Below are 131,996 nucleotides of genomic sequence, written 5' to 3'. Positions count from 1 at the left end.
ACAGCTTAAGCCAATACATTATACAGTTAAAATGTTGAAAATTTACAACAAAGAAAAAAAAGAAATACAATATTTTTAATTACTTAAAACTAATTCATCAGCCATCCATCTTCTCACAAAACCTTAAACATTCGCGACATACATCCTTCCATCTCGCTGCGAACAAATCACACTCTGGTGCGGACGTCAAGAGAGCATTGATCATTGTCAATGCACGAACGAGTGGAGAATTTGCATGCGCGACTGTTCGGGCTGCCGGCACAGCCAGCAATGGGTGCTTGCGCGGCCTAAGCTGATGTTTTAGCACTGCCGGCACAAACAACCGCACCACCTGCGCCACCAGCTCGGGACAGTCAGATTGCCCGCGCAGTGTGCTACAGGCTGAAATAATGAGAGAGTAATTCCGTCTCACTTCCAAAGAATTAAAATTTAACATTCCTAATAAAAACTTCGTGGGATATAGAAAAGGATAGTACCCAAATAGCTTTTTGTACAGAAACCTAAGGAATGCTTTCTGCACCTTCTCCAGTAGCAAAGCATAAGTTCCCTCATGAGGATTCCATACTATGGATGCTGTTTCTAGTTTGCTACGTACTAGGGCCATGTACACTAGTTTAATGCCCTTGGGGTTATCAAATTCCCGCATATTACGGATGACGAAGCCTAACCTGCGATAGGAATCTGTTGTAAGTAACCTCATATGTTCGTGAAAATTTAGTCGAGGATCGAATATTACACCCAAGTCCTTTACGGTATAGACGCGGTTTATGAGCTCTGATCCCAACAAGTACTCAACATGCAAAGGATTATGCGCCCGACTAAAGGTCATCACATTGCACTTGGTTGTATTAAAATGGAGTTTGTTTACTTTGCTCCACTGGTACAAAGCATCAATATCACTCTGTAAGGTATGAGTATCTGTTAAATTTTTTACACCATAAATGAGTTTAAGATCGTCAGCATACAATAGACACCTCGCGTGCTTAAGACACGATTCTAGGTCGTTTACCATCAATCCAAACAGTAGAGGACCCAAAACTGAGCCCTGACTAACACCGGAGCGGGTGTGATAAGGCGGAGACACAAAACAACCGTGCCGCACGTATTGCTGACGATCACGCAGGTAATTTGAAAAGAATTTAAGTAATTTCGGTGAGAAACCTATGTTATTGAGTTTACCCAGTAGTATATCATTATCTACACGGTCAAAGGCTTTTTTAAAATCAAAATAAATAATATCTACTTGAACATTTTTGTCCAAGTGTTGTGAAATGATATCTACTACAGTAAGGAGATTAGTGCTAACAGAACGGTTAAATCTAAATCCGTGTTGTGAATCACATAAATGCGGTTGTATTTGTCGACTAATGTATTTGTGTAAAATGGATTCAAATAACTTCGGAAGCGATGAGAGAATGGCTATTGGCCTGTAATTGTCTACCTGAGAATGGTCATTACTTTTGGGTATAGGTTGAACTCGCGAGACTTTCCACCGTTTAGGGTAAATACCAGTTTTTAATGACATATTAAAAATATGGAGTATGGGAGACTTCATAGATTCTTTACAACCCTTTATGATATACGCGGGAATGTTATCAGGACCTATGGCAGAGTTAGGTTTTAATTTGTTTATTCCTGTCTCGACATCACTCATTGTTATTTCATCAATATGTACCATATTAGCTGTTTTGTTCTGAGGGCTGTTTTGGTTTTCATGATCAAGTACAGGAACATCCGGTAAAAACACACTAGAGAAAAAACTAGAAAAAGCCTGAGCAGCCTCACTACCAACGCACTCTTTCCCACCATAAGCGACTCTAGTTTCAAAACCCCCTCTAATTTTAAAACTATTCACATGCTGCCAGAAAGCCTTAGGTTCACGATTAATTTTCCATTGTATGCGGTTAATATATTCATCGTACGCTGTTGACATCTTTTGCTTAATCATCGTTCTAAGTTCTGAAAAAAGATTGTAAACTATTTGATTTCGAGAAGATTTCCATTGACGATGTAGTTCCGACTTATACTTAATGTCATTTATTAAGTCGAGAGTAAACCAAACCGGGTAACGTCTACTTGGTTTCCTAGACCTTTTCTTTTTTGGGACACATTCATCGAAGATGGAATAGAGAACATCATAAAAACAGTCCACGGCCGTGTCAACGTCGCACGCTTCGAAGACCCCCTGCCAAGGTGCCTCTGCAATAAGTTGGTACATGTGTTCATAGTTCCCTTTAGAAAAGTTCCAGTCTCTACTTACATCTATATTACTCGGGTCGGCTTTCTCGACGTTATAGCAATTCAACTCGTTAATCAAGCTGAAAACTACTTCTAATGGAGGGTGGTAGGCGTCACGCTTCGGAACAAGTCCTCCTCCATCCAATTCTATCACTTCTACTTGATCAATGCCCTCTGACACCAACACTACATCCAGTTGTCCTCCATAAGCATTCTTCACCTCATTCCTCTCACTCAGTCCACTTACAGTAAGGAAATAACAATAGTAACTTAAAATACTACTAGATGTATAAACAGGATTCAAATTTAAATCACCGACAATAATCACTCGCCCTTTAAGAGAGTCCATAAACGATTCCACTTTTAGAAACCAGTTCATATACACTTCGTCCGATGCCCTAGGGTGAATATACACGACACAGATATAGAAGGAAGTACAGTCCGTAACACAACGCGCCCAGAGGTCTTCACCATTTGTGGTTTCGAATTCACAACACCGTGTCACTTTGATACCAGGCCGTGTGACCAGCATCACACCACCGCCAGCACCTGAGCCACGGTCACGACGAAGAACACTCCAGCCATTGCTCGTCAGTTCAGAGTCTAGCACTGACTTCGTAAGAAATGTTTCAGTGACAGCCAATGCATCGCAATCATTAAGCATTAACAGATTTTGTCTGAAAAAGTTTAACTTTGTATTCAGGCCTCTCACATTTTGATATATGAAGTTGAATGAATGTTTACGTGATACCCGAGACGCTGGGTTAATATTCTTTATGCGGGCTTTTAGTTGGTTGTCTACGAAAAAACCATTCCTTTACACGGGCATTGGTGGGCCAGATATTCGGCGACACACATTTGAGGTACAACTCTGGTGGAACGCCAATCTTAAATGACTTATAGTCACCTTTAGGTTTAAGTTCTTCTATAGTACAACCGGCCTCAGGAAACAGCTTCTGCAAATATGTTTGGACTTCATCGGTTCCAGAAACCATATTCCACAGATGAATGTACTTGCGGTATTCAACGGCTTTAAGTGTAGTTGTTTCTGGTCCCGCTGTACCGCGAAGGGAGCTGACACGTCTAGGTTTTTTGCTCCGTACCTCTGTCCACTCCTCAGCAGAGTTATGGTTGTTAATCGTTGAGGGTAAAATAGGAGATTGAAGTTCGTGTGGTTGACTCGTTAGGACATAGTCTTCGGGTGGCGCTGACATGTTGGGGGGCGGGAAAGTTTTTTCTTGTCCTTTCTGGATGTCAGTCACGTGGTTATTGGCAAGTTGTTTAGGTTTAGGTTTGGCCTTAGGCTTAGGCTTTGACTTAAGCTTAGGTTTTGAGACCGGTACTTGGATATTATTAACAGAATCACTTTCAACAACAGCCTGCACGGGGGTACACGAATCGGACAGGTGGCAATTATGACAGTCTGACACATTTTCGAATTTACTTAACTTTTCATTACATTCCTGAATTTGTTTTGAACATAGTGCCAGCGCTGTATGATACTTATCGATGGTTGATACAGCATCCGTAAGCCGTTCCGATAGTATGTTTATTTGCTCGCGAAGGAGCTGTATCTCCATTTCCGGAAAATGAGAAGAGTCCGCTGGAGATCGATACGCAGGAACATTACTTTTATTTCGTGCAGATATATATTTTTGGGATATTGGTGTTTGTAACGGGATAGGAAGATTGTCATTGCAGCCACCTTTTTTAGCAGCGCAGCTACACTCTGGGCATATCCATGCAGACCTTTCTGTTAGTGTAAGCTCGCGATTATTGCATAGGTAATGATATACTTTCCCACACGTCTCAAGCGTACATTCAAGAAAAGCATCCCCAGACAGTAACTCCTTATTACATGCAGCACAAATCATGATCACAGATTTGTAAGATAAATAAATCCAGCAACTTCAATAACAGCAACAAATTCTTATATTCGAATTCTTAAATTCGAGTAAAGCGAGGGTAATAATAAAATTAGCGACAGCGACAGCCAGCGAGCGGGCGACCGATGCACATACCTGCGTTGCGGGCCGTGCGTATGTGTGCGTAGAAGCGGCGGCCCCGCGGGTTGTCGTAGGTCAGGGATAATTATCGTTAATTGTAAATTTTAAACAATAATTTTCTTATTTCTCTGGAACCAGGCGGTGTTTTGTGATGGAGTAAACTGTGTTTTAAAGTCCAGATTCTAAGCTTTACACTGATACAAGTCACTTGCACTGTTTTTAACTTTAAACCACTTTTTCGAATAAAAAAACTACAGAGCAAAACGAAAACGCTGTTGCGCTGGCAAATGTACGACGACGACCGGTAATGTTATTAGCCGGTAAATAGGAAGATGCATCACTTAAGCAAGAAGCAATCGCCGCCGCCCATGGACACCCGAAACACTAGAGGCGTTACAAGTGCGTTGCAGCCTTTTGGAAGTTACAAATTTAAGTGTAGTCGTAGCCTCAATCACCCAATGAAAGCAAGCGTTGTTTCACATCGGTTTTTGTGAGGCCGTGGTATCACTCTGGTCGAGTCGGCCTTCTCCCAGACTTCTAATAGATATTGTTTTGCTTAATCTAGTATGTACTGAAAATTACCGATCTATTTCATCCTGAAAGCAAATCTCAGTCATCGTTTCACTTAGGGAAGGCCGTACTTACACATATGTAAGACAAACATGCTTATTAAGTGCTTAGCGCCGATGTCAGCTACTTGGGAAGAGGCCAGGAGAGATTAATTAATATGCAATACGTTTGTTATTTCACAAGGGTTGGTTTGCACCCTGTCGTCAAGTGAAAATACAGATTCATATGTATGTATAGCACCTATACTGAATTTTGTGACTTCATCTCAGTAGAATATAGTATGTAATGTAACTCGTATAGGTATTTATCAATTTAGGTTTATTTCTCAATTGAGCGATCTATGTATGTACATTAATATGCAAGTTAAAAAGTGGTTATTTCAATACTAAAAACAAATAACCCAATTTTACCTATTAGCCTGGATAAAATATTTTATTTCTGTCATCTTAAGTTAAGTTAGATAAAAGATATGATGGATTACCAAAAATCGCGGCTTACTCACGTAAATTAATGGAGAAAAGCTCTACTAGTTTCGAGTCACAGTCGAGGGAATTTTCATCTTTAGGTGAATAAACCGTGATTTTTAGTTAATTTAGTATGTGTCACAATAGTTATTATAAAAAGATATGTCCATTTCAGAGCTTCAAACTATTTTAATTCAGGTTTCATCTGTATTGGTTCATTCGTTTACAGACAGGAGAGTTACTTACCTACTCATTTATTATGTGAGTATGGATGTGTACCTCCTTAAATAAAGATGTGTGCGTAAGATATTATTCCCCTTTCCCCTAATGAAGATTATGTGGAGTCGAGACTTAGAGGGCGTTGCAGCTTTCATGCGAAATGTTTTAATATTCATGGAATTTTAAATATACATTTAATCCGTCGACATACGCCTATGTATCAAGACTTATCTCCAGATTTCGATCGCTTATGTTTCATATTTTATAGCCCTTTGTTAAAAGTAAAGCAAAAAGATTAGCGTTAAGTACATATTTAAAATGTGTCCAAACATTTTGTTTATATTTTGATCTATGTGTTCATGTCTATAACCAATCATATAAGTAGGGTGATGATGTCCGTCAGTTAGGTAATGAAAAAAATATAAGACACGTTTTTTTTTTATTTTGTCATACTCATAACAATACTTTGATCAAGCCATTCAAAGTTTAGGAGGGAGAGCAAATATGTCATTTCTACGTAGAAAATGTACCTATACGTATCTTATGTTTTAAAACAAGACGGACATTCAAATAAAAATTAATCATCTACAATATTCTTTAATTTACTTTTAATTAAAACCAATACCAGTTAGGACTTGGGAGCTACCTACCTTTTTACTGGCTGTAGCCGTAACATTATCTGCCGACAAAAAAACATTACCTTAACCAAACGATGGCCGATAAAAGGCAATTCCGAAGCCTCTTTACTGTCAGCCATAGCAATTCCCTATTGCTTATCGATGTCAGTTAATTTTTCCATGACATTACCATGCCGAGTTTAGTTTAACGAGGATCCACGGTACTGACATTACCTTTTCCCTAAGGGAATGGAAGGGTCGTTCTCTTTACCGTAGGACATAATATGGTTATGGACGAAATACGAGTAGAACATTGTACACGTACTTTACGTGTATATTCGTGTTTATAGCTTTATTTTATGACTTTAAATTAAGGCAATTATTTGTATGTTTATGTACTTACGTGGATAGCCCGCAGCGTCGTCGGTTTTGCTCGAAATCTTTTAGAATAATACTTACCTACACTAGTAGTTTTTTTAAGGTAAAAGCCGGTAAGTCATTAGACGGATCACCTGATGGTAAGTAATTGCCGCCGCTGCTTGCTCTGAGTACGGCGGTTAATGATTTAAAATATATTATATATTAATATATTTAACTTGAAATTAGAGTATCATTATTGTAAATTCTGATTAAATATTTTATTAATATTACACGAGGATACTGCTATGTGGTTTTAGTTTCCGGGAATAGTTTGCAAAATTTCCCAATTAGCGCTACCAATTAATGGAGCATTAAAACAATGTTTGGTTGTTATAATGTCAGGTAATATATTTAATCATGCTTGGTTTAGTTATAAAATTTTAGTAGCTTATTCAAATTTAAATGCAGTAGATATCATTTACGTATTTCATGTTTCGTTATTTATTTTTCATCAATAATTTTCGAGTATCTTTTCAAGGTTAAAACGTGGTTATTGTTAGAAATAAACATTTAGGAATAAAAATGTCTTAATTGGAGGTTTCAACAAAAACATCGTCATCGTCACGCCTTTACATTGTACATGGTGTGTACAGCCACTTTTCATCATTTGTGTTATAAGTCCCACGTAATAGCGGGTGAGCCGAAAAAAACCAGTAATTCTTTGTCCGACTTTTTGGAGGCTGAGTCACCCTCGTCCGTAGGAGAGCACCCAAAAAAACCGAAACCCTACACGTGGCCTCTGGGTGGTGCTAATCAGGTGACACTCTGGTGGTAGGCTTCGGCCGACGGCATTATAACCACCCACCGAGCAAAACCGTGTCGCCAAGCGGCCTAGCCGTGTTCCGCCACGATGCTCGGTGAAGCCGTATGAGAGGATGGGTCGAGATGTTTGCTCCACTATGAGTAGACCGATCTGGCGCGCGCTGGTGTAGCTTCATCGGGTGGCCAGTCGCGGAGGGTAGCGGGATCCGAGGCACGGTGCACCGCTGGCCGACCGCAGATAGTTGGGGGCCCAATTAGCGTGCTAGCCACACGTGAAAGGCTGCCCCGCCATCTAGCGAAAAATCCCATGGATACGCCATCGTGCCGGTTGGCGACCGGACGAGAGGGCCCGATGGATATCCATGGGGGGGCTCGGGCGTCCCCGCAGTCTCCAGGCTGGCCTCCCAATGATGTGGCTAACTGCGGCGCGCGTCTGGGGTCGCCTGTGTGGAGGAACATTTCACTGCCATCCTCTCAGCAACCTCATACTCATAAAATGAAAACAAGAGCAAAGAAAAGGGTTCAACAGCGGCTGCACTCCTCTCCCTCAAAGTGCACCTCTCAAATATTCGAGGCTTGCACTCAAATATCAATGCGGTCCATCACCACCTAGAGACCGAGAACCCCACGCTCTTGTTTCTCTCGGAGACCCAGATCAGATGTCCGTCGGACGTATCATACCTGAACTACCCAGGCTTTTCCCTGGAGCACAATTTCGTTCCCCGCGCAGGCGTATGCCTATACGTCCAAGACGGCATCTGTTACCGGCGTCTCCGAAACTTTGAAGACCCCAGTTTTTCAACCTTGTGGATACTGGTGGACACAGGGATGGAGAAAATTCTCTATGCCTGTGTCTACCGGTCGCACAGCGGAGATTTGGAGACGACCAGATTAGCTCAACACCTTGTGGAGACGGCGGATGCGGCTCGGCAGAGGTACCCTTCGGCCCAGTTGGTGTTACTGGGGGACTTTAACGCCCATCACCAGGAGTGGCTGTTCCCATACCAGTGCACTGACCATGCTGGGAGGGAAATGCGTAAGCTTGCGCTAACGCTTGGCCTGACCCAGCTGGTCCAGGAGGCCACAAGGGTGCCCGATGTCGACTCGCACACTGCCAACTGCTTAGACCTTCTGCTGACAACTGATCCAGACAGCTACTCGGTGTCAGTTTCTTCACCCTTGGGTAGCTCTGACCACTGTCTGGTGAAATCCGTATCCACGTACTCCCCACCGGATCCTTGTCCCAGAGGATCTCGGCGGATGTGGCGGTACAAGTCAGCAGATTGGGATGGGATGCGATCTTTTTGCATCCTATCCTTGGCGGCCTGTCTGCTTCTCTACTGAGGACCCGTCAGCTTGTGCGGATGCCATAACGGGGGTGTTGCGTCAGGGCATGGAATACTACATTCCATTCTCGGATGCGACATCTTTCGGTGGGACTCGTCCATGGTTCGATGCCGACTGCAGACGTGCTGAAGCGCGAAAGCATGCGGCATACTTGGCATGGGCGGATGCCAGGCGTCGTAGGGCTGACGATATTCTTCAGAGGAAGAGAGCCTATAACCGGGCTGCCAAGTCATGCAAAAAGGCATTACGGATGGCTCGGTTCAACCACATTGGCCGAATAGGGAACAAACTGGCTTCTTACCCAGCGGGTAGTAAAGCGTTTTGGTCCCTGGCCAAGGCGGTTGAATCGAACTTCTGCCGCCCTTCACTCCCACCTCTCCTGGGGCCTAACGGGACGCTGGCACACACCGCGGTAGAGAAAGCGAACCTGTTTGCTTCTCTATTTGCGGAATCTTCACGTCTTGATACTGGTGGCGCTTTGCCTCCTTCTCTCCATAGAGTTTGCGAGACGAATATGTCAAAAATTCGCATACGACAGAAGGAGGTATATAAGACGTTGCGTAATCTTGACGTGAACAAGGCCAGTGGCCCCGACGGAATCCCAGCCGTGGTTTTAAAAATCTGTGCGCCTGAGTTGTCTCCAATCCTGACACGCCTGTTTCGACTTTCTTTGGAGACTGGTCAAGTGCCGGTTGCATGGAAGCTAGCCAACGTGCAGCCTGTGCCCAAAAAAGGTAGTCGTGCCGACCCTAATAATTACCGGCCCATCTCGGTCACGTCCATACTCTGCAAGAGTATGGAACGTGTACTTAACAACAGGCTCCTGGCATACCTTGAAGGTAACGACCTCCTCAGTGATCAGCAGTATGGGTTTCGCCGCAACCGATCCACTGGGGACCTTCTTGCGTATGCCACCCACATTTGGAGCGAGGCCATCGAGAAGCACGGGGAGGCAATAGCGGTCTCACTCGATATATCGAAGGCCTTTGACAGGGTTTGGCACGACAGCCTTATCGGCAAGCTTCCTGCATATGGACTTCCCGCTGATCTGTGCAGATGGATTGCAGACTTCCTGAGGGATCGGTCAATTCGAGTAGTCATTGATGGCTGCTCGTCTGACCAATTTGGCATCAACGCCGGAGTCCCTCAGGGGTCAGTACTTTCAGCAACGCTCTTTTTGCTGCACATCAACGACCTGCTTAAGCCCGGTATCTTTGGGTATGCAGATGACAGCACAGTTGTTGAAAGGTATGTGTCCGATGCGCGGAGTAGCGGAACACAGATCCGGTCTCAAAGAGAATCCATGGTCGAACGGTTGAACTCGTCCTTGAAGGCGGTTTCCGATTGGGGTGACGCCAACTTGGTCAAGTTCAACGCTACCAAAACCCAGGCGTGTCTATTCTCTGCCAAACGGAGTCAATTCCCGCTGGCTCCGACTTTCCGAAATGTGTCCGTTCCGGTAGCGGATCGTCTTGAGCTTCTGGGCGTAACTCTATCGCCAACGCTTAACTTCGGCTCTTATATAGAGTCGAAGGCGCATCTGGCTGGTAGGAAGTTGGGTATTCTCTCGAAGGTGAGACGGTACTTCACACCGAAACAACTGCTGAGCCTGTACCAAGCGCAGGTTCGGTCATGTATGGAGTACTGTTCTCACCTTTGGGACGGCTCGGCCAAATACCAGCTGGATGCGCTCGAACACATTGAAAGGCGTGCCAAGAGGCTCATCAATGACGATGCGCTTGTGGAGGCCCGGCTTCAAAGCCTTGAACACAGGCGCAAGGTCGCAAGCCTTTCCGTTTTTTACCGGATACATTTCGGAGAGTGTGCGGGGGAATTGCACAACTTGATTCCCCCTAGTCCTTTTCATCATCGAACCACAAGACAATCGGCGAGGCGTAACCGCTTCATGGTAGATATCCCACCCACTCGCACGAAGCGCTTCGCTTCAAGCTTCCTTGTGCGAACTGCTAGGGAGTGGAACTCCTTGCCGGAGTCTGTGTTTCCTGATGGGTATAACTTGGGTGTCTTCAAGGCCCGAGTGAATAGGTTGCTTATGGGCAGACGTGCTCCACCGTAGGCCGTATCATCACTTACCATCAGGTGAGATAGCGGCCAAACGTCGACCCATTAAATGTAAAAAAAAAAAAAAAAAAAAAGACCCGGGTATCGAACCCAAGTTTTCTTGCCCGGCATTCGCTCTTGCGACCACTCAACTAACGAAACAGTTCAACAAAAACAATTTGTAGATATTATCAATATGTTCTTAAGTTACCATAAATAGATAAGCTCTTAGTCAAAATTTAGCTGAAAATGTAAATAAATAAAACAACAGTTACATTATATATTTATCTATATTCAGGATCTTAATACGTTTACTTTGTCACTAACTAGTCAATAATTAAATTAAAATCTACATGTACAAAAATTGTTTATATACACGAATTCATGCAATTACTATACTTAGTCTAATTGGTAGGTACATAATGACCGTGACGCTCGTTACTCGACGAATTTACAAATACGATTAGGTAATAATTAATATATCTGACGAAATTCATCATTTTGACACATTCAAGTAAACCCAAGTTTTTAAAACTTCCACACTAATTAGGGTCGTTATTTATTTTAAAGTAGCTAATCGCTAATTATATTTAAATTACAATTTAACGTCTTTGTGAACCTGTTTGACGATTTTTGCAATAAGTAATTAAAAATTGACGATCATCAATTACAATTCTTAACATTATGAATTTCATACATGAAGATCGTTATCCTAATGCATTTCGAATGACACTGAGTATGAGTTAAATTATCGAATAAATATGATTTATTCTTAAAATGGGAACACACCGCATTCCGCGTAAATAGTTCGCAGCCAAGCTCTCGCGAGTCGCAGGCCGCGGTAATGGCGGGCGCGGTGCTCTGGGGTCCGACATCTATAGCCGCTATACGTTAATGTCTCTATACGAAAGGAATATTATGGTTATATTTACACGCACACACAGACGCACAAACATTTGGCACAAAGAGGCGTTTCACGCTCACACACGGGCCACGGCACGATCCACTACAGGTTCTGAGCAAATATAGGTATGCGGAGAGATATCTACACAAGTACTTCGTAGCCTCACCTATTAGTCTCCTCTTATAATATTGGTGAGTTCTTATTCTACTTATTTACATCTCACAATCAGTCGTAAATAGTTAATATTTTGGCAGATAATTTCCATTTAATAACTATTTTAAATTACAGAAATATTGTTGTTTACAAAATAAATATCAAACGCGACATAACCATCTGGGTTGGCACTGTTAAGTCCTAAATAGGCCGGACTAAAAGCTGCTAAAAATATAATGCAAAATGTAAAGTCGTATCGTATAAATTCAGAAATACGAATCTAATGTCGATCTAATAATGCTCGGTTTATGATGATAAAATTATTTCACAACCTGTTACAGTATGTATTTGGAAGTTAATGACTATTCTACACAGAATGAATGAAACGTTCTATTCGAGTATTATAAATTAGAGTTCGAGATTAAAAGGAGATATTGTCAAGATTGTGTCAAGTCTCAGTAGGCGAATATATTTCTAGAAGGGTCTAGAAGTTGCTGTCGTAGTCAGAGCGGCGCCGCGAGTAGTGCGAGCGCGGGTACTCGCCCGTGTAACCGTACACTTGGGACCCGCCGCCCGTTTGCCCGTACAGCTGCGAGCCACCGCCGTATCTGTCGACAGAACACACATCTATTAACATACATAATATGTTCCTGTATTTAAAACTTGTCCGACCGACCGACCCTGGCCTGCCTGCTAAACTTTTGCCATGAAACAAGCAGCAGCGGTTTTCCATGAAACATGTAAGGCAGGGTTCCGCTGCGGTAAAAGTTTGTGGGAAAAGTAAGCTTTGGTCGTCTCTGGTGTATTTTGTGGAAAGTTGAACGATACAGGCATTCTGCTGAATTGGACAATGCCCCGTAGACTAACCCGCATGTGTTAGTTTAAGATAATCGTTTATGTAATAAATTGTTTTTCGAACGGGTAATTCTCAAGGAAGTTATTATTCGTACCCATAAGCATTTCCGACAGGGCCATAGATCTGCGATCCTCGCCCAGAGTCCGGTGTGTAATGCTGCATGTACTTCTGGAGCTGCGGCGTCCATTCTGATCGCCACGAGTCACCCGGGTTAGGGTAAGCCAGCTGCTCGATGAAGGCAGTTGACATACGCTGGACAAAGAAGAAAAGGGGTCAGTTTTATTTACTATATTAATATTAACAAAACATCTTTTTTTTTTTTTTTTTTTTTTAAACTTTGCCCCACACTAGGATTTTCTCCTGTGTCGTGGGTGCGTTTACAAACATACAAGTTCACATACACATGACACCCAGACCCGAAACAACAATTTGTGGATCACACAAAGAGTTGCTCCGTGCGGGAATCGAACCCGCTACCCGCGCGGCAGCCAGTTGCCCAGCCACCGCACCAACCGTGCAGTCAAATTAAGTTACCTTGCCCGATGGAAGATACGGCAATTCACGTTCCTTGAGTTGATGTACGTCATCAAAACCTCCCATATGACTCTTATCCAAATCCCGAAGCATTTCTTCGCTGAGTGGAATTGGCTGCTTGGCCTTAGCACTCTTCTGTCGGTTAACCAACTGAGAAATTGAAAAAAAATATTAAGTATCATGTCTTAATGTTATTTGAAATACTTTTTTCAAATAATATGTAAGTTAACTTACTACTGTAACTCCAAATATTACGACAAACAGAAGAGATGCTAGCGCAATGACAATCACAGCGATGCCCCACTGAGGCAACAATGATTCTTCTTCGGGAATAATAGCGGTTGGCTCTTCACGTTTAGGCAACACTGTAACACAAGAAAATAATATAAATTTTATTTTATATTCAAGTTTAATTAGTAGTAGTATGATTTTCAGAAAAATACTGACCTATAAACTCGGTGTATGCAGGATCCATCACAAACTTTCCGATTTCCAACTTGCCAGCAGACTTGTCGATCGTCTTGGTCATTTTCTCATTGCTCTTCTTCATTCTGTCTTCATCAGGTTGGTCTCCTAACATGACATCAGGATCGAACTCATCTTTCGGTTCTTCTGTAATGGTTTCGACCACGGAACCAGGTTTTGCTTCATGTAGAGATTTGTGGAACATTTTCTTCAGATCCAATGTGTCCACTCTTTCTTCTACTTCTTTGAGTTCAATGAAGTAGTCAACAAGAACGGAGCCTTCACTGAACCCATCGATTCTTATATCCTTGTACCATTTGCGTAGATAGTCCGATTTTGAGTAGACAGAGTTCAACTGTAAAATTTCAAGAAAATTAAACTCTGTTGTTTAAACAATAAAGTACAAAAGAGTTTTTCTTTTATTTATAATTTACCTCTTCCTTCACATCCTTTGCAAGCCGTTGCCATTCTTCTGTGTTGTGATCTAATAATTCAGGTATCCATTTTACTCCTGAAATCAATACACGTGGTTAGCTAATACTCTTTTTATTTGTTTGTAAAGACAATAATAAAAATAAATATAAAACAAAAATAAAAATACCTGATACTATTTTGATGGTAGCAGCAATGTCACACTCTCTCTTGCACAGTCCGGGAGTGGTCGGAGGAGGAGGTACGGGTGTCGTTGTAGTCGTGGTCGTGGTGCGTCGTGTCGTTGCTTCGGTACTAAATTCAGGCAGAGGACTAGTAGCAGTAGCATTCCTTTGAGCTTCTAAAAGCTTCTCGATAGAAAATGGCGTAGTAGACGGTGATGGCCAACCAGTGAATTCAGTTGAAGCTCTGAAAATGATCACATCGTTAGACTAAGTATTCAAGTGACTAATTATTACAGTTTATAGAAAGATAAATAGAGAAGATGGTAAGTACCTTGTAGGCCAACCCTTTTGTATTTTAGGTGTGACTGGAGCGGGGCCCAATGGTTTAGGAGTAGTTGTTTTCCTGTTTACTTTACCACCTGGTCTTGAGGGGAACACCAGTTTTATACCTCCAGGTGCTTTAGTTGTACTACTGGGTGGAGATGCCTCTTCTTCCGTCTCATTCAATTTAAATCCAGGCGGCAATAAGTTGGAAATGTCAGCAACTTTGATATTGACTAGAGGAGTTTCTCCTTCTTTGTCGGTGTCATTCAGTTTGAAACCAGGTGGCAGTAAAGCTGAAACGTCTACTGGAATGGCCTTTATTGGTAGTTTGGGCTTTTCAGTAGCTGTAGCATTTAGTTTGAAACCTTTGGGTAAGAACGCTGAAATATCAACTTCTTCAACTTTATCAAGGATAGATTTAGTAATTGATTTAACATCAGGCGTTTCTGTACTTGACGGCTTATAGTTAGCTGGTAGTAATTTACTTAGGTCATTTTTCTGTAGTTTTTTAACAAGATCTTCTTGGGGTTTGTTTTCTTTAGGCTTATATTCTTTAGGAAGTAAAGATTTATAATCTAATACAATGACCTTGTTCTTTGAGCTGATACCAGATGACCGACCCTGTGTGCCGTTAATTATAGGGATCTCACTGGATACTTCTGGTGCACTAGTAGTTGTAGTTGTGGTAGTTGTCGTGGTCGTACTGGTTCGTTTATCTTTGTAAGATAACCTAGATTTGTAACCAGCTGGTAGAAGCCCAGCTATGTCATCCATTACAGTAACTAAGGAAGGCTTTTTCCTAGGCTTAGGTGTTGTAGATGTCGTTACACGATGAGCAAATTTCTTGATTTGTACAGGTAAAGGCTCTGGAGACGATCTTTCTGTTACAGAAGCAACTGTAGTACTCTTCAATGTAAATACTTTAATAGGTGGCGGGGTCGTTGTAGTCGTTGTGGTCGTTGTTGTTGTAGTGGTCGTACTTTCAGTAGTTGATTCAGTTATCAATTCAATATTTTTGTTTTCATTATTCAAAGAACCCGATAAAACTGCACTTGATAGTTCAGACTGAATACTATCTAACTTGTCGTTAATATTTTCAGTTGACGATGAATGGTTTATAAGTCCACTGGTTTCTTCTCTTGGGTCTTTGGTCACGGATTCCTCTTCGTCTTCTTCTTCATTGTCATCGGCCAAAACTTGTTTCTTTTCTTCCTGTTCTACAGTAGGGAATGGTAAGAATCGAGCGCCTGAGACACTTCTACTAGTTTGCACTGAAGCGACTACAATCCAATTCTCAGTTGTCACTGGTACTGATGCATCATTCATTTGGTTACTAGTTGGTGAAGTGTCTTCTGAAGCTGAACTAAGTTTAGTAGTACTCGGAGCATACGTGACGTCTGGAATTGATATAGTACCATTCACTACACTCTTGGTTGTCACGACTGACACAACTTCTTGTCCTAATATTGATGGTGTTTCTATTGACGTTGTATCTTCTTCAGCAGTTGGTGCAGCATTGATAGGAGCTCCCTTTTCTTCAGAAGGTTTGTGCTCTGTTTGATCTATTACAGTAGTGTCTACAAAATGTTTGAAATTATCATCCTTAACCATCGTCTTTTCAGGTTTCATTACTAAAACATCGAACGACTCCGTTGCATTTGGTTTTGCTACTTCTGTAGACTTTTCAGTTTCTTCAGTCGTATCGTATTCTTCGTCATAATTATCTGTAGCCTGTTCTGTTGACGAGGATAGGTGAGGTGCTTGTGTCGTCGTATGTTTTACTTCTGAACTTTCATCGTCATCATAATACTCCACATACTCTCCCTCATCTTCTCCATCTTCGCTATCATGATCTTCTTCAGAATTTCCACTACTTGCAGTAGTTGTCGTAGAAGTAGTAGTAGTGGTAGAAGTGGTGGTAGTGGTTGGTTTAACTGGTTCTTGCTTTGGATAATTGTCAGCATTCATAGAGCTAGCATCAGGTTTACTATCATCTGTGGATTCAGTTCCAGTTTGATTAGATTTTATGACTTCTACGTCAAAAGAACCTTGAGTATTCTTCATGAGCTCTCTAAACGAACTTAAATCGCTTATATCATCTTCGAGTAAAGGTTCTATGTCTAAGAGACCCTTGTATTCAGTGGAAGAACTGTGATATACATTGGCATTTGATTTTGGCACATTAAATTGATTTTTCTTATTAAAAGTATTGCTTGGTGTATTTTGAACATTCGTATTCTCATTGACAGATGGTAAATCTAATTGAGTGAACCGTGGAGTATTAGGCTTATTATTCAGTCTTTGTTTCATTGCGAGTTTATGAGGATTATAAGTGGTCACCCTGTGATGTTCAAATAAGTCTTGATTATCATTTTCAATGTCTTCATCATGTGCAATGTGACCGCTTTGTCCGTTACTTTTCAAGCTGTTACCGTCAAATGGCAGTGTTTTAAATCTATTATTTTGTAAGTAGTCAATATCAGGATTATTTAAAGTGATTTGACCCAAAAAGGTTTCTGGTTTAGACGGGTCATTTTGATAGGCCACGGAGTGTATTTGTGACACATCGGGCCTTTTGGTTGAAGCTGGGTGTTGAGCAACCATTTGGAAGTTGTATGGTAAAGCTGGCCTGAACCTTTGTCGTTGTGCAGTAAATTCGGGTTGGTTTACATAATACTGGGTTCCGGCTTGACTCCTGCCCGTCGGTAGTTGAAAAGGTGACGGGTTTTGGTTGTAGTTAGGGCTGGGGAATCTTGACTGGCCCTCGTTGTAGAGAGGCTGCTGCACGGTCGGCGCAACCCTGTAGTTGTCCCCATGATCGAAGAATGCTGATGATGGGCGACCATTTGGAAATAAAGGCGGCTGAACTTGAGCAAAACTTTTTTCTACCGGTGAAAAGAAATAGTGGTTTTCATCTGAAACAAAAGAAACAATAGTAAATTAATATTGTGTAGCTTCATAAGAACGGTGTATCCTTAAATTTAAAATAATGTAATAAAATGATAAAGCGTACAATGTACAAAGAATTACCATTTAATGTACGCAAAACAATGTAAGGAATTTATTGGGTATCACCAGAGAACGCAGGTATGTAAAAAGGGTGACCGAGACAATGCAAGTTATTCAGTATGATATAATTATGGACATTGGAAATTTTGAACTCCGACGAATAATTTATATATTACGTAATTTTATTTGACAAGCTAACATAATTTATTGTTAGCTTTAATTCTGCATTAATATACCTGTACAAAAGGTTTTTGAATTTATTAATAACGGTCCAGTCTAGTCGAAATATTTTTACTATCGCCGAGATTATAAAAATCATCAAGCTACATGTGCTATAAATAATAAAATATCGTATCTAATATCTTTACTTTATTTAATTCAAAAAAACGATGTTAAGTTTTGTACTACATACATATTGAAGCAAATGCTTTAATTCAAGATTTAGTTGTACCGTAACGTAAAATATACGACAATAATTCACACGTTGCGCGAACCTGAGCATTACATGTGTAAGTACATAATGTATCAAACTGTACATGACTTTGATGTAGTGCTCAATTTTATGGAAATTACGAACGACGCCGAATGAAACTCACTCTACACTTTTTGTATGCGCCGTATTAGTATGCGCCGAATTGTCTTAGAATCGGCCATGGAAGAATTTCAATTATCCTTTTAGTTTATGCGTTCCTTATAAAGTTTGAATATTTATTATGGGAACTTTTGTGCGTGACACCCGAAAAAAAGAGTAAAGAGTCATCAAGTCGTTATTGATTGGTACACTAAATTACGAGAGATACACCAAATAACGTTATTATTAGATAGTGTGAGTGAGAATTAAGCCTATTATTCGTACACAAACCAAGTAAGTGTGCAAAACAACTCCCCACTTATGGGGCAGTAGGGTAAAACAATATCGTAATGGCTCCGGCTGTTTGTTTTCAGTGAATTTTTGTTATAGTCAGCTTTAATACAATTTTGTGAGTGAATGGTATTCTCGTATCAAACTAATGCAAATGGCGACGCTGCTTTTGAATTTGGAACGTATTTCGTAACGTTTTGTAACCAGCCAGCACTTGAATTATCACGTATCCATCAGTTCACCTATACTTATTTTTTAATGAGTTTAAAATGTTTGTAAAAAGAATAATTTAATCGTTGTTGTAATTAATTATATGAAAAAATGTGCATGTAAGAAACTAAACTACCTTGTGTGTACTAAACTAAAATGTACATGTAAGAAACTAAACTACCTTGTGAGTACTAAAATAAACTACATGTGGAAAACATCACATTGGTACTTGTCATTGGTAGGTTTCGAACCTGCGCACCCTCATGCATGAACAGCGGGAGTCTTAAACCTCTGGGCCACCACAACATTAAAGTAAACCTTACCTATTCAATACTTAATAGGTACTTAGAGAGATGTAACACAAGTAAACATTACCTAATTAATAAGATTCAAAATAGGCTGAATAGACAGGACTGATGTTTCAACGTCGGCATGAATACAATCCCAAAACTATTATAATGGAGTATAGATATATTATATAAGTTTATATTAAAGCTTAATAAGGACATAGGTACAATAACCAGTGGGATTTATAGCCGCTACGTGTGAGACTAGCCAACGATTAATACCGTGATAAATGGACATTCTCCATCGTAGAATAAATTTACCTTCCTTTTGTTACGCGAATATGACGCGAATATTTCAAGACTTAAATGCTATTTTCTTTTGACCTTGTTACAAATAGAACGGGTTGACTAGGTACGTAGTAGGTAGGAATGTTGCATAATTTTTTCTCATGAAATTGTTTTAAATTGACTGACCTACATAATTTTTAAGATGATTTTTGAAATAGCTTTCATGGTGTTTCGTATGTATAAATATGTTTTATTGCCACTGCTAGATAAATGGCGCTTGCAACAGTTAAGGAGCAATATTCATTGTCAAGTAAATATTTAATAAAATGATCACGAGTGTATCTCGTACCTATCTACCTATAGTATTTTATTGACAAAGGCCCAATTCCCCCTTCCCAACCTTCCCAATCCCCGATTTCCGAAAATAACCCTTAAATTCGTAACCCCCAAAAAGCCGGCAACGCACTTGCTAAAGAATTGCTTACCATCAGGGGATACGTCTGCTCGTTTAAAGGCGGTGTTTCATAAAAAAAGAGAACACTATCGGGAGGTATAGGTACCGTACCTCGTATTGTCCTAATAGATATCAAAGCTCAGACTCAAGTGAACAAACGCATCACTCGCAAAGAATACGTCAATGAAAATTAATTAATTGAAAACCTTTCACAATGTAGTTCGCATAACAATACATGTAGGTACAAATTAGTTTTTCATACTCCTAATACAATCAGAACATTGATTACTTAGAACTAGAAAGGGTTTATATACGATTGCGATTCACTTCAATACGCGAGCGCCACAAAAATCATATCCCAGTGGAGAGCGGTCTAATCATATTACACGGCTCTTCTAGTTTGTTATTACATTCGTGGTTTCATATTGTATATCGTTCAGAAAGATTATCTCGACGAAATTACTTTCTTGTGGATTATATCCCTAATTAAGAATGGCGTCAGTTGTTCGTCAGGTCCCAAGTGAGTATCGAAGCCTAATAGTAAATCGATCAGCTTAACTTGTAAACTATAAGGACTCCTCAGCCATGGAAACTTTGAGGCCTGTTTACGTAATGGATCCACTTACTGAGTATGAGTATTACCCACCCACAAGCACCTATTTCCAGTACCTACACTTTGTGAACAATTACTTATTATGAAAGGTTTGGTGCTTATTTTTACTCTCAAAGAAGTATTTTTGGAGGTTGAATAAAATATTTATGACACAGTCTAAAAGAAGTTTCCCCATTTAAAGCCGGTGGAAGTTCAAGGATTCAGTATTTTTTTACGTAAAAGTTAAGTAAGCGTTCTACTTAGGTCTATTGTAAGAAAATGCATAACTTAGATAAATTAAGTGCCATCTAAAAATCAGCATAATGTCCACCGCAATTTGTCTGAAAAATTTAAAGATCCATCGTTTATAACAAGCTGGAGGAAAATTCAAAGCAAATTAAAGAGATTTATGTTTCGATTACACTTTGGGGTACGCCTCTAAGCTCAGCGTTTTTAAATTTAATATTATGGGAGTCCAGAGTGCCATTTGAAGTCAGGTGAATATGGAGCAAAAAGCATTTCCACGTTCGATGAAAATTGGTGTGCAGAATCACATTGAAAATTGTAAAAAACTCATAACTTTACCTTTATTATTTTTCGGAGGGTTGCAATATATACAGGTTATTGGTATACTTTTAATGCATTTTTCCGAACACATTAAAAGTTATCTAACGTTTAATGAATATTGATACCATGGTTCCATTGCTAGAAATAAATAACTTCAAGTCTCTATTTGGATCTTCAACCAAAGTGTGCTGTATCTTCCCAAAATGTTTAACTCCATTCGCAAACCTCGGGCTTCAATATGACATCCGTGATATAAGACTCTGTTTTATCTCATTGTTGGATAATCTACAATTACATAAAGAAAAGCACCTTCATTTGCCAACGTTTTATAAAGATCACGGATTCATTATTCCACAAAAAAAGAATTCCTATTGTGAGATGAAATGTATTATACTTTGAAGTCAACGGAGTGTTATTACTGCATTCCTTTTATACGAAGATTTGGCAATGGGGCGGATTATAATAACTGATTGCTGTCTGACCTCGCGGATCTCGGGAATTTTTCCGTATTTTTTTATCAGAACAAATTACCCACCCTTAATATACTCCGAGCGATCTGATGGATTAGAATAAATTTTGATGTATTGTTCGTTCCTTTCTTTTATATGGCTGTCAGAAGTTTGAGGAGACGCGGCGAGTGGCGGCCCGCAGTGATGTGGGATGGTTTGATTCAAGTAAATTAAATATTGTATTCCATTACTTCGTGTCAGTCTGTCTCGTGACAGACAGATGGAAATTTTACTTTCCTTTCATTTCGTACTTGTATCTAAGCATTATAATTTGAGGAAAAACATGTATAATATTAGTTCTTATCCTAAAAAAAAACATAGTAATTTCATTGAACATTATTGTTATTAAACTTATTAAGTTTTATTCTTATTCTGTCATGGAAATGTGAGAAGCTACACCAAAAAATATTACGCACATAAATCAAAAACTTATCAGAAGACCAATCTTTGAACCAATCTCAACTTATTTCATCCCTTTCAAACATCGGCTCTGCGTCAAAAGGAAAAAAAATTGTTAGGCAAGTTTTACCTGATGAAAGAAATACTGTTACATTGGTGGTACCTTCAATATATTTTCTGATTAAGTCTAAGGTCGCAAGAAGCTGGAATTTCCCTCGAGACTGGCCGAGTTTCGTGGCTTTATCGCTCATGTCAATGTTTATACGCCAGGGTTGATTATGAGAGCGGTATTGCAATACGGAGTATACGAACACAGTACGGTAGGCGTGTGTGGTCCCCTCAAAGTTTCCTTTATGAATACAGAATGAAACGATTCGCTTATTGGGGCTGTGCGCGAGGGGATGAACTTAGTAAATTACCTACTATTTGTTTTCGGAAAGTAATAGGGACTTCTTTCTCTAGATAACATTGTTTTCGTTCTTTTTTTTTCAAAATGAGTTCGTGTGCTAACCAAAAAAGTTTACTAAGACGTTGAATAGAGAAACATAAAATTCTTTTTAATAAAATTAAAAATCTGCAGCCCCTTTGGTATGGTTATTTAAACAATACACATTATTTTGAAATACTTCAAATATTAGGGAACTCATCTATCAATTTGCTGTAGGTTTGTAGATACTTTGAAGAATATTTTTGGGCTTATCAATCAATCATAGCTTGACAACATGACTTGGGCATTTTTCGGAAAAACAAACATTTAAAATGTATTTTTAAATACTCACACAGAACAATGATATAGGTACGTATATTCTAAATGCCCCACTGACGTTATGAAGTTGCTGTCTCATTGTGGACGGGCTTAGGGGAAAGGGCTTTCCATAAAACAAACACATGTCAAGTACACGCGTTGCCATGGCAACCTCTCCCCACTTACTGAAGAGGTAAGTAGACCTCTTTGATCGAGTGATTGATACACGAGTGTTGTGGGGATGCCTAAATTAGATTAAGAGGAGTTGTGAACCTTATTGGTGTTTGGTTTTCGAATGTTTTTTTTAGGTAAAAAAGATTGTAATTTACTTGTTGGTAGACAGTATTTCACATTTTTAAATCTAAAAGATAAATCGAAAGCAGTCAATTTATTTCTAATATTTTTTAACCAGGACTTTTAACCCTTCGTATCGAACGCAGATCTACGCGAGACACAATGTGTTTTCTATTGTTGTCTTATATACGAGAGGTTAATTCATGTTAAACTCATAACTGGTACCACATTACAGGTACAACATTAAGTAGATACCTAACATTAGTAAATAACACGATTCCTTAACATGTGTACTGTGTAGTCTCCTAAAGACGTATCACACCAAAGAAGTACATTAAGGTAATTATCAGATACGTCTTAAACAAAAGTAAAAAGTCAATCTAAAAGTTTATCTAGTGCCGTAATTATACCAAAAAATATTTGTGACATTGTCATTAACCTGCCTCACGAAGGTTTAAAGCAAAAATGTTTGCTGGAGACAAACATGAAAAATTAACTCGTCTGTATGAAAACGGTGAGATTTACGAGACCTTTGGGACCGACTGTGTTATGTTATACTTAGTCCCACTAATCTCACTTATCCTTTACCTCAAAATCTATGTTTGTTGAGGATCTTTTAGTTCCCTTTTCCCACAAAATTGGGTCATAATTTGTGAACATAGAGTATCTAAGTAGACGGAAAATTAGCTCAAATACGTAAATTCGGAATTTTGTGCGAATATTTCCTTCTGAAATCCAAACATCGGAATGTTTGGAAAGTCTAATAAAAAGTTAAGTAAAACAAGGGCTCAGAATGAAATTACACACGACCAAAAAATTTCGTCCAGACTTTTTGCGAACGTTTTGGAGTTTCATTACAGGTCCTCGGAGTCCGAAAAACAACATCCATTAGAACAATAAGTTGTAATTAATATTAGGGGCGGAGTACATGCCGTAAATCGCAGGTAATTAGGCAGGCACACGCGCCGGGTGAGGCCCGCCTGCACGTGACGTGTGCGGAAAGGGCTTAAAAGCTCTTTGTAACACCGCTGGTCCGATGTGTAGCTCGCTTAAAGGTAAACATTTCACTTTTTATTTTCAACGTAAAATGTTTGCATGGAATTTTTTACGAGCCAGAATAAACGCAGGCTGTATTATATATATGTATAGGTACCTATTTTGTTTCCTTTATATTTATGTTGTATAAAATCTTATCATTTAGTTTATGCCCGACCGTTATCTCCGTAAGTGGTCATGTATTAAAAAGCGTCATAAAAGGTACCTAATTTGTAAAGGTTCGTGTTTACTTAAACGAGTCTGGGGGTATAACAACTTAATATACAGTTTGTAATAATATTACCAGTACCCTCAACGTTGTGGACGATTATCCCTAACATTAGTTTCAAAAAGTGCGCTCCCAATGAAGTCGTAACGTGGGAACTGGATTAGTCTCTCCTCCGGGCTTGGGTGTGCCCGGGGGCTTAGGAACTGGATCATAGTCTGACGAACTGTAATCCCTGGAGCACAGTCCCCATACTACACGATCGCAACTTTATCACTAGCGCTGATGCTTAATAAAATTCAACATTACAGCGTTTCCGAGAAAATTTGCGGAGCAATCCGCAAAATTCTATTCTTAACCCGTTTATCCCTTTTAGAGTTTCATTACGAATTTATCCAATTTCCTTACTACACTGAGGCTTATTCCACGCTGTTAATTCTGAAAAGAAGTTTGGTTAATTACAGACCTAATCTAAATAATTACGGAATCTTTTTGAAATGAATAAAACAAAGTGTGGGTGTGATATGCGTTGGCTGGAGGTAGGACCATACCAAAGGTAGCTTGTGTATTAAATGGAAAAAGTATCCAAATATAGAGGAGTAGCGGGCACAAACAAAAAAAAAAAACAGTTAGACCTCTTGATTGGCTTGTGATTAATCCGTACTCCAAAAAGGAAAAAGGCTTTCGTATTGCCGTGTCACGTCAGACGGTTTGTCAACGTGGACGTGAGATTTGTAAACGCTTTTTCATCAACCAAAAGCCATCGACGAACAACACTATTTTGTTAGTACTAGTAGTCTCGTTTCATTAAAGAATCCTGCTTCATCATGGAAACAATTTCAACTTGAATATTGTTCCGCCTGGAGTCCTAGAGCAAGTTATGAATCTTTCACACTAACAGATATTCGCTATGCGGCTCCAGACGAGGCAATTAGTATGCAAACTGAGCAATCTGCGCAGAAACACTACGGACCGTTATTATTAGTACTCGTAAATAGACCGTATGCATCTCGCGTTTTTATATCAACCGTTCTCTCAATTCTAACAAAAAACTCACCCTTATTACTCACAGTATAAAGACGTCTATAACCAAGTCTTAGACGTCCTACTTTAACACCATAAAAATTCTGCAAGACATTTCAGTTTCTTGAACCGCGAAGTTTAATGGAAATCTTATAATTATTTTCTAGTATTCTCACAGAATATGAAACAGCTTGTGACTTTTGTACGTTATGAATGGCTACACTCAAAAATACGCTTTACTGCGAACTTTATACGGTCTAAGGTTCAAGTTCCTTTCTAACGAGATACGTAATATACCGGTGTAAGTTCTTGCTTCTTTAGGTAAAACATGGCAAAACATATTTTTATGATGAAACCTTGTTAAAACGTCTCCTGTCTTCATTCTATTACGGATAATGTAAGTAACAAACAAAAAGGAAGCGCATCAAGTTTTATAGGATAGAAAAGTTCACCGTAAGCGTAGTAGCGGTACGAAGTTAGTGTAATATTTAGAAGGCAAGGCACACCTGAGTTGGAGCCGTGTTTTATACAAGCTCTACCTGTTTTATGATATAACTAGCGACCCGACCCGGCTTCGCACGGCCTTAGTTACCAATTCACATAAAACCTTAATAAATTTTACTGAAACTGTCCTCGTGAATCATTCTGTCTGGTGAAAATCGTATGAAAATTCGTTCTCTGCTTTTTGAGTTGATCACAGAATGACAGATAGATTCTTTGAAAGGGACTTTTTGTGTTGAGTTCTTAATAGTCGAAATGTTAAATATTACATAAAACTAGGACAGTTTTAATTGGTACATTAAGATACTTTAAATTACTATAATGGTCATTGGCCTTAATACAAAGCGTTGCATTTAAAAATCACAATTAGTTTTGTTTAAATGTTTTAGAAGCGTTAATAAGCCGCGCGTGGGAAGCTGGGCCGGTCGAGTTACCGTCCAGTATAATGAGTCCCTAATGAAGGGGAAAACAGTATCTTATACGGAAAGGTTTAATTGTTCGGGAGCATTCGTTTGTGGAATCTTCAAAAAGGAGAAGTAACTATCATTAGCAGGAACTCCTGATGGGAGGGCGCAGTGCAATAATTAGTGACATTTAACGCCATTACCCCGTTTCTATCCGCACTTTCCTTCCTCGTTTCATGGAAAGGATGTTTTTAATTTGTTGGGGAAATTCTTTGATTGAAAGCAGGAAGGGACCATTTGGTAGAAGATTAGTAATTAGAAGGAATTAGGTTGATCGAAAAAACTATTATATAAGAGTGTTGTGTTTTGATAACGTTTTATTACCATACTAAACTGTCAGAAGAGATTGTTTCATACGAGAATAAAAATAGTTGATATTGGACTAGATATTACCGATTTCGATAATAACATATGGTTCTCAATGATTCTTTTTATATGAAAAGGTAAGTATATAAAGTAATATTGTACCTTACAAATATTCTTATTTCATTAGCAAATCGTTGATAGCGAATAAGTTCGATATTGATAAAAAGAACATTAGATATTGTCTAGACAGAACAATAAGTAGGATTTTATTCAATAAACTTCAACTTGAACTGTTCTGAATCAAAGTAGATGTAACTAGAGAAACTTTACGAGTCTGTTTGTTCGTTTCAATGTTAGTAAATATTGAACTTATTTGAATTTTCTTTCTCGCTCTCTGAGATCAGTAAAGCTTATTGGATTTTGATTTTTGAGATTTTCTATTATTGCCAAAAGTCGGGACTAGAGATCGATATGCTTACAGGTTATCTCTTTATGTATTTCTATATAAAAAACTTGACTTGAACTGGGAGAACTAATTGAAGATTCCATTGTCAACCTAAAACAAAACCATGTAAATACTATGTAAGTAAACATAAATACAATGAGTAATGACTTTATCATAACAAGATAAACCAACACATAGCAACTGAGAATAAATCAAAACACAATTTAGAATAAATTAACGTAAGAAACAACTTAATACAAACTTCCTCCAAATTACTGTTTCATATTTACGCTAGCGATCGCGCCTGACTCTGCCCGATAAGTATTTTCCGATCCCTTTTACTATATGACAGGTAACAGAGTGCAAAACACAAGTAATAAGCTTGTCAAAATTTTGATATAGGTTCAATCGAGCGAAATTAGTTCGGACAGGTACACAGGGCAGGTAAATATATATCGAAATATTACAAGTATGATCTCGGCAAATATGACGAATTTTATATAAGCTTTGATATTACATCTCGTTTTCATAACGAGTTACACACAGACAGACATCAATATTAGACGTATCATGCGAATGTAAATAGCGTCAAATTAATATTCTGTTCGCGTGGGAACTTTAGATATATGAGCAACATACGCAAAATATTTTGATCCACATACTTAGTTTCGTATATGAAGGGTTCCACATTGAGCCACTTGATCCCTAATTAAGTAGGACCCTCACGTAGGCACCTCTAAAAACCTTTGAATAAGAGATGCTCCAACCCCACACGATTATAGTTTTGTGCCGATGTCACATAGATTGCTTTACGAATGCCAATTACTTATAGATTGAAATAAATACAGGGAAACCAACTTAGCCATTACGGAATTAAATTTGGAAATGTCGAATTTAATTGGGGTCCAGCCTACGCACAGACAGATAAATGTCGATTTTAAAATAGATTTGTTATATCAAGGCATTCTGGTGCGAAACAATGCTTTTGTCTTTAGGCTTAAGTTATATTATGCTGCCGAATATAAATTGATATAATTGTAATACTACCAACAGGAATCTTCATTCTATGTAGTTATGTTATTGAAATTCTCAAGTTCTCATAATTCGATCTTCCTTGGATGTTGTTATGTAAAACTTCCCGTTGTGGTTTCCACAATATGAACATTGGTAGACGATACCATACTGTTTTCAAATAATTTCTTAAGCATACTTCATAAAAATATTGCTACTTTTACAATTTCCGTAGGCGAACGAGAATAAACGCGAAGCATAAACTTGTAAAGGTCAATATTTAAATACTTGAGCCGCTATAACTTTTGCCATTTTAACTTCTTTTTTTCAAAGATTTTTCCCAAATACCAAAAATAGAATTTAATTATGTCTGTCTGCTTCTTGGAAGTGGGTATTCAAACGAGCAACTACGAGCTTCACTTAAAATGACAGAATGATAGACATATTCATAAGTTTGACTTTCAAAAGTGCCCGAAAATTTGTCTGATTGAAATAGCTTTGACTTTAACTGACATTTAGTTCATTTCTTAGAATAACAATGTCTCGAAATCACCACTGGTTTTCCAGACTCTAGATTATTATCAGCACTTTTTATTATTAAAAGTAATCAGCGCTTTTCGCTGCCCTCAAGTTGAGCAAAATACTCTTGAGAATTGAGATATTTTTAGACGTTTGGATGTTTTAGTACTGAAAAACGTCTGGATTGGAGCGCGTAGAAATAATACATTAAATATAACTAATATATAAAAATAATGTAAGAGCACAGTTAGTATATAACGTTGCACAATATATTTCAACAAAGTAGACAGTTTTAAAAGCCTCGTTCATGTTTTATGGTACATTTAACAAAGGTAGCGTTTTTCTCTGAAGGCATTTAATTTACGTTAGAACAGTAACATGAAATGAACTAGGAAATTCGTTTCATTGTCTCTCTTACTTTTTATATTGTGGACTTCATCACGTTTTATTGTAAATTCTTATTAGCAGTAAGTAAAGTTATGTTTATGCGACTGTGTGTTTATTTGGGGCAGTTTGATTATTTTTATTCTCTTGTCATCAAGAGGTTAATGAACTTTGAATTAGTAATCAACTTGGTTATCGTTCTTTATAGCTAAGCCAAATAAAGAAATTGGGAAACTTAACCGTCGAAATCGACTAACAACCGTACCTAAACTGATTTGTTTAAATCTGGCTAGAAAAAGTACCAATTGTTTTTCTATTAAAATTTTTTATTTGGTAAAACAAACTGGTGATTTTATTTCATCACTGCTGAATGCTGCTAATTTATTATTGTTTGTAATTGTAACTAATCTATATTTATAAAAATCAATTGCTGTTCGTTAGTCTCGCTAAAACTCGAAAACGGCTGGACCGATTTGGCAAATTTTGGGAGTCCAAGGAAGGTTTAAAAGGTGAGAAAATAATGTTTGAGGCGGTACGAAGTTTGCCGGATCAGCTAGTTACAAATAATTATGTTAGTATCACATAGTTTCCAGATTGCAGGGTAAGATGCATATTTGTGTCGCACGCTTGAAGTAAGCCGATAACAGTGTTAGGTTTCATATGACTGATTCTGTTGCAATTTATCTCAATCTATTCCGTTACAGATAACTTCATTTACACTGCAATAGTTTTAAGTAAAGTAATATAAGTAATCTAAGCGCTTTGTTTCATAGTAAATTAGTAATCTAGTTACATAAATAGACTAGCTTCTGCCAGCGGCTTCGCCCGCGTTGACGTGTCATAAAAGTATCCTTTCAACCTAGTCAGCTCATACCCTGTTTGTATACCAAATATCATCGAAATCCATTCAGTATTTTCAGCCTGTTTGACGGACAAACATTCAAATAAACAAACAATGAATGACTATCGACACGATTTAACTCGATTTATAATTTAATTCTTGTAACTTCGAATAGCAAATTAAGGTAACATAAGGTTGTACGTAGGTACTGTCGAGTAACTAGTTAGCACATTACGAAGAACCTGTGCCCTTGTCTACCTTTCATTTCTATTAGCAATTCAGTATCACGTCAAACCACGTCACCATGTTGAAGTAGCAGCCAACTAATTAATATTCAATCAGTATTATTCACAAGGCTGTCTCCAACTTCTGTCACAAGTGTCCAACTTTGGTCGAAGCCTGTCCGGAGCGCGACTTATCTCCAAATCTCCGGCTTTAACAGCAATTTCAAGAGGTTTTAAGATATCTGTAGCACTTTACAAACCCTTACCTTTTATTCTTTAACACTAGTGGTCTTAAATTGAGTTTTTCCAGGAACATCACATCATAGTCTGTTGATAACAGACTATAATGTGCCACTGCTGATCAAAGGCCTCTTGTCACCAGGAGAAGGTTAGAACATTGATCACCACGCTTGGTCAATGCGAGTTGGCAATTTCATTTATAATTAATTAGAAATTACAAGCCCAGGTTTCACAATGTTTTCTTTCACTGTTTGTCAGTGGTGTCTAAATAATTTTATAAAGTGCATTACAGCGCAGAAAAGGTCACATCACAAGTACTTGCCGTTTATAAATTTCAAAACCGCACTCTGATGCATGAGAAGTGGACGTCTTAAGCCACCGGACCAACAAGACATTTTTTCAAGGTAAGTTTAACTACAATATGGAATTTCCATTCTAAAACATATTTCTTTGCACCGACTTAGATAAACTAACATATAGTATATATATATGTGTTCTCCTCTGCTGAAAATAGGTAACAAAAAGATTGACGACTCGGCTCGACTCCGCATTTGCTCAGTAACCTTAATTTAAACACATTACCTACATCTACAATTCGAGAAATCTCCTCAAAATTCGTACCAAGGTTCCGTAGACCTTACATAGACTTCAATGTAACGGAAACTACATAACAATTGACCTACATTATAACATTGAGCGAATTCCGATAAAATGGTGCAAAACGGATAAGTTAATTTCAGCCAAATAAATGGCAATACGGTATCCAATTTGCGGACACGCATAGTTTAATTCTATCAATTAAACATGAAAGCAATCAATTTCCGTATTGTTAATCTGTATAGATAAATTATCAATTGTTTAGTTTTCAATCGCTTTTATTGCAATCAAAATAACTATGGAATTACAGTAAATCAGAATGAATAGTTCGTTCCGATTCCTATATATTCTGGGAGCTCACCGCAGCTTTTAGACCGACAATAGTAATAAATTATTTGTCAAGACAAGAAATGGAAATCTGTTGAAAGAAAATTGTCGAAGTAACGAGGAATAAATTCTGCTTTTCTTAGCAATTTCCTTGACATTAAAGTTTTATTTATATTCTTTGCTAGAAATTCTTGAGACCTTTTTTTATTAGACGCTTACTTTTTCAAATGCCAGTCCTTTTTGTAATTTTAGAGACGGAAAACTATTAGGTAAAAAGCACTAAAGAAGTAAGTCAAGATATTTAAGAAAAGTCTATTCAAACTTCAAAAACTAGGCCTAACAAACTACTAAAGATGACAAGAAATCTATTTCAAAGTAAACTTAAAGCTGTCTAAAGGCAGTCGCTATTCGTAGATTCAGTATTGAATAATAAATAAATAGAGCGGCAGTTACGGAGCGCACGTGGGCGCACGCCTTGTATTGTCCGCCCACGGTACACTGCACAGCTTGCACGACCATTTTTATATCATTTTGCGCCACTTCTGTCTTTATTGTCTCCATGTTTATCTAGGTTATGTGCCAGTATTGACTCGACCACTCCGATGTGCCCTGTTTTTTAAATGACCTTTCCTAACACCAACCTACGCGATCCTTTCGTCTTTATTTAGGTACTTTTTATGGGGAGCAAATCATCCAATGACTTCTCCCGCTTTGGGCGAGGCGAGAGGGAATGTCAGACTCTTACTGACTAAAAACCACCCCGTTCCTACTTCTGCCTTTTAAACTGGAGCCCCGGTAAACCCGCTAGGTAGTTCGCAGCTCCAGATCAAGCATCAGCCCTACTAGGCCCCATCTGTAGTGGTCTGATGGCTCTTTGAGGCGCGCGCAGAACGCTACGCGCTTATTGAGGTACCTAAGGTACCTACGTCACTATTCAGTATTCAAAGGATACACATTATAGATTCATAACGACCTAAATACATCGTTTAAATTATATTGAAAATTAATTTGTTCTATAAATAAATGAATTGGAAATTTCCTTTGAGAATTTGCGTTCACTTATGAAGATCGCGTCTAGGGATTAGATTGTATCTGATACATGTTTTGTACGAGCTAATTGTTACAGGAAATGAGGTTATTGTAATCAGGCCAAGTATTAATTTACATGTCTAATTATGTAAGTATGTACTGATAATCTAAGACTGTATCTATGTACATATATCAATCTACACATTATGTAACACAAAGCCATGTTCGTTACTCTACGTGACTCAAGATGGTCTGGACAGATTGTCATAATCACTGATGACTGAACAAATTATTTAGACTTGTCTCATAATCAGCATTAGTGTTTTAACCAATATGAAGTGGTTTATTTTTCTAATAAGGTCATCCTTTTTTCATATATGGTAATTTTACACCTCTTCTAAAATTGTAAGAATTGCATTGAAATACATAGGTAGTTTTAAATTTTAATATATGTACATACATAACCGCACGCCTGTCACCCATGGGGGTAAGCAGAGACAATGGAAATTGCTACGACTCTTACATTTTAGTATAGGTTAGATCAAGTGCTCATTCTTTTTAGTGCTTACCTTGACACTTGGTGTCTTTTGTGACGAACAGCAAGAACGCCGTGATCGTAACTAGTCTCCAACGTCGCCTCCCCATTGTTGTGATTAATTTTCACCGTGTCATTGATATCACACACACCACTAGAATGTCCACACTATAGTACATTGGAAGTCTGAGTTTTCGTGAAAGCCATCTTTGGCACTCGAGAAATGAAGTCTTCGCTACGCCATACCGGTAGCACTGTCACATCTGCAACAAACAAAATTAAGTTTAATTCCTTGTTCACATAAAGTTAATTTCTCTCTGTCTCCGCTGTTGTAAATTTTCTATCAGGAAAAATTGTGTCAGTGATTTTATGGAAATCATGTTTATCTTTCTTGGCTATTATTATGACGCATCGTGCTCAAGTGGGTTAACCGATTCATTAAAAAACACGCATCTACACCTACGTGATTTTGAATATAATATTATAACTCGATTTTTATGGTTTAACTTTCAACTTATAAAAACGAGAGCTGCTAATACATATTGATATTTAACAACAAATAATTTTAATATGCAATTAGTCTTCCTAAGGTTAACAATCAATAAACTTGAAAATTGAGTCGTGAATAATGTACAGTAAGCGAACTTGAGACGAGGTGTCAGGTAGGGAGCAAACTTTATAGATAGACCCACATCGAACAGCGATACGGTTAAAGATTAGTAGAACATCGTCCAACAGCCAGTACTGTCATGGTATTACAAACTTTATATGACTGCCTTCGAAACTTGAACGGGCCCGAACGTGACGTCATCGTGACCGCAAAGATGGCGGCCGATATCAGCTGTCATCGCAGCACCTTTGATGTTTTGATTTGACACTTCAGCGTGTTGATTCATTAGGCGCCCGGTTCTAAGGTCTTGTTTGCTTTGAAGCCCTTCCCTACTAAGTCCGCTTTCGAATGTTTGAATTTGCCTCCGTTCGCATTAATTAATCAATAGGCTGCAGTGAAAATTACTTTCGAGTTATTGAAGAATTTGGAATGAATTAGTCATGGATTCGTTGATCAAGTAGGTTTACAATCTCCGGCCATTTATAATTGGTTGGTTGAACTGCTCTGTAACTGGTTGAATGTAAATGTAAAGGTGACAACACGAATAAGGAGCGACAGGACGGAAAACATTCCTGCCAAGCACTCGCTTTAACGACCAGATACAAACATTAAGAACCGGAAAATATATATTTCCGTCTCTCAGGAGTTGCAAGGTGACATTGTAAATATTGCGTTAAATAAATTATATTTATCTACTAGCTGTGCGAGTACTCTGGCTGCCTCTTTCTTAAATTACACTCGAGAGGAATATATTCTCTTGTTATTTTTACAGCTTTTTTCTGTCTCAACACCATTTTATATAGAGGTAATATTTTGTACTACATTTCCATTACGTTTGCATTTATAAATTCGAAGCTAAAAGCTAAAGAAAAATATGAATGAAGGTTTTCTTAGAAACTTTTATTATAGATACGTCAATCACGATTCTTAATTTCAGTCACATTGCAATAGAAAACGCGAAATTGTGTCATTACGGATTTACGGCAGAGTACCTATACTATCCGTGTAATGAGACTAACGAATCGCCAATCACCGAACACTTGTCTGATATGTAATCATTGGGTGATTAGTGTCGCTTCTAGTTGTTAAACATCTAGGTCCGTATTATCGGAGGTAGTGAAACGTGGAGTGACGTCACAGCGCGTCACGTAGACACGCCGGCCGCGGCTCCGGGCGCGTCGTGAAAGCGGCGCGTTCCGGCTCGTCAAACAGTTTCTCGCAAACACATAGCCACAGCCGCGCCAATACACGGTGATGCGTTAATGTCTCACTAATAATTCACGTAATCAAAAAATAACTCGACAAATAACAATAGAAAGTCGCCAGACTCCAACGGAATTTGAGAATTCGTGTCAAAATGTGTAATTAGAATAAAAAAGGTAATTTAAAAAACTAAAAAACCCGACTGCGTTTCTTTATAATATTAAAATGAAAAAACCCTAAAACAAGAAAGTCATCGTAAAATGTAAGCAGTCGGGACCCATTCTTAATATAAAGACTTTGTGAGGGCACATACGGCTGGCTTTCTAGAATGGGTCCCGACTGCTTAAATTTTACGATGACTTTCTTGTTTTAGGGTTTTTTCATTTTAATATTATAAAGAAACGCAGTCGGGTTTTTTAGTTTTTTAAATTACCTTTTTTATTTTATTTTTTTTAGTTTTATGTTTTTTTATTTTGATATATCCAGTGTCACTCTCACAGTAAATACGAATCCAACGACACCTCTCAAGTCAAAATCCATCAAGCCGTTTAGGCTAGAGAGTGAGAAATATTCGAATTTGGCGCCAAAAATCCGCCATTTTGTTTTTTTATTATTTTGATATATCCAGTGTCACTCTCACAGTAAATACGAATCTAACGACACCTCTCAAGTCAAAATCCATCAAGCCGTTTAGGCTGCAGAGCGTGCCAAACAATTATACATACATACATACATACATACATACACTCGAAAAACATAACCCTCCTTCTGGCGCAGTCGGGTAAAAAGTTTGTTCTTTTCAAAAAAATGTTAGTGAATAAAGCTCACTGTTATTCCATATTATAATGTTGAAATTTAATGAAATTCCACCTGACAGCTATGAAATTGTTTGCTCCCGGGGAGTATATTAAACCTTTATAAGATGTAAACTAATCTAAGAATTAAATGAGTAACTGTTAAATAAATTGTTAACTCTTTTGTTTTGATTTTATTTTTTAAGTTCAAATGTTTGATCTTCAAAGGATGATTTAGGTTTAACATGACATGAAACCTGGGTTTATAATTTCTAATTATAAGTTTAAAAACGCCAAGCCGTATTGAGGAAACGTGGTGATTAAAGCTCAAACCTCCGTGTAAGAAGAGGCCTTTAGCCAGCAGTGGCCACTTATAGGCTGATAATGTGATGTGTAATATTATGTCCTCTATGTTCCTATAACAAAGATTGCAAAACAAAGGGATCTGAGCCAATTAAATAACTTAAAAGAACTAACAACTCCTAACTGTCGGAGTAAAGTTTAATTATTGTAAAGTATTGGTAAACTGAATGGATTTACAAGCTAGAGTAGTCTAACCTGACTTGAAAAGCCAAATCGGATACAATGAAGTTCTAATTACGTTTTAGAAGACTCGTCATTCTCTACTCCAATATGACGGATTCTCTGTTGTAAAGGAGAAGTTAGAATTGGTTTTGAAATCGTATAATTATTAGTAGATACTATAGTATTTTGTCATGCTTTCTTTAGTATAGTCTGCTGAATGATTCAGGTACTTATTGTCGTTTTTGTTTTGTTTCATTGTTTTATTCATTATCAAGAGGTTGAAAGTAATTTAAACTCTATGTTTCTGCTCGAAGACTGTCTTCTAGCAAAACAGAATATGAAGTCAAAGATAAATCGATTTTTGAAAAAAAAAACATAAGTATTATTGGTATGAGACTAGAGTCTGGAAAAGTAGATGTCACACCTTTGACTAACCTTTCAGTGATTAAAGGACATAACGTTGTGATTTTGTGATAATTATATCTCATTATATCTTACAATCCATAATCAACTCTTAGGCAACATTATCCTCAACCAAAAAATAATACATATATTTTTACCCTAATTAGATTTTAAATGTTTAGTAATCAGATCAAAACGGATCAAGGAATACTATTCCAATTCCTTAAACCTTAAGATCTTGGCATACACACGTTAGGTACACAAGGTAGAGGTACAGAGTACTGAACTTGTATTATGACATCAAGATTCATATAAACGTCTAGATGTTTATTCCAAAATATTATGAGTGTCACATTTCTGTCATTACCATAGTTCCGAATGTCGAACGAACGACATTCTGCCACAAACTCATTGCCAAATGCCAATTACAATCTATGTCAGGGTTAAATTAATAAACTATTGCTTTTATTTAAATTGTCTTAGTTGTGTTTTATTAAGTATCTTAGATAGTGTTATAATAATATCATTCTATATCTTAGAAAATTGTATAGTAATATAATAAAACATTAAGTACGCCTTAATTTTCTGAATAGGTAAATGATTTGCCTTATTAGTAATAAGGCAAACCGAAACATATTAATGTAATATGTTTCGGTTTTTATTAAATTAATATGCGCTTCATTTTAATAAACCCCCTTGTATTACATAGTACGCAAAACATAACTTGTGAACATTTGATGTTATAAGTTATGTTGCACTAGTCATTGCCTCAATGGTCGTTGTTATAAGAATTTTCACACAAATATGAATTTTATTCGACATAGAAAACCAACATTTGGGCTAACTAACATAGCCAATATCACACAAGCCTCTTAATTAGAAGTTTTGACCATTTCATAAAACTGATCCCCTATATAATTTATTCGCAGACCGAATTATAAACAAATGAATATCAAATACATATTTGTTTATTTAATATTCATGAGATTTGTTCTCTGTTTCATGAAATACGTATTTATTTAATGGCCGATCTGTTATGTTAATGTGTTTAATAAGAAAATGATAACTAAGGCCGTGGGCTGCGAAATTCAAGCGTTGCTCTCTATCCTACAAACCCGCGATTTCCATTTTAATTGAGAAATTATTTGTATATTATTGTCTTATTTACATTTTATTATTTGTATCTACAATTCTAAGTGAAGTGTGGATTGGAATTTATGGTTCAATAATACACCCTGTATTATTATTGTGACTTCTTTCTACGTCATTGGATAATTTAATATGTATTTATAAGATTTTTTTTTGTTAAAATACATAAAGTTTTGATGTTTTGTTGTTCACAGGGTTGTAATTGCGACGTATACTGAAGTGCGTTTTGTGGAAATTGACTCTAAAATGTTTTAGTTCAGTACCAACACAACGTCTTTATAAAGGGAAGGTTTCCATTAAAGTATTCCTTGCATTGTGAACTTAAATTTATAACTATCACAATAATGATTACAAAATAATAAAAACTACTAGTCTAACTTTATTTTGTCAGCACTATTAGTAATTAGTAAAGAAATAAAGTCAAATTTAGAAGAAAATTTATAACTTGATATAGCGAATGCATCGTGTGTGGAGAAGATGACAAATAAGTTAATAATTTCTATCGATAGAATTCTCATGTGACGTTATTAAATCTATTACATTGCTTGACATCATCCAAAGACCAAATTCCGTGGGCGCTGAGTTCAGCAATTTGCAATTAATAAACCGGATCTGTCTTCTTCGATGAGCCATCTGACTATAAAATAGTCACTATATCAAGGCCACGAAGGAATTAAATTCTTTGTTTGCCTCGCCTCCATTTGCATTCGCGAATTAATCCCCTTTTTTAGCATCTTATCTTCCGCCTTCAAATTCTTAATTGCCACAAAATCTCATTTTGTCTAATAAACTCATAAATCCTTACATTTTCCCTCCTGCCAATTAATTATTTAAAATAAAAAGTACTTATCCAAGAACTTGTTAAAACTCGTTCGTTATAGCAATTTAAGCTACGTAATTACCTGCTTTAAAAGTAGAAGAAAATTTTAAATTGCACCGCGACCTTTGTCGTGCGATATTAAAAGGTATGGGAACTTATTTCGAAATTTCGTACGAGGGCGGTGAAATTTCGTTCACACTTTACTTTTATTGTCGATTAACTAAAATATTGGGAGGTTGTACGCAAGTTAATTGCATGTGCGTTGTTGTAAAGCGTTCTGGCATGCAAATGGGGAGTCCGAGCGTGTCTGAGGCGGACTTAAATTGCCTCTATTGTGGGTTACAACACTAGCTGTGTTCTCACGGCCGAACATGAGTTGACGCGACACGACAACGCATAGTTCGTACGTACGTTTTACTCATACGCTCAAACATTCAATTTCAAGTCGTTAGGGTTAACTAAGAACATTATTTTACTAAAGCTTTGCACAAAAACGTGCATTAACTCAGAGGTCAGTGTTAAATATGTGCCCGATGGGCATATGTACATAGTTAGCAAACCTACCATGTTTTGATTGCATTGCAAAACGCTACTTGACTATGATACTTGACACTGATTGGCGTTAGTACTCAGTATAATCGTTGCCAAATATTTGAACAGTTATTTTAATCGACTATGAGCGGTATCGATAATAAAATATCTTGTTAATTACGCTTTCGGACACAATAATGATTGATAATGCAACGACAAAAAGCTTACGCAACAGCATTGCATGAAAGTACATTCTCGTATGTAATGAGTAGTCTTGTTGTAATCTAAACCACAACGTAAAGAGCATAGAACTGAATTTCCTTTAAACGACATGCTGGTACAGAAATTTCGATCTTAAGGTCACGAAGTAAGAGCACCTTCATGGAAATATATTCAGCTATCCTAAGCGAGCGAAACCGCAATATTTCTCAATGAAATCGTTACATAATAGATGACAATGTCAAACTAAAGACACGGTCGTTGAGGACACGTACTTCAGGGCAACCCCCAACTGTTCCAAGGCACAATATCTTGCTAACAGCCCAATGAAGGTTTACTTGACACTTAATACACTTATAACTCGTAAATAAATCACGATTCTCATATAAAATAGATACAATAACACAATACACGCACAAAGTGATAAATATTTGAAGCAGTGACCTCTGTACTTTATTGGTGTTAATATTAATAATGGATTTCTTCAATGATATTACATTTAACAGCTTAACATTGAACTGTCACGCGTATTATTTGTTGTTGTATATTCATTCATTTATATTTAGTTTGGCATTCGTATATAAATGTTTAATTAAATAAAAAAAAACATAGGATAATGTTTTTGCGTAATTGTACTTATATACATATATCATCTATTACAACACTTGGCTAAGATCTAGTTTAATGGAAATTACCATTCAGTTAGACATATGAAAAAAGGGTAAAACTCTACTAAAGTATCCTAAAAGCTGCCAAATATAAGAAAAATCTAAAATCGGAAAAATAATACCAGACGCCAGATTCCAAAATCATTCACAATATTTTAAAATTCCGAGAAAAGTAGGTTACATTTTAATTTATCAGCGAGCTCAAATTATGCTAACCTGACCGTCCTTTTAGAATAATCTGATAAAAAATAAATCAATCAGCTCTATTGCCCTGAAGATAGTAAACATAAAATGCTTGAGCTATAAAGATTTAAAGGCTGTGTACACACTGTGTGTTTTTATCTTACTGATATTATAAATGAAAAAAAAAATTAAGGATGTATGGGTGAATGAATGTAGGTATGTTTGTTACGTTTATATGAAAAAAAAAACTACCAAACGAGAGACAAAATTTGTTACAAAGATAGATAATAGTCTGTAATAACACATACAGTATATTTTTAGCAATAATAATTAGTATTATTCCTCTCTCTTGAGTCCTGACCGCGGCGTAGCTTGGATTTCTCTCGTTATTGGTGGGTTACTGCTTTTTATATTTTAAATGTTTTTTTTTTCTAATTAATATTTAAAAATGTACTAGACAACTAAATAAATAAATAAATGAATGATTAGTATACTATAAAGAGTTTTAAAGGCTGTATACACACATAACGAAGTTCTTATTTTAAATGGTTTATGAGGATTCCTGTCCGGCTTTAGTTCAGAGATTTGTCCCACTTCCAAGGGTTACACCGAGTGGCCTATTTACTGAACTTTTGGAAATATCGCGTTCGGAACGTCAATAACCCATTTATAGAGATTGAAAACTCCATGACACTTTTGTAGGTCATCCCTACAAAATAAAGTAATCAATAAAGTTTTGTTTATTTTCTCAGTACTATTAACTTTTAACCTACTTCGTAAAAGGGACGGGGTTCTAAATTCGTGGAATATGATTTTATAGTACGTAAATAGAATGTTTTAATAATAATTATTATCAATATAGCACGAGGTTTTGAGCAAAATGAGTGCTTAGCCGCTACCTAATATTGAAGCGATTAAGAGACATTTCGAGAAAAAGCTATATTTTAGAAGAAAAGTAAAAGAAAACAAGTTTTCCAAGGTTCCTTAATAGGTCTATTAGTATATAGATAGTGTTAACATCTTTTTCGGAATTAATTTCTGGCTACTAGGCAAAATTATTTCACAGCGTTTAAGAAACAACTAAATTATATCTCTTGAAGTATTTCTTTGTCTTTACAAAGACTTTGTCAAGAAGCGTAATTTCGAAGCAATTATTGAATTAAAGCCTCTTCTAAGAGTTTCTATAAAACATTGTAATTAAACAGTAGACAAGTTAGCACAAAGGCCTTAAAGTTGATTGTGAGATTATTTTTCATAATAAAGAAATACGTTTTCAGTGTTTTTATTTTAATTTTAAATAATGGTCTACCAAAACTAGTACGCATCATTTTTATATTTAATTAAAAACATACGTTGCGTAAGCTCAATTGTATCCGAATGCAATTCACGATTCAATTTTTAAATCCATTCCATTGAATAAAAAATCTTGCGAACAGGTTTTTTTACCAGAATATTCAGTGGTTCAACTTCAGCTCAAAAAAACTTGTAAAATATGCTTAACGTCAAAAATTTTGTCGTGCATTAATAACATAGCTCGCTCTTTCATAATTAACTTTATCACGTGACACTCTCATTACGAAAACGATGTTAGTAATAAGTTCGAGTGGTCGAAAATGAATGCTATGACGAATATGAATAAAGTATAAATTAGATTAATCTCTCACCGAGTTCGTTACCTCTTACCTCCCCAGATAAATTAGTATTCTTTCGACGTGGAGCGGACCACTAATGCAAGTCCCTACGAGTGTTCAGAGAGCCAAGGATTTTTTTTTTATAAAAATATTACTATTTACTAAAGTAACTTTGCGACTGATCCTCGTAGTTTTATTAGCTCCGTATCTTAAAGTAAAGGATCACATTCAACCTTTGCCAGGTCATCGCAGCTTCGCGTAATGAAAAATGTGATTAATGGCTTGAAAAAATACACTTATCTCTGGACGGCAGGCCGGGGCTCGGGGCTCCGCTGATTCAAGATAAACTGCTGTTGATAGCATGGATTTATCAGGTTTTTGTTTACCTAATTAACACCTTTCACAGAATTTGAGTCGGTAGCTGTATCTCGAGTCTGGACTTTATCGATTCCATTTCTCCCCCAAGGTTATCTTTCTTACTGTTTTATCGTCCGTCAGTTTCGTTTTACATCCGACTGCGTTCGTATCACAGCATAATATTTCAATAATCTCCGTATCTCTGTTCCACGGAATGTTTCATACTTGACTGGCTTCGTCCGCCGAAGAATGAAATCTGGGCCCGATTATATTTATAATTTTTCTCAATATTAAATTATAGCGTTTCATCAGCATCACTGTGGCTAAAGTAACGCAACGTGTCACGTTTCAATACACACGGACACGTAACTGGAGCGTAATAAATTCTCGCTTTTGAAGTAACGCCAATCATATTATTTCACAGGCGAACTACAATAACTGGTGCGCGCCGGTAATGTGTTGTTACTCAACGGGATTATGTTGTATTATCGTCCTGATTGAGTGCGCCCACTTCGACCGCACCAATCACATTTTAAACTTTAACACTTTTATAATTAAGTCTAAAATGTATTGGCAAAGTGCAAAAATTGGCCAGTTCATTTGGCAAGCGTGTGCTTTCAAATTCGAGTATTGATGTGAGCGCCTGCCAAGTTTGGAGTGGTCAAGTATCTGACCGAGTTTTATTAACATTTACTATATTCGTTAGCCGCATTTTACTTACTCCACGCAAGCCTCCTCAAATGGCAAAACCTGGGTAGGAAACCCGAAGTAGCACTGTAGTGCTACTAGTTTTAATAAGGAACTGACAAATGGTACCAACCCGTGAGAAAGTTGTCTAAGTTGATATTAGGAAATAACCGTTGTTCTGAAATCAAATTCTGACTACCAAAATGGTCTTCAGTAAAACCTAAAAATGTTCACGTAACAGTAAGCTCTAAGATTTATGTAATTACATCTTTAACGCAATCATAATTGCTGATTATACGCGAAGACTCAGGTAAAATAACATGTAATTTGGATGCAAAACAATTAACCTTGTTCCACGTTATCTGAATAGGAAACCTGAGGTGTCTCAACCTCACAATGGCACCATACATCACCGAATCATTAAAGCAGCTAACGCAACGCTTATTACTTATTACTCAATGCGTTGTTTGGCATGTCTAGAGCCGGTGCAGCCGGTTCGCAACCTTGTGCCCCCCACCTCACTGCGTCGCCCCCTCCTAACGTCGCCCTCGATTCACTTTCACTAGCTCGGCTACTCAAGCCAATGCTTCGGCCTCCCTCGGCATTCATCGGCAATCTTCGGTATTTGTGTGTACGAAGAATTTGAATAACAAAAATGTTTCCTTGTGGCAGCTTGCTGGTTTCGCAACAATTTGTTTGTATGGATCCACGATTTCAATGAAACGTAATGCGAGCTCTTTTGTCGTGTCTGAGATGGATATGTTTTAGAAATTTTTGCTACAAGGCACTATTGTATTGTAATATGTTTCCGAAAGAAACTGCGTGATGTACGTGAAATCTTTCTGAGACATTTGATAATTATCGTTTGCTTTAGTTAATTAATGTTTGTTTTAATTGGATAATTAGGTATTCTGATATTTTCGCACAAGGTCTCATGTCACATAATAATTCTGAGATAAGATGACATTGACATGTTAACATTTCGAACGTCTCTTTCAAATCCTAACTTCTTGACATTGTTAATTAAAATTACTATGCATCATCACTATATTTTGCTAAAACTTCGGCCTCGTGTTCTTTATGATTTATTTTAATACAATTTTGTATCTTATCGAATCATTTGAATAATTTTAGTCATTCTATTTGATGTTGAATAATAAGGCGCGGCCTAAGTTGTTTACGTCACATCGAAACTGGCTAAAGGTTAATCTAATTATATTTAGTTGAGCCTAAAATTATACAACTAAAGGAAAACAATATCTAATAGAAGCAGAACTATAAAATGGTTTCATTAAAACAGTTGATGAACGCGTTGATGTCTTTTGAATGACTTTGTGTTGGGACATGTGCTTGCACACGATGTGAATTGTTTTAACGATCTACGAAACGCCTTTCACACCTAAAGAAAAAACTTAGTACATTTAAATTAGAATGTGCTACTTAGTCAAGCTACGAATCAGCCCAAAAAGTAAAAAAAGAAACATAAATAGTTAATAACTCATTACAATTATGCTTTGCATTGCGTTATTGCGTAAGAGTGCGTGTGTTACAAAATCATGCTACTGTATAATTTTAGCACAAAATGTAAAGCAAGCATGAGCGGACGTTCATAAGATACCTGTGCAACGTATAACCAAAAATGTCTGCAGGACCGGTTTATGCAAATATCAGGCGATGCGAAAAATACAGAGGTAGATACAATATTAAGACGCACGGAAGACAAGCTGAATGTCACTTGATCACCTTCTGGACCAAACCGACCAGATAGAACATCGTCATACAAACATATGTGTATGTGAACATGTCTATAATTATTTTAGTCACAAAAACTCGACTAAGTATGTGTCATTTTGTTTTTTGAATCGTCTGGTGATTGGTATGGCGGTTTGTTAATTTTATGGTTCGTTTTTTTTTTTTCTAATCAAGGTTATATAGGAACTAATTTCAATGAGGCCATAAATACTAAAGCTGCGATGCGTAATAATTTTTACAAAAAGTTTTCTTGTCAATAAACTTTAATAGCATAGCCGTTATTAGAAAGCGCACGGTGCGCTAAAAATTACGGTTTACTCACGTATATTAATGGAGAAAAGCTCTACTAGTTTCGAGTCACAAAGGGACTCTTCATCACGAGCAGCGTGGGCAGATGCGGATGATTTTTAGTTAATTTAGTATGTCTCACGATAGTTATTATAAAGCTATAATAATATTTCTTCGCCAAATATCAAGACAAAACTTAAACTGACACAAAGAAAAAGAATAAAAACAAAAAGAGCAAGCCCTAAAGACTGGAATCCGGAGGTGACGTCAGGTGCCGACCGGTTCTGCAACGTCCTTGCAAAACGGACCCTCGTAAAAAACCAAACAAAGAGTAAAAAACTTTATGTACAGTCGACATAATTGTTGGTGTACAGGTCCTTTAGGTCACGATTAAATGGACTCGTACTATCTTATATGTAAGTGTCATTGTGAAAAATGACAAATGAAAGTACAAGACAATTACAATATTGTGGTTCGGGAGATGTTCTACCCGCATCATGTACTGTCATGTACGTGTTAGTACGTTTTCGACACTGGTATTATAGTCGAAAACACTGTATTGGAGAGACAGTTTGCCATGCCAAGAAGAAAAAAAAAAATTAGTTCGTCAAATTTTGTCTTTAACAAATCAGTGCTAGATTACGAAAATTACATGGTATCTACATTTTTCTAATGAACATATAGTTATCAAAACAAATTGAACTTTGATGCAAATAATTTAATTCCATTACTGCGTATCTCACATTTACGTTGATTGTACTCGTATGAAGACATATGTTAATACGGCGTATGAGTGTATGAAGTAAGATCGTGCGAACTTTGACTTTTAGAACGTTTAAATGTTATCAAGTGCCTAACACCTACAGACTTAGAATTCCATTACATTAAAACAATGTTGTAGTCGGGGTAAATTATTAATTACAATTTTAGATTAAACATTTAACCAGCTCATCAATTTTAGACACGCCAAACTTTAAAGGCTTCCCGTAAACTAACCCGCTGTGCCTGCCACCGACAGCTACTCAATTAACACAACTAACCAAGTTTATTCGACCATCGGCTAAAGGACTAATATTTGCAAATTGTGTACAACGTCAAAAGGCAAATTTTATCACTATCCAATATAAATGAGGGAGCGTGACAACTTCTGTGCATCCTACTTTCGCCTCTATTTAGCGAGTAATAAATGCTATAATAGCAAACGTATTATGCTGTTATAGAGTTGGCAGCTGTGCGGTATTTCGGTGAACCTCGTTTGTTTGACGAAATCACGTCGCGATGGCAGCGAGTATCGGGCATCGAGCTGTTATTACCACAAATTATGTAAATGCGCGCAGAGTTATCAAATTAACGTTTCCCTCCTCCAATTAGTGGAGTAAGCCCTGCAATACAGAATGAATGGGTTCATTGAATTCACTCCGATATGAAAGGCCTATTCAATGTTGCCACGCTCTGTCTTCTAGCTTTTGATCGAGCTAACCCCCGTAACGATTTTCTCATTTTTTAACAACGAACCAATTAATTTTCGAATAGAAATACAAACAAACAAAAGGAACTGTGTGGGGCGAGCGGCCAAGTAGTAAATTGGATTTGAAATTACCAATTTATGAGTAACAATAAAATTGGCAGTATAAAACAGCTAAATTAAGTAAATAACATTAAAGTGTTGATTAAACTGGAGCAAATAAAATTCTCAGTATCAATTAATTGAAGATACTTAGAATCATTACGCGAATGCATTTAATATAAGATCCTATTACTATTCTTAATGAATTTCAATTGAATCCATTACGATTTCAGGGCTCCCATGATCCCCCCTAATGAAATCTGTAAAGAACATTATCTCGGCAATTTATTACGACTTGAATATTAGCTAAGTTTTAGAATTATAGCACCGCATAAGAAACTTTTATATCCGCCTCGGCAACTTGCTGTCGGCGACGAAAATCGTTATAAATCTTTAACCATTTCTCCTTCAGCGCTGAAAATATTTCAGGCCAAATTCGTCGGGCAGCTCTTACGAAAACCGTTTAACTTGTTAACTTTGATATAAAATAGGTAACCGACGGTTTACTAACAAACAAATTACATTACGCCGCTTTCAATTGTTACGAAGTACGCTTTGTAAATCAATTATCTTGAAAATATTTTATTACTTAATATTAACTGTAACGCCTGCCGTGTGTCTGATTTGAAAGTTTTCACGCCATTTCCTTATTATTCAATAGCACCGCTTCGCTTTGTTTTATCAAATAACAATAGCGATAACTAATTGTTCTCGTATATAAACTTATGTCCGAGCTTCCAATACTTTCACTGTGACATTACATAAACATGACGAAAGCATTATAATAAAAATATAACGCACTGGTACGATTTGAAATGCCTTTAAACGTTATAAAAGAAAAAGAAATACTGTTCCATGTTTGATTAAAAGTAAGAAATCGTATCGTTGTTGAAACTTTATGGTGAAAACTGTTTTGATTGCTCACGATTGACTACAAAATAAATGTTTGCAACTGATACTTCCAATTAACTCGCAAGGAAAAAAAAACATCTAAAAATTGGTTCCCATTTATCTTAGTAATTTTAATTTAATTAACTATTTTATCATGTTCTCATATTTATAATGACTACTATCAACTTTATTACAATTTGTTCGGTTCAACCAATTATAAAAATATGTGAGGTCATATCTATCTACATATAATATATCGCCAAGCATTTGGCCTTGCTCCGGCGTGACTTATTTATGCAGGAATTTCTTCAACAAAGAATAAATGTCTCACCTAAATAAATGTACGACGTTTTTCTAGATAGGTATGTGACAGCTATAAGACAAGACTTCACTAAAGCTACTAACTTTTCCATACGAGATCAACACAAGGAAGATTGATTAAAACCTGTTTTGTTTCACTTTTTCTAGCCACATCTAGATTAATCACATCTAAGACCAAATCAAGAACTAGTCCCACATTCTACCACAGAGTTGTATTGAAACATTTTCCGTATTATTGTGGCCTCTTTCCAAGTTTTCTACCTTAACTAAAGTTCACGTTTGGTGCAGATAAACGTGAGCTAATATTCGCTACGCCTCGAGCGGCTGCGCGTGGCGCGACAAAGCCTCCGTTTAGTAATTGATGTCGTTTGAACCCGCATTGTCGTGGTTAAATATTTCCAAAGTAAACTACTACTAAAATAGTATGTTTATATAGAGATACAATACAATATTACCAAAAGCGGAGTACTTTAAATGCGAAGTACTTTCGTCGTCTTATGTTGGGTCTACGAAGGGCCTAAAAGGGAGGGTTCTCATACCCTTCTGATCTCCATGAACCCATCAACAAAAACAAAACAACAAACAAATGCGGAGAGGCTTCGTAAAAGCCGTCACATAAATACTTCGGTTGTGTTTTACATTCCTTCGCTTCCCGGATGCAATCGATCTTGTACGCGAGTGAATGCCGTTTTATTCTTAGTAATTTTAATAGCTCGGGAAAATGTATAAGTCAATACACTTTATTGATACTATGTGGATACATTTCACCCTTAATACAATGAGTTAACTAAGTTTATTTCACGATTGACGGGATTGCCAAGTAATTCTTCTACTTTATTGTTTAACAATAGACATTATATTGAACAGTTTTCTTCAATTCTATTCTATTTTCAAACAAGCGACCTTCGTACAATTTAAAATCTTTTACCCGCAATAATTGTACGTCAAAGTTTGTCTAAAACTTTCGATTATTTTGTAAATATTTGAGTCACTTTGCAACCGGCTCGCCTCGAGGCTTTCGAGGCTCAAACCTTTTTAGTTATTCTGAATACAACACAAGCATTTGGACGGACTGCGTACCTGACAACCGCCGGCGGCCATGTAGCTTTAGACATTTATAATTCTGAAGAAAATCTGTACGTACATGTACCAAAAGTTCTGTATATTTTAGCTTTGTTTTAGCTCGAATCGTGAACAGTGTTTGTATTTAGTTTGTTATTTATAGTCGAACAAAGCTCACCTAAAAGTAGGAACCTACATGCAGCAAATACAAAAACGTAATTTGCATACAAAGTACAAACATATATTTTTCCACCCCACAAATAACATTTTATTAAAAGCTTTTCAAATTAATAGCTTTACTACAAAACTACCATTTCCATGTTTATCTAAGTACTTATTATAGTATCGATAGTGTCAATATACGTAATTATGAATCTCCGAGAAAAACGCTTTCCATTTAAACAGCAATTCTGATAAATACTCATAACTTTCTAGAAAATAGGTTGTTAACTTGTCACTGGAATTAGGTACTTATGTGGTGTTTACGTGAAACTAGTTTAGTTTGACATGGCTAATTGGTACAATAAACAATTTAAGAAAACGAATGAAAAGTTAAAGAGTGCTATTGTTAACAGACATGCTATTATCTTTCACTATTAATCTTTGTTTATGTACTTATGTGAACCCGTTATAACTATAAAATATGGAGTGTAGTAGGTAGCAACATGGTTGCAACCAATGAATAACATAACTACTCATAAAGGTCACTTGACTTTTAATAATATTAACAACATTTAACATTTTTCCTACACCAAAAATGTAAACTCCAAATCAAGCAGCATCCAATGGATACGGCTTCGTCCTACATAGGAAACTGATCTAGTTTGCCTTCTCCACGACATTAATCCGTGGTCTATGTTAGTCAGTACTTGTGGCTAGTAGTGGACGCACTTTCAGTTGCCAGCACTTGGCGACCTCGGCCCACCACGCCTTGTCGCCGTTCACATGCCATACCGGCGCGCTGCGCGTGATTCGTGATCTAAACTTGTTTATCAACACCACTCTGCGTTTGCACCGATTACGCTTTAGCAATATTAGAAACTTGTTTCGAAATATTTTGCATATTAATTTGTTTTAGACGAACTTCTTAACGCTGAATGCTAATGTCAGTATCGATTTTGTAGTCGATTATAGTTTTAAAATATTAATATTCGATTAAATAATTCGTGGGATGTAGAAAAATTTCTAGTGTTTTGGAAAGTTGCCGCCATACAAGTTAAAACATATGGTTTGCAAACGTGAACCAATATTCTTTTTATAAACATGATTTTCCGCCGCAGCCACCAGCCATGTCCCTTAATTACAATGTGCACCAGAGAGGAAGCAATAACTTCAGTTTACTGTTCGTGGAAAAGCGAAAACAAAATGTTTCATTTCTGGTAGATACATCACACGGATAAGCTTGTGAAGGGTCAATATGTCGTACCATCGCCTCCATTTATTTCAGCTGCGCAACTTGATTGTTCCTGGCAAAAATGGAAAAGGCCGTCCGGGAAAAAACATAACGAATTTGTTCATCATTTGGACAAATTGAATTTACAGCACGGTGTGTCCTATGGTCGCAAAAAATCCAATATCAATCCTTAATTTGGTTTAGCAAAAACTCAAAGACCAATGTCATTTTTTCGCATACAAAAATAATTTATTTTGCAACGGAACTGCTTGAGCGTTCCACTAAATTAAAGGCGCCGAAAAATCGTACAGTCACCCGGTCGATTTCCAATGTCATTAACAGAAGTGAAGAGCGCCTGTAGCCGGCTGAGGGCGCTCGGCCGGCGGACTCGGTTCTTTGTGAATTTCTCGATTCGTCATGGGGACGGTACACCAGCTTTAATGGGAAACGTTTGACAATGGACGAGGAAATTCCGGTGTGCACCAGCTGTGTCCTATCCAATTATTTTCGCGAATCACAACGCGGCAGTTGCTGCTGTTAATTTCAAGCGACCAAATAAAACCGTGAAGAATGTTCTTAGGTAATTTTTGTCACCTTATAGCGTGGTTTGTAGTAGGATATAGATTGACTGCAAATAAGTTTATTTTGTTAAGCATTGTTTGACCCTGAGATCATCGGTACTTGCTCGCAGAAGGTGCGGTGGTTACGTCATCTAAATCTAATTTTGTACTAGTATTTCCAATTCTATGCCTGAGAATGAGTCACTTGGGCCCATTGCTCGACAATTACCTCTCATGTAGAATAGACCTAAATAATTCAAGCTATATATGATTGGATAAATGTACGTTTTTATCTGATGTATCCTATAAAGGATTATCGAATTGAGGTATCATGTGTGTGTCGTGGGAAACTTTAATGTTCGCACGAATGAAGCGAGTGAAGTTTTATTGTTATTTCTGCTAATAAATCTTTATACTTTGCAGTGTATACTAAGTTATAAAATAGTGTAAAATTCAAACAGTATCGTTATATAATGTCGCCGGTATTAACCTCTGTGTGATGTTGTGGGTCAAAGTTGTTATTACAAAACCCAATTAGGTACACAATAGCAATCTAAGTCAGAGCTTAGGAAGTCAGTTAAGTTGAGCCGGTTGCTCCCAAACTTTAATTGGCTTTTCAACGAAATTACCTTGATTCTAAATCTTGAAAATAAGTCAGATATTATTATTTTTTTGTTCCAGATTAGAATTGCTACTGTTACGTATAAAAATTTAAACGAAATTTATAAAAAAATCTATGAAACTGGTCTTTGCTGTTTGTAAGAAAGTAGTGATTACTCGATGAATGAAACGATAATTTTGGTTCGATCTGTAATACTTTCATTTACGTTGATATTATCAGCCTCTCTGAGATTATGTCAGGTTTATTCAATGCCCGTTCAATGCCCTTTCTAAACTAAAACCAATGTACATTTTACTCGCGAGTTTCTACCAAAAGAGTTTAAAAGAGATAGCCGTATCTTACTATCATCGTTTCGTCGTTTATTATCATCATGATTTGGAGTAGAGAATGAATGAAAAACAATAATAGTTGGTCATTATCTAATGTTAGTTCATGTTTTTCTCTTTGTTTAGTTTTTACGTTTAGGTACATATTTATTGGAAAGATTGTACTCATAAAATTGTAATCAGTACCTACAAATTTGAACAACACAATTCACACTGCATTGATTTTAAACGTAATAACACAATCTTTAAGAACCTTAAGAAATTATAGTGTTAGATCAAAATTCACGCAATAAAGAACAGGAAAACGCCAATATTTATACATACGAGTAACACGATAGAATTAAAGTAATTTATTGCACTTACAAGTAATATAAGTAACAAATAGACGGGAAAAGCTGACGATTGGAATAGTTTCAAGGACCAGTTACTTAAATTGTACAAATAATGCTAAGTATAGCGACCTCGGACTACAATTCGAGCATAGCAATTGTTACTAACTAACAATGAAATTTGAATTAAACGTAATTATGTCATTTGTAAGTATAATCACATCACATCATCAGTATTTAAGTGGACACTGCTATAAGGCTTTGGTCTCTGGAAGAGTTTGGTATTTGGAAAAGGTAAAGGTCTCTTCTCACATGGAGAAGGTTTGAACATTAATCACCACACTTTCTCAATCTGAGAAATATAGTCTACACTGGCTCAATAACACATATACTTCTGAAAACAACAACGTTTTTTCCAAATGAACGATTTCCGCGGAATCGCTTCAAAAATTCCATATGGAAAAGTGTGTTGTCAGCCATTTAATAAAATTGCTTTGAGGAAAAATTATCCTACATAATATTTATAACATTTCAGGAATCGAAATTCGTTCGCGAAGTATTTCATTTTCATTATTTTTCATGTGCAAATAAACATTTTCAATTTTTATTACTTACAGGTACAAAATGTAGGTATGCGTGATTGAAATAATGTTTTTTTATGAAATAGGGAGCAAACGAGCAGACGGGTCACCTGATGGTAAGCGATCAACGCAGCCCATGGACACCCGCAACACCAGAGGAGTCACGATGGTGACGATACTTTGGAGACCGCAATTTTAAATGTTCAGGTTTATCAGAGACTGCCGCTGCCTGATTGGCTAGTAAGAGAGAAGAGAACCCGCGGGAAGAGAAGGGATGGTAATAAATATATCCTACTATACCACTCACACGACTCGTACGACTTTCCTCCTTACTTATGAAACATTACCCTATGAAAATTTAATTTTAAGGAATGCTGGCAACTTCAATACAGCAACGTTTAATAAGTCGGTGCAGCAGGCTACGACGAAAATTGCCTCACTCACCTACAAAGCATATTTCAGTGGAAGCCGTTTTTGTTGGAACTTCACTAACTTAAGCTATAAGTAGCTCTATTCACAACCTTCTATTAAGTCTTTAACATTGCTTCGTTTAAGTAGTTTTATAATATTTGGTAAGAATTTTGGTAATGAAGCTTGTTATGAAAGTAAGTTGATAATATCTTCTATTAATTTTCTTAAAAGTAAATACGTTTTGGGAAATTTGTCAAATAAAAAGTACTATGAAGTATTTTCAGAATGCTATATTGACTATATATAATGTTTAGCTCATGTTTAGCAGTGGACGTTATGTGGCTGATATGTTGATGACAATGAAATATAAAAATATGTATTGATAGAATAGTCCATTCTGTCCCTTTTAATAAGAAAGGAAAGCTCATGAATAACGAGTAGATAATTATGGATACTGGAGAAATAAACTTTATGACATTTGAAAACATACTATCCATTAATCATTTTCCTTTATTCAATTTAAAATTTCGGTTCTAGGGTCTACAGTCTCCGGAGATTCCGAGAAGTGGCCCAGATGGTCTGCTAAACAAATAACGTAAGTAATCAAAACTAAAAATATTATTTTGGAAACTTCAAAGCCATTTGTGGAAATCGCCCTTTAATTTCCCCTGAGTTTTCTTCCACTGAAAAGGTTTGGTAAATCTATCTTCAATAGTGGAAGAAAATGCATTTAAGTTACATGTTTACATTATATATAACCTTTGATGTAGAAATAAAATCAGCCTGTTTTGCTATAATAATATCCACCGCACTAAGGGCCATTTCATAATTACTTAAACTATTTCTTAGTAACGATTTTGTATCGAAAACAATTGGTAAGGACCAGGTTAAGTAATCATTAAGCATTTAAAAAAATCAATATTAATCGTCTTTTCACAAAAAGAAATCACATAATACTACAATTGCACCTCTTGTTCATATTCTAGTTTGTAGACACGTTTACCCACGCATATTTTAAGAAAAAAGAAGTAAATACTACCTAGTTTGGAAAATAAAATATGCGTAAAAACTGGTAGTCTTGAATGAAAGTGCTAGTCTTTCGACCACTCCTTTAGAATCATCCAGTTTTCTAGTCAAGTCTTTTATCTCCTAATCTTTATGTAAACACGAGGCTATGTATGATATCATCAATTCACGAACTGCAGCTCACTGGTAAACAGTTCATCAGATTAACTTTAAGAGAAAGTTTACGTTTATGTTACGTTTGGTAAAGTTTACCAAATTCCTTTTGTCATAATGTACTTACTATAAGCAAATATTTTCCTTGAGTATCATTGTTGAAATGAATTGGAGAAAGGAACAAATATAAGTATTCAGATGCATCATTGTGTATATTAATTAAGTCGGTATGTCGTAAGTAAATATTACTAAAGCAAATATTTTGTAAGTAAATAGTATTAATCATTTATTGGCATGCAGATTTAACGATTGTATATTGATAACAAAATTCTTCGTCAAATAAATATTGTTTAAACAAAAATAATTTATAAAAACAACCAAATACATAATAACATTGGTGAATAATGTTTTAAAAACTGAATGCCTATCTATGTGACTTTAACAACAAACTAGGTTCTGCCACTGGTTTTGCCCATAAAAAGTATCCTATCACTCAAATCAGCTCATACCCTGTATGTAAACAAAATTTCATCAAAATCTAACGGACAAACACACAAACTTTCACATTAATAATATAGTGTAAGTGATATATCACTGTACAAACAACTCCTTTTACTTACATAATTTGCAATACAATAAATTCTAGACTAAATAGTATATTGTATATGGGACTATATACTGCATCAGATTCAGTTTAAATTTACAATATGTATGGGAAGCTCTCGATGTCTATCGATAGAGCGGACGGGGAATTTCAATATTGTCTTGAGACGAGGCCTTCTCACTGGCGTCGGGATTGACGTAAAAAGTACCTACGAGTAAGATATTTCCATATACGAAGGCACCAACGCGAAGTAATATGTAGCTGAAAATGTTAGCTCCATTTTTCATCCAACTCCTTAAAAGTTATATTACTTTGGTTTTAAAAATTGTGCAATAAGGAAGATGATGGTGCGTTTTAAACTGTGCTGTGCTGGTTTAAACCCGTTTTACTTGATGAAATTTCCCATGTTCTGTTAAGAAACAAACATTTTGTTTATGTGTACCGACACCACATTGTACATAAATTATTATATCATTAGGTACACATATCTGCTTAACAAAATCGTTGTTGCGAACATGTTTATGACTTGAATGAATAATTACTGAAAATTCCTCATAACTTTTTTACAAAATATTATATCAGACAAAGCGCTTGTTCTTTGAATAATTAATTAGTTATTATACATTAAACAGTACAGTGTTGAGCTTTATCTTGTGATACGTAACTCAAACTAGATAGCGATCATATAAGCTGCAAGAAATAAGTAAATACCGAAGCGATTGCTAGATAAAGTTAATGAGCAGGGCACCTAGATTTAATTAAAGACACGGTGCACTGCAATCAGATATCTAGTATTATATTTATGAATACCAGCCACTTATCTAACCATGTTGAAGTCCAAACGGTTAAGAAATCAAGCGTGAACGAAGTGGAATCTAGCACAAACATACTACTTACTTACACGTACGTACAGTTTTTGTATAGCAACGTGTGGCGAGCATGACAAAAAGCAAACAGTCCGGCATGATATACTGCATATTACATACACACGACTAAAAAATACGTCTACGCTCTAGTTTACCATTTTGCGAAACCATTCATCTTAAACGGTTACATACATGTTTGTCCAAAAACGAATCAAAACTCTATACACGTAGGTGAACACAAAGAAGAAAAACAGTTTTATCCGTGGATGCGTGAATGATTCATGGGTTTTGCCATGTGCAGTGAGACGGTATTGCGTGGGTGTTGCAAAGTTCTGCCCACCCCGACCCGAGCTGTCGTGCCGTGAGCATAAGGCATTGCGGCGCGGTCACATTCCACGCGTGCCAATGTCACCTACCGCGAATAGGGCTGACAACCAAACAAAATTGTAATCTTGACAGTTCTTTTGTGATACGTTTCAGCTTTAGTGAGTACAGCATGATACAATCGAAGCTTAATGTGTTTGAGGACCTGTGCTACATCAAATTGCAGTGTTCTTTAGCCAGTTTAGATTCAATTACATTAGCGTCAGCACGATCAGCATGAGTAATACCAAAAGATGAGAACAAGGCATTTGTGTTCGAATCACGTGCATTCATAAAGATTTCCTTTAAATAGAACGGGTAATGCTAACAGCGGCTGTTGACTTTTTGTAAAAAAAACCATGCTACATGGTTTTAATTGCTTCATTCTGGTATTTACATAATTGTTATTACATGTGATGCCGACGCGGAATGCGCAATCAAAATGTGTTTACACGCTTATGAAAACCGTATTTTTACAAAATGAGTCTTTCACAACATTGCTTCAGTTATTTGCCAAAAGAATGACGGCATTTGTATAAATCAGACTGTAACTGAAACCTTGTGTAGCTTTGTTACTATGAAATGTAATAAAATAATCGATTAGCTTGATTATAAAATCACGTTTGTGTCATTATAACATATTCATTATATTTCGTGTACATAACAATGCATGCAGTGACCAGAATGTTGAAGCATTTCCGCGCGGATTGATTTATGTATGTATGACGGATTACTAATTATTATGAACGACTAACACACGCAAAATAATTTAGGGTCCGATTCCATAATTAGCGGTGAAAGTAAACAGACGAGTTAGAAAGTATTTGTTCGCCAACTATTGATATTTGCATTAGAAATCTGTGAAACACAAGTGTTACTTTCTCACGCGGAGATTCAACGCATCACTTCGCGTCGAGGACTTTTTGTATTGGAGACGTTTTTCCACAATTTTATAAATCGCTCGCTACACCCACACACTGCGGGGTAGCCAATTGTTGAAATTTCTCACGACATTCAATATATTAGGCCCCTCGATTTCCATTTTATTATTACGTACGAGTCACAGTTACACCTTTCAGTCTAAATAGGTGAAAGGTTCCGTATGAATTCAGACATCACCGAATTTTCATCAACATTATGAATGGCTATTAGGCAAACCGGCGGAGTCAGGGAGTGCGTATACAAAATACTAAAAATAGGGTACATTTGGGATGAAAAGTTTTATTATTGAGCACGTCGGTCCCTCCAACAAGCTCCTTAGTATTTATAACGTTATTTCTGAAGAAAATTTAGTTAATGTTTAGAGTGAGCCAACTTTTATCCCAAACACGACGGATTGATGTCCTCGGGGGGGTTGGCGATGTCGCAAACAAAACAAAAAGATTCAAGACGTTGTCAGGGGAGGAAGTGTTCTTACACACGACGCGACGCTACCCTCCACTTATTATAAATAATGGAAAGTCTTACCATGTAACAATCCCGCTTAACTTATAATGAAATACTTCCTTAAAAGAAAATGAAACAGTAAATTGGTCTTCTTGAGTTAATAAAAATACACCCAATTTAAACTGACAAAAGTTGTTGACAATGTGGGGAGGTTCAGCAAACGTAAGAAATTATACTTATTTATTGTGCAAATCTACCTGATATTATTTATAAAAAAATGTTTAGCTTTAAGCCAAGAAAAGATCATAAATATCAGTATATATACGGATACAAATAGGAAGGAAAACAAAGTATAATTTGTTACTGTCATAAGACGTAAGGTTACGAGTATCAAGGGCGGCGCTCCAATTTAAATAAGCCCTCTCTGGAACTAGTCTCAATTATCCCGAAATACGGCTTAAAAATAATTGAGGGGGCCAAAATCCTCTGCGGGGAAATTAAAAAGGAGTCCACTGCAGTGTCTTCCGCAAATAAATGAGCTTTGCTTTCAAGTGGCGTTTATTGCCTTATCTCAAGGAGAATGATAGCATTATACTCCAGACAAAAAATACTTGTACCATGTCTTTGAACCTTGGCGAGACATCTTGGACCCGAGCCAATGTCATTGCGTGAGCCCGGCCCGCTGTAAAAAGGCTAAAACATTAAATTAATGTGAACATTTTTCTGGAGTTTAGTTTAATTAACGGGTTACGAGTTACGTTAAAACACTGACACAAGACGCTATTTGGATTAAAATTTACTTAAGTTTCGTTTAAATTGTGTTTAGCAAACTGGAAATTATTTAGTGTTATGAGTAATTGTGTAATTTATTAATAGCGTAACATTCGGAGCTGTATTGCCTACACGTTCTATTCGTTATAATATAATGGTTACGAAATTATAATGTACAGTTTACATAGCACTGATTAATTTACCTACCGTACATATATGTCAGAATACTAGTGAATGTAATATAATACAAGTTTATAAAAAGATTGTTACTAGCTACAAGAGACTAAGTACGTAATATTTCTAGCTCAAGACACTCGTATTATTTCATAATGAAAATGCTATAATATCAAACCAAAGCACTCTGAAGTAGGGACTTTGATGTGTTTTCCCGCGAAAACCGCCTACAGACTATCTACAGACGGATTAGACAGATTGAATAAAGACGTGTCAAAGACGAGAGACGAGAATACATAAAACCTACTTTGTTCATTCATATTTTGGTTAGGTCGTTCTGTAAAGGGAACTAAGTATATCCCTTATCCCATTTTCTCAGAAACCACGTTATATCTTTTGAACAACTCGTGTTGCTTGTACCTCGTATTTTTTTATACATAATAGCTTTCTCAGTCTTTCCATCTGATAAGTGTTTTCCTTTTCAAATTAAGTACTTTTTATATGAAACGTTTTTTTCCAATAGTTGGATTATTTACCGTGATAGTTAAGGCAGAACAAAAAACGTTGTATACTAAAAGGGTCACAGTTTACATTTGGAATTCATGGAAATAGAAAAAAAAATATCTATTTCCGAATGGCATACACGTGAAATGGACGATTGGTTTCGACTGGTAAATAAAAAAGCGACCACATCCAACAAAATTCTTGTTTGCACTAAAAGGTCCCCATGCATAACTGCATGTAAGTAAACACGCTGTATTTGTGTGAAATATTTGTGAATGACTTTTATTACACTACACCTACATCTACGCCAAAAAAGGGGTATGCTTGAGCGTCGTAATCTAATGTAACTACAGCAATGGCATAATAATATAATGGCTTTTTATGGGGGGAAAATCATCCAATGTCTTCTGCCGCCTTAGCCGAAGCGAGAGGGAGTGTCAGACTCTTACTGACTAAAAACCACCCCTTTCCTACTCCTGCTTTTCGAGCCGGAGCTCCGGTAAACCCGCTAGGTAGTACTTAGCTCCGGATAATAATATAATGGCTAGCATAGAAGATTACTAACAATGACCTAATTATGTAATTAGGTCATAGAGTATAACACACTCTTCATCTACATACAACAAATAAAACCACAATTGGAGCATTAGAATCTATAACAGTAAAATTGTGCTATTATTCGTGAATAAGAATCAATACAATGGTTTATAGTTTTATCAGATTATACAAATCGATTGTTGTGTTTATAGAAACACATTCAACCATATCTTCAAATAAACGTTGGTATAATGATTTCGTGATTTTACGACTCCTACAAGTGCAAGTGTTGAACAAAGGGTCTCGGGTTTGATTCGGTCGGGGAAAGTATTACTGGGTTTCTTTTGGATTTTCAAAATTTTCTTACTATTAGCACGAAGTCTGGAGTTGTATCCAGTGTATGGCAATGGGCTCTCCCCTTTTATAAGGGAACACAAATGGTGAAAATTGGATGTACTTTGTGCATCTCTGCCTATGCCTTCGAGGATAAAAGACGTGACGTTACAACTCCTATAAGTAATGGTCGTGCTTTAATTCCACACAAATTATCGTAACTGCACCCAAGTATTACTAAAACATGTAAACACATTTTTACATTACATTACACTTTGTATAAATTACGCACTCTAATAATTATTTAGGTAACGATTCGAATAAATTTCAACTAAGTAAGTATATTTTTTAATAACGTTTGAATAATTTCCTACAGATACTTATTCACGTTCATTCATTACGAATTTGAATATTTTAAGATCTCTCTCTTAGACTAGGTGGAGTAAAAGGAATGCTTCTTTCGACACTTCAAACGAAATCTCTTACAAGGCCTACGCAAACGAAGTTAACTAAAAAGAACCTGAGTGAAATACGAATATTAAAAGAATACTTTATGTTGAAGTACGTCTTATCATCAGAATAATGGAATTGAATCAAAAATTCTTAAAGGAATAAAAAGTAAAGAAAACACCGACGCTACACTCCAGAGCAACAAAATGAAGCCACTACCAAGTTCGTGTTAACTTCTTAAGTGCATCGAACAATGGAGGTTACCGTGCCGGTACTAAAACAGATTAAGGTTAGTTCGCCGGTAATATAATCGATCGATTGAAACTTTTGACAGCAACATAGTTCGGACTAGAAGATCTTAAACGCTAGTGGCGCCAACTACTAAATGCAAAAAGCCCTCATTTGCAAGAACCATAAAAAAGTCAATTATTTATTTCAATTTACGACCAACATTACTGCTGTTCCACATAGAAACATTGAGAAACGCGCCTATTAAACTGTTCCAATCAAGTCATTCACAGTTAATATTTATGCGTAAGTTATTACTAATCATATTCAACACACATCCCGGTCCTTCGATTCTATGACTGAAAGTGGCTCACGTAACAAAGGAACGGTAACCTACTACGTGACGAGAAATATGATATATTAGTCGCGACATATTATTCTACTGTGGTGGACCTATTTACCGACTAATTGGTTCCGAATGTTCCAGAGTGACTCGGTACTTTCGCAGCGTGTCGCGTGCGTAGTGAAATCTTTGATTCGCTCAGTTAACGCCAGACACCAAGTTTCCATCGTCAAGCCAAGTAGATATCTTAAATTGAGCAGAGATTACAAAAATGGAAGAAAGACTGCCATTACGGACACAACGTTTAGTAAAAGCTTTGTTTGTTAAATACAAAAATAATTTTGTTGGTATTAAAAGGTGATTGTGTGAACGACTCCCTTTAAGCTAAACAGGCACTTGTTTCTTAAATAAATTAAAATAAGTAACGTACACGTACTATTGAACTTTTAATACCCTTCGTTCGAAATTCTTCCACGAAACAGAACCCAATCACGTAAAGAGTAACTGTTAAAATTACTGTTAACCATTTTAACGAATTTCCAATACGGGGAATATGTAAGTAAATCAGTATTTTATTTTGTGAACTACAAAGCAATACTGCACCCAACAGAAAATGAGAAAACCACTTTGAGGCTGCAGACAAGAATGCATTCTATTGTTTCGAGCATACGTGTTACATTAGCGTGGATGACTGAATTTGTTACTTTGGGAAGCTTAATACAGCCAAAACACTTCACATACATGACACGCCACTTTTGGCATTGGTCTTTAAAATCTCGATACCGCGATACAATATCAATGCATTCGATAATTTTTGTGTGAACAAACTCGAAACTGTATCGCAATCTATTCTATCAAATCGATTAAAAAAGTTGTCGTAGCATTTTATTGGCTCATTTTTAAAATAAGTAAAAAAGAATAAAATAAAATGGACCAATCACGTTTGACGAGCACGTGAATCATTCTGAACCTGTTTATGTGACATACGCCAGGAGGAATTTAAAATCTTATTGCTGAGACCAAGTTGTGTCACTGAACGCTCTTATGCAATCGCGTTGAAGGCACATTGCGTCAGATTGTGGTGTATCTTCTCCAAGGGAATATAGCGTCTATTACATACTAATTACATTAGACAAGGTTGCTAGTTTGTCTCGTCATTCTGAAGTGTTAAATCTGTCTGTTTAGTACGACAGCTTGTCAATTTGAGACAAAAGCTTTGTGGAGAAGGTTGTTCGATGATTTATCTAATTATAATGTTTTTGTAATGGTAATATAATAGACGTTTGTCTTTTTGTCTTATTGTAAGTGTTGCGGTGTGGGTGAAGTATAATTTGTTAGGTTTAACATTGAAAGAGATCGATGCAATCACAGTTTGATTGACATAATGACTAATTACATTTGAAAAAATGATGAAATTCTTAAGGAATTAAAATAGCTGTTCATAAAAACTTCAATTGTGGCATTTGTTAATTTTTTCCTAGACGAACGTGACAGACGTTTAACAATAGTTAACTAACAACTATACGTACAAGTTGTACTATAAAATAAGGAGTATATTTGATTGGCCAGTTCGCCATGCGGAAGCAAACATGTAGAAGTTTTGTGCGAACTACGTACACTGCACAACGAACTTTTAGCAAACAAATAAAACCTCCATGGTCATGTAACACTAACTTATCTTATGTAAGAAAGAATAATATTGTTATCTTTTGAACATTTAACAAATTGCCTTTTGTTATCCCTTGATTACGATCTCTTTACATTTTAACTTACTAAGGTGAATTAATATACATATTTATGTTCATCCTATAACAGTGATTAACTAAAGTTCACCGGTTTACTCACGTAAATTAATTGAAAAATTAGTAGGCTGCGCCGCGTCTGCGCACGCTACTCAGGATGAAGAGTCCTCTGTGACTCGAAACTAGTAGAGCTTTTCTCCATTAGTTTAATTTACTATGTCTCACAATAGTTATTATAAAAATAAAACAGTGATTGCGGCAGTGATAGTATTCATAAAGATTTAAGAAGAAATTTATTTTAGTAGAAGAAGATGATATCAAGAAAAGAAACAAAATGTAAAGCAATGTCAGCTCTATTACCTAAGCTATTCGTACAAAAATACTATAATAACAAATTAATATTCGTAATTAATAGACTCAAGGCTACAAGTCACAGGTGTCCCAACTAGTTTAAAATATCAACTTGAAAATAGCAAGTTAAAGCTATCTAAGTATTCTAAGTAAAGTTTCGCCTTGGGGAGCCATTCGCGTCAACTCGGAAATTAGCTCTAATTCTACTAAACAGAAGAGAATTGATGTTAGTTCCTCAACTAATTTGCAATTAAGAGCTAACAACCGTTATTTGGAATACCTTGTGAATTCTGATTATAAATTTCATATAATCGCCTGATTCTGATTACAAATGCGATGTACTGTGACGTCACAATATGGCCGATTTGGAATATGTATTTGAATCGAATTAGTTAAAGTAAGGTTTAATTGAAATTGTTTGTGGTGAAGTTTGCTAAACTGGTTGTTTTGGTTTAGCCGCAACAAAGGGATATTTAAAAATATGGTTTCCATTATTCCATTTTACATCTACTCTTCAGATTTCATCGTAGCTCATGTGTTTGCAATAGTTTGCCGTAAAATACTAAGGACTTCTTTCACAATATCTGGATAGCAGCTATGTATCAAATAACTTTGAATTAAGAACGTAATTTGTATGCACTATCTGTCACATAAGTTTATCGGGCACTTATATGAAGGTGGTGAAACAGTCGGTAGGAATCAATTTTAGTGTAGTCCTTATGAAAAGACATTATCATTCACTTATATTTAGAAAACACAGACGTAAAATACTTAGGTTCAAAGCGATTTGAACTCCATGCAACGGCCAAGGCAAATAAAAAAAAAATACTCAACATGCAAGCAAAAGGAAAAGTACTAACACATGCATTTTATGTTCCGACCTCTTTAGAGGTTATATAGAGAATAACTTTCCTAAAAAAAGAGTATATATTGTACCTTTAAATGCACAATGAAGTGATTTGTACAACCCCGCACGTATGACTAGTAACCACAATATATAATCTGTGCTTTTTTCGAGGGTTTTATTCGCCAACGATCGTGATCTCTTTACTTGAAGACTTCCGTGTTCGAACACACAAAAGTGCACTTTACTGTGAAGTGTTTAAAGTTAAAGTTAAGTTGGCGTTATTATTATGGTATTCGCTGACCAGTCTGTTTTTATTTTTGTAGAAGGAAGGGATAGTGATTAAAAGTTCAGTCTTTAAGTAGAAAATACAATTTCCTTGTGATTGGCAAAAGAATGTTAATAGAGTCATATTTTATGCAAAATATCTCTTTAAAAAATGTATTTAGGGCATGTGTATTGTTTTGTATTATATGTATATAAAAATCTTCAAATTGCATTCAAGGCGGATACAATTCGACCTCGGTAAGTTTCTAATAGTAAGCATGGTGACTCATTCGTCTACAGAATCCTATAAATCTGCCCACACCTATACTTCTTCAATGTCATGCGCACCCAACTATCTCATTAGCAGTCATATTATTTTTTGCTTTTTAGGAATTAAAGACGTTTGTTACGAGCAAAAATAAAACATAAAGAACTAAGAAAGGGACGCTATTAACCCCAACCTAATAAACGAAAGGCTTAAAAAAATGCATTATTTAGTCTGCTTATGAGTCCCAAGTATCGCTTGAAACTAATACAGTTACCTCGTCAAATAGTTACGTAAATAAATCCTAAAACATAATGCACTACATTAAAAAACTAGTATTAAAATATCTGTACGTGTGTCACGACTACAGATTTAGTATCTACTATTACGAAATAAAACCCCAACCTCAAGTAACATTAATCATTCTTATAACCACTTAATCTAACCATTAGCAGTAGTTGAAATCACCTAATTTAGATAATGAACAACTTTCTATAATTAACAGTACAATGCTTGCACTAAATCGTTGGAACAAAGGGCTCTGATCTCATGCATTGTTCAGATCTGCCTGCGCCAACATGTCTGACAGAATGCTAATCGTATAGCACTGCATGTCACGAGTATGTAGACAACTACATATCAGTGGAACATGGACAGGTACTTACATAGGTACAGGTATACAGGTGCCAGCGAGAATTAGTCGATAGAGGTCAGAAACTAGTTTGATACAGCGGTTGTAGGTCACTTATGTAAAAAGTTTAGCTTTTTCATGATTGTTGCAAATGGATTGTTTGAAACCTTTTATAGTAAGTACCGTGAGACATACTAAATTAACTGAAAATCCCGGTTTAGGTACTCACGTACATCTATGGGGAATCGCAGCGTGCGCAGACGCGACGTCACCGCGTCGCCGCGTCTGGTCACGCTCCTCATGATGAAGGGTCCTTCTGTGACCCGAAATTAGTAGAGCTTTTTTCCATTAAAGTACGTGGGTAAACTATGATTTTTAGTTAACTGTTACCAACTGTCATATAAATTACTTGTAGCACTTATTAAAACTTATCAAAATATAAGTCCAAGCCAAAGTAAGACGTCCAATTTGACTTTATTAAGAAAACTAAAAAGGAATATACACAAAATGTAATTAAGTAAAAATGTCAGAGAAATAAAGTACAAAGTGAATAAGATTGAAAGAGCCGGACAGTACCTACCTAGTTGAGTGGAACAAAGATAGTTAGGAAAAGAATGCATCGCTCGAAGATTTCCGAAGCAGAAATGTGCGAAGTTCGCTCCTGTAAACGTCTAAGTGACCAACAAAAGCCTCGACTTAGCTTTTGCAGGAGAACTCGAGCGTCTCAAAGAGTTTATTGAATTATCCTTTAAAGTAAATACTTAGATATTTGTTCTACGGAAAGGGCTATTAGTGGGTGCTAATAGTGTTAAAGATGGTACTGATTATTGTTAACATACACAAAGCATAATATTTTCCATCCAATTCCTGATTTGTTGAAAAATCAGACATTGCACATTTTCGGCGTACTCCTAGTTCAAAAGCAAAGGGTAAAGCGCTTATCCGACTATTTTTAGCATACATCTAACTATCACCTCTATCACAAAGAGAATTTTTGAAACATTCCACTGGAAAATCCCGAACAGAACATATCTTTTAACATGAACATATGTGAAAAAATGACCTAGGAAAGACACCTAGCCTTGCTGTAAAACCAAGTATACCACAGTAACAAAAAACAATTCCTATTCCGTATGTACTAAGGCACGTTCTTCAACAAAAACATGGTTTCCCTTGAAACCGATACCAGCTAGCTCGGTGACAATGACAAATCAAAGTGCCATTATCAACCGGATCTAGTTAACTCATGTAACACAAGTAGTTACGTATCGTTAAAGAAAGAAATAACTATGTGATTGCGTAGTGAAACCTTTGCAGTGATTGGTGTAATGATGAATGGTGCAGAGAAAATGTTCGTGGGCTAGTTATTCTGATGTGGATGGGTGTTACTTTATTAGTAGAGCGGCAAAGGTTTGCTGTTTTATTCGTGTGCTTTCTTCACTTTAGGCGGGCTATAATGCGAATAGCTTGCCGACTCCTGCGAACGGCGCACTTACCGCGCGCGCCTCAAAGAGCCATCAGATCACATAGATGGAGCTTAGTATCTCTGATACTCATCCCGTAACTAACTCCCGAAATACCTAGCGGATTACAGGGGCACCAGCTCGAAGAGAATGAGTAGGAGCGGCGTGGGTTTTAGTCAGTAAGAGTCTCACACTCTCTTGCCTCACCCAAGGTGGGAGAAGACATTGGATGATTTTCCCTCCTCAAATATAAAATTGTTACTAAGGATTAGTTTAAGTAATTATTAAATGTATCTGCGTGCGACAGTCAGAAACATTTCGCTGTTCTTATGTAGGTTTGCCACAACAAAAAATATTATGATAATAAACTTATGGTAACACACCCAAGTTTTTTTGGCGGTTTCACCATCCGCCATTTTAACCCGGAACAACTGTCAGTTGTAAATCATAGTAATAATTCCGTGCGGAAATCGAATCCGCGATGACCAAGCCATTATGCCAAACGTGCAGTAATTTATACCGCATTATCAGATTGAAGTTATTAACTTCTAAACTGACAATTAGTTCCATGCAATTAATTACAAACCACATATTATGTAACTAGTAATAATTATTATAATTGGGTTTGATTATTTACTTGATTACTTATTATCAGGAGTGCAATTTGGAAGTCGAACTGCATAATTGAATTTTACTTTTTACCGACTTTAAAAAAAGGAGGAGGAATAACAATTTTACTTCTTACCGACTTCAATAAAAAGAACGTATGTAGTACACGTTCGGATTTTTGTTTTTTTTTTTGTTAGCATCGATTACTCCGCCAATTGTAGATCGATTTTCAAATATTTTTATTTCTAATTTTGGGTAACTTTGCCTGCATGATGGAAAACTCATTTTAATATCGACTAAAAGTGTAATATGACAAGGTTCTACATCACTCTATCATCCTTAATACTCATACATAGTTAAATAGTTTTCTTAGTAAAGGTACATTTGTGGAATACGTTGTGTAATTTCACCGTCAGTAAGACGAAGTACTCCATTCCTTCATCCATCGAAAGAAAGATCAAAGGCTTTTCGGATAATCTATCTCCTTAATCCATTTTACGTGAAAATACACTAGACGTTAATGAATTAACCGTCTTCATTGTATTACTAAACCGTTTTAAAATACAAGCGACATTATTTTTGCAACAGGTCTCCAAAGGGATTAATTGTATTTTGTATTTCTTTACAAATAATGTTTATTTGTTTACTTTGCGTTAATTTTAAATAAACTTGTAAACGTAATTTTGCCGGATCGTCCGTATTTAAGCTTCCGCTAAAAATCCTGCGTAATGAAGGATTTTTGTGAAATAAAAATTTATTGTGTAATCAGTTTTTTGCGATGCTTTTAATTTTGTATTGTTGGTAAGCATTTTCTTGGAGAGTTTGATTGGTAATCCAAAATTGATTCGGGTTCGGTGTGCGCTGACGATGATGTATCCTCAGATTCCATTTATAATATTAATTAGTATTTGTTTATGGTTAATGTCGAAGGCGTATTATATTGTAAAACAATTGGGTGTTTTTATAAAGGGGGAAAATTATCTAATGCTCCAACTTCTCTCGCCTTTGGCGTGGCGAGATGGAGTATAAACTCTTACTGACTAAAAATCACCCCGTTCCTACTCAAGACAATTATGTTAGACTTCTAGAGTCCTTATTTATGGCTAGTTACTTTAGGTCATTGTCTAAACAATACCCTCCCTACTGTCGGGTAAAAAAGACCCTCTTGTTAATGACCTAATCAAACTCTGCCAATACAATTGACCAGTATAAACTGTGAATCAAGTATAATTTACATAAAAAATACATTAAATACAGGGATTTCCAAATATCTGCTCAAATACTGAAGTAAGTAGGTGTGTCATCAACATAAATATACGGTTTTATGCGAAATTCATCCTTAAAGGTTTAGTGGTTACGTTAACGTTTATTTGGTGCATGGAATGATACTATTTTAGAACAAAATCGATCGATCTTAAAACCAGTTTCGATAATGTGTTTCAATTTAATATTTCATTTTTAATCCTAGTCAGATTATAAAAGCAAAAGTCTGTACATTTGTTTGTTATTTCTCCACGCCAAAACAGCTGAAGGGATCGAGATAAAATTTGGAATAATGGTAGATTATGGTCAGGAATAACGCTGGCGAAGCCGCTGGCAGAAGCTGGTATGGACATAAAGGTTACGATTTTTTTTATTTGAACAGTTCTGGCAACCTAAAAGACTCTAAAACTCCTAATTCATTCTTAGAATAACCCCCTAAATTACGTGTTCGAGTTATTATAATGTCGCAAGTCGTAAACATGTGCTAATGTGGACCGTATAGTTTCATATAAGTATACATATATAGTAATACATTGTATACCGTTCCTATGGGGGTAGACAGAAAGTTTAGGCAGGCGTGGACTACGTGCTCACAGGCACACGTGTGTAGTAATGTGGAGACAAGCTGGTGTGTACGTGGTTGAAGCAGAAAAAGGAATCGTGTTACCTAATACATAGGTTGGTTTTTTCGTTGCTTATTATATCTTGGTCATGTTCCCGTAATATTTTATATCGGTTAATTACTAGTACAATGTATGTATAAAATAATAGTATATAGGTAAAGCCTTTAGTGAAAAATGGGTCTCAACAAAGGTGACAAATGCATCGTTAATATTTATTAATACCTCTCTTTGATTGAGAGACTTTTAGCGCAGGTGTCTACGCCCTATTCCTGAGTGATAAAAAGTATGGAACCTCAAATAGTACCCAGTATTTACTTTGTTATATAAGACAACCACTTAGGAAACTGAAAAACTTGAGTACTAATGTTACTTGACAAGCTATACCGACCTTACATTAGCGTTATTTATTGGACAATAGGTTCTGTCCGCGGCTCCGCCCATGTTCCTATGGAATAAAAAGTTTATGTGTTATTTCAGACCATAATTTTCCCCCTTATTACAAATTTCATCCCGATCCCTGCAGCCGTTACTCGCAAACATACACTATCTTTCGCATTTATAACACTAGCTTCTGCCAGCGGCTTCGCCCGCATTGCCATGGAATAAAATTCCATGGAAACCTTGTGTGTTACTCCAAACCATAATCTATCCATGTTCTAAATTTCATCTCGAATTCTTCAGCGGTTTTGACATAATTGAGTAACAAACAAACACACAAACTTTCGCATTTATACTCGTAATATTAGTAAGTCTCGGTCTTGGTCTTGAGTGATTGGAACTGGGCAATCGAAAACATTAAGAGACCGTCGGTCATCGTATCAACAAGACTATAAATCATTTGGCAATGAACTGAAATCAAATAAAAGTTCAGAGCCGCCTACTCCTTCGAAAAACAAAAGTCAGCTATTAATTTCCCAAAGGTTCCGCCCACGATTTATTTTTTTTTCTTTCCTCTAATGTACTTATATAAGTTTTAATATCTTTTTTTGTTGGTTTTCTATGCGAAGTACCGCAAAATGAATTGTAAAATGTGCGTTTTCATTTCATATTTTAACAAGGTGAATATGACTATGACTCATGTTCACCCCTAGTCTTGTTGGAAAAAACTAAAGACTAAATGGATTCCCCAAAAATGTAGGGTTTTTTTTTAAATCATTGACGTCATTTTGATACACGATGAGGACCTTGAAATTAGTAAGTAACAATACAATAAGCGATTCTGTAAGTGTCAATTCGAACTTTCCAAGTGCGCTCGATCGCATTCTCATCCGACTTTGGTCGAGATTATTCTCACAACCAATGACATGGTGGACCGCGATCGAGTTCACTTCGATCTTCCGAATTGAAAATTACAGAATAGCTTAGCGGTTCCCAAATTCGGTTTTAGTGCGTAATGTACCAAAAACTGAAAGATGATGATGAATTTTCGTTTTTCTGGTTCTTTGGTGACTTTAAGCTAGATTATCGTAATACGCTAATTCCCTAAATAAATACGATCGTTATGGGTTGTCATTACATTCAGTGGTATCTGAGATTAACTTAAAACGTAAATTTTCAAGGAAAAAGTAAAGAAAAAATATACGTTTTTCAATACACGTTGTTATTGTCAACGGTTTTGGTACTCCATACTCCATTGACACAGTGACATCCACATCATTATAGAAAGTCCAAGGGTTCAAACATTTGTTATTGGGTTTTCCTGTTGGCGATTTCTCAAAAATACATCTCAAGGTAGATCCTGTTAACATTGAATGGTATTGATGAAGCCTATTGTATATACTATATATATATCAATGTACCTACCTATTTATACTTATGTATTTCTGTTTGCGGTCACTGAGTGGGTGACATTGGATGGTCAGTAGGCAACTAGGAGAAACCTCATTTTTTAAGTATTGATAGAGTTTTTATTCATCGTGTCAAATTAGGCAGAGGTATTCAACTCATAGTTCATCTAGTTTTAATCAATTTGAGCAATCTGTTGAAATCGGGGACGCGACTATTGTAAAACGAACACGGTTACAGATTCCGTGACTCAGAATTTCGTAATAAACAAAAGTAAGATTTAAGAAGATGCGATCTTTGAACCCAAGCCTCCACACTCGGTCATGCTTACTTGTACAGCCGCTCTACTACAGAGACCGTCAAATATAATTTTGAAAAATAATCCGACATCAACCACAATTTTTTCTATTAAATCGGTTAAAAATCTGTTCAGTCAGTCGCCAGATGACGGCAGACAAACATACATATATACATCTTCCTTCTTTTCTGAAGTTGGTTAATAAATACCCTGAGTTTCCCCCATGCAATCTTCGGAATGACAATTGTACAAATAAATGGGGGTCATAAAGCATTATAATACGCCATAATTAATCGTTTGGCTGCAACCGACAGATAAAATAAGAGCCAAAACCCCTTTTAATGTCTGTCGCCAAATTTAGGAGTCTTGCAGACCCGATTACTTTAGTATTAGGAGCTTTAAATGCGTTTTCTTTTATTATTTCTTTTGTCGACTGTTTTTCGCAGTTCCATGTTTTTTTTTTTTATACAATCTCGGTACTATCTACGATATATTCGACAGAAAATATCATTTCGTTGAAAAATAATAACAAACGTATTTTTTCTACTGTTATGTTTTTCTCCGAATATACGATATTGCTCTCAATAAAACATACAGCTTTCGAAATTTCACGTTGGTATTTGCTATATGTAAATATTTTATACTTGGACAGGGAACAACCATGCAGGAACTCTATCTTATATTTATTACAATAGCCAATAAAATAATTAATTAATGAAATAAATATTATTATAAACAAATCGAGTGCAATAATCAAGCAATAATTGAACCAAAACGAACGATCACTAATGACAAAATAAAAACATGCATGTTGAAAAAAATATTGACTAAAAAAATGAGAAAACCATAATATTTTTTACTTACCAACAACTCCAGTGACAATCCAAAGATACAGAAATAAATCACAACAGAAACACAGAAATGAACGATACAATGAACACCACGGGAGAGGGTTACAAAACAATATAATAAAATAAAATCACCAGGGTCAAACAGGATCGCACAAACAAGTAAACGCGGACGCACAATGCACACGTTACGTGAGGATGTCCAGGACTCGACCTTCCAGTCACAGACGTTTCATAATCAATGCGTGAGTGCTGTAATATTTACGTAATTTTTTTTTTCAGCTTGTCAGAGTATCGGCGCGATGTAGTGTGGCCGCAGCCGAATGTACCGCTCCCGGTGAACGCACGGGCCGCACTGCTTGCCCATAACGGCAAAAGGTCGTTCGTTACCCACATTCTCTTTCCGCGCAAGCCTTCTCAAGTTAGAAGGAGACGCAACATTTACAGCTCCGTCATACTAGCCGCTAGAGTGAGACAAAACACAGCCTCACAGGAAAACCCGAACTCGAGTCTTGATAGTTCTAACTTAAGACCGTGCTTTGCCTTTGTGAATTATTTGAAAGGTATATCTCATTGCACAAGCATTTATTATGTGTAAACGGAAATAACAAAAACGTTCTAATTGTCAAATGAATGGGTAGCCATTGCAAGGTAAATGTTTATTTCCACACAAGTTCGCACTGTGCGTGTGTTTCTCCGATTCCCATACTAAAGTATAGTAAGTGAGTAATATGCGTAGGCCTGCGGCGGTCGGAAATATTTGATTGTTTCAGCATGATTGTGTATAGTAGCTAGGGTCGTAGCAAATATTAACTGAACAAGTATCTAGTCGGTGGTTATTATACTCTGATTAAACATAAGCTTCTGTTGTGCCGGTTATCTGCGTTTTAACAGCACAATTAAGTAACATATTCAAATCCCCAATTTAATATTTTGGGTAAACAGAAGATCCCGAATCATTAATTTTGCCTCACATTGTCCATGGCGCATAATCCTTGAACCTTAACTATGAGTTCTCGATTTAAATTTTCGCTGCTCAGTGAGTTTCATCCGCAAACCGATAGCAGTAGGTATGTATACTACGGCTACGTAAAGCTGAATGATCACTCGAATTACTTAGAGGATTTCGCCATCCAATTTGGGTATCATAATGCAGGATTTTCTCATTGAGTTAGTAAACTTTAACTTTTACGTTCTGTCGAGGGAGGCTGGTAGTTTCAATTGCCAAACCGCAGACTTCATTTCTATATCTGTAAATTCATTTCACGTTCCTTACATTTTATTACCTCTTTGTTATTGAACACGAAGGTAGCTCCTTACGTATTTTCTTTGGTCTGGCAAGCGTAGGCGTTCATTTAAATAGTGCTGACAAGGTTTCTAAATATTTCCTTGGATTGTAGTTATCTGCCTACATAAATCGGATTAAAGAAATTCGCTTGGAAATATGAACTTTATTAATTGGTACAGTAAATTGCTTTTATTAAGCTTGCTAAAATCTTCTATTCTCTTTACTGGGTTATCTTCGCAATTTCCCGAGCGCGTAACATATGAAAGAGAAACGAATAATTAATATTTAAATCGATTCTGCGTATTCAAAGTTTCAGTAACGATCCTCTTTTGTCTATCAACTTTTATAATCCTCTCTCTCGAATGTTCTTTTATTTAAAAAATGGAATTGGCTGTGTTCTGAAACACATATCAGATGGCATCTACCCTTTTTTAAGGGGGGAAAATCATCCAATAACTTCTGCCTTGGGCGAGGTGAGACGGAGTGTCAGACTCTTGCTGACCAAAACTCCCTGCTTCTGCCCTATTACTACTTCTACCCTCCTGCCCTTTGAGCCGAAGCACCGGTAAATCCACTTGATAGTCCGCAGCTCCTATTAAATTAAAAGCATTGAACATGGCATGTGAAAGGAGTTAAAGCACCATCAGAACTAAAAAGATTAAAAAATACGTTTTAACAAAAATGAAAAACCGACTTCAAAAAGCGAAAAATAACTTTAGTGACGGAAGTCTGTCACAAAGGGAATCCAAACAAAGTAAAAGCCATCGACTACCACAACTTTTTTCGCTTTTTATTTGAAGTTCTATTTTTTATTGTTGCTAATACGTTCGCAGGTTTTAAGAGGTTTAGAAGAGGTTAACAAAGTCGGAGAGTAATATCTATTACGAATAATAAGTACGTAAGTACCTACTTGACGTACCTATTATTTTTTAGATTATTAATTATGCTTCGATTGAGTCTTGTCAAAAAAATCGATCCTTAATTTTGTGTGTTAGTCGTCCAAATTGAAATATTTTTTTATGTAATAAGCCCGTAAACGATCAGACAGATTACCTGATGGGTAAGCAATTGCCGCGTGGCAACTCGAACCCATGGACACTCGATAATTAATAAACAAAAATAATTAATAAACAAAAATAATTAATAAACACGCAAAAAACTATTATTAGAACTTGAAACGGGATATTTACCATGTTTTTCTATTTATATGAGTTTCCGATATTTCGGCACTGTTGCAAGCGCCATGATCACGGATGAACTGAAGAAAAACATGGTAAATATTCCGTTTCGAGTTCTAATAATAGTGTTAGTGACATGTGATTTTAAAAACTTATATGCAAAAAAACTATCTTAAATATTGTTCTTTTAAATTCAAAATTTCGATAACTAGATATCATAAAGTATTTTATGGTTCAATAAACACAATATAGACAGATTCTAGCAGTTTATTGGTCATGTTGTTTTATCAAACATCATATTATTGCTAATGAAGTTCGTAGTACAATCACAATGTCATACGTACGTATATACTCGTATCTACGCAAACATCTACAGATCACAGTGAGACAATGAAACACAAACAAAAACAATCGAGTAAAAAAAACATTTTGCCACACCACAACAAACAATCTCGCAATCTTCATCGATGAAAGATCAATTAACTAATTAACTTTTACACAATTAAATGTAATAATGATTAATGTCGCTTTGGTTTATTACTATTAATTATAGATAACTTGATTTAAATTAAGTTGCAATCGCTTAAATTTTTTCATAAAATCTTGATTTTACTGGCTGATAATAATGTATGTAAGATTCGTAACAAATGGCGTTCCATTGCCTCTGCTTCCCCCATGGGAGACAGGCGTGAGGTCATATATGTATGACTGTATGTATATATACGATAATGTGATACTCTAAAGTGGACATGGGTAGGTTAGTATACAATGTGATAGGGTTGAGACTTCTAACCCGTTAAGGCTGAGTACTACATCTAATTTTATCGACAAAAGTCGGGGGTCGAAGGGGTCGAATCCCCTCCCCCTAAAAGTTATGGCTATTTTAATATTTTCTTTACTTTTTTTGATATCAAAGGTTGTATGCATCGTAGAAACAAAAAAAAAACGACAAACGGTAGCTAATAACCTTGGCTAACTAATTCATTACTTTTTTCATATGTTTGATAATGTTTTGGTGAGAAAAAAAATCATTTGTGAATTATTTTTACCGAAAAAATCACTATTTTTCAATATTTTCAATTAGGGGTTCAACCCCCATATTATTTTTTTTGTCGATAAAATTAGATGTAGTACTCAGCCTTAACGGGTTAGAAGTCCCACATCTATCACATTGTATAATATACCAACGAAAAAAAGAAATTTAGAAATTGCAAGAAACCTATACATATGTATATCAAATATTTTACTTTTCATCAATGTCCAGTGTCAAGTGATCTTGTCTCAGCTTAGTCACCAATAACGTAAGAGTTGTATGCACCTATTGTATCGATTAGTTCGCGTTCGGTCACGCAGTAACGCATCATTGTTCATTCAACAAACTGCCGCTGATTCTTGTTGTTGCGACAAATTAATGCTGCTAGTGGCAAGCCTTAATTAGCGGTCATTACATTGTGACGTCATTTTACTGAACTCTCAACTTTTCGAACCATGAAATGTGTCGTGGTTTATGTCGGTTTAATGTTATTTACATTTGCTGGTGCAATTAGCAAAGTGCAATTTTCCAACATATCATGTTGGATAAATTGTACCTAAAATGTATTAAATTTTCTCTGGAACAACTTTGACTAAGTTCTAAAAAATAAAAAACTGTGTTTAAGAAACCGACTTTAAAAAAAAACTAAAACAAAACATAAGGTAAAACTTAAAAAGCAAAAGTTAACTATTATTAGTGCTGATAGGTTATGGCACCCACTTCTAATGTATTATTGTTAAGCTGTTTACAATTTTGTGACCATTAAGTTATATTTTTTTATATGAGCTTATGGCACCGACCTCGACCGACGAAAAAAACAACCTCCTTTTTTGAAGTCGATAAAAAATGCTTACATGATAAATTATATGCTATCTAACATAATATTACGACTCCTAAAATCAAACACGTGAGTTGAACCCAAACGAAAAGGTACAAATAGACTTATAAGATACAACGCATGTTACATTTTCTGTCCTTTGATTAAACAGGTAAATTAATTTCTGTGTAATCACAACCTCATTTCGTAGACTTAGGAACGATTATTTGCTGTTTACTCTTGACCATACGTGGAGAGTGTTTGACATTAAGTGGACCGCGTAATTATTTGCCTTCTAATGAAATAAGCTGTTAAAGGGGACGTAAAATTTCATTTGCTTTCTTTAGTAGAGGGGACTGAGATTGGTGAACAGTTTGTGGATCATCGGCAAAGAATCTCGAAGCGAACACATCAATTTCGAGTTCGACGCTGATGCTTTGACTTCAATTCTTGTTCGTTAATTTGTGTATTATATAGACTGCCTCGTTGGTTGAGTGGTCCGCAAGTGCAATTGCCGGAGTGGTCTCGGTTTCGGGCAAAGTATTACTGGACTTTTTTCAGTATATAAGGCAATAGGCTTCCAAAGCTACCTCCCCCCTAAACCCTTCGGGGATAAAAGGCGTGACGTTGCGTTTTATAATGTCTATAACAATCGACCCACGTTACAAACAGCCGTGGTTTTCCCTATTTCTTCCTGCGTGTATTTTAGTTACATTTAGTCTGTCTTTCCAGGCTAACAGAGCGGTCAGCTTCAGTCGGTTTTGCTTGTACACTCATTAGCGCCGTGATTCAGGAAGTTTCAGATTTCATGAACAGCGGGAGCTAGGTCGGCTGACCTTTTGAAATGTTAAGTTGTACTCCAAAACAGTAAATATATTGCATTGGTTTAGTTATTACAATACATTTTTTGAGTGTCATGAGTTTAATCTTCTAGTGATACAACGTCACACCTTTTATCCCTGAAGGGGTAGGCAGAAGTGCACATTACAGTACGTTATATCACTGTACAATGCACATCCACATTTTACTATTTGTGTTATAAGTTTCATGTAATAATCCTATACTGAATATAACTTCCAGAATTTTCAAGTTCAAGAAAAAAAGTCCAGTAATACTTCGCCCACCTCGGGAATCGAACCCGAAACCCCTTGTCTAGCACTGGCACTTGCGACCACTAGACAACGAGGCAGTCTTCTAATGACTCTTAGAAATGTGAAGATATTTTGATTTCGAAATGTTCAGTAGAGTTTCTTTTTAGACACGCTCTCATCAAGTAAAAACTGAGCTAGATCATCAATTGAGACAGCTGATAGCCATGAAGAAAACTTAGTTGTAACCAAAGAATGTGAATATAGATTGCAGATGTTTCAGTTGCACTGAATTCAATGTCATTTAATATATTCTCAGTTTTTTTTTTTTTTATGGAACAAGCCCAAGTCATAACCTCCATGTAACCTCCCATACCGCTGCCAATACAACCATGAAAACACCGAAACACTGAAGTCCGGCGCGTCACAGAGACATGAATGACTGTCTTGAATCCCGCAACGAAATAAATCAGAAGATATTATCAGAGGACAAGAAAAATTTGTAACTGTTCTTAGTTACTTTAAAGAGTTTAATCAAAGATGCTGCGAAACCCTAAAATATATTTACAAATTCCATTGTTAGTTCTTACAAAGCAAAATACTTCCTGGAGAGAAATAAAGCAACATTTATCTGATAAAAGTTGTTTACTTAGTGAATGCTTTTGTGTTTGCATTCAAATCTTGAAGTTGTTCTAATGAAAATATTAAACAGGTAAATTGTATCATGATAACTGCATATTTTGCCATAATAAACAATATTTTTTGTATTTAATCTCTTTTTATGGGGAAAATCATCCAATGACTTCTCCCATCTTGGGTGATGCGAGAGGGAATCAGACTCTTACTGACTAAAATCCACCCTGTTCCTTCTCCTGTTTTGAACCGGAGCCCCGGTAACCCGTTAGTTAGTCTACAGGCTTCGGGTAGTTTGAAGCCCTACTGGGTTGAGCCAACTCGTGCTAAATGGAACCTCTACTTGGTCGAGTCAATTCTTACTAAATTGAACCCCTACTGGGTCGATCCAATTCTTACTAAATTGAACCCTGACTGTGTCGATCCAAGTATTGCTAGATGAATTGATTTCGAAATTCTCAGTGGTATTCTGTTTCTGTGAATTTATTCACAGTTCCAGTTTCAGGTAAAATAGGTTCACTAGTGTATATTTGGATGAATGTATGGATGAACTAAATCACGTTAAAACACGGCTACGGTTATATAACCCTGGATTCAAATTGACACACACTTAAGTAGATGTATGCTGTCCTATGATCTTAATAATGTGATCCTATGGATATTTTTTTATGGAACAAGCACAACCTCCCATACCCCTGAAGAGAAACTTTAACTCCTGTAAACCAGGATTTACAGTAGATACTACCGTGAAAACATTGGAACGCTGAAGTCCAGCGCGTTCCATGGACATGAATGACTGTCTTGGATCCCGCAACGAAATAAATCTGAAGATAGTATTAGAGGAGAAAAAAAGAAAATGCTAGTTTCCACTTCCCTCAGTGAATTTAATGCAGGAGACTGACTTAAGCTTAAAGACACAAAATAGACTGCATGACTGGGAGAAGCCCAGTCGCTAAACACTACGGAAATTTGACTTAAAACTAAGTGGGTCCTATGCGTGAGCTGATACTTGCTTATCCTATGGTTATAGGACACTGTAATATAGTAATATCAATATACCGGAATTAGAACACACAACACACACACACACATAAATATTGAAAAAGATACACCTAGATCTACCCCTTTGAAGGATAATACATCTTTTGTCTTTGTAACGAAATAATAATGGTGTTGTTTCCTGCGCGGTCCTCCATCATAACTTGGCACGTCGGTATTGTTTCTCGTATAAATATTATTTACATATTATTTAGTTTATTCGGGTACGTCGCTATAATCTAACGTCCATTGTTTAAGTTTCACACGGCTTGCTACGGCCGGGGTGTATCCTCGCGCCTATCGTATGAAATCTATTTCCTTTTCATTTGTTCTGTGTCGTGTTTCGCTTATCTCGTGTTTAATATTTTGTTAGATAAACCGTGTGTGTATGTGTGTGGGTCTCACGTAAGTTGTGTTAGTGTATGTTAAGTTGAGGTTTGTTAGGGTAATTTCACAATCTTTAGACTTTGGATTCGAAGTATTCCTCTCGAGAGGTAATAATACAACCAATTTTCTACAAAATTAGCCCTGAGGTCCCTGGTCCGAAAGTGGCTAGTTTCTGAGATGTGGCATATTTTAGCAATTTATGTAATAAAACGCCTTTTTTTAAACCACTAATTTATTTCATTCACAATTTGAATTGTCAAGTTCACAATATTTAATACTTAATTACTACAGTCAATAATTATAATCTTTCGCGTTCCAACAACAACTGACTTTGCACTAACTCAATTCCAATCAAATGTCGTTCACCCACTCCGCCCAGGAATAACGGCATTACGTCACATTCACCATTCCAAGTGTAAAATAACAACTAAGATAAAATTAATGTATTTACTTTCTAATTAAATATTTTTGTACAAAACATGTAATCACGACATTTACATTCTCATTCATATTCATTAAACTAAATAAAAAACCCTTACTCATATACTTACCTTACGCATACAGTGTTACTTTACCTCTGCACAGAAATTTCAAAACCTATTCCTTTGCTGTGAAAAGGCCACGTACTGAGTACACTTGCACTACAATGCCGGAGTGGATGCGGAACTACAATTGAATGCGAAACAACCTTCGAGGCAGCCATGATGCAGCTCGAAATATTACGTTAATGTGAGGTTAATACTCCCACCTCTACAGTCAGTTCAAATAGGTATTATAATACTTTATAATGTACTGAGTCTGAAGTGAAATTGTATTTATCTGTCTGTTTTGGTTGTGTTTACCTAAATTGCTGAGCTGATTTCGATACAACATAGTTTTAACAAAGAGCAATTCGTCTAAAAGCGGTATTTGATGTTAGACTAAAGCTACCTAAAACTAGCTTGAGGTCTATATCATATATAGGTATTTATAGTTGCATACATATATACTTAACCTCATCCATCGGACCTGTCTCCCATGGGGGTAGGCAGAGACAATGGAACGCCAATTGCTACGAATCTTACATACCTCTTTCCCTACATCAACAATAATTTTTATAGTTACACTGTTTTACTAATACACATCTATATATTAATACGTGATGCAAAAACTTTGGTCCGCTTTTTACGAAAATTGCGCGGACGTAGGAGCATAAAATTTGGTACACTTATAGTTTATGTGTAGGAGAAGTGCAGGACGCTAATATTTTTCAAAAATAATGCTTATAAAGTACATTAAATCAATAAATAAAACATTACACACACATGCATAGTATCTGATCGTATTTGACAAAACGTCAAAATCTATAGACATTGCGATGATATTCTCACGTCTCATATGAAAAGAGTTTTATAAAAGAGTTTGTTTGAGTTTGAGTTAAATAAAAATTATCCTTGAACGTATGTTAAGTGGTATTGTAAATTAAATCGTATATGGTTGAATTTCGACCACTAGGCGACCACTAGTATATTATAATACACGTGAAAACCTATATACCCTGTACCACAAATCTAGTTTATTCCTGACACGAATTGAAATACTTACCTACACTACATAAAACAAAATGGGCCCACAATTCACCATTTATGTACGTATATACTAAATTGTTTGTCCCAGGTAATAAAAGGGTATACATACAGCCATACAAGTCGTAAATATAAACATATCGTAGCCAATACATAATAGAGATAAAATCACGGCCTATCTAAATTCGCAAGCGTAGTCAGGGACCCCAACTAGTTATGTATTTGGCAACAATAAAAACTATTCTTTGTGTTTGAAATGCCGCGTTTGGCATACGTGTGTTAAGAAATAATAGACTCTATTTAAGTTATGTACTGTCATTATATTCCGTACAATGGAATAATAAGAAATCTGTTGAGTATAGACAACGAGGTTTGTCAATCGTTCAGCTAAAGCAAGTAATATATTAATACTTAGCAACTTTTTCTGTAACGTCACGCTTTTTGTTCCAGCAGGGGTAGACAGAGGCGCACATTACGGCAGGTAATGCCACTGTACAATGCACACTCAATTTTCACCATTTTTGTTTACTAGTCCCATGTAATAGGGGGTGATGTATTGCCATATATCGGGCAAAATTCGTGCTGCTACTGAGAAATATTCGAAAACCCGAAAAATCCCGTTTTGCTTTAGTCGCGACCACTCAACCAACGAGGCATATGAAAGCACCTGGCCAATTTTCTATCTAGACAGCTTACTTTTATTTTATAGGATAAGTCGATAAACAAGACGGATCACCTGACGGTAAGCAATCGGCGCTGCTCATGGACATTCGAAATACCAAGTGCGCTACTGTCCTTTTAGGGGTTAGGAATTTGAGGATTGGGGATTCGGGGACCAGGGAGATTGGTGGTAGACGTTTTAACAACTTTCAATCTCATTAAAACCTCTCAAATATATGTAGAGTCTATTGCAAAACATCTACTACAGACATTGGTAATATTACATTTACTATGACGTTCAAAAGTGCCTCCCTGGTCTGTTTGAAATAAATAATTTTGACTTTGAATTTGACAATTTCTTGCCTTATATTTTTACTGAAAACAGCGGTGCATTGCCCATCTATGTATAATTTAGCCTACTATATGGGCTGACCTTGAACTTGAATGCTTAGTATTCAACACTTGTGACAAAAATACTGATAAAGCGGTCTAGTCTAGAGATAATCCTATTTCAGTAAATGTCTACTAGCTGTCTATGGGGTCAATAACTCTTAACTAAAAGTTAGCGTAATGCTCTTATAAATTTTGAAATGAAAACCTCTGAACTAATTTTATTTAGGTACCTAAATATAATACTGACCTTTTGTAACCCCTTTTCGTTTTCTTATCGTCACGCTTTTTATCCAAAAGGTATAGGCAAAGGGGCAGGTGTAATACCGCTGTACAATGTACACACACTTTTCATCATTTATGTTATAATGTCCCATGTAATGGGGGTGAGACTATAACGAAAAAAAACAATACTTTGCCCGACCCGGGAATTTGCACCCAACCAGAGACCTTTTGCCCGGCAGTCGCACTTGCAACCACTTAATCAACGAGGCAGTCTTTATTTATAGTCAGCAAAACTCAGAAAATAAAAAGTAAGTTTGTTTGTTTTTCATGCCCATACGCCTAAATAAATCCAATTTTTATGAAGTTTGACACAATAATATTTAATAGACAGTCTAAAAATTCTTCGAAGGGGAAAACAGATAGTATTTTAGTAACTTTATTAATGTAACATAGAAATATTATATTTAGGTACAATATAAATAGTTACACACACATGCCTTTACTTCTAATTCCATATACAATTGACTTTCACCTCAAAGCCCATATACACACAATAAAAAAAAACCTCAAACAAAATCCAATCTAAACAAAGCATACCTATTTAAAGTTATACCCAACAATAATTCCCACAAGCTAATAAGTATTCATGCATACTACATATTACAACAATGAATGTTCAACTTGCCTGTTAAATTAGTAGCCGTACTCGCACAGAATGAACCACATTAGTCAGAGAGGTAATAATATAAGCCAGTCGAGGTATTTAAAATTAGCCCCGACTTATTTCTAAGGCAGCTGCTTATTTCCAACTTAATCAGTTAAATATATTCATTTATGTTGAGTTTCTCGGATTGTCTCGTTTGTCTTCTAAAAATATAGACGTAAAATTGTGAATGAGTTTGTGTTTTTATTTATTTTTGTAATTTTAACGTAATTTCTTGAATGATTATGAGCGTTCAACTTTAGTCAGTTACTTGATTATTCTATGTTGTTGGTGTAATTATCGAGACTTTTGCCGATCAAAGATTACAACAGACGACAATTTACAAATAAGTATAACAACTTTAAATTATGTTTATATTATAACTTTCGTGAGACATACTAAATTAATTATTATGTTTTTCGGCTTACTCACGAATTATTCGACGAGTAACTCACCGTGTGTCGCGGAATTCTGCTCAAGAAATGAAATTAAATTAATTTTAACAAAAAATAAATTAATTTTAACAAAAAATAAATTCATTTCATTTCATGAAACCTCTGGCTGGCCCATGGCCATGTCTTGAAACTAGTCGAGTTCTTCGTCAAATAATTACGTAAGTAAGTCGAAAAACATAATAACTTCAAATTCATGTGCGTTGACATATCAGCTACGCAGGCGCTCATACTAAAGAGTCATAAAAAATCTTTGTATAGTGTTCATAACATACAACGTATTTTGGGTTACCGAAGCAAAATGTTAAGCAAAAAATACAAAAAGAAAAATTCGCAATAATTTATCACCGAAACGATTACATTTATTCCCGCAATCTTTGAATAAAGGTCTTATTCCCTACGAAAGTTCGAGGGAGCAGTAAAGCCTGATTTTTCTGATGATCCAACACTACATGACTTCTGAAAACGTGGCTACCTCCATAAAGTCACGTATAGTAAGGGTTGATTCGTGACACAAATATAAAATAGTAGTAAGCACCGACTTTCCTGCCAGTGAATATTTGTGCCCTAAACGTTTCTCTTAATATAAACTCTTGTTTTGCAATCTTTTCTTTTTTGCCTACATTAGTTATTTATTCTACATCTTTGTAAATAAGGTTTGAATTTGATTTTCTTTAGTATGCTTTACTTGTTCTGTTTTTTTTTTGTTTGTTAAAGATTGCCCCACACTAGGGTTTTTGCCGTGTCATGAGTGCTCTTACAAACATACAAGTTCACATACACATGACACCTAGACCCGAAACAACAATTTGTGAATCTTTTTTTTTTTTAATTAATTAATCCGTGATCATGGCGCTTGCAACAGTGCCGAAATATCGGAAACTCACCAAATTTAATAAACATGGTAAATATCCCGTCATAAGTTCTAATTATAATTTGAGAATCACTGAAAGAATTGTTCCGTGCGGGAATCGAACCCGCTACACGTTACACGGCAGCCGATTGCACAGCCACCGCGCAAACCGTGTAATCAGTTTTCTGTCTACTGGTTCAATAGATTTAATAGATCGAAGTTCAAAATATAGTCAAGTAATAATTCACAATCATATTTCAACTTAGTCCCGAAAACTATATAACATCAAAATGCTTTTAATTTAATGCCTACATGTGGTAAGATAAATGCTCACAATGTATTCAGCGCGGAGTCGAGTAACAACGCCATAAAAAGTAACAGACCGGGTCACTAGCGACGCTGAACACAATCCATAAATTATTTAAACAGATGTAGAACAAACTATATCGGGAGTTTAAAACAACGGACCAACAATGTCCACTTTAGCACACGCGAACAAACTCAGCTGTAAATAAAGTTGGACTAACTTTTACGAGCGTCCACAGCTAGTACAAACACGAAACCTTTTAAAAATGGCGATGAGCTCGGGGATTCTGTTTTTTATTTAATCTTCCCGTAATCTGGTCGTAAAGAGGACAACAGGCCGCAGCGCCACCTAGCGGCCGGGAGCCAAGTGCTGCCGAAGCGCCGCCCGTAAAGTTTTTATTGTTTCCGGGTCACGGCGCCTCGACAATTCGGTTTTCCAATCAACATCTTTATAGTGATAGAGAGCCTGATACCGAACTACAATAAAGCGTTTAGATTCCGAACTGGACTAACTGTTCCTTTATCTGCATCACACATGACCGGCTCTCAAGAACCCGTATCGATATTGCGCAGCAATGTTTAGGTTCTACTTGTGTCCTATAAAATATCTATTTGTAGTACACAAGTAGGGCCTATCTGATGGTATACAATAAACTGAACTGTTTGTTGTAGCTATACAAAAAAAGGGCAGATATTTAAGATGATTCTATACCTCTACAAAATGTAGGTCCCTTGGCAACCACCACTTCAATGAAAATAAAGTTTCAAAAATATGATGTTAAAAAACTAACTACTTGAAAAAGAAGTGACACTTATAAACGACGTCTAAGGCTCATTATATGAAACGAATACATCACTTTGAAATACATTAATTTCGTGCCTACATGTTTGGTCTCGTTATGAGCAGGCTTCTCTTTTAACAAGTGGAAAATTCACGGAAGGTTACACAGATAATTTAATTCCTTTGAACCATTCCATTATGCGTATTGTGCCACCAAACGTTTTGCGGATTAGGATTCAACGAATTTCGTTTAACCTGCAAGATTATCGCAGTCATTGATGTGGAAACTTCACCAGTAGGTAATGCGCATTCCGCTGTTGTTAATTAAATAGTATCTGAAATACGTTCATAAAGGCAAACTGTATGTAACTAAATGTTGCTATGAATCCCAAAAAAATAATGCCGTGCAACGGTTAGTAGCAACTGGCTGGCTTTATCTAATTAAATGTTGCTATGAATCCCAAAAAAATAATGCCGTGCAACGGTTAGTAGCAACTGGCTAGCAACTGGCTGCCGTACAACGGTTAGTAGGTTTGATTCCCGTACGAAGCAACTCTTTGTATGATCCACTAATCTGTGTGTGGTCTAGGTTTGCACCCACGAAAGGAGTATGGGGCAACGTTTTCTTTTTTAAAAAAAAACCCACAATTCTTTACTAGACTACAAAATAAACCTTTATATCGTGCTCAGTTATCTTCGAGACAATTTTGAAAATATTTTATTGTGTCATCGCAAACAGCTCACGGTGTCACAGAAGCATCCTCTTTTAAAATAAAGTGCCAAAAACATTTCTGGGCACTTTCCACCAAGTGGAGCGCAGTTGAAGTTTAAAACCGACGTCTTTTGCGGACAAATCCTTGTTTCATTCTTTTATAGTTCTTGATTTGTTATGCGCTTTACCATATTTCACTGTACTTCTATCCTAAATAAATAATCCTAAGTAGTTTGTAAATAACTTTAAGTCGACGTACCGATTCATCCTTATTCCTAAGCATATATAACTTGCTTAGATACTACAAACTTTTTTTCTGAGGAGAAAAAGTGTGAGACTATTACTGACTAAAAACAATACCACTCCTACTCCTGCTTTTCGAGCCGGAGTCCCGGTAAACCCGCTAGGTAGTCCACAGCTCCGGATACGGAGTATTTTATATGCGTATGATACTTCTAAATATTAATATAACAGTAGACGAAAAAATTATATGTTAGCTTTGCCTATAATTTTAGGAACTATAACCGCGATTTTAAATTAATTCCTCTTAATCGCTACCCAAAAATAACTTTCCATAACAGCCCTTTATAAACAAAATCCTTATAGATTTTACATAATGATTGACACTAACTCATTCAAAATTCATTAAAATAATGCCACCCAGTAAATTGTAAGGGGTTGTCTAATAGCTCAGATTATGGTAACGCGCCTCCAAGATTTGAAGAGGCTTTTAAAGGGAAGACGTTATTACGGGCCTACAGCCTTCATAAATTATCCCCTACTCTTCATATTAAAAAACGGTAATTTATTATATCTCTAATTAAGTATTATCACGGTTTTTAACCTCTGGAAGAATGGGAGCAGAACGTTGTTGAATGTACTGCCTCATTGATCAAGTGGCCAAGTGCTACTGCCGAGAATAAAGATCCGAGGTTCGATTCTCCGGAAAAATTTATTGTGGGTTATTTTAATCGTTCACCCGGTGTACAGCAATAGGCTTATATTTCGTAGAATTCGTAATAGGACTAGTGAAAAGTGGGTGTTACATGGTAGGTATATATGTTAATACCCCTCTACCTATTATGATGTTTATGTACCTATATATGTATTTGTGTTTAAAGCCTGGAAGGAGACTGGAATTGTGCCTAGTATATGGCATGTTCACCCCCTATTACACAGGACTTATAGGACATATGATAAAAAGTGGGTGTACATTGTATAGCGGCATTACGTGTCGTAAAATGCACCTCTGCCTACCCTTTCGGGAATAAAAGGCGTCGCATTGAAAAAAATGTGTTTAAAGCACAAATTTTCACTATTTGTGTCTTTAGTCTCATTTCATTACAATAGATGGAGTATTATCATACACCAAGAACAGTTTCCAGCTACTATTCCTGAGAACTTCGAAAATACACAATTAATTCAATATCGCTGCGCAATCTTCAAAGGAGTATCGATAAGGACTCTTAATACCAAGATAATAGGATTCATATTGACAATATTAACAGTCTCTCACTTAACGTAGTCTGTTATATTAATCTGATTACAGTTTCCGATAGGAGACTGATGCACTATACAAGTAATGCTATTACCTCTAAATTGAAATTACCTATTAGGTAGACAAAGGTATCATCTAATGGTATTTGGTTTAATTATATTTAGTTGATAAAGTGGTATCAGTCCTTTAATGTTGAACATACATAAAAAAAAACATAAAAAATTAAACATACATAGTAGTTAAATAAATAAATTAAATAAATAATTTCAGAGGTAAAAAAATATAAATCATTTCGTCTTACCTACTTTAAAATATACATCAATGGTATCATCATGCCATTATCCCCATAGAGGTAGGCAGAGGTGTACATTATGACGCTTAATGCCACCGTACAATGTACACCCACTTTTCACCATTTGTGTTATAAGTCCCATGTAGGTAATATATTTTATTTTCTAAAATAATGGCGTCTCATCCTGGTCCGTCAGTCGTGTACCATGTCGTGTGCAAATGTCGGACGCAATTGTTTCGTTTGACATACCATTGCCGACAAACGTGACCAATCCTACCCGGTTTCTGCAATGCGGTGTTTTATTATAGGTGTTATAAAGCTTCAAAACTTCACTTTTTGTGCTTTAGTTATTTAAATGTGTAGTGTCTTTTGTAAGTCTCTCAGTATTCGATGTTCAGACCGGACAAAATGTTAGTTATTCAGCTTTGAGATTTTCAACAAAAATTTCGGCAATTTTACATAGACTTATTTAATTAAATAACGGAAAATGTTTGTTCCTGCATGCCTCATTTCGACTTCGCATGGCTTTCAAAGCAATGAGTAACGAGTCTATAAGTTTTAACAAATTCACATAAATAAATATCATCTAAGTCGCACAGAGAAGGTACGTAACTAACGAAAAACTTGAACATCTCACATTCACGATCAATCAAAGTAACAGAGAATACTTTAGAAAAGTTTATTCGATTTCTAAATTGACGTTTATCTTAGAATCGAAAGAAAGGGAAAGATAAGCATCTTGTTATAAAAGCTTTTATTGAAAGTTCTCCGTGAGAGCTAAAGATTCGTTTTACGCCCTGAGGGTATGCAAACCTTTTGTCTACCCTGCCCTCCCTACGCAAAAAAGGTTTGCACGCTCACTTAATATAGGCGCGATACCGCAAGCGTTATTTCGTTCAATACATTATTTTATTTGAAGTATTGTTTTGTTTTTCTTTATTTAACTTCCACAAAATTTTACGTGTGTTGCATTTTTACGTAAAGTTCTTTTTGTCCATCGAAACTTTTTACTTAAGTTCTTCTCAGTTCTGTTTTCTTTTTAGTGTTGCGAATTTTTATCTCGATAAACTTCACAGCAGCAATGACTGACCCCCTTAAACAACGATGCAGATTGGGTAAAATATTTTAATCTCAAAATCAACAGTGAATTTCCTAGAAAACGAAATGTGAAATTACATTTTACAACAATGTAATTCAACAATGAGTGTAAATTGAGTGCAAATTAGCTTCTCACTATTTCAGGGACTCCTCTAATGCTAAAGACGTTACTGAATCTATCTTGTTACATAACTACACTTGTGAGTAATATTCAGTCTGACACGGCAGTCACTTAGTCGCTAACTCTAATTTCAAGTCTGTAGTGGAAATTGTCGCCACTCAGGATCTTGGTACGTAATATATGTATGTAAGAGACGGGAGTCGGTTGGCAGGCAATAAGCAATTCCGCTCGCTACTGCCAATAGCCACTTGCCTCACGTCACCATTTGAGACCGCAAGTTATTAGTAGGACGAGCAGCTATAAAGGCAGCGTGCGCAAGTTAATTTAGTATTACGTCCCTCAAATACCTATTCTGAGCGTATATTATACACATTACACGCGTGCTTTTGTGGCACAAATTAATATTACACGCAATATCCCAAGACAATTTAGTTGAAGACACTTGATGACATCGCGGCGGCCTGTCAGAATGACGCTCTGATGTAATAGATTAAGGCTATTGACCACAAAGGGAAGCTTACGATTATAACCATAGCAAACCTTATACTACTTACTATTGAAGCATCAAACAAAGTAGTAATAAATATTTAAAGTGAATATCATGCGATCTCTACGAGAACAGATAGCGAGCGACAAACGCGGTAACAAGATGACACGTCGTTTGTACCCCCGTTTGTTTAGTTGTCCCGGGGATGTATTCAAATTGAATAACGAAGTGCGACAGTCGAGTCATTAGTTTGCCTGCAGCAACACCAAACCTTTCTCTGAATTATGGACGAGTAAACCTCGTAATGGACGACATTGTCGTGAAATTCGCACCACGCTCGTATTCACCGATCAATCTATAGCAATTAGTCCGGCACGTGAAGGGTTTACGGGCTTACTACGGTTGTCGTATTTTGTGTTAAACCATTATACATTCTGGACATTGAATAGTCGAATCGGTGATTATGCTTAACCAGCCGTTCGTCGCCGATGTTGTGCTGAATTTGCTCGGGCTATAATGACGTCCAAATTGTCGGCCATATTTCGTGTTCAAAACGTGCATCCCGCTTTGCATCAGAATCTAACACAATGGACGTCAGTAATTACTGTGGAGCATTTGTATCTCGCAGTAATTAATCGGGGCTGTCATTGGTTGTTTTACAATACCGCTCTAGGCAAGAAAAAGCGATTCGTTCCAACATGTCGAAGCGACACAACACACAAGTAAGTGCAGATGCCGGAGGCTTGTAAAAGGTCAAAGTTTTTCTCTGTTGAGTGTGCACCCAATAACAGTTTATCAGTGGAAACAAAACATCGTTGTGGTGGTGGATCCCGGCGGCACAATCAAGTTGCGAGTTTGCAGTGTGGGATCGTTTCACGCGCCGTCGCCGAGCCGTCGAGTAATGCGAGAAAGTTCCTTATTGCTTCCCACCGTATTCATCTCACCTGCCGATATTGTAATCCGGGAGTCTTTCATGCGATTGCTTCCGGAATCCCGGGCCAATTTTATCGCTTTAGAATAAAAAGTAAAACAAAAACGTGATCATTGCAACATTGCTGTTTTATGTCTTTTCTTTACTTTACGCACCTCTATCTGAAATTACTTTTCGCGGTTTATTGTGTTGGGGTGCCAGGGCGAGAAGATTGTAATAAATATTATTGAACGCAGATATTGTTATTGAGGCCTACTTTATGTTCTTTTTACTCAGTTTGAAGATTCGGCCACGTTTATTAGTCCCAAATTATTGATTTGACCATCAATGCTTTTGTGTCTAATATTCAAACAAGATGTTCTCACAAATTACATAACATAAATTGTTTAGAAAATATTTAGTCATTATTGAAATAACTTGAATATTATAAATAGGTAGAATACTCACATCTACATAATTTATTTAGTCGCTTTGAAGCGCATAAAATAGTATAATAACTAATGATATCATTTAATACATTAATAGCTCCATTACAATACGTGTACCTTAATAATGAATAACTAAAATAATAACAAATCTGCATCATTATGGTATCTATATTACCAAATGTATCAGTATTCTCTAGTATTCTCTAAAATAAACAGGCCCCATTGATTCAGTGGTGACTAACGTCACTGGATTTCTAAATATGTGTATTGTACAGTCAAAACTTTTGTATGACTGATACTGGTTGGTTATATCTTCCTCCTAGGTCATTTATTAATTATCATATTTTTCGACTTACACACGTAATTATTTGACAAGGAAATTGAGTAGTCTCAAGCCATGCTCGAGGCTCATAGTCATGAGCAGCAATCCGCGACATACGACGCGGCGACTGTCCTGCTGCTGCTACTGATAGCAAAAACATAATAATTAATTTAGTACTCTCATGTCTCACGCAAGTTATTATATAAAGATAGAATCCTTTTTTCTTTTTTTAGATATATCAAGACGCCCATTTGTCCTTAAAACATTCACCTTTTCTCCTATTCGGATGGACAAATTACAATCATCTATTCAAAAAGGTATAGGTACCACCCTTGATTCCCACCTAGACATTTTTTTAAACTACCGTAACTCAGTCAAACTAATATACCTATACTGTTGATAAAACAAAAGCTTTTTGCATTCATCGTTCATTGAAGAAAATAGTTTCTTCTTATTTAGAATTTTCTATCAAAGTTTCGTCGTAAAAATCATCTATCAACGTAGGTACCTATTTGAATAATGAACCTTTAAAACTTTCTCTTTTGATCTAGAATAAAAATAGAAATAGAAATAGAAATAGAAATCATTTATTTGCATAAAATGTAGGTACAGATATGATGTTATTTAGGTATGTATAGTCCCGATACATTTTGCCTTACGGCGTGCAAAATTATTAACTTATGAATACATTGCCAAGTTGCTACAAATCCAGTTAACATTTTTATAATTATATTAAATTAAGATACAACTCAACCTAACGTAATCATCACTATGATAGACAAAAAACAAAGTATATGTATTTAAAGGCACAAAAAACACAATATAAATTACCATAGCATAATAATTTAGAGTTAGGCACACACATACAATTCGACATAGGGTTACATTTTTTACAATCAGCATTTAATAAATATTACTGGCACAAAACATTTAAGAGAAAAACTAATATCAATTACCATAATATAATAATTCAGTGTAAGGCACACACATACAAATCGACATAGAATTACAATTTACAATCAATCACCTATTGCATCTAATAATAATAATGTTTATTATATCAAATATATATACAGGTAATACTGGCACAAAAACACAAGTAAATAAAACTAATATTAATTATCATAGCATAATAATTCATAGTTAGGCACAATCCAAGTAACACAGAAATAATTTTAACATCAGAAATTAACAGAAACTTTCATCATCAAAAAACTCTTTAAGCGAGTAGTAATTCTTATCTAATAACCACTTTGTCAGCTGTTTTTTAAAAACTGTAAAAGGTAATTCTTTTAAATGTTTAGATAATCTGTTATATATGAGAGGACCCATAGAAAAAATACTATTTTTTAGTAAAGATGTTTTATAATCACCTGTATGTAGTTGACTTTTATATTGTGATCTCATTGGTCCTTTGCGCATTCTTACATCCTCCATTTTTGTAAATAATTGACTGTTCATCTTAACGAATAGGGCAACTTCAAGTATGTACAAAGAAGTTAATGTTAAAATGCCTAGTGATTTAAAAATAGGTTTACAACTTTCCATCGGTTTCAGTCCTGTCATTGATCGAAGACAACGTTTTTGGGCCCTAAATATTCTTTCTCTTTCACTACAGTTACCCCAAAAAATGACACCGAACCTCAGTAATGAAGCAACTAACCCGTGATATGCTGTCACTAACGTGTTCATATTTAACTTTTTTGAGAGGTTATGGAGTATATACGCGGTTTTGCTCAATTTTTGGCATAAAATTTCAGCATGACCTTTCCATGTCAATTTATCATCAATATATACTCCCAAAAATTTTGTAACTAAGGTGGTATCTACTGTTTCGTTCTTATATTTAGTTATAATATTATTAGGCATTAGTCGTTGATAAAAATGCATTACTTTTGTTTTTTGTAGATTCAAAATAAGATTATTTTTGTTAAGCCAATCTATTATTTCTTCAAGTGTATTATTTATATCTTTTTCGTATTGAGTTTTATTTTTACATTCAATTATAGCTGTGCTGTCGTCAGCGAATAAAGTCATTGGATGATGTACTTGACGAGGTAGGTCGTTGATATAGAGCAGAAACAACAATGGTCCAAGCACGCTGCCTTGCGGAACTCCAAATTTTGTTATTCTGCAGTCGGAGAGATATTTAATTTCGCGTTTAGTTTTAGGACATATTCTCGATATTTCTGTAAATTGTTTACGATCCGTAAGATAAGACTTTATTAGATTTAAGATATTGCCTCGTACACCGTAGTGACTTAGTTTATTTAATAAGATGTCATGTCTAACATAATCGAATGCCTTCGTCATGTCTGTGAATACTGCGCATACAGGATTCTTTTTATCCACATTATCCATGATCACCTTTAAGAGATCAAATATTGCCATGTTAATATTTTTGTTTTTTCGAAAGCCCTTCTGCTCTTCGCACAAAATATTATTTTTTGTTACAAATGTATAAATAGACTCATAAATAACCTTCTCGAAAATCTTAGAAAACACCGAAATTAAAGCCACTGGTCTATAATTCGTCATGTCTTCCTTATTGTTTTTCTTATGTAATGGTTTTATTATTGTCGTTTTCAATTTATCGGGGTATATGCCAGAACTTATACATGTATTTATGATATGTGTCAATGGTTTAGCTATGACTTCAGATACAAATTTAATCACCGAGGTGGAAACTTCATCGAATCCAAAGCTATTTTTATTTTTTAAGTGTTTTATAATTCGTAGGATATCTTGGGGTATTGCTGGAGACATAAATAAAGAGTTTCCGACTTGAGGACTACCACCATTATTTCCGGAATATTTACTATTGTTATTTTGTATCTGGTCAACGAAAAAATCATTAAAACAATCAGCAACTTGCTTAGGATCCGTAACTAATTTATCTATTTTATTTATTTGTAATATTGGTTCTTTCAGTCGACTGTTGTTATTAATTATCTGCCAGGACGTCTTAACTTTGTTTTGGGAACAGTTAATTAGGTGATTATTTTGCGCTTTTTGCGTGAGATTGATAATTTTTTTCAGAATCCGTGAATAATTTTTAAATGTATTTTTACTTTCAAATGATGGTGCTATTCTATACTGCCAAAGTAGTTTTCTTTTTTCCGGCAGCAAATTCTAATTCCCCGCGAAATCCACTTAACTTTTTTATTGGATTTAATATTGATTAATCGATGTGGAATGCATAAGTCATAAAATAAGCGAAACAGTTCAATAAACCTATCGTATGCCTCGTTAGGGTTATCCGTTTCGAATACTTCTGAAAAAGACAGACATTCAAGGTGCTTTTTAAATAAAGTTAAATTTTCAATGGACAAGTCCCGCCTCTGAATGCGCCAAGAATTCAGCATGCATGTCTTTTTTACTTGAATTTTTAGAATTTGAGCCGTGTGGTCTGACAAGTAAACGGGTTATGTTTTTAAACAGGCATTTTGAAACATCCTTTAAGGGACTAAGCCAGTAAAAGAGGATTATTCGCTTAGCGTTTAATGAATTGAATGCTATTATAAACCGCTTATCCTAATGCAAGGGCACACGTTTAAGTGCTTGTACACGGAAACAAGCTGGCGCGGGCGCGGGTGTGGGCGCGGGCGCGTTGGCAAACATACAAATATCAAACATACAACGTACAACACGCGAATGCGGTGTAAGTAGTGGGCAACCTAGCTATTGATGGCACGAGCATTTATGATGTCAAACGCATAAAAACGCGCGCTCAAAAAAAGTTCAAACGGGTTAAACTAATCGCCCGCGCACACAATCTCGCGAGGCCCACCGCAACCGCTCCCGCTCCCGCGCCCGCGAGTACAACGTAAACAAGCACTAATTTAATAAAAATATTACAAAGGTAGATACAACAAATACATAATCAATTTATGTACAAAGTTATTTTTCATTCGATATAATAACGATTTCGATTGTAATTTGCATTTTAATATTATTGCGGGGATGAAATCACATTATCTAAAAACAATTTGGTCGTGTTCCAACAAAAATACCTCGTAAATATTGCGGGTCGTGCCGCCATTTGTTTTGGTCACTTTATTTATACACTCACGTTTTACTTCAAATTTGACTACCTGCTTACCATTAAGTCATTAAATGGTAATTTGTGCTTTATTAAGTCCTTGAGAAATCATGAAATGGTTAGAAGCGTAATATAAAAAAAAAACAAATAGGAAATCTTATATCAAATCAATAAACTAGTAGTAAATAAAGAGTTACCAATAGAAGCATAGTTACAACCCTTCCAGTTATGTTTTCATTGTAAGTAAACAAGTTTCTTGGGCAAAAAACAGTGTAGATTATTACTAAGTTACTCAGTGGAAAATAAAATTTATTTACTTAGCTGAAAACGAATATCAACAGAAAATCGAATCAACCAAAAACGTCCAACATTTGTGTTTAAAACATTAATGACACACATGGAGCGTGTACGTACAAGATCTCAGTGACTTGAGCATTGTTCCGCTTTTCCTTTGAGATCACAACATTAGGGATCTGAGTGAAGAATCGCTTGAGGCACGAAGCATTTCACCGAGTCGGCATCAATCATACCTTTTTGTGGTGTACGGTAACAAAGCAATGTCGCTATCAAGTGAACACAACAGTGATATACGACTGCACTAAATAATACATGAATAAAAACTTTAATTCACTGAGAATAGAGTGTGATCTTAATTAGCACATTTGTTTAAAAAGGACTCGTGGTTTTTGGGTTGTTTGTAAGTCGTATAATAAGCCAATGACATATTTACAAACGTTAATTACTGTTTCATGTTAGCGTATATGTATGTTTTTAAAAGATAATTAAGGTTACATAATATTTACTTATGGATCCATAATTATTATCTAAATATTACTTGGTTTAAATTCGTTACTCTGAATCTGTAAACACGACCCACATAATGGCGTGCTCTACGAGATTTTCCTTAAAAACAAAGTCTAAATAAGGCAAAATTTTCCATTTCAGAAAAAGAAACCAAGTTTCGACCATTCAATTTGGGAATCTCGAAAAGTGTTGCGCAACTAAAAGTGGAAAGTTCTGGAACTTTTTGTAATGCTAATGTAAGTATACGTACTTTTTTGTAACACTAAACATAATTATGTTCCGATACTGTTCGGAGTTCGGTTAACAACCTCGGTGTAGTATAATGAGCGAATCAATCAGAGGTAACTGAGCACGGCTTGCGATTGATTGATGATTTTGTGCTCAACTTAATTGAGCAATCAGTTGCGAACGCTCTTCTAGGTAGGAGAGTATTTGCACAACGCACACGTGTCGGTTTATACCGCCCGTATTCCCGGAACACGTACGTATACGCGCGCAAGCCGAGCTCTAATAACGTCCTCGTTAGCGACACTTGTATCAGCCTGTACGACTCAGCTATCGGGCCGGGAATAGAAACACATGTGCTAAATGATGACACGACATCAGATCCCCTAACGATGAGGGAAACTTCGATTAAGCGAAATAATGTGACCTAATTACAAAATCAGGACAGTATATATTTTTGTTGACATCAATGAAAATTACAAACAAAATATATGCTTCCATCTAAAGCGATAATTTCATTAAAGAAAATTCCTCTCATACTATATTTATATTATATACGCCTATGGGGTCTACGTGACTTGATTGAAGACTGCTCGCTATTAATTAGAATTTTGAAAATGAAATAAATCAATATTCATCTGTGGCTAGACGATTTTCTCGATAACCAAATATTTGATAGATCGTTCATTGATTCAAGCTCTAGGTAAAGGAACATTTAATTGCATTAGCTCTGACTGTAATTAATTTTATGTTAACTAAATCATAAGTAAAATCAATTACATTTCTAATTACAAATGCAATTATACTCGGGGTTCGCTGACTCGAACAAATAGTATTAACTATTCATAACTTACTTAGTGAAAATCTTAATAATAATATGAAAATTGAAGTCTTTGTAAAGCTCTGTAGATTTGACGAAATCGAATCAAGCGTTTATACGAATATATTCGAATATTATTCAACACCCGTGCGAGTTAGTATGAATTTGATATGCGGGAATATAATTGAGTTAATTAATGAAAATCTTGACTTACTTGACATGCGTGGATCGCGACCGTGCGTGAAGTGTTCCCTAATTGAATCGCTGTCTTTATCTATTTATTTACATAATGCGCAGGTTTGTATGTGGGACTCGGCTCACGTGACATAAGCCACAATACTGCCGCAATGAGCCCCGTATTTTTATCACAGGAATGATATTTTGAAAAGGGGAATCCAACCGCTCCGTGAGCTCCGTCCTCATTGAACAACATTTGAGTTTCATCTTAATAAATTCTGGCAAATTGTTGTGAAATTAGATCCTCTTTACAAAAATCGTTTGATTTGAAAATGTTCTTTTTGAAGGAATCGAGAGATTGGTTTTTTATCGGAAAAATTGGGAAAGCCGAGCTTTTGATTGATATTATTATTTCGATGAAATTACACGCTAGTATTTGGTAACTGGTTATTACTGAGATAGTTACTTTTGTAAATCGCACACAAAAGAAATCTTTGATGTTAGATAAAATGCTCGGCTCGGAGATACGGACTCAAGGTTGCGAAAAGAATTTTAATCACAATTGTTATTCGGCAACGAAACGGTTCACCCTCATTAACATGGAAAGGAAGAATAATTAAAACTCACGAAAAAGTCGAGCCGTGTCTTTGAAACTCAAATTACAGCTTCCTACAGAAGTTAAAGATTTCCATACGTGCCGAAACGACGTTAATTTGTCCTTAGTACTTAGGGCTGCCCGTTTTATATGAATATAGAAGTAGGTATTATGTTAAAACATGTAAATTGTGAAAATGGATACATACATGCATTACAAACAATTTCAAATTAAATTGGTACGTCCCGTGGATCAAACTCGTTCGCTATCAAGCTTGAGAATAACAAAACAACCCAACACGCATGGGTCTAAATTAACCCACAATATTATTTACTGAATACCAGTCTAATAAATCAGATTACATAACGTAAACACACTAGTAAATTATGTAGCAAAGTTAGAAGGTCATTCGTTGGTCAGCCCCGGCCACATCGGCCAGATGCACATGACCGCAAAATCTTTTAATATAGGAAAGTGGCGAGCCGCCCGCTGTTTAATGTTAGCTCGCTATTATATTTTCCGGCTCAAGCCCCGCTGCGAAGTTTACCGTATTTTATTTTAAAGGTAAACTGTAACATTCAATATGTAGAGATAGCTAATATTTCTGCAGAAAAAATCCTTAAGTGATTATTTGTGTTTGCAAATTTGTAGCAATGCATGTACCTAAATGTGGCAATTTTTTGAGGGGTAGTCTCATCCAATTGGAATTGAGTGAGTACAGACTCTTAGTGACTAAAAAGCACCCCGTTTCTACGACAACTCTTTGAGCTGGAGCCCCCAAACTTGTCAGTTATTTCGCAACTCCGTATGCACTCAAATAAATTAAGTAAAACCAGAACTTCTTATACACAAGGCTTGTTGTATGAGAAGCATAATGACATTAAATAAGTTACTTAAAAAATCTAACAAAATAAAACAGTAGTTTTCTCAGATGCACATGAACGACTGACTTTATTATAGACGACCGAATAAAGGACAGTGAAAAATATAGTTCCAACATTAACATATAGATGGCAACTTTAGTTATAATAATTAGGTACATATTATAGATGATGCTAGTTTGTTTTATGTCTACACCTAAGTATACATTTTTAACCAAAAAACATTAAGGCTATGAAATTAATACTCAGCTTTGAACTTAAAAAACACTCACTCGAAACTAATAAACTAAAGCTTACACGAACAATATATAACAAAAAATATCAGTAGGTAGACCTTCATAGATCCAGTTGTATGCTCACATAGCACGTACACAAAGACTTATCTTTATGTTTTTCCAATAAAACCGCTCTAATAATATAGTATAATCGTTTCCCTGGACCAATGGATGACGTCATTATACTAATCAGCATTAAAGCTTATCATACGATTACGAATGTAGTTGTGACAAAGGGAACCAATATCGGATCTATTACAGGATAATTGGAACGATTTCATCTGATACACGAATCTAGCTTAGGTACTAAGGTAGATAGGTAGGCTGGATTTTGTTTGTCATGGATACTTATGTGTCATAATAGAACCTGATAATACGAAGTTATCCTATTACCTCGGATTTATTACCTAACAACTAGCTCCTGCCCGCAACTTCGCCTGCAACTTCTTTTTCTAAATACAAATGATTGCCGCATTTCTTCTGCTACAAATTATGGATGTCCTGCCTTAGTACGAACATTTAAACGGTACGGCTTTTCATACAAACTTTCACGTCAAGAATCATGGAAACTGCTAAACTGATTTTAATAAAACTTGGCACACATACGCTATACTTGATATAAACGACGTAAAATTTTTTTTCGAAAAATACTTTGAACTCGTGTATCTCACACGAGTTTCCATACAAATTGAAAATTACTTATAACTACTTACTTACTCAAAGGATAATTCCTTAGCGCTTCTACACATCGTATAATAGGCACAATTAGTTAAAGTTGCCAGGACCTGAAAACCAACCAAAATCACAAAGAAATACCATCTCCTTAACTCGCAAGGCACAAACATATACACCAAAACCGAATTACAAGCATATTAACGGACAGAATACATAATGTATGAACCGTAACAATGAATGATGCAGCCCTACAAAAATATCATCCCGAACAAAAACCTCGTTCATTCGCCCTCAGTTATCAACAGTACGGCCTCCGCAACTGATTAGTTTCTGCGGACGTCCATAATCTTATAACAGATAAACCAATTTGTGCCATCCCTATTTGCCTCTGACAAGCGAATAATTGACTAGATTGTGAGCAAACAATCGAAATGTAATAAATATACGTAGTTAATAACGATCGTCGCGTTGTCTTCAGCTTTTGTGCCGACTGTAGGCTCTGGTTGAGGAGACATGCGGTTAATTACTTCATATTCTTGATCGATGTTTGTAGAAGGGTCTATGTAGATTTTAGGGATTAAGCGTTTTGTGTGAGTTGCTTATTAGGTCATTCCTTTTGTATGTTATGAACACGTGTAAGTAGTTTTGACGATCAGTCTATATGTGGGTTACTATTTATTTTACTAGTTTCGTCTGTTACTAATTGTAAGTCAGTGTAAAAGAACGCTAAACCATCTACTACCGGACTGGACTTATCAACAACAGTGTTCTAAACTTTTACATAATTTTCAAAGAGGTAACGCAAACTTTAAAGAAAACCCTTGTTAAAATTTAATTAAACTATAATATAGAGAATTTACGCCTGTACTCTAAGAAGACTTTCAATACACTTTCCGCAAGCAAAGGAAATTCTTCCACTTTTCCTACGTAAACTCCGTTAAACCTTCTAGTTTTTCTTTAAAAACTTTATTTAGCGTCTATAGTGAATAATAAAAGCTCATTAAACCGTCTTTTGCAGCATAAAATGTACTGACTAACAGCTCCTACCTCTTAACTTCTATAAATTTTAATTTGCTTATTTGCATTAAGTTCAAACTCATTTGTCGTCGCGGCGAAACCGAGGTAATCTGCATTTCTTTTGAAGTAGCTGTGTCAAACGAACGATATTTTGAGGAGCGGAGACAATATTTGTATACTTTATGCAAAACAACAGTGATCGCGTTTCATTTAAATCACAAACAACACAACAACAGATTAATGGAGACGAATCAATACGCCCTGTTTTTGTAACTACACAGGGAATATTGTGACGAAACCAATTTTCGTGAGCATTCATTCGTTAAAAACGTTCATGCATGCCTTCTGTAGAGCACTTCGCGTCCGATTCATCAATTATTTTCCCATTTTTACGTGTTTCGCCATCACGACGGCGAATATGTCCAACACGCGACTATGGCACAGACATGCGCCTCTCTATGTAATTGGAGCGTCAATATTCGTTTGCGGAAAGTTTTGCATATTTCATAACTTGAGTGTAGGCCTTTGAAATTCTGCAAAAGGAGGTGTGTGGATACCTATATAGGGGACTATGTAGTTTAAATGTCAAGGGCGAACTGGTACAAATGCGTTGTATCTTCGCATTGTGTCAGGTCGCTATCTTTTCATGTAGATCTGACGGGCGACAAATGTGCGCCGTCCCGCGTAAATGTAAGAGACAAGGCATGATTCATTGTGATGCATCTTGTAAGTGATCGAATGGCGTCTATCTCTGATTGCGTATTGTTCGTATAGTTGCAAGTGAGGCACGCTATTTGCAACCTCACATGCTAATGAAACTTGCACATTCACTATTCAGAATACAATTGTGATGTAGATTTGCTTTTCATTCGTATATCTATACTAATATTATAAAGCTGAAGAGTTTGTTTGTTTGTTTGTTTGTTTGAACGCGCTAATCTCCGGAACTACTGGTCCGATTTGAATAATTCTTTTTTTGTTGGATAGTCCATTTATCGAGGAAGGCTATAGGCTATAAAATATCACGCTATGACCAATAGGAGCCGAGCAGAGCGGGTGAAACCGCGCGGAAGTAGCTAGTAATGAATATACGGAGTGTTCTTGTGCGTCTCTTTGTTTCAATACAGTTTCCAATAGAAAGGAAATAAGTTCTTGATAGATTTTATCCGAACCAGTAACGCCTCGTTAGATTACACAACAGTCTGTAATCTGATATCGATTTGAACATGTTTCTTGTTTTGATAAAGTTACTATAATATACAGTGCGTTTTTTTGTTATAGTTAATTTGAAGAAACTTTGCTTTCTTTAGATAGTCGACGGTAGAAGTTCGATAGAGGAAAACCTTTAGTCTTAACTCTTTGGAGCAAACTCCAACTAAATACATAAATCAATGCGAAATCTGTGTTTGTCAGGTGATACGTGTGTTTAGCAGTATGGACCCAAGTTGGGTGTTTGCTAACACTCCCTGTAGCACTCAGTTGCTGCATTTGACGTACTGAAAATCTGGACGATAACTAGGCATTACCTAGTTACTGCCTGGATTCTATGCACTAACATTACCAAATACTAATGGTTTTATTAGTGTATTGAAATTTTTAACAACCTACAAATATTTTTTTAATATTGAATCATTATGTCACATACGTGTGCGTATATACGCGTCCCGTATAATGTACGTGGGTTTTAAGGCTATGTTTATACATATAACAATCAACGTCTTTGATCAGTGAGTATAACCAAATCGCATTGTATGACGGGAATATTCCATCAAATCTCCGATACCTCTGACGTTTCCAACCCTTTGTCTGTACTCTCCGGATCAAAATTTAAATTTCCCCTTTCCCAATATATTTTTTTGTTAAAGCCTTTCATTGTCTCGTTGTCTTTAGCTTTAATGATTCTATTAGGGGTAAGAATTCGATTTAGCCAGCAGCGCTGATCGAGTAAGTCAATATTGCCGAAAATTGTTTTGCGATCGTCGGCCGATAATTTAATTATTTCTGGATCCAATTTAACAGGGCTGTTGTTCGAACCGCTTACACTGGCCGCCGCAGATGTGATTACCCAGCCTGGACTGAGGCCTCTGTTTGAGTTAATCTCCAATATTGTAGTCAGTTACAATCTCGGGCCGTCGAAACGTAACACATTGTTGTTGACTAACATTATGTTGGGTAAGTGCCCCGCTATTAAATCTATTAAATGATGAGATTGGTTTGTTAAGTTGCTATATTGTTTTAAGTTTCAAACATGTGTTTCTGCTTGAAGTACTTTGTAAACGTATTACTCGAAGCATATTGCAGATGTGCATAGTTTTCACGTCTACATAAACATATACATTTTAAACAAACATACCTACTAAATGTAAATGTGTAAAAGTTAGTAGTCTTTCGGAAATTAAAAAAAAACATATGTTTGCTAGGAAATAACATAATCTAAAAACTTTGATTAGGTATAAAGGGTTAAACCTCACATTATCATGATTAAATACTAATGGAGTATACTTATTATGTTACTAGACTAACAATAAACAAATGTCAATAGGTATGCATAGAACTGTGTTCGGACAATAGGCAATAGATGTCACTATTTCTGTCCCATGGTACAGTACATGTTCGCCGAACCCCGTGGGGCATACAACTGTTCATAGCGTTCATGTTACAACATGTTACGCGTCACGTAGTATACCTGAAAGCATGACGTTTAACTTTGGAACAACAATGTCCGCCTAAAACTATGTAGGTACACGTTACACGTAGCAACGTTGCAGTTTGCAAACCCTGTGCGACGCAACGTTGTTGTCAAACTTTTTGATCATTACATGTTGAACATCGCATGTTGCGTTGTGAATATGTTTAGAGTTAACTGTGAACTGATATTTGTATAATGTAAATGTAAAAACTGCTAAAAAGGGTAGTTCAATAAATACTCCATGTTACCTCCAACCCCGAGCGGGTAAGCGGAGGTGAAAAAATAAACATGAGATCTACTTTTTTTCATAACTTCGATTATTGAACAAAATATTGAGATATCAATAATAGGGAAAAAGGGAGTACATGATTCCATTACTAACTACATTCTACTAGATAGATACGCATGTACAATGTACATATATGTATCCAGTGAATTACGGCTATGCAGCGCAACTGCGCAATACTCCTCGGTCTACACTCTATGAAAACAAGGAAAAGTACCACCCCATAAAGGTTCCCTACAGAATCAGGTAAATTACACCAATAAATTAAGCGGTCATGTTAACAACGTCAAATTACGTCAAACTATAAAACAACAAAGAAAGGGTCCGGAAATTTGTAAGAACATACATTAGCCACCTCATTTATTCTATGGGTATAAAGAAGCAAAAACCGAAAGTAAAGCGCAATCTCATTAGACGGATAGACGTTCGACCATCCCAACTTAGCAATATTTTCCCCAAAACACGGGCCTACTGGAGATAAAGCCTAACAAACGGTTAAAGAAAAAAAACCTTCGAGTTCTTGGGTGTACCATAAACAGTTACCCTTGGTTACATTTGTACACCACCAACGTAAATTGAAACCTCCAAATGTATGAGAAAGCAGGGTCTAGATAATAGGGATGATGACGGGGTATTGAAATAAAAAATCTACATAGTCTGTCAGTTAGATAATTAAAAATTATTTGACACGCATTTTTTATTTATCGTATAAGAAAATAATAATTAGATAATACGAATCAAAGTTTAGAAGTGGAAGCAAATACGTCATTTCTACGTATAAAACGTACCTAGAAGAGACGTTACGCGATATTTCAAATCGATATATCTTCGAAAGTATTTGTTTCCGTAAGAAAATAAAAAATACGAGTCTAATATTTTAAAATAATCTACAAGTCAGGCATTAAAATATAAATTAGTGATCTACCCTATTATGCACTGGACAATTAAAAATATATTTTTACCAGTTCGCCGTATGTATGAACTGACCAGTCACAAAACTTGTGATTCACCTATTTATTAAGTAGGTAAGTATCTGTCATAAAAAAAAACTTACGTAAGTATTCATTGTTCTGATGGATTGTAATGAAATAATTTTATTCTTTATTGAATTTAATAAATGACTCTATGTACCTATGTCATAAGAATACGTTTATGTCATTTCAGTTCAAGACTCCAGAGAATATTGTATTTAACTTTTTAGGTATCAAATCTTGTATTTAGTCAAAGTCATAGTATTTATTTTAATTAATCCTAAATTAAGCACTTTTGAAACGTCAAATTGAATTGTCCGTCAGTCTGTCTGTCAGTGAAGCTAGGTGCTCGTTCCAAAGTGTGGCTTCGAGCAAAAATCTCCATCGTTCTCTTTTCAAAAAAAAAAATGTTTTGTTTTTTATTTCTTCTCGGTTCTAGATACACTGGTCGATTGTAACGTTGTTTATTATCTGTCCCCCTCATTGTCTATTCCAGTGTCGCAATGTACGTAAGCGGAATCCAAACGCGACTTTTTAATTAACTTCGATTTGTGTTGAAAACTTTTTAATTCTTTTTCTTTTTGTATTTCGAAGGTGGTATAATTTTAAATAAATAAAGCGCGGGATTTTCATTGCAATTAATGTTCGGATTAAGTTGATACTTCGTTCGTTTCGACCCAATTTCACATATACATATCATAATCCTCTTTCATACAAGTATTACCAGATATGTATCGCCCGACTTAATAATCAGGTTCTTGTATTTATTAAGGTTTCAGCTCCGAACAGAATATCCGTTAATATTTTTTTAATAATATTATGTACGATCAGTATAAGTACAGTCAGTAAAACATTTTGGCACACAGGTATAATAAAGATGGACAGTTGTAATAATTTGTAGGCTTTTTGAAAAGAAAAATATCCTATTCCACAGCTACGTAATCGCCCAATGATTACTAAAGTCTCAGCATACTAAATTATTATGCCGACTGTAACTTCATACCTTAATACGAAGAAACAGTAATATTTCATTCATACTATATATTTTTATAATTACCTCACGATTTGATAGCTTTGTATATATAGCAAAGAAATCTGATTGTTTGCCATTGAATTATAGAGCGCGCAGAACTGTCATTTGTCTTTTGTTTCAATCACGGTTACAATAATTGTACAATTATTATTATTCACGATATCTCAAGCCGGTTAGGCACCTAAGGACCGACCAATTAGTTTCCGCGCGCACTTAGTCGATTTACTAATAAACCGTTTATTAAACGTCTTAGATTTAGATTTAAATTTCAGCCATAATCGTTCCACTGCACTCATAAAGTCTTAATGTTCAAAAGCAATTTAATACTTATAACACTAAACCTAATTTCTCCACGCCTAGTTTTATGTTTACACTCATAATTTTAATTAAATTTTTTATGTACCTAATATAAGTATTACGTACCCAAATATTATTAACAACGTTCTTAAAAATGTATAAAATATTTCTAGAAAAACACAATTTTATTTCTGTTGTAACATCATAATTACTTTTTTAATAAAAATATATAGCATCGTGTAGGCGAACAACCTACTAAATAGCCATTATATTTTCATATTAAAAAGTTAGTAAACATTTTAATTATCTGTCTACTTTACTAAGGTAAGCCTAAGGCTAGGTTATCTAACGAGTATTGTGTGCGATACCTTAAGGCAACTTACATAATATAATACAGATACTTACTTCGCTAATTATACCTAATAAGAAAATAATAATGTCGCTCAAGGCCATATCAATCTCGCTGTATCTGATGTATTATTATTTAAAAAAGTAGAGGATCAGTTGTTTTCTCTTTCGACTGTACTATCCAATTATGAGTTTAAGGCCTATAAATTCGGCATACAGCGGGTTTTTTAAGGGGGAAAAATCATCGAATGACTTCTCCCGCGCTTGGCGTGGCAAGAGGGAGTGCCAGACTCTTACGAAATAAAAACGACCCCGTCCCTACTCCTACTTGTTGAGACCCCCGGAGCTGCTGACTGCCTAGCGGGTTACCGGGGCTCCGGCTAGAAAAGCAGAAGTATGAACTCGGTGATTTTTAGTCAGAAGGAGTCTGACACTCCCTCTCGCCTCACCCAAGGAGAGAAAAGTCATCGGATGATTTTCCCCTGTCAAAAAAGCTTACTAATGACAAAATACTTGTGGAACATTTTGAAAAAGTTAATTAACTTCCCATAACTAAGGTTTTATCAGGGATAAAACCCGAAATGCCATGCTCAAGCAGTCATACTCGCGACCATTAAATTAGCGAGGTAGTATCTTTATAATGTAGGGACTAGAAAGGACCTATCAGGAAAAGACCTCAGAAACATGAGAGTGTTACCTCAGTTACGTCCCTCTAGAATATATATGGAGGTTCGCAACTGGATACCTCCCTAGAGGAGTAACTTCCTCTTCAAAGATGTTTTGTACACGAATATTATGTTTGACAACCATTGTTTACCCCTTTACATAATAATAACCTTTGCCTGCTACTTCACTTGAAGGTAAAGTAAAAAGCGGCCTCTTCACTATATCCGAACATTAAATACATACGATATAATTGCCGCACGATAAAAGTGTCGCAACATGATAGACAGACACACAAACTATGTTTGTATACTGTCACATTTACAACAGGTTAGGATATTTATACATCTGGATTCGGAGCTGCGGACTTCCTAGCGGGTTACTGGGGCTCCGGCTCGAAAAACAGGAGTAGGAACGGGGTGGTTTTTAGTTAGTAGAGTCTGACACTCCCTCTCGGCTCACCCAAGGCGGATTGGATGATTTTCTCGCCTTAAAAAAGGACATTTATACATATAGCTGGGGTCTACCAATTTATCCCTATCCCATTAAGAAATCTCCTTATATTATATCCTATTAAATTTCTCCCAAAGAATGTGTACAATCTTAATCACGCACATTGCCATACAATCAGTCATAACAGTTAGAAGTTGGTGATTGGCAGTAACTTGAAATTGGAACTTAGCGAACATAATATTACTGACTATGTGTATGTGTGTGTGTCACTAAGTTTGTAACACCGTAATTAAACGGATGCTTTGGGAAACAACGGAGACCCTGAACTTTATGCATGTTGGTACAATTATTAAGTTTATGGACACATACATATTAGTAAGTTTATGGAAAATGTGTATTTATGATCAATATTTTGTTTGTAACGGCACCGACGGAACAATGTTTTGAGTTAAGTTCCCACTTCGCTATATGCTGTTCTGTTTCAACTTTAGTGAACTATAAAAAATATTTCTATGAATAAAACCTTAATTTAAAAACCAAAAAATAACTATTATTCTTTATAGGTACTGCCTGTGTGCTTCTAGTTTAGAAGTCGGTACCACAAGTACTAAAGCAAGTCGATTAAAAACAACATTTTTATTTACTTAAAAGTCTAAAAGAATTTCTTAAAAAAACACTTTAATTCCAAACCAATTAATTTACTGTCATAATCAAACACATTATTTTTAATTAAGTCAAAACCAAACTTTAAACAGTCTAACGCAATAATATTTAAAGACGGCACAGCAAGGTGCCATCACAAAATTGGACTTTAAATTGCCTGCAAAATGGCAATATTAAAGTCTTTTTATTGCATAATGCGACGCTCTGAGCTGCTCCAGCCCCAGTATCCGAACGACGGTAATCTGAAATGACAATATTATCCCTCTCACGTACAAACTCCTCATCCTCTTGAACATAAATGCTTACGTAATACGCCTATAACACTTTTCATTATTCTAACCTAAAATATCGGGACCTGTTACGCCTTTAATCAATTTTAATTAGCCGTAACGACTAAAGACACTCGTTCACATTAAATTTTCTTTATGTAACATCTGACGCGAATGAAGGAAAATATCGTGAGAGCCTTATTCAACATTGTACGGTTTGTTATAAAACAGAGACAATGATTGGGTTTTATGAGAAAAGCCGTTCACGGTTGACGTTCGAAGTTGTGGCGCCATTGAACTAGAACTGTCGATGCATTTCAAACGTTATCTTCGTCTGTCAATAGCAGTCGATGGAATTCTAACTTGTTACAATGTCCCTTTTAATAAGTTTTCGATAACTTTGCATCCATATCAACTTCATTATGTTCTATATTTGCTGTAAATGCCCTAAGGTTTCGACGTGAAACAACGCTTGCGTTGTGTTTCGTTGTATGAGTGATGGTACCGGAGCCCCAAAAACCCTTAAATTCCTAATCCCCAAAAGGCCGGCAACGCACTTCTAACGCCTCTGGTGTTTCATGTGTCCATGCATTTGCTCACCATCAGGAGATCCGTCTACCCGTGTGCCGGCTTAGATCATAAAAGAAAAAGTATTCTATGTACGACGTGTCACAAATAAAACGGTGAACCCTTTATTACAACTCTGATAAAAAACAGTAAATAGGTACACTAGATATCCTCAACAGAGAGAAATGGCCAGCATTTGCCATTGTGTAAAAGGACCATAACCATTATCTCTACCAGTGTTGTTCCTTTGTTTTTATAACAGACATTTTTCCCCGGGCGACCTCAATCCACCAGCTACAAATGACATTAAAAATAAATTTACGAAGAATTGCGACACGGTGTGCGACCTCTGAACTGGCGTTACAACTATAAACAGCACATTAGGGAAAGCATCTCCCTACCTTTGTGGCAATTCAACTTTCATTTGGTATATGTTCACACATTAAGGCGGGTGCCGGCCGGCTTTATATTGTTGTGGTGTTGGCGGCGGCGCAAACTGCCAGTTAACTGGTGCCGGACACTCCACACAGTCTGTGTATACGGACTCCACCGCATATTACACTTGCAATAGAATTTACTCGCGACAATTTATCTTTAGAACTACTAGCACGAACGACGCGGTTAATGGCACCGCACAACCCACGCGAGCCGAGCCGTTCCTGTTCTGCCCCCATGTCATATGTATATTTATGTCATTACCATAAACTCTAACTACCAAGTGTGTACTTCTATTGTACGAAAAGCTATCGTCTTCACCTTTCCGAACTTCCAATAACCTTTTTGCATGACCAAATCACACCAATAAGTCTCATAATAAAAGAGATATAATAATAATAGGGTTTCGTTTACTTCCTTTCGTATCGTTCAAGATTATCGTAGCGAATAAAAGTGGGCGAAATTGAATTCGGCCCCTGATTGGGCTCTGAACAAATGGGTCAACGATGCCTGACTACTGCGACCTAACGAATTAGGTATTCACCTGCCTCGTGGTTGATTACACGATTCATTTAAAATAGCTTACTATACGTATGTAACGGTACGGTAATCATCCCATCTCTATTGAACCTATTTGGTTGAATTAAGAAAATCAATGATATCAATGAACCACATGGTTACATTCATTCAGATGTTTACTTAGAAAAACGTTTTCTGAGTACCGGTAAACTATGGCAACTTTACCGGGCCCTTGGCAACTTTACCATACTATAGGTATTCGGTATAAACTCATTTATCTAAAAATCTACCCACTAGAATTCTGTTTTGTAATAGAAGTATTTTTTAGACATTAAAAGGAAATATTTACTATATTTTGCGTAGACGTAAGACTGCTATTATGCCAGTAATGGCCGTCACAATGTATGCGTGAAAATGAGCTAAAAGTTAGTAGTTCCTAAATTGTGCTCACAGAGCCTTAACTATTTGTCACAGGTGAGTGAAATTTTGATCTTGTATGTATAATATAGTTGCAGTCAGCAATTGCTTTTTCTTTAATTTATTGATAAATAATCGCTTCGGTAATGTTGACACAGGTTAGGTAAAGTTGCCACGGCCTGCTTTGTGGCAACTTTACCTACAGTTAGGGTTGGCAATAAATGTTTTTTTCTTGTTTGTGTGTATGTAACCATTTTCGAATACCTAAATTTCACAGCATAATAGTGAATATCGTGGATGATAAGATATAATGTATTTAATAATACCTCTTGTTTTACAGCCAAAATGGCTCCCATGAAACAAAACCGCAGAAAACTCGGAGCTAGACACTATAAAAATTATACGGAAGTGATTTTATAATTAGCTATGGAGATAGTGAAGTCATAAAATTAAAAAGACAAGGATTAAACCTTTTTTTTTTAGCCTTTTTTACAATTTTAAACATAAATACTTAAAATTTTAGAACTTAATTTAGTTTAAAAGGGAATAATATTTATGTTAGAAATTTATGCGTTTTTTTACTTTAGGTTTAAGGTTTATTAATTTTTTTTTTTTTAAATATACATGTCATAAAAAAGTTCCTCCTTTTTTGACAACCCCGAGCGTAACAAATTATTTGTATGTAAATTACGATGAAACCCGTGGCAACTTTCCCTAATGTCTGTGTAGCCGTTATCTTTATAGATTTCCTCATATTGTTTGCATTATAATACGAAGAGGTCCTAGATGAAGCCCTCTGTACCTCAACAACTCTTTAATATGCAATACACGATGAATATGGGGCGTAGGTAAAGTTGCCAAAAATTTGGTATCTTTACCCATGTTGTTTTTTCTTTACTACGGCTAAAATAAGTGTTTGTATATAATGACGATTACAGTAAAGTGAGCCAGATAGACTACAATTCTAAATATATAGTTTTGGTTTCTATGCGTCTTATGGTTAAAAATATATTTCGTGTTTTGTTCTAAAATATGGTAAAGTTGCCATGTTTTACGGTAATCATTTAGTTAATGAATGGAATATTTTCGATATACATATAATTATTTTCAACATTCCAAATTATTCCTTGATGTTTATTCGATTGAGGTATGTAAACAAAACAGAATTTGTTTAATAAATAGAAATGTTTATTTACAAACTCAACACGTTCAAATAAATCTAATAAAAGGTTGTTTAACTTCTATTCCTATAATTAGATTGACCAAAATGGCATTGGAGTAAAATTCTTACTTAAAAACAAACAATTTAAATTATTCTTAACAATTTGGCATTGTACGGGCGCGGTACTTCCATGTTCTCTTCGCATAACACGGTGTAAGCCCAATGAAGGTGCCAAGACCATTTGTAAAGCTCTTCCAGCTAATTACTTTGTGCAACATTAATTCCTTGGAGTCTGCTTACGTCATTTAAATTAGAGAAATGTCCCCAATTATTATGTCATACAGCTTTATATCAGGATTTAAAGGAAGGGTTTTGTAAACAATTGTCGACAAAGACGGCTGTGTTTTGAGGGTTGACTGTTTTTCTTAAAGGTAGACTTATTCTCCAGTAATCGTTGCGAAAGAAAAGAAAAACAAGGCTACTACAATGTTTATTCAGGTAAGGGCTTTTGAGATTGGCTTATATCCTAAAACGTCAACTTATAATTTTATAAAGATATGGTTAGTTGATTGATTACCCAAACATATTATGAGAATTTGCGATACCGAACATTTTATTTAAAAGTGACCAATAAGAAATTAAAGGGACGTGCAGAGGACGTATTATTTCATCCCAAACCCTGTGCTACGTATATATTTTACTGAGCACGTTGTTAGTCACGCGAGGGACACACAATCCGTGTCTCGCCCACTGCGATCAGTCACAGCGTATTCACTAACAAACGAGATAGAAACTTGAGGCTTCGTTACAATAATGACTGGCAAATTGTACTTCGTTAACACCAAGTAATTTCAATCACAATTGCAATTTCAAATTGTCACATCATCAGCCGGAACTTCGGAAGATTACCACTGCTCATCAATGACGATTGTGTCGTATGTCCAAGGCAAACCTAATCATTTCAACATTAGATGCAACTTTCTAAGCTAAAATAGAAACAAAAAAATAAAAAACAAATCAAGAAATGAAAGGTATGAAAGATGTACACACATACAGAGATACGATCGCAAGACAATGCCAAGGGCAAACTCATTGTTAACGCGTAACCTTCATACAACTATTCCAATGAAAGGAGTTTTTATTGCTAAATAATTATAGAGGCTACATCAATTACCCAATATGTCTTGTCTATTCTAAGCCGAGACTCCCGCGATGTTGCACCGTGTTGCCACATGTCGTGAGTACGGGCCTTAGGTGCAAATATTTACATGGTAATTCGATTCACGCCACTGTGCACTGCTACTAGTTCAATTTAATGTTGTAGAATTTAATTTAGCCCGATGTTATCCGCACTGTTTCTTGTCGGGACATGTTTTACGTGTTTTGTGCTACAATAATGTCGGGTGCTTCTGAAAACAAGACTACATTCTGTCTGAAGAAACCGAAAAGTAATTTAAATTCAGTTTAGTACGAGTAGCCGAATAAATCTAAATTAAACAACTAATTGTGAACGATGATAAATAAGTTAATAATTTGTAATAAACAAAGACGAAATCCCGGAGTACAATCCTAAGCGAGAAAGTTATATTAATAGATACTTACAAATTGAAACAAATGACATTTTGTGGATCAAGACTCATAATGTTTGCAACTTGAATATTCGACATAAACATTCTATCCTACCGAATTTCCACCTTAATGCTTGCAAACTCCAATTTACAAAGTTAAAAGACAACTTCTAAATGGGCTAATGGGGCACAGAAGACTTTTAAACTTTTCAACGCATTAATTAAACACAATGAACTTTCTTAGGTAGCGAGACATTTCATTAACATCAATTACTTATACACAATATCTTATACATTTGACAGCTCCAAGTACGAAATACGAAACTCATTCATTTGTAAACAAATAGAAAACGACTACATATTCGATCCCAATACATTTAATAAGTAATTTAAAACCGAGATTTTTGTAGAGTAATAGTGATGGGTTAGTGATTGACTTACAGATAGGTTTATCAAAAAAAAAATCATAGCAGCCAATCCACTCACCATACTCGTCAGTATGTACATAAATCAAAACCATTAATTCTAAACTCGTCATGGCAACGATCCCATTAATTTATTCATTCATACTCATAATATAAAGCAGAAATTATTCTCTTTTACACATAACGTACCAAAAAGGTCCTTCGCATAAAGGATCTCATACGGTACGAGCATACTTCTCCTTTGAAAACGAATGAATGAACTTGAATTCAGTATAATTTTAACTTAGACTTGAGACCCGACTTCCTGACCTTCCTCTTCTTAATTATAAAGTTTTCTATACAACACGTTGGGCCTCGAGAAAAGATTATTCTCAAAGAAACTTGCCAAATAAAGAAAAGTAAACTCGTTGGATGTCTGGTCTCAGAGGAAATGTCGGTTCCCGGCTTAAACATTTTTGCCCCTTTTTTCCAATTGCTCGACTTTAACTGGGCAAACTAAAAGCTCTAATGAATTTAAGCCGCAGTATGCCCTCGTGTATTCAGGCAGGTTAATTAGCACTAGCAGGTGACAGCCGTCCAGACCCTGCTCAAACATCTGAATTGAAGTTCATGTTTGTAAAAAATCTCTCTATAATAATCTCTATATATTTTATAACAACTTACACACGAATCCACGGAGTAAATACTTGTTATTTAAATATTTTATCTGTTACTTGATATTTGTTAGACGTAAATATCTATTTAAAAGAAAACGAAGCATGTTAAGTACTTCTTAAATAACACTCCGATGCTACCTAATAGAAAGAATAGAAAATAAAAACAAAAAAGTAAATGGCCCTAAGTAAACCTTTTGCTAATTTTACTTAAGTGTGCTTCAGAAAAGAAAATTTGAAATCCAAAAATAAAAAGTAGCTACAAACACTTTCCACTTGTTAGCTCCCAAGAAGCATAACATTTTACTTATCCTCGGTTTCGAAATTCGTGATACTTGAACCGCACAACGAGACTTGTCTAAAAAGTAAAAAGCTTTCTTCCAAACAATCAATGGATTTTAAGAAGTTTTTTTATGGAATTTGTCGATCCAGCCACCGTAAACAATCCCATTCACACTTTATCTGTCTATCCAACTGTCGAAACAAATATAGGTGGGCTTTTACCCTACCTTTGTTCGTAATACTTGTCGATCAACTGGCACTTTTATCAAGGGAGAACAGACGGTTAACCCCAAGGATTCAGCAATATTGTGCTCCGGAAACAGGAACAGAAACTTTGAAATAAAGGAGGTAAATGATACCTAATTCGACACGTGCGTGCATTTTCTAGAGATCTCATGGGTATATCTAGTTACTCACCTCACCTCAATTCATTGTTCAGATAATAATTAATTTCCCAAACATACTGAACTCCACTATTTCCAAGAGTCTTTAAGATACAGCCGCTATTGTCTTCCAGAACAACGAAACCCAATTTAAACGAACTGTCATTCTTATGAACTGACAGGTCCCACCGAATGGACCAACGAAAATGTGAAAATTACCTCGTGCCTACACGAACAAAACGTGGCCAGAAAATAGCCTCACAGTGTACCTAGGGAATACGTACACACAATTGATTTTCCTTTCTACGTGTTCCGAAAACTTTCGCAAAGGCATTCAATATTATTCGATTATTATTTCCACGTTAAACGTCTGTGAAAGCACCTGTGTATCGTAACGAAATGATTCCTTTGAGCAATCGCGATTCCAAATCGAAACTGGCCGGAAAAATCTTTTTCCCTGTTTCGAAATATGAAATTGCCGTCGGCAATAGGTAGAAAATAAAAGGCGGCCCCTGCCATCTGGAAACGGCAAATGGAACTATTTGTCACAACGATATATAAGGTAATCGATTGACCCTTGCCACCGTATCTCTTCCAGCGATAAATTGCTCTTTGTTTAGATTCCACTTATATATTTTTCTATTTATTTTTTACTCAAATCGTCATGGGAAAGGTATTACACTTTTTCCTTATCCAAAATAAATACTTACCTTCTCCATAACAGTGTGGGCGTCATTTACTAAAATTAACTTTTTAAATGAAAAAGCAAATCTTGTCAGAAATATATCTAAAAAGAGCTTTCTTCGTTCCGTTTTATATTCTTCTTGAAGGCCGATCTATATTTAATGACATTTTAGGAGCTTTTATTCGTCACAAAAGGCAGTAAAATCAGAAAATTAAGTACCGTGACAGCGTATCCGGCGTGAAACCAATACATACGGGCGATAAAAAACACAATGACCACACATCGGCCCCTGAGGAGTCGCGTTGCCCTTGGCAACGACGTCACGACAATTGCGCCATTTTTCATTTACAGCCCATTAAATACACTGTTCCCGAGGCTTATGCGACGGCTATTACCACAGTCATAAACATATACACAGCAGTCCATAAAGACATAATCTCAGCCCCGAGTCCACGTTTCGCTGTTAAATTAATTCAATAATAGGATTACACTACAAACTGTTACATAGTTGAGACGTTTGCATAAAATAACAGAAGTTGCAGCGAGTTAAATAATGGCGAAATTTCTGTGGCCACTCATAATAACTCACCTATTTGTGGTCGCGGTGTACTTCATAGTTTTATTTGTTGTTCGGGTAAAGCAGCCAGTAGTTGCGCACTCAGCATTTATAACAATCCTAGATATTTCCATCGCTATTTCCTGTACATACAACCTTTATCCTTAAACAATTTATTGTGGGAAACAAAGCAATTTCATAAATCCGTAACATTCAGAGTTCCGTTTATTTGTTCTGTAAATTCTCTTACGTTTGCTTCCTACTCCAAATACCTACGGAACCCTAAGTTTATGAGATCACCTCACACACGTATTTTTTCAAATATATTATGTAGAATAAAATGTGAATATCTTTTTTCTTCAGACCTTTTTTCAGATTAGCTGGGATCTGCGCAGGTCAAAGTAGGTTTAGGCTGTCTATTAGAATTTTCTGGGGATAGACATTCATCTAAAACTATTCAAATGTCTAAATCCTAACCGGAGCTACATTCAAAATTTTAGTAATTAGATTTTATGTACAAACCAACAAAATGTATTTTCAGTAATATCAATCAGTATTCCGCGAAGTTTCTTCTGCGTAAAAACCTTAGAATGAGTTTGCTTTACGTTTAAAGTAATCGAAACAAGAACGCACCGTGAACGCGTTCGGCGCTCTGATAAGCCGATTCGAATAAACTAACCAATCAGAACCGCGAACGCGCTTTCGTTTCGATTACTTTAAAGTGCCAAACGTAAAACAAACTCATACTAAGGGTACTGAATATATCATCGTATGTTTCAAACCTGTATGAATATTGTGATATAAATCATTCAAAAACCTATTTCTAAATTATGAACCTTAGTGCTTTGATAAAAAGGTTGCTCACTAACCAATCATCTAGTCGACGCAATCAAGCACAGAATGGTAAATCTGATTAAATCATTATACAATACAGACCTATGTCATAAACTCGTTTGTTTTGCCGCTGCCAAATACCGGATCCTCTCGTTATGCTACCCTAATTTTAAATCTGCTGATTACACTTTGATCTCTCACATCATTGGCCTTAACCCTTCCGGATATGAAGTAATTCCAATGTGAAAATAAGAGGATCATAGAGTTGGTTTTGCGATAACATCATGATCGTGGAACATGGAACCTTTTTTAATTTAGATAGGACAATATTTATTTACGTAGATGCTATTTTTGTCCCGTAAAAATGATGCCATCTTCGATATCTCATCGCTATCATCCGACGATTCTAATTTTAAAATGGGTATAAGTAACTGAAAATGTTTAAGTGTTGTTATAAATTTCAACAGTAACATTTAAGTTCCATAGATCAAAAGACAATGAACGAAGTTTTGTTGAAAAGAATAAAAAAATAAAGAATGTAAAACGTACAGAAAATGTAATAAAGAATATCTATATTTTAGTTTAAAACACAAGGAACGTTTAACCTTGCATCCGAACCTAAGCTAAACTGTTGAAACCGACCGCGGTGGTGAAGAGACTGAAGAGGAACCGCCTTATATAAGCGGGAAGAGCAGTGCTGGTGGCTCCACTGTAGCCTTGCTTTGACTCTGAACTAATTCGCTTATGGTCTAGCGACCGATTGCAAATGGAACGAGAAGAAAAAAAACATTTTAGCTCAAATTATTCGATCGTCTAACAGCAAAATTATGCCATACCCCATCGCTGATTTGTGAGGATACTTCCCTATTATTTATTTTTATCAAAGATGGTAATCGTACAATTCGTCGTAAACACAAATACTTATATGAAAACGAAGGTTCGCCCTTTGAAAAACATCAAAGTAACCATGTATAGTCGTCACACGACTTTATTCTTTGAATGTGGGTACTTTTATTGAGTGGGTATTATTTATGCAATCTATTATGTATATGATTTTATGGTTAAGGGTTTAGGATCGAGTACTTTCTTTTCGGCGGTCGTCATTTGAAAAAAGAACAATCAATTGACATCACTTAACTTAAGACGATGGAAAAATAAAAAAAAAGAAGTCGATGACAGATTTTTATTGAAAGAGGTGACTTAAGTATCTGTCAGGATTGTTCTTTTTGTTAAAATATAAAGACAATATTGTTTTAACAATAGTACGCGTGTGTTAATTATTTTATTGAAGTTGTCGATTGTGGTGTGTAGATGCGTATATCAATCTATCTTTTGTTCGTTATAAATTGGGCGATGAATCACCTCCCAATAGGTTTTCTATGATTCTGAAATAGAAAAGTACAAAATTTTATGTACTTTTATTCGGTTATACTTCTAGAAACTATATGCAACTCAAAGACCACACACTTCTTTACACATAAGGATTCCAACACATTCTACAAAGTCACAGTCTGGAAATTGGAACACACTAACGCTGTTTGACGGCAAAAATGGTTACCGACTGTAGTAAGATTTCCCTTGGCGAGCTCCTTTACAAAAAGCTTTACTTCTCTAAGGTTTCTATTTTCCGATACATAACAACTTTAAGTTATGGAATAATGTGGAGAAGCCAATCGTGGCCAGTCACCGGCGGCGAGGCCTTAATATATAGATGGAACAAGAGCAATTTAAACTTTATCGTTTCGCTCATATTTCATGAGTCCGGTGGGAAACAATCGGTGTTTTGTTAACACGGCAATGGCCCGAAGTTAGTTCCTCTAAATAAAAAAGAACATGAAACAACAGTTAATTTTTAAACGGAAATTGCAAATAATTTTGTTATAACTTTCGTGGGGCATACTAGATTAATTATTATGCTACTGCAGTAGCAGCGCGACAGTCACCGCATCAGCTTCTATCATGGCTTGAAACTAGTCGAGTTCCTCGTTAAACAGATATCTAAGTGAGCCGATAACATACTAATTAATTTCAAATAATGTTCTTTATTAATATGTCAGGTGCAAATAACTTTTTTTAAGACCAGTATTCTGTTGTATGTTATGTAGTTGATACTTACATGATGCCTCTCATTAGGAAATTAAACGCAGAACGTCTTACTAACCAGCCAGCATGCAACCACTAAACTGGCAACTACTCCCACTCCAAAAAATGCTGTACATTTTCCTACAGCCGCGGTAAGTTTTCTTTTTTTTATACTTTTTTTATGGAAATCGAACTAACAGTTTGAACGAGATAAATAAACAAGAGAAGAAATATTTAAAAAGTTCGTGTTGATTTTTCTTTCAAAGTAAAACATTTTCGGTGTATTTTTATGAATGCTCTTTCAATTAATAATACCAATATTGAGTTTTGCGTTTATACTGTAGTTTTGAAACTGATGTTTTCATTGTTTATAATTTTACATCTGTGTAGTACTTGTGATTGAAAATAGATATACTAGGTACCTACATTTTACTGGTGTAACGAATATTCGAATGTCTAAAATATGACATTCGTTACATCACTAATACACGTACCTACTAATTTTCTTATTTGCTTTGATAGTTTAAATACTTTTGTGTTTGAAATTATCTTACCTGAGAATTATAATAGGTGTATAATAAAATTATTTTAATAACATGGCATGTATTCACGCACGGCCATGCAAATAAGTAGAGATTTGCCATGTTAGACAATAATTCTCCATTATGCAAAAGTAGGATTGCTTTTTCATTTTTTGAAACAAAAGGTACTTAGCTTAAATTTAACGAGCCAGTTTTTAAACAACACGTTTCGAGAGCTTAACAACGTATTATTACGTGATCCCGAAACCAAAGTAATATAAATTGTTATCATAAAATTATGAATTGTTATCCTTACTTCACAAAAGGTGAAATAAAAAAATCAAAGCTTTGAAAACAAAGTATAAATACAAAGTTACATAATAAAGGAGGTTACAACAGTGGAGCCGTTTAATTTCACCAAATGTTTCAGTGCTGGCTTAATTAAAAAACATTTCAAGCGAATTTTTGTGGCTTACAACGCTTTTAATAAAACCTTTACAATGATCTCTAACAGAAACCTTAGAAAAGTTATTAGGGTAGTCTTTTGTTGTTTCGAATGCCCACCGGGCTTTATTATTTTAGGAAAGTTTCGTGCCTACATGTCTCGCAACGTATAGCGTAATGATGTTATGTTCCAACGAATTGTAGTACATTTGTAAGGATTTCGCCTCTTTGTTTCTCTGTGTACCGCACCGTAATTATGTACGGTCTACAACTTACAAATACAAAATTAATTAAATCAAAACCTTTTTTAATTTGTTACGTGAACTTTGAACTTTTGTTTTTGTTACTTTTGTCACTTTGTTGGAGCAAAGATTGGGCTCTTTGTGAGCTCCAGGCGGGCGTTCTCGTTGTCACAGAAAATAAAACAAATTTTATTAGCTAGACTTTTATTGCGAATACATTTTTCTTCCAAACAAAATATCGCATGTATTGAAGAACAAAGAAAATAAATACATACCATCCTAAAGTAGATTTAAAAGTCACATTCATTTTCATATGTTTGAATCATAACTTAGCATAAAGTCGTGAATGGGTAAGTTCTAGCGTTCCAACTATTACAGCATGTATCATAAAGAATCGTTTGGATGACAGTACATTTAGTTTCCTCGGAGTCATCCCATCATAACGTCCACATGACGCCGTTATTGTTCCTAATATTATGAGGGCCGCGGTTGATGTATGGCGGACCCAAATCCTATGCATATAGCCTTCATTGTGCCATGGGAATATTACATGTGAGGCTTTGTTTTGAATCAGTCTCTTGGAAATAGGTATTGAAAGGGACAGATACTCAATTTAAGCCTTTTATAATTGCCAAACATTGGCCTTGTAGGTTTTAATGGACATATAAGCGTGCCTTATTAGTAGGTATATAAACAACCGCCTGTGGAAAAAAATGTAGCTAAAAATTTTCTCTTTGTGACTAGATGCACTGCATAAGTGAGTCTTGTTCTGTCTATTATTAATAATTAGGGCATACCCAACAGCAGCGTTGCAGCAAACGGCGTGGATGAGGTTACTAAAAGACTAACCCTTCCACTAAAGGCCAGCAACATACTTATTTCCTATCCCAAAAACGATTTTTGTTTGATATTAACAAACTTAGCCTTTTTCTACATTCCAAGTCCTGCGAGATTTCAGTTTTATTTTTCAATTCCTTTATGAATGGCCAATAAATAAAACAAACAAGGAGTGGGTGTTGGGAGATTTATACACTCACTTCCAGAACTTTCGGCGAGGTCCAAGTCCATGATTTCGGGCTTTTAGGGATGGCACTAATTTGACACAGAGTTTATAGTTATCGTTATTTGTTTGTGGGTGAAATGATTTAAAAGAGATTTAAACTTTATAGTTTAGTATTGTTTTAAATACTCTAATGTTTTACTCTAAGTACTTACCTGTGTTTACGCAGGCAATGAGTATTAGTTGTTTATTCCAATAGTTTCGAACTTTTCGAAGTACCATAGCTTATGTGGTAAGTTGTTAGTAGCTTATTTATATTTTACTAGCGATTTGATTTTTTTCCAAACGGTCGCCCACTCTAGGATTTTCTCCTGTGTCGTGGGTGCGTTAACAAACATACAAGTTCACATATACATCACTCCCTGATCCGAAACAACAATGCAGAATTCGAATACGCTACATGTTACGTGACAGCTGGTTATCCAGCCACCGCGCTAAGTGTGCAGTCACTGATTTACAATATATAGGACTATTTTTTATCAGTCTTTCCATGAGTGAAATTGTATCAGCAGCTTTTGCGTTCTTCGTAAACAAACAAGGAGGTAAACAAACGAGCTATGCGTACTGTGCTTTACATCACGCTGTGATTTACTTCATTGCGTGTAACTGTGTAAGCAACCAATGTGGTTGTGCCACCGTCTAATTTGTACGATCTCGAATCAAACACGACACGGAATGCTTAATTGAGTATATACGAGAACATTCGAGGGGATTTCCACCACAAAGACTAGTGCCGGCGTTTGTCTAAAGGCTGTAGCTGTTGACAGTGGTGTACATACATTACACCAATCAGCTCTCTCCTAGCGAGCCCTTTGATAACGCCATTAAGTAATTCATTTCATGCAAATTGAAGCGATATGTAGCACCTATGAATAGATTCAATTTCCACAATATGCTATACGCTATACGATTTGGCCTTTGATGTTGTATATTTGCGAGTGAATACATCATGAGTTCAGATTATATTCGAGCCTCAATATACCCGAGACTTTATATGAATAATTTGTAATTGGAATATGCCAGCTTGCTAATATACGTACGAGTAGGTACTGGGGCCGTATAATTATTGGGGTGGCGACATTTGCGGAGCGATTGTTATTTTGAGGTATTTACGTCTTAACAGCTTATAGGAGAAACAACTCTATCTATACGTAGATACTGTGTGTATTTTATGACTTCTTGCCACTCTCATTGAACAAAACCATGATTTTGAGTGTTTTCAGGCAGTCTCGCTGTAGTTTTAGCGGCAATCCAACAGATTTCCGACTTACAGGTTGCCTTAAAATATAGTCAAGTTAAAACTGTGTCACTTTATTAAAGATTGGGCTCTTTATGAGCAACAAGCGGGCGTTGTCGTTATCACAAAGAACGAAACATTTTTTCTTAGCTAGAATATATAAAATAATAAACATAGAAAAATAATTAAAGCTTGCTATAAATAAAACTGATACCTAATACTCACAATATTTTCCTGTATCTAAAGTTGTACAGTAATTTTCTTACTACTCATAAAATCGCAAGAACATAAAATATATTAAGCATAGGTATAATAGCGTGTCAACGAAGTATTACAGCACAGAAGTACAGAAAAAGAACAAAACATTAACTCATTAGCTATGAGTAGTGTTGGAAACATTTCTCACAACTGCACTTTGCAATTGAAGCACTTGAAAACCTTTCCGTGTTATACTGAACCCGTTGTGAATGAAACTATTTTGTTTCTAGTAGTTTTAAGTAGGTAGTAAGATATTGTAACCAATAGTAGTCAGGCTTATGTTTAATAGTTGATATCTTGCGGCTGGTATGATGATTATGACGATGATATTCATGGTAATTATTGTACTTAATCTTATCTTATTTCTCAACAGTTTGTCTCGATACTCAGTGAGAAAATGTGGGACTTATCACATATTTACACATTTTTCATAGTAAGAATGCGCCAAGTGAGCAATGATAAACCATTGACGTTGCGTCACCCATGGACAGCCGCAACATCAAAAGAGGTAGGTACATCAGGTCATTTAGGTAAGTACATGTTTTGCGTGGCGTGCGTGCGTATAAGTCATATAGAGATTTGGGTTTTTTCTGTGGTATAAAACTATAAACCGGTAAACCAGCATACGGATCACCTGATGGTAAGCAATCGCTACCGCCATGGACACCCGAAACACCAGAGGCTTTACAAGTGCGTTGCCGGCCTTTTGGGGGATAGGATTTGGGAAGGAAAAGGAAATTTGGGATTGGGAAGATTGGGGGTATTTGGGCTTCCGGTAATCTCACTGATACAACGAAACACAAGGCAAGCATTTTTGCACGTCAGTTTTCTATGAAGAAAATTCATGCTGAAGTATGGCTCTCCCACGCTTGAATTTCGTTTTGAGTATCGAGAATGATTTTTACCAAATTTAGAAAAAAAAAACTGAAAAAAAAGAAATTAAAACATCTGCACATGAAAATCTGCACTGCCTTCAATAAAAACAAAGTTTCACAACACAATTAATTCTGGAGAGAATATTGTTTTATTAACTGCATGAAAGCGATCGAAAACAACATGCCAGTTAACGTCGAAAGAATTTTAACAGCGAAATTGTATTCACATGTAAATTTTATTTTTATGCAGTTATAAAATGTAAATAAACCTATGAATACGTTATTTTCCGTGCAGGATGTTATTGTATACTTCCCATAATGTTGAGTCAATAAATATTTAATATATATATTAGTACTTTCTAGTCTAAATGTTGTATGCCAACTGTTAGAATATTTTGATACCTGCTGACTACTTAGCGGGTTACCGAGGCTCTGCTCTGGATCGAAGAGCAGGAGGAACAGGGTGGTCTTTAGTCAGTAAGAGTCTGACACTCCTTCTCGCCTCGTCCTAGGCCGGAAAAGCCATTGGATGATTTTATCCCATCATTCCTCAAAAAAATGTGAATAATTATAAGTTACCTACTTTCCTACCTTAACCTACTTTCTTTACAAAAACCTTTCTTCAATATAAATCTGGTAAACAATTTAAATTGTTTAATAAATATAAATGAATTTGTTTCTCGTTCAGTAATCAGGAAAATGCTTACACAATATTTAAAAAGTATAAGCATTTTCTTAAATACGAATATGATATGCATGAAATTCCGACGTTACAAGGAAGCATATTCGCAACTTAACAATGAAATATGCAAATTCTAACTCAAAAGCCAATAATAAAAGCTAAAATAATCGAAGAACAGGAATACATCACATTACTTTCAAAGCAGTACACATACTTCAAAACGAAAGCAATGGAGAAATACTTCGAAATAGTTTTAAAATATGCTCTGTAGGACATTATTCCACGTTTGTGAGAGCACTACAAGACGCTATAGTGTTCAACTGAGACGCGGCTATGCCTCAAAGAATTTGATATTTCTACTCCCAGTGCGACTGAGCGCAGAAAACAGGAATACACGTACGGCCAAGAACAAATAGAAAATACCATTTCCACATAAAAATGTAAAGGAAATTGAATAGCAATCCTTTTGCTTATTTTAAATTTCCTCTTGAACACCGTACTTTACGTAGCAAGCGTTCTTTTATTCCGTCTGATGTAATTATCGTTTTATTTTCCCGGTTAATTGGTTTCTAATTACAAAGCGCATTAGAATAGAAATTCTTTGTAAATTTTAAATTAAATTAACTTTAAAATCATCTGTTGCTTTTATCTATTATGTATGTTAGGTTTATCTCATATATCATGGATATACTTATAGTTACAGAACAAACACATCCTACGCATTACTGCTGAGATTATACACAACACATTAAACGCACAGCAATTGAATCTGTGATAAGTTGTACTACAACTGTTGAACTGTTCAACCTCTCTACCAAACACGTAGCATTAATTGTGGAAATAAATAAAAATTTGCTTTATTTTCTATACATCGTGATGTATTCGTGAGGCCCGTGGGCCTCATAAACTTTCGACATAAGACTCTCTGTCCGATTAGTTCAAATAAAACGTCTTTTATAACATTCTATTTCTAGTTACCAATTCTTCTTACTTCGAAGAAAAGTCATTTAACGGAAAATTGGGTCTTATGAAATTACGAAGAAACTTTATTCATTTACTTTAATAAAACAATGTGCCTGTAATTGTTTCCAGAGGTCTTATACTAAATTACAATCTATTTTTATCCGATTGAAATGTTACAGAAAGTAATTTGCGTTAGGAACACTTACTGGGGCCCACCACATACCTTATGGAGTAACGAGAATTCAGATGGTTCAATTCTAAAACTAATTACTTTAATTTGGTTGTGGACACTAGGTACTGTCTTTTTGGACAAGAGGTTACAAGTATGACGCCAAGTAGCTACGATAGAAGTGGCTCCAAGTATCCTCTCGTACAAAGTAGCTCGAGCTCATAGTCAAGATTATTTTTCAACTGCACCGAATGCACGGTTGGCGCAACGGCTGGGCTACCGAATGCTGTTCAATTTATTTTAAGTGCGATACAATTATGAGTGGATCCACAAATTATTGTTCAATATAACTACGAAACAGTAGAAAATGAAAACGAGAAGAGCCTCGTTCGAAAACATGAAACCCCATTGTCAGTCCAAATATATTTCACTAAGTGCGAACTCTGATATATTATACCACTAAAGTTACAGAGCCTATATGATCAGGACACGTTTGAGGCAAAACTAATAGAAACCCAATACCATATTCTCGTTACTTAGGACCCGTCTTTGTCGCGTCACGGCGTCACTGTCAAGTAAAAGTCATCCTTTATTATTACGTGCAATATTAATTGTGTGTCGAGAGCTCATATCTCCCGCCATTGTACGCCTAATGACAAAAAGATGAGAACCGAAACATGATACATTAAGTATTTAAGTGTGGCACATAATGTGCGCGATAATCTTATTACAATTTTGTTTAAGACGAATAGAAATTAAGGTGAGGTGCTGTTGTTGTTCTAAAAAGTGTATGAACACAACTCTGATGTATTGAAAATGGGCCAAACTAGTCTTCTTAGTATGATCATTAATCAGAAATTCGACTTTGATCATTTGTCTCTACCAACTGGTGAAGAAAACGAGTACTTATATGGACGTAATATTTGCTACTGTGTGACTATGTGCTTGATTGTTTGTCTGTTTTACATTTACATGTCACAACGAAAAAAAAGTCAGCAAAAACAAATATCCTTGATACTCCGGTGAATGAAAACGTGAATACAAATATAAACAGTCGAGTATCAGTGTGTTCAAGAGTACCTTCAACGTTTCAGCAAATAAAACACCTATTTTCCATTTATAGCCATCGTTCTGTTTGGCTCCAACGACATTCATTTTTTGTTCTGCCAAAACAAGGTCATAAGGGTATATTGTACATGTCTTTCGGTGCCCGAAAAGGTGAACATAAAAACATAACAATAACAGCTACACATTAGGGTCATATTTTCAAGATTCCCTACTGGAGACGACGAACAACATGTCGCCATAGCAACACTTCCGCAGAGGAAATTGCCTCTCCCCCGCGTTCCATAAATCAACTCTCAGGTAAAATTTAATATCATTGCGCGAATCAGGGTACGTCTTGCTAGTTGACATTTTGTTTTTAAAAATGGCAACACTCCAATTTTCCGGACAGACGGTATTGTTCGGTTACGGGATAGAGCGTGGGATCAATTTTGTTATATACTGTTGAAGCTATTTCATTTTATTTGATATTTGCTCTCTCTTCATTTCCTCACTTGTTCGCCGGCGGCGACAGTGTCGAGTATCTAAGGTAACTTGATTTTTCTCATTATTTCTATCTTATGTACATAGTTCGGATTCCCAGAGTAATATGTTCTGTTATGTAACACCAATTAGTAATCATAAACGCCTCCATATTACCCCACCTCGGGAAGGGTAAATTTAAGCGTGACTAGTCATTAAAATAATGAGCAGCCCGACTTATTTCTGTCTATTTCTATGTATTTAATCTTATCATATATCTCCTATTTAATCTTCATACTAAGGCTCTTGGGCTCAAAATGTTAATAATCTACTCTTGTTATTCTTATTGCACCTTAACACTTCTGATCACTACTAAAACTCGAAAGTAAACAATACCATTGACCAATGAACCCATTTCAACTCTCGCCTAGGTTAGTTGACTAGGTGCAACTATTTGTTCAAATCTCGAAAGTTTTAAGCGTTCATAACCGAAGCATAAAACAAAAGAAGTAACAGCTCGCAGTATAGGGCTCGAGAGAATGGAGAGAGCTCGAACGACTCGAAACGTCGAGAACTATTCCAGTTGGGAGACAGAGTCTTGAACAAGTCAGCCAACGTTTCTCGCACGATAGTACTTGAGCTGATGTCGACTTATCTGCAGCGTGCCTCTAACTACACACAGAAGAGTCGTTGAAACAACCTCGACTGCTACAACTTCCAGCGCTGCTAGTATGAGCCGAGTAATGAATTTAATTAAACTTTATGATGGCGGCTTAGACTTAGAATTTTGCAGAGATGTGAGATTATTTAGGAGTAATTTTCAAGATGGTTGGCCGGTGACCCCGCTTTTGTGTTTTGCTTCTTAATTAAACCAGAATATTTTCGTTTTCTCATACGTGTAATTATAATCCTACGGAATAAACTACAGAAATTTTTAACCTCAAAATGAGACTTCTAGTTAGTAAACAAAAACGCAACACAAAAAATACAAGTGAAATATGAAATTGCACAGCTAGATGGAGACAAGTCGCAAAGTTTGTGGACCTATGCATCAGTATACGCCTGAAACAAGAACTACCTCAATGATAGAGCTATGAGTGCACGATGCATGCCCGACGCTGACGCCTGACGCGACGCGCCCGACGCGACGCGACGCTCGCCGCCCCGCCAAGCGCGAAACGTCGAGTGTTTTTCATCAGCTTACGCTCACTCACTTTAGACTCGCGCACTACAAGTCACAGATTAAAAGCTTATTTACAAAGTATTACAGGGATTTTCGATTTAGGAACTCTCGATGTTTAGAAGCACGAAGGCTTAGGAAGACTAATAAAATTAGAAGTCAAAAGTACGTGTCCTATTTATAGAAAGGCGTTGTTACGTAACCTTTTAAAATAACAAGAGCAAAAAGAGATACCTAAAACTTTTTCGATATCGTAACTTTTTCAAATTAACATTTTCTACCATTAACCTAACAGAACTTAGTAATCTCTTCAAGCTGTTATGTAAGAAATGTGTAGTAGGGGCTTACTTCATTTTTAATAACTTAATTTTTCCTTCTCTTCAATTTTCTTAGTGTTAGATTTACCTCACAAAATATTAACCACCGTTTGCTTGCCTACTTATTTACAATCCAAATAAAATTACACTCATCATAAATTGCTTCGTAAATGTGAACACTTCATTTAAATATCATTATTACGACATTAGGCTTACACCAAAAATGGTAATTGATAAAAAATGGGAACGGCCACCACCGGCGGACATTTCTGCCATAATAGATTCTGGGTCGGAACTTACGAGGTACTTTAAATTTACATGTGTCGGATATTGCACGGACGCTGTCCGACTCCTGTCGCAATCAAACATGCAGACATCGAAATTTTAAAGTCCATTATTTGCATTTTTAAACTGTATCTGCCTTACATATTAACCAACTCAATTATACCATATTTACTGATCATTAATCTTACTTGAACTGAATAACCTGAGACATTTCTGTCGGTACGCTTAACAGCAATTCGTATGTAATTGGGACTGTGTATAATTGGGACCGGGTCTATAATCCTAGAGTGTGCCCTTCAACCAAACTCACTTAGTGGCACATAGACGTAATTTATAGCCATCCATTACACATTAACCACAGGATCTTAAAATGAGGCAGCCCATAAAACAAGGGGAACGCCTGCTCTCCCAATGCCTTTATTTCGTTGATTCGGCAAATGACATTGATAAATGAACCACTCTATCAATCAAAGCAAATTGTACTGTAAGCTTTTAACAGGTAGCTTCAAATGAATGGATGTGTCATAGACTATGATTAAAGTGTTGTCCTTTCTTTTGTACGATGTATACAGGAAATAATATCTTTGTTTATTTGTCATTTAGATTTATTGCAGTATGCGTTTTCGGATAACGCACTTTTCCCTTTATTTTCTTTATGAAAAATCAGTCTATGTTTGAATACAATGTTTTTGAAAACATTCGTTAATTTATTTCATTGAGCTTATTAGCTCGGAGCTCTTGGGTAAATTGTCAAATATAGATATGTACATGTTTAAAGAAATTCAACACGCGTCATGGTTTGTCAGAACTCATCTCATTTCAATAATATGTTTACAGCTTAATGTATGTGTAAAAAAAGAGCTTCTGAAGGCTTAGTACGTGTCGTCGTTCAATGTAAAACAAACTTCTACTAAGCCCTCTGAATTCTATACGTCATACACAGTTGCACAAACAAATATATCTCCATTAAGATTATATTATTTCACAGCTAAGTATATTTTGCATAATTCAGTTGATCATCTTCTCAAAAATAAAGTGGACACTTAAGATGCTTTTAATTAAAAAGCGTTTTATTAATAAAGATGTTAAGATCCATTGTAGGTATCTATTACAGAGAAGTCCTTTATCTCGAGTAGTTCCGGATCACAGGATATTATTTATTTATTGAATAAATATTAATTGTTTTTGATTTTCATTTATCAATTCATTTATGAATATTTGTAACAATGGACTTGCCCTCTATCACATTATATTCATAATATCTTTAACGTCATCATTAACAGCCCATAAATAGCCACTGACAACCAAACGCCTCTTCTCGCATAGAAAAGGTTTAACCAATAATCACCACGCTTACTCAATGCAGGTTGGCTATTTTAAACTTATAATTGGAAATTATAAGCGCAGCTTTCCTCGCGATGTTTTCCTTCACCGTTTATCAGTGGTGTCTTAATTAACTTAGAAAGTACATATACCTCGGAAAAGTGACATTGGTACTTGCCGTTGATAGGACCCGCACCCTCATGCATGAGAAGTGAGTCTTAAACTTCCGAACCACCACTTTTTCAAGCAACTTTACCTATACTATTTAACGCCCGAATACTGAAATGCTGCTCAATTTTGAGTTTCACTTAAATATCCTGCTACCTCTGTCTTTTTATAAAGAATTGATAGGGACAGAACTTGTTTTGAGAGCAACTTAAAATTTATTAGCGTTTGAGTATACGGACATAAGAAATCCAGATATTTTTCTGTCTCCCGTTATATATTCTATTCTATAAAGATTTTCGAACCTATCAACATTAAATAAATTGCTTGATTGGACCGTAAACGTATCACCCAGTGTGGTTCAATAAATTAAATCCCTTCCTCTCAATTGACTTTTAAACGTTTCGAAACGCGTGTGATTGGAGCGCTAAATACGTGTCTATTTGTACTGTTAGACTACGTATATGAACGTACGACATTTTTCTGGTACGTGCAACTTGCGAACAATAGTTGTTAGGTTTGATTCAGGAGTTAGGTAAAATTATTTTTTCGAATTTATTAGCCACCTAGCACTGAACTGGAATCGTGCTCGGTGATTGGCAATAGCCTTATAAAACTAACTGACTAATACTTCGTAATTGGTGATAAATGGGTCTTGAAAATGTGCCCCTCTACATACCACTTGGGGGAATAAACAGTGTAACATTGTATATACATAAATAACCTTACGCCTATCTCCCTGGGGGGTAAGCAGAGATAATGAAACGCCAGTTACTATGAATCTTACATACTTCTTTCGCTTCATTAACAGTTATCAGTCTTTTCATGCATGCTCGTCGGTTAAGGGTACTTTCAATATATCGCCAATCTGGTCGATATATGTCCGTCTGGGGCGCCTTCGTACATGTATGATAATATTATGTATAATTTCCAGTATCAAAACACATAATATTTACCTAAACGCGCATCGGACCTGAAACCCCATGATTAAAGAAACCATCTTAATAAATGCGGAATTATAATAAAAATCACGTGATCCACAAATTCATCTGCGTAATATCAGCGTAATTTCAACGTCTGCTGAGCTCATATCGTTTCATACCACGGTTTACGGCTGCCTGACTCATACTCCCTCATCATAATCCCACCCTCAATTTCAAACTCTAAATAATAGGAACTATACACATATACGTCTATAGTTTTAACTTTTAATTATTCTGTAACTTTTATTAGTTTTGACTAAATGTTCCGGGACTAAGAATTATTAGTTTAAATTTTGTAATAATTTGCATTAGTATCAGGAATGTTCTTTACAGTTGAACAATGTTTAACAAATCCCTTCTCATTTCTATATACCTATATTTTTTAACATATCTAATAGTGTACAAAATATTTTACTTAGTCTTTCGACAAAATGCAATGAAAAGCGTCTATTACTGTTGTTATGTAATACTTATTATTACTTATTTATTGAAGCTAGCATACCTACAAAATTTTATGAGCCCCGCAGAAGATGATCAGCAAAATGTTTTATAACACATTCTGAAACAGTTGCTCTCGTCATAAAATAGCTTATCGTGCCATTACTGTGTTACAGCAAATTTCCAAAATGGCGTTCCTTAAGTAATAACGTTAGCAAACATGGAGGTATTGGTAGCAATTTACAACGGTAATAAGTAGGTACAAACTAACGAACTGTAATTACAGAGGCTACACGCAGACATTCTTAGAATGAGCGGCCGCGCCTGTCTTAACCTTAAAATTAGAAATCCGATTCGTCGTTTGAACTAATTTAATTTTCCAAGCTTTTCGGGACAGCCCTGACGTTAATAAAATTTGCGCCGATCGAAGGGGAAACTTCTTAATTAGCGAGGGCCTATAACGAAGGGCCTTCCACGTGACACCCCGCCGATTCAACCGCTAGAACATTTTCAATTCGTAACTAATTCGCAAAGCGATAAACTCGTCTTTAGATACCAACTTGGTGGAAACTAAGCAATATTCAGTATGTATTTCACGCCGAGAGTTTGGGGTTAATAAAATTGAGATAAGGCCTATAGGATTCGGAACAGAGAGAATTTAAATTAGTAAGTGTATTTATTTAGACTTTTATTAACTTCCTCCCTACAGAGATACATTCGTGTTGACTTGGATTTTCCGCAATAATACATCAAATCTCGGCAAATGTTGCGACTATTCACGGGAAATGAAAAGATATAATTTCCTGTACGCTTGTACTGGTCCCGTTCGTCGAATTCAGCATTTCCGTAGAGAATGAGTGCGGGGCCCCAGCGCGGCGGTGGCGAACACGACGTACGTCCGCGGCGCACACCACACTAATCGAATGACCGACACGTTCCGTCCCCACTCAAGCAAATTACAGCTGTAACAGCTCGAATAGGTGTCCGACACAGATTGTCGAGTTACTGCTGACCTACAATGTCCTAAAGAAATCTTTTATAAAATTGACTTTTGTTCTAACTACGCACCTATTCCCTGCCCTTACGAATGCGAACGCAGCGTTTTCTTTACGTTCTTTCTTAAAATTATTTAGCTTTTGTATTCAAAGGTCTGGAACATAACGCAAAACTTGAAGGGAATGTTATCAAAGGAAACGGTTTGGTTTTGTATAAAAGGAATATT

The 131,996-nt window shown here is 36.0% G+C and overlaps 1 protein-coding gene across 1 annotated transcript; it reads right to left on the bottom strand.

The window, feature by feature from the left end:
• Positions 1-10,975: 10,975 nt before the first annotated feature.
• LOC118262495 (uncharacterized) lies at positions 10,976-71,439 on the bottom strand. The gene is made up of 10 exons (XM_035573915.2): positions 71,085-71,439; positions 32,494-32,722; positions 14,544-17,451; positions 14,218-14,456; positions 14,051-14,127; positions 13,599-13,971; positions 13,386-13,516; positions 13,152-13,301; positions 12,712-12,869; positions 10,976-12,369 (listed from the first exon to the last, which is right to left on the bottom strand). The coding sequence occupies exons 2-10, from the start codon at positions 32,567-32,569 to the stop codon at positions 12,246-12,248; spliced, it is 4,236 nt and encodes a 1,411-aa protein (XP_035429808.2). The 5' UTR covers positions 32,570-32,722; positions 71,085-71,439; the 3' UTR covers positions 10,976-12,245.
• Between the last annotated feature and the right edge of the window lie 60,557 nt (positions 71,440-131,996).

This window comes from Spodoptera frugiperda, chromosome 12, assembly GCF_023101765.2.
Source record: "Spodoptera frugiperda isolate SF20-4 chromosome 12, AGI-APGP_CSIRO_Sfru_2.0, whole genome shotgun sequence".
NCBI lineage: Eukaryota > Metazoa > Arthropoda > Insecta > Lepidoptera > Noctuidae > Spodoptera > Spodoptera frugiperda.
The sequence above is the reverse complement of the archived record's forward strand: the minus strand, read 5'-3'. Positions and strand labels throughout refer to the sequence as shown.

Bases quoted from the DNA above. Each gene is read 5' to 3' on its own strand.
- LOC118262495 (XM_035573915.2), bottom strand. From the start codon at position 32,569: ATGGGGAGGCGACGTTGGAGACTAGTTACGATCACGGCGTTCTTGCTG. The intron at 13,972-14,050 runs GTAAATTATAAA...GAAATTTTACAG, and splicing joins CAAAGGATGTGAAGGAAGAG to TTGAACTCTGTCTACTCAAA. The intron at 12,370-12,711 runs GTACGAATAATA...TTCTGTCGACAG, and splicing joins CCTGTCGGAAATGCTTATGG to ATACGGCGGTGGCTCGCAGC.